This window comes from Sinohyriopsis cumingii, chromosome 14, assembly GCF_028554795.1.
Source record: "Sinohyriopsis cumingii isolate HCF-2022 chromosome 14, ASM2855479v2, whole genome shotgun sequence".
Taxonomy (NCBI): Eukaryota; Metazoa; Mollusca; class Bivalvia; order Unionida; family Unionidae; genus Sinohyriopsis; species Sinohyriopsis cumingii.
Window position 1 is genome coordinate 77,341,541 of NC_142974.1, and position 144,179 is coordinate 77,485,719.

The 144,179-nt window shown below is 35.6% G+C and overlaps 3 protein-coding genes, 1 long non-coding RNA gene and 1 pseudogene across 13 annotated transcripts; 4 read left to right on the plus strand and 1 right to left on the minus strand.

Moving 5' to 3' along the window:
• Positions 1-4,688: 4,688 nt before the first annotated feature.
• On the minus strand, positions 4,689-73,015 carry LOC149784195 (E3 ubiquitin-protein ligase TRIM33-like). The gene is made up of 6 exons (XM_089932268.1): positions 71,967-73,015; positions 70,869-70,886; positions 58,566-58,589; positions 8,521-8,544; positions 7,737-7,760; positions 4,689-5,632 (listed from the first exon to the last, which is right to left on the minus strand). Exons 1-6 carry the CDS (start codon positions 73,005-73,007, stop codon positions 5,579-5,581), a joined length of 1,185 nt encoding a protein of 394 aa, XP_089788394.1. The 5' UTR covers positions 73,008-73,015; the 3' UTR covers positions 4,689-5,578.
• LOC149784196 (uncharacterized) lies at positions 12,545-19,197 on the plus strand. 2 transcript variants are annotated; one of them, XM_089932266.1, is made up of 4 exons: positions 12,545-12,830; positions 14,893-15,012; positions 16,567-17,383; positions 18,087-19,197. In XM_089932266.1, the coding sequence occupies exons 1-3, from the start codon at positions 12,800-12,802 to the stop codon at positions 16,716-16,718; spliced, it is 303 nt and encodes a 100-aa protein (XP_089788392.1). In that variant the 5' UTR covers positions 12,545-12,799; the 3' UTR covers positions 16,719-17,383; positions 18,087-19,197. The 2 variants fall into 2 exon arrangements, with proteins under 2 accessions (XP_089788392.1, XP_089788393.1); XM_089932267.1 differs by having other exon boundaries at positions 18,090-19,197.
• Positions 73,016-73,376: 361 nt separating the features above from the next.
• Positions 73,377-97,721, plus strand: LOC149784197 (uncharacterized). 4 transcript variants are annotated; one of them, XR_016413789.1, is made up of 5 exons: positions 73,377-73,730; positions 74,999-75,100; positions 77,019-77,166; positions 84,017-84,146; positions 91,388-97,721. It is a non-coding gene; the product is annotated as an uncharacterized LOC149784197 (long non-coding RNA). The 4 variants fall into 4 exon arrangements; XR_016413790.1 differs by lacking the exon at positions 73,377-73,730 and adding an exon at positions 73,740-73,977; XR_016413792.1 differs by lacking the exon at positions 74,999-75,100 and having other exon boundaries at positions 73,380-73,730.
• Positions 97,722-105,380: 7,659 nt separating this feature from the next.
• Positions 105,381-115,885, plus strand: LOC149784198 (uncharacterized). Of its 6 annotated transcripts, none has more exons than XM_089933232.1 (7): positions 105,381-105,496; positions 106,722-106,978; positions 108,992-109,135; positions 110,979-111,410; positions 112,421-112,611; positions 112,959-113,069; positions 113,474-115,885. In XM_089933232.1, the coding sequence occupies exons 2-4, from the start codon at positions 106,921-106,923 to the stop codon at positions 111,068-111,070; spliced, it is 294 nt and encodes a 97-aa protein (XP_089789358.1). In that variant the 5' UTR covers positions 105,381-105,496; positions 106,722-106,920; the 3' UTR covers positions 111,071-111,410; positions 112,421-112,611; positions 112,959-113,069; positions 113,474-115,885. The 6 variants fall into 6 exon arrangements, with proteins under 6 accessions (XP_089789358.1, XP_089789352.1, XP_089789354.1 ...); XM_089933226.1 differs by having other exon boundaries at positions 110,989-111,410; XM_089933228.1 differs by having other exon boundaries at positions 110,989-111,410; positions 113,477-115,885.
• Positions 115,886-122,638: 6,753 nt separating this feature from the next.
• On the plus strand, positions 122,639-122,737 carry LOC149784199 (small nucleolar RNA U3; annotated as a pseudogene).
• Positions 122,738-144,179: the final 21,442 nt, after the last annotated feature.

Consider the following 144,179-nt stretch of genomic DNA (forward strand, 5'->3'; position numbering starts at 1 on the left):
TATATCAAAGAAATTAACTAATTGGCGACATTTGCGAAGGACAATATATTCTCTTGATTTGATTAGACAAGAGGGCACATATTTGTAATCTTATCGATGAATTTCCGCTCATAAAAGATAATTGGCAGTTTCCCTGAAGTTATATTATACGATAAAGCGGCACAATCTTGGTAGATAAAACATTCTACAGAAATCGCAACCAAACTTGACATAGTTATGGTTTATCTCAACCTGTAAAAAAGCAAATATTGTGTTCACCCTGGTGAACAATATATTATCAAAAACCATAAGCTTTGACTCTGTTCCTGCTACAGCCTTAACCTGATATTGGATATGATAGTATTTACTGATAGGTTCCTGCTACAGCCTTAACCTGACATTGGATATGATAGTATTTACTGATAGGTTCCTGCTACAGTCTTAACCTTATATTGGATATGATAGTATTTACTGATAGGTTCCTGATACAGCCTTAAATTGATATTGGATATGATAGCATTTACTGATAGGTTCCTGCTACAGCCTTAACCTGATATTGGATATGATAGTATTTACTGACAGGTTCCTGTTACAGCCTTAACCTGGTATTGGATATGATAGTATTTACTGATAGGATCCTGCTACAGCCTTAACCTGATATTGGATATGATAATATGTACTGATAGGTTCCTGCTACAGCCTTAACCTGATATTGGATATGATAGTATTTACTGATAGGTTGAGATTACACTGCTTCATGGTAATGGTTCACTAATTAAAATCTTAGCTTGACAATAAGGTGTATTAAAAAATATTTTACATTGTACATTCCCACAAAAGTCTAAGGAAATGTGCATGTATTTTACAAACTGTATCAATTATACAAATATTAGGAATTAAATGGTTTTTCTACCAAAACGTATCCTTAGTTTATAGTCATCGTAGAAGGTAAAGAAGGTAAAGCTGTATGACAATAACGAGATTTGATTGCCATCGATTAATATCACAGATACCTAACTGACTTGATTTTGATCGAAACATAGTGCAAATTTTCTTTTGTGAATATGACTGTAGATAAAAGAATCATTATTTTACTTAGAAACGGTAGCCAGTTGAAAATTTATGAAACAAATCGTATGAAAATTATCCAATTGAAGCTGTGCCACATAAGTGAAATATCGAAAAGTAGCTACTGATATATCTGCCTTGTTGCATACGTACATGTTTATCTGTTGGGTACAATTGTTAGTTACATCAATGGAGAATCACCTCAGTACACACATTTAAGATCTTCGATGCTTCGATGTTTCTATAAATTTGCTATCGATGATAAATATATTTCTTGACACTGCAGTTAGAGTTGCTACGGATTAATTTTATATCGATACAAAATATTCAGAATTACTGGCTCGTTTCACAAACAATGATGAATCATGGAATTCGTGGAGAATAAAAAAAGAAATGTTACATTGTTATTGTAAATCCGCTGATGTTGCGGTTAAAGATAGTTATTGTAAATCAGAATTATCAGAAATGTCGAATGCACCATATCTGTATGATCCAGTATCCAGACACAAAACCGTTTATTTGAACGGATTGGGTGGCTCTGGTAAGACAACTCGAGTAATCGAGTTATTTCGACATAATTCAGATATGATTGCGCTAACACCAATACACAGACTTGCCAGGGAGATGAAACAACGTGGAGTCAATTCTTGTACTTATCACAGCTTTTTCAAATAAAGCGGTGGTGTGTGGACTCCAGATCGAATGGGGGAGAAATATATTCCAAACGTTATAATTTGGGATGAAATATGTACGGTAACATTAGAAACATTACAAACATTTATCGATTGGTTATTAACCAAAAATACAGCTGTGATAATGTGCGGCGATCACGGTCAGCCACCTCCGTTTGTTGGCCCATCCTAGCACGATTGGTTGAATAATTTTGTTGATTATTACGAAGTAGTGACTGATGATCACAGATCTCTTGATGCAGAATTAAAGGAATTTAAAACATTAATCAGACTACAACCGAATAAAATTCAGTGTGAAATTATGCGTAAGGTGATTTCAGAAACTTCCTTGAACGACTTTTGGAAAACGTGGAGACCAAACGATTTGATAGTGGCAAGTAGAAAGATAGTCAGAGACACACTTCAACAGCAGTTATTTCAATTACACAAGAACAAATTTCCAACACTGCCAGTGCCATTGTGTTATAGACCAGCTGATTCGCGGTTACAGAATATTGACGTTGATATACCAGGACAGTCAGGGAGGAAGCAGAATCTCGTATTAAATGAAGTTGTTGCAGTTGATGTCAATGTTGTTGAAAATGCACTGCGGGCCTTTAAATCCCCTTGGACGCTAGGATACGCAATGACGATACATTCATCTCAAGGACTGACTATCTCTGATACAGTTGTTTGGATCACTGATGATCGTATCGAGTGGTCAAACTTAGTTTACTTGGCTGTGTCCAGAGTCAGAACAATATCTCAACTGCGGAGAATTGTCTTGGATGAGTAAATGGCTGATGAAATTAATAATGAAAACAACAGTGTTATAATAAGAAAAAAATTAACTGGTTACAAACAGAGTGACAAAAATAAATAATTGAGAATTTGACCTTGATGTTGAATTTATCACGACACTGAAACAACAGCAGAATAATCATTGTGCGAGTTGTAATTGTATAATGTTGTCGCAGTATTCGGATAAACATTCAAGAGAATTCACCGTAGATAGAAAAGATAATCGTCTTGGTCATACACGAGAGAATGTGATGCTGACCTGTCTCGAGTGCAACCAGCGTAGGGGTGCTAGGCAAGTGATCTAGGCGGTAATTGTGTATCCTCGGGAATTACTTGTAGTTGTTCACGTGTAAACCCACGTTGAGGAGCAGTTGAATCCAGCCTGTAGATTGCTGGTCTACCAGTCGATCTAGTTATGTTAGATATCTTATGTTTAGTGATGCTCCAAGTAGGATCAGTCGCTCTTTTTTACCCTTTTCAAGTTTACCTGGTTCATATAAATATCTCACAGTGACATCACCCAGTATCAGCTGTGCTGAAAAATCACGTCGTTGTGGTATATTTTCTTTTAGTAATTGCGTCAAAAGATTTAATGTTGGTTGTTCGAGTTATTTCATGATTTAATGCAGCTATCACAACTGGTAATCTTGCTACCCATTCGCGTGATCTCTTGTCCTGAATGAATTCCTTCGCGTATTGATATCCAAATAACCGCTCAGCAAGTATTTGATTAAATCGCTCAAGAATTGCCTGATCACAATGAATTGCAGTATGTCCTCGTCTGATGGTGACACTGTGTTGCTTCATCAACGATGATACTGGACCCTGAAATTCCTTGCCAGGATCATCTTATAGCAGCTGTGGCCATCGTAGCCCACCTCGTTGATAAATTCGTTCAAACGCAGAAGCAACCTCAGATGCTGTTTTAGTCGTTAACGGTTCTGCATCTTTGTATCTACCTGCAACATCAACTACAGTTAGCGCGTATTTATATGTTAGTTGACGTCTTCGGATTTTAATAGTATCATGTGGCAGAAATAATATGTCGGCCTGGAGAACTTCATTAGGAACACTGATATTGAAATGTGCAAAGTGAATTTGTTTAGGCGATGGTTGGTAAATTTGCCATATTGCCTGTTTGGATAACCAATTTTTTGCAGTATCGCGCGTACCTTTTGCTGCTTCAGCAAGTTTACTAATTGCTGCGCTACCCCTCCAATATCCTTTTGGGGAATAATAAATCGACTCCATTTATAATTAATTACCAGCACCTAGCATTACTTTACCTTTCATCGCGGATTTTATTAACCAACTAGCTAATTTTTCCTTGAGAGATTTATCAGTGATGGAATGTAACGCGTGAATTAATTTCACATCCGCGAGATGTCTATGCTGCAGATCTTTACTTTTATAAGTTACATCATGCGCATGTCACGCTTTATCAATAGCATTTATCGGATACTCACCTGGTTTTGGTTGATCTTGGTCATCAAGTCTGATATCAAGTCTGGTTCCAGGACCACAGTAATTATATCCTGGGAGGTCTTTTTCTCATGGGTATTTAGCCCACGGAGTACCGGATAGTTTTGTTAATTTTGCTGCAATATCACCTCCGTGTTGCTTTGTTTTATTACTTGACTTTGGCTTTGGCTTTGATTTTGGTTTTGACTTTGGTTTTGACTTTGGTTTTGGTTTTTCACCTGACTTGCCAGTGGAAATAAATTTAAATTTATTTGTACCGCATCGCTCACACTTGCCCGTAACCTCAGATCTATTATTTTTTTGTTGTAATGGTTGTTAGATCACTTGTCGATGTGCGCGCCCTGCATTTCACACAGTATAAATCCATATTCTTTTTATATATTTTCTATATGGAAATCACTGACTTTTCTGCAACAAGGAAACGAGAACCAGTTAAGCATCACGCAGCGCTACCAAATTATGTTCGTATGATTATTAAAGGACCATCTGGAAGTGGTAAGACGCAGTTGTTACTTAATGTAATAATGCAGTGGATGAAATGGGATAAGTTGTATTTGGTAGCTCCATCTGCAGACGATCAACGATGCGATGATGTAATAAAAGATTTTATTGAAAAAGCAAAATCGTTAAATGAGAGCGGAGATGATGTTGTTGAATGTATAACTGACATTAATGAAGCGCCAAGTATTGATGATATTGATGGATTTATTAATAATTTAGTTGTTTACGATGATGTAATGTTGGATAAACAATCAAATCCAGCTAGGATATTTTCCAGAGGTAGACACAAAAACACAGATGTAACTTATGTAACCCAGCGGTATACACAAATTCCTAAAGTGATTAGGGATAACTTTAATATTCTTACTGTCTTTAACGGACGTGATACTCACACGTTACGAAATATTCATCAAACTTGGTGCAGCGGTGATATGGACATAAATAAATATAAAAATTTCTTTAGTCGTGCTAAAATACCCCCACATGGATTTATAACAATAAACTTACACGATCCTCGAACACGGTATCGAATCGGGTTAGATAAAAAATTTAATACATAGCAGAAGGGAGGGCGACGCTCTCAACGCGTCACCGACGATCGCGCATTTTTTCTTAAGTTACATCGAAGAAAAAAAAGCTATCAGCGATAACAAGTAAACCAATTTGTCATCGACGGAGTTGTTTTCTGAATATCGCATTTTTTTAACGATTTTTGCGATTCCCCAGGAAGTCGTATTTTGGAAAATGCAGGTGAACCAATTAGAGGTTGTTCGCCCTCCCTGCTGCTTCCCATTATAATCTGCACTTTCTTTTATCTATTTCCTTTGTGTAATAATAATGTACGTCCTCTTTAATGTGGAGAAGACACGTTCCTTTATTATGAAATACATCATGTGTTACTGTGTCTGAGAAAAGACAACTTCGTTATAAGCTAAAGGTAAAACAATAAGATAGATATCCTAATGTGTTCTTAAATAGTGTCATTTATATCTCAACAACTAAAGAAATTAAATGATAAATGAATTGAAGACTTTGCAATCAGCCGTTCAGTAACGATTAAGGTAGAGTAATACATATTATATAATGCATAACGTATTCAAAACAGTACTTACCAATGGATACTTCATTCGCTGAAAGAACACAATAAGCGTGATAATAGAAATGGTAAAATATACTTCTCGTAGGTAGTTTCAATATATTTTTGTAATGCCAGTTGGTGATCAGAGATCATAGCCTTATCCAATGCATACTTTGTACTGATTTTGTGAAAGTAGATGCAATTTTTCAGATCTTTAGGTTCATAAGGATGCTATTTTCCTTTCTTCCCCGTGAAAACAAAACAAAATTCATGATCGAAACGTTGAATAAACTTCCCGCATTTTCTTTACAATCTCACACTATGTCTTTGAAATGTAAAATATTCCGAGTAACTGTAAATTGTTCTATACTGTATAATGTGTTGGCTGTGACTAATGCCGTTTAACTACCTACCACTACAATTGTTATGATTCTTAATACCAGCATCTTCTTTGGTATAAAATGTATGGTCTCTTGATCCGTACGGTGTTGGTGTGGCATGAACGAAACTTTGATAAGAACGTTTAATATTCGAGTAACCTCTCCGATATCCATCATATATTCATTTGTATCCATGTTATATATCCAGTAATGAGAATATTGAATATCAAGCCATATAAACTTTCTTTGTATGATTATTGTCAAATTCTACATTTTGCTCACTGTCTGCTAGTAAGTTAGAATGAGGTATTGATTTAATTGTAACGATTTATAAACCATTTTGCACAAGCTACATACAATTTCTTTGTATCATTCAGGCAAATGGTACCTCACAATGATTGTAAATTTATTTTTAAGTGTACACGTACTTCCCTGTATAAGCTGTCTTGCGTAATTATGGACAAATGGTCATCTATTGCATCGAGAAGGATTGGCGATAACAATATTTTCAATATGGACATAGTTGATATCATGAATACTCCATACTGATATGACCATCTACTAAGAAGGAATAGCGATAACATTATTTTCAAGACGGCTGCTGTGGTGGCCATGTTATATGTCCGAGCAGCAAAATTTTCATTTAGGAGCAACTAAACTCGCGATGAGTGTGTATGTGTGTGTAACGTTTTATGGCAATTATCCACGTATTGTACGATGATAATTTATATTGCTGACAGATAGAAGGACAATGGATAACATACCAACCCTTAGTCTCTTCTGGTCTACGACAAAGACGTTAGTTTATACCACCCGTAAAAGTGTCTTACTCTAGTAAGTTTTGTCACTCTCACAAATCTATTTTCCTGAGGTATTTATACCAACAGAACGTAACAATAATGAAAGAGTAATCATTGGTTAGTAAACGATACTGCCAGGAAACTGAAATGAAATCAATCCTAATATGCAGGCTTTGAGATTTAAATGTCTGGGAAACACAACATCACAATATACAATGTATAACTCTCACTCTCCTGACAATTATGGCAAAATGCCAATCGTTTCTTCAGTAATGGAGAGGAAACTCTAAATAAAGAATGCGCCTTCTGTTGTGGTTTTCATATTTGTATTAAACATTTACATCTTCATTTCTCTGCAGAAAATCTAAAGTTGTATTATGAACTTATTCATGTATAGTTGGTATCAAACACAATACCCTTTTATTATATGCGAATACAAAGCATTTTTATTACCTGATGTCATTGTAATGCTATTGATAACTCATTATAGAAAAGAAAAGGGGCATGATACCTAAACTGTAACGTTATACTCAGTACTGTGTGTGTGTATGTGTGTGTGTATGTGTGTGTGATTTGGATTTTTAACGTAGCTTTAACACTTTTTCAGTCATATCGCTACGATGTTTGCAGTGTGGCAGTTTATAGTGATGGTATGCACTGGGGCACCCAGTCACGTTATCCTGACACCAGGCCGACCAGTCCTAACACTAACCTCTTAATGCTGAGCGCCAAGAGGGGCATCTGTTAGTACCATTTATGTAAGTCTTTGGTATGACTCGGCCGGGGATCGAACCCACGGCCTCCAGCATTTGAGGCGGACGCTCTTACCACTAGGCCATCGGAGGGGTCCTATACTTAGTAGTAAATGATGGCTTAAATTCGATGAATACATATTTTAATGAATATATGTCTTGATAATCCAATAAAAATACATATCTATCTCTTAATGACTGAGAGGAGATATATTTATACTTACATATGCTTGCATCTGCTTTTCTTCCTGAAATAATTAAACAAATGTGATATTAGAATCGGTGAAACAAACGTCGCTTATTAGGTCTCAAAAAGGGGAAACAAACCCATGCGAAAATACAATTACAACTTATGCCGCTACTTTTGCTGAATATTTCACAAGGGCTGACGTTTAACCTAATCTACTAGTCAACCTTTCCTTGTTGCGACATCAACATTTTAACAACGACGGGACTATGTACTACTGAAGTGACGCATCGCGTATGTTTTGATGAATATGATACGGAAGTGTTGCCTGTATCCAAAAATTGTATTCCGGACACTGAAAGAAAAGTAATAATTCCATTTTCCTTTGTTTAACCGTGAATTGTAAGATCCAACAGATAATGTTAGTCACATTATATATTTTGGAGAAAAAAAATATACACTCAGTAACATCTATCAAATGCTGGTGATATTATGGCCGATCAGTCAAAAATTTTGACATGATTAACAGGGAGACAATGTCATATTATAAAAGGAACATCTTGAAATAAACGCATATTTCGTAAGTCCATAAATACATGTAACTTCTCTTTCCGACGAAAGCGATAAATGCGGGATATTGGAAAAATATCAACCAGAGAAGATTTTGAAAATAATCCTGCCTTGTTAAATGATAACAGATATGCAATACATATGACGAATAATTAATTCTCATAAATATATGCGTCTTAGAAATCATACATTAACTTTATGCAATGCAAAATATTTACCTATTTACTGAAAACACATATAATTATACTTACTCTTTCTTTCTTCTCTCTTTCGTCCTTAAAGAATACAATAAACCAGTTATTAGACAGGGTGAAATATTTTCCGCGTATTTGCTATCAAACGTGAGAGTAGACAAGTATGAAGATATTTGCAAATATAAATACAGCTTAAGTCAAAGTGAGCAGGTAATTATTCCTGAAAAATATAAAAAACTGATATTAGACAAGGTTCTATAAATTCGACTTATTTGCTCTCAAGAGGGAGGAGATACGCATGCACGTATTCACCAATGGAAAACTGTATGTCACACACTGTAAGTCATTACATAAAATAAGGTAATCCAAACCAGTTGTCGTTAGAGCTGATTTATTTTAAGGCATGTTTCGCATATAAATCTATGAATTGTAACTTTTCTGTCATTTCGTTACCCTGAATAAATATAAATTAAAAAGCTGTACAGTTTTTAACCATTTAGTACTTTAAAGTATTTGGGCAAAACGTACAGAGCGAAGCTGATTACAAAACCAGACAGCTCATCATCAAATCGGCATGTTCCTTTTTCAGTTTGTGTCGTATTCTTATTTCACACCTTTCGCCCTCAAACTGTGCATATAATACTATCAAGTCAGTAATCCTTCAATGAACATTTGGACTGAAGGCAGAAAACCTACCATGGATGCGGTATGGCGGGCTCGAGGAATTAAATAGATAGACGAAATTTATTTCAGAATTGTATAACGTTTTCAAGGATGTTGAAATATACTGGCTGTAACCAATGAATGATGCATAATGCCACCCCCACCCCACCCCCCAAAAAACAACAATAAAACAAACAAAGCAAACAAAAGTGTTACATTTTGATGAAATACATGTATAATTAGTGGTATAATTTGTCATTGATGTGTGTCTAATATAGCTAATTCACAATATCTTGATGCAGACGATAACATCAGGTCTTGATCTGACATGACCAGTGTAAGATTTTAAGCATATCCCACTTAACTAACACATGAAGCTTCATAATTCGTTGAAATTCTCTCACCGAAATAAAGGCAAAATATATATTAGTGGTGAATTCATGATGTGTGGCATCAGTTACTTAGACTTCTTTTAAAGACTGAAGCAAACGTGATGTTTCAATAAATCGATCTTGAAGCAGCTAACATTCGACACCAGGTTCACGTGCAGGCTACAAGCACAATAGCAGAATCAAAATCACTAATGCAAACACAATCCACATATCTGATACAATATATTACTCTCATTTGATATACCTTTGTTTCAAATTAAAGTAACGTATTTATTACCGAAGAATTAAGGGATACATAAATATAAGCTGGTGTCGTTCTTTACTTACATCATGATCATTCAATTGAAACATCGAGTTTGCTTCAGTCTTTAAAGAAATTCATATACTCTTGACCTACTTTTTATCCAGTTGGACACAAAAACAAATATGGGTGTTTATATATAAGATTGTAGTTGTCGAACATCGTCAAATATCATTTAGTGAATATTATGGGGATAGTGGTTCAGGACTGGAACGCCATTTTGGTTTAATTTTCGTGTTGCTTTCCAACATTGTGTTGCGTATGCCAAATCGATCATTCTGGTCCATTTCATCCAGTTTTTAAAGCAATTTGTAAAATCTTGTATGTAAACGGTATATCGGCCATGCTAAAGGAAAAAAGGAACCTATTGTTTGCTCATTTCGAATAACCGGTACATATTATGTTGTGCACATTTTCAGCATCTTCTTAATAATTATACCCACAAAAATTCTCTTTTGTGGCAAAGTTAAGAGAGACGAATCTGCCTCGTTGTTTTCAAAATACCTCCATTTATGCAAACAGTACTTTGAGTTTATTAAATACTAATACTGAACAATGTTTCTCCACAGCTTGAAATCCTAGATTTATGACAGTATCTGCACATTCAGCAATATCACCATCATTCAGTATACTAAATCGACAATTATAACAACTATTATATTCATATATTTCTATCTTAATTTAATAATCAAATTAGAAATACATAGATCAAAATCAAAGGCCGTATAATGAAATCGTTTATGTTTCCTATATTAGAATGATAAATTGTGTATAATGCCGATCAACGTAGACATGTACATAAAGACGATTATTATACATTTTGACTTCAATATGCTACTTCTCTACACATTCATAACACTATGAGTGATATATCGAATCAAACGGCTTGTAAAAATAAGTAGAAGACAAAATAATCTGCAAACAGGATTGCTTAAATATGTATATACCAACGTTTGAAGACTTAAAACAGGTTAATATGGGCGAGCACCCATTTCGGAAACCAGATTGAGCTTCATAGATTATCTCCCTTTCCACGGGCCATGTTGTCAGTCATTTTATTCAAGATAGCACCGACGTTCTTTTTTAGCACAAGGATACTTGGAACGCCTTGATAATTGCTGGGATCATTTAATACAGTCATTTTGTTTATTTGACAAATAGTAAATTTTACCAAAATATTGCATCCAGATTGAAATACAGAATTAGACAAATGGGTCAATATTGGAGTAGTTTCTGTCACAGTGTGCTCTAATATCTCGTTGAACATACTCCAAAGTAATTACATGTAGTTTAAAGTTTAACGCGTTGAACTAACGTTTAACCAATATAAATATGGTAATATAGGTTTTCAGCCAAGCGCATGCTCGATCTCACTTAAGTTTTATATTAGCCTATTATTATTCCAATATAATTTAATACAATGCAAACATAAACCTAAGAAACGAATTTAGATAGGTCTGCCTCTTCGTGTTTTCAGTATAATTACCGTCTTAAGAGTTTACAAGCAATATAGTACACGTATGACAGGTAAACTGCAAGCAACGATACGAATACGAACTCCTATGGAATTTTTCAGCTCAACACTCTGTCCTATATTGTATCCAAGTCGGTCACATAGTGTGCAATCAAAATAGTTTTGCAAGGGACATTACCTTTCTAGGGTGGTTACTGGTTGAATAATAAGATGTGTATGTGTTTGTGTCTGTGTCTATATGTTTGTGACTTAAATTTGTAACGTACATTTAACAATTTTTCACTCATAACGCTACGATGACTGCAATGTGGCAGTTCATACTAATGTTCAGCACTGGGACATTATGCCGCAGACATATATCATCATGTACCACCTGAAACCAGGCCGACCTAACTGTAACCACTTAATGCTCAACGCACAGTCATGCAGCTGCTAGTAACATCTGTATTAGTCTTTGGTATGACTCGGACGGGGTTCGAACCCGAGATCTTCCGAGCGGACGCTCTAACCACTTATGCCACCGGAAAGGTCGACAAATACATACATACATACATACATACATACAACCATACATGTGTGTGTTGTGTGTGATTTGGACTTTTAACGTAGCTTTAACAATATTTCAGTCATATCACTACGATGTCTGTATCAGACTTGTAGCATGATGTCCCACCCAGTCACACTATCCTGACACCAGGCCGACCAGTCCTAACACTAACCTCTTAATGCTGAGCGCCAAGCGCGATGCAGCTTTTAGTACCATTTTTGTAAGTCTTTGGTATGACTCGGCCGGGGATCGAACACAGGACCTCCCGCATTGTGTCAGGATAATGTGACTGGATGGGACATCATGATACATGTCTGCAGCATGATGCTCAAGTGCTAGACATAACTATAAACTGCCACATTGCAGACATCGTAGCGATATGACTGAATTTTTTTTAAAGCTAAGTTAAAAATCCAAATCACATCACATCGCATCACGTCATACATTATTTAGGGTATATTTTATTTTATATCTGTTCTGCACGAATTATAATTTATGTTAAAGTATGCGAACAGGAATGATGGCATATGGATCATTATAAAAAGTTTATATTTGACGCACCTTTACATATTTAGAACGAAAACGTGTGTTATGTGTGTGCGCAATGAAGGATGTAAATGTACACGTTTTGTTGCTTGCGATTTATTTACAGTTCATTCATCTAATATATAATCCAACACGGAGAGACACTTCTCTCCATTCGTGCGCTACCTATGTAACAACGAAAGCTAATGTTTGAAGATACAACTTTCGAAGCCTCCTACGACCTGTCGTAAATGGCCGAGTGCAGTTCCGATCGAGACATGGTTATTCATAAATGTACTAGGCTAGTACCCTGACTGTCCACTAATGTTATTACAATGGTCAGGTGGCTCCTATAAAAACATTATTGTCATGTGACATAACAAAATGGCGGATCATGGAGACCAGGTAGCGTGATTTTCTACTGGATATGACAAATGAGGATCATTTGTCCTGTACTTGGCACAGGTTGGCAGTTTTGACATATAATAGTTTATATGACCTGCATAAAACTTTGCAGCTATAATGAAGGAATGCACCTGGCCACAGGTTGAAAAGCTTGACGTGTATAGTTTTATATTGCTTGCATATAACTTTGCAGTTATGATGAAGGGATGCACCTTGGCACAGGTTGAAAATCTTGACGTGTATAAATGGTACCACTTGCATGTAAGTTTGCTGTTATAATGAAGGAGAAAATGAAGCATTTTCATTTCACGATAGTTCTTACTTTGGACCTGTACTTTTGGGTCTTGTCCTCTGAAGGAATTGGGAGAGGATTAATGACCATGAAGTAAAAAACACATGTATGTTATACCTCATGCCACAAAAGTTACCCAGGAATAATGTATTAATGCATATTTGCAGGGAAGGGATCTTTGAGCAAGATTTCTTACACAAACCATATAAAAAATGTTAGTTTTCACCTACTGGGAAGAGCCCAGAACAAGAATCCAAATACAGTGTTATGGAAATGGGTATTTTTTTACATACATTAAGATAAATATTTGAAGTAATGTGTAGAATCTCTCAAACTGACAGAAAAAGGCCAATAACAGGATTAATTAAGTGTCTCTTTCATTGTCATAATTTATAATTTTTGTCAGGAATAAAACTAGAGTCAGTAACAACATGGAGTCTGGAGATCAGTAGGATAATCAGATTGATACATGAAAATATTTGAGTTCTATAGTTACAATTAAATTTAAAATAAGTATGTATGTTCTTAGGGTCTAGTTGTGATAATTCACTATATAATGTTCTTAGTTACACAGATTGCATAAAATGGAATACAGGTTGATGTCACATATCAGTGTCATGTTGCTAAGTATATTTTCAACCAAATATGATTTGTATATGTACTTATCTACGAACACTTCCAGGAGATTCTGCTTTATTTTCTTTTAAAACATGAAAACAATGAGTAAGATACAGAGCCTATTTCACTTGAAAATATGTACAATCTTCCTCCACCAAACTAGCATTATCTGCTTGAAAAAATCTGGGCAGAAATAACATAATTCTCACTTGCAGATCATGATAGGAAATGTGACCCTTTCCCCCAATATGTATGTATGTATGTATGTATGTATGTATGTATGTATTCATGTATGTGTGTGTATGTATTATTTTTTCTAAATCTTGTTTGTTCTAGTGAGACCTGCCATAATTGAAGAAATTAGGGGTTGGAGGGGTTGTTCAAAAGTCTAAAATATTTTGTAAACTGTTGCATATTCAAGTCTGAAATTTGGTTTATGCCTTCACCAAAGCTGGCTATTTAATATAACTTATGGGATTTCACATTGGTCACTTGGTCATATTTCAGGGTATTGAAGGTGGGAAGGGCTACCCCTGTGTAACAGCAGTTCGGGACATGATGGGACATTTATAGGAATACATTGTGTACCTCAGATCATGCTGCCAGGAATGTCAGTTGGGCTGATGATTAAAAATTCCCACAATATATATATATATATATATATATATAAGGCAAAATATTTAAATGACATAATTTAAAATCACCCTCTTGGTGTAACCCCAGGGTACCAATTTTGAGACTTATCACATTTCCAGCTATTAACTATGTTTTAAAAATAGCAACAGCACAGGGGGAATTGTTTTGTTTGTTGTTGTTTGTTTATGGCAACATATTATTGTTATTATTATTATTATTGTTATTATTTACACAACATAATAATAATGATAATAATAATTAGTATTTTATTATTATTTTTTCATTTACACCAAGTTATTATTATATTATTAGTATTGTTTTTTACACCAACATATTATTATTATTGTTGTTATTATTATTATAATTAGTAGTAGTAGTAGTAGTAGTAGTTTTTCAGTTTCCAGATCAATGTAGGATTTATATATTTATTTTTTATACCAATATATAATAATAATAGTAATAATTTTATTATTATTATTATTATTGTTTTATTTACATCAAAATATTATTATTATATTATTATTATTGTTGTTTTTATTCTTTTTATTGTTATTATTATTATTATTATAATTTCAGTTTCCAGACCAAAGAAGATTTTTATACGTTTGACATATTTTGAAAAATTGGCAATGAATGACTGTGTACAAATAAAGCATGGAGTACCTATGATTGCAGTTAAAAAGAGGAAAAATTCAGGTGACTCGACATTTTTGTTGTCATTCACATTCCCACAGCAACTATTTTCTCCATTCTCCCAATGGTGACTCTGGCATCATATTCTGACTTTTTTTTTTGTAAGTTTCCCCAGCACCATGGCTTAATACAGTGTATAATTAGTATATATATGTATGCTAAATATGATAGCTCTTTTAAACTTGGTTTAAAAATCTGACCCAGTTTTGTATGGTTAGGTGGATATGCAGACAAATAGACAATAGACATATTGATTGGCAGGGGTGGATGGTGGGGTTATTCTTGACATGTATTTATGGTTGTTAGTACCTTGATTGTAGTAGCATCATGGTCACTAGACAGGGTAAGGATTTGTTTTCCTCCTTAGCTATCCAACCCCATTAGATTTTTAAATGAATCATTATTTTTATATTGGTAGTGGATGTATGATCAAGGTCAGGTTCACTAGACAAGGGGTCATGCACTTTCAGCTGCTAAATATTTGAAACATGCATAGTTAAATAAAAGCAAAACTTGATGCATTCATGTCACTGGAATAAGTCTCTAGTTTAATGTGCTGTGTTGGAGATTCTTGGGTTTCAAGTACATGTATTTTTTCCAGATACCATAAATTTATACAATAATACTTAATAATAATGATAGTTGTTTGCTGTCTGTGGAGCCTTAAATAGAATTCAACCATCACTGACTGTAGACCATTCATGCCAGTGGTATTACAGATACTTAATCTCATAAAATTCCATATTGGGGACTTTTTTCTAACAATATAGAGTATAGTGTTGGCTTAAAAATGTGCATATTTATGTTTTAATAGTGTCCATTGACTTTATAATTAGTAAAAGCATTTACATGTTTTCACATTAATGACTCATTTTGTTCAATACTGTATTACTATTAGGACACAAACAAACATTACTGCAACAGTTATCAACACCATATAGTGAGTACAGCACCATATTGTGAGTACAACACCATATTGTGAATACAACACTGTATAGTAAGTACAACACCATATAGTGAGTACAACACCATATAGAGACTACAATACCATATAGTGAGTACAACACCATATAGTGAGTACAAAACTGTATAGTAAGTACAACACCATATAGTGAGTGCAATACCATATTGTGAGTACAACACTGTATAGTGAGTACAAAACTGTATAGTAAGTACAACACCATATAGTGAGTACAACACCATATAGAGACTACAATACCATATTGTGAGTACAACACCATATAGTGAGTACAAAACTGTATAGTAAGTACAACACCATATAGTGAGTGCAATACCATATTGTGAGTACAACACTATAGTAAGTACAACACCATATAGTGAGTACAACACCATATAGTGACTACAATACCATATAGTGAGTACAACACCATATAGTGAGTACAAAACTGTATAGTAAGTACAACACCATATAGTGAGTGCAATACCATATTGTGAGTACAACACTGTATAGTGAGTACAACACCATATACGAAGTACGTAAGTTAGGTTGTATTCTACAGTAGTCATTTATTGAATATACCAGTACATATTTTTCAGGTGCAACATACAAACTCCGGTATGCAAGAGTAAAAGAGCTGTTTGGATTTATAACAAGCAAGGACAATGTCGCAATTAGTGACAAGGAGACTGTGATGGCATTATATGTGGAATATCCACACAGACAGATCCAATATTGCCTATTCTACTAACAAGGAGACTATGAAGGCATTATCTGTGGAATATCCACACAGAAAAATCCAATATTGTTTATTCTGGTGACAAGGAGACCATGAAGGCATTATCTGTGGAATATCCACACAGAAAAATCCAATATTGTTTATTCTGGTGACAAGGAGACCATGAAGGCATTATCTGTGGAATATCCACACAGACATATCCAGTACTGCCTATTCTAGTGACAATGAAAAATTGAAGGCATTATGTGTGGAATATCCACACAGACATATCCATTATTGCCTATTCTAGTGACAACGAGACTGAAGGATTATCTGTGGAATATCCACACAGAACCACTATTGCCTATTCTAGTGACACAGTGACTGTGAAGGCATTATCTGTTATATATCCACACAGACAGATCCATTATTATGAATTCTAGTGATAAGGAGACTGTGAAGGCATTATCTGTGTAACATCCACCCATACAGATCCGGTATTGCATATTCTAATGACAAGGAGATGTGAAGGCATTATCAGTGTAATATCCACCCATACAGATACAGTACTGCATATTCTAATGACAAGGAGATGTGAAGGCATTATCAGTGTAATATCCACCCATACAGATACAGTACTGCAATATTCTAATGACAAGGAGATGTGAAGGCATTATCAGACAGCTTTTTCCACTGAGGTTAGTGGGGCTAGGATATTTAGAGGGGGAAAATGGCAACCATTGTTTACAGACTGCCAACACTCCCCCCCCCCGAGTGTAACACATTCGTATCTCATAGTCTATAAGTATTATGCATAAAGGACATGTGGTACTTTTTATAAGGAAGAATTGTGAACCAGTCTTAAAATGGGTGAATTAACATAAAGTAGAGCATATACGAGTTTGGTGGTCCATAATTGGTTAATAATGAAAAGTAAAATTTTAGCAAAAATATTTTTGAGAGCTTATCCTATCTGTAATTTTAAAAAGATATAGACACAGTTATATTGATGAAAGTTTAGTATTTTTACAGATCTGACTTAGGAGCACTCAGTAATGAAAGTAACAACTGAATCATTTGGTGCAGAATGGATAACGTGTTTTATGCACATGTAGACAAAAAGATGCAGTGGCTCATATGATCTCCACATAGAAGCTTGCACCAAGGATAGTTGTACATGGATAAATATCAGTCTGATCAGCAGCACCCAGAAATGTTAAGTTATTAAATTTTGAATATCATGGTGTTTCCATATGAGCGCTGAATTAGTACAGTGAATCCGAAAGGAAACTCACTTGTTATTGAGTACAATTTCATGGCTTCCATGACTAGTGTTATAGTATGTTTAGGTGGGGGTGTTTGTGTGTTTATTTAACTTTTTCCCTTTTATTTATCATGCAGCAGAAATCTAAAAGAAGACTCTGCTTTGGAAAAGAAAGAATCATGGAGTTCTGGAAAAATGGCAACAGTATGGAAGGTGCTTGAGATCAGCTGCATGAGTTCAGACGAGGAAGGGGCAGATGGTGGGCTTTATTCATGGGAATCCTAAGTGAAGAAGATATTGGACCAAACATATTCTGATATGTTCAACAAGATGCAAGAGGCTTCTGTTAAAAAGAACCAGGAGCATCAAACAGGCCAAATAAGCTCCTGAAGTCCCAAAAGAATGAAGTAGATAATAGCCAAAAGCATTCAGGGGGATGATGAAGACAGTGTCAAACAGAGGCCTCCTGAACATTGGTGGGGGGGGGGGGGGATTTTCCCTCACAGAATCATGCTGTATATTAAACAGTGCATGAAGAAAATGAAATGAGCTTGAACTTGATGCATCCATGATAACTCCTTGTGTATTTTCATCTATGTGACTAATGTTTAGCTCACACATGTTTTGCTTGCTTGCTTTTGGATTTGCTTACAATAATTATTTTTATGATTGTTGCACCTTGTTTAAGCATTATATATATCTCTGACCCAATTTAACAATCATGACGTGGGTATTTTTTTCACTTCAGGGTGCATGGATTTTGTTTTCACTTTAGGGTTTATGGGTATTTTTTCACTTTAGGGTTTATGGGAAATTTTTTCACTTTAGGGTGCACTGACAGTTTGTGATATGAAACTGACCCCTGGACTTGTTGCTCACAGTAGGTGATGCATCATAATTTGTTTCTCTCTCTCTCTCTTTCTCTTGATCCTCTGAAGCCTGTTAGCATGAGTAATGAATGACAAAGTGGTAACGTTTTTTCTTCATATATTTTAACAATTTTTACTTTTTTAAAACTTAATTTCATTAATGAAACCCTTGTTAAAATGATCATACATAAAAACACTAAATGCTGAATAAAAATTAAACATCTTAGACATTAATGTACATAAGATGATCATCTATTCATGCCATTATGTTGAACTGTTTAGTTTTTGGGAAGTCATTTAGCTAAAGTTGTGGGATGGGTGCATTCCTGTTGTATATAACACAGATAGTTTGATTTCTGTGAATAAAGGGTGTTCTATATTAATTGTGTTATCTCTCTCTATATATTAATACTCATTTCCATCCATCCAACACATTGTCATTAATGCAACTATTCCCAGAGGTTTTCATAGATTGCCCTGAAAATTGGTAACTATTATGATCATGATTGGAAGACAACCATGTCAACAAATCACTCTACTCCTCATTGTTTTTGGAGGTCCTGTTCCTTTTGTGCTACTGCTGAAAATAGTGCCAGACAACATTTCATTGTGAATGCAAGTTATCTTGCTATTTTATTGACTGCAGTTAAACATAGTCTATATTATATAGTCATCATTCATAAATGCACATATTGACAAATCTCTGTGCTTCCTTAATGTATGGAAGAGTTATTGCCCTTGTTTACTTATGGCTTGATGCAGTGTATGTCACAATTTTTAATGCAGCTATTATTGAACTTTTTATTGGACTGTTGCAAAACTATGTATGTACAGAGCAGCAGGGGGGGCGAATCCAACATTTTGTCCAAACGTCATTTGGTTTAATTGTTACTTTCTGCACTCAGCGGATCCGGTGTCGTCAGCGCCTGGTAAAAAAAAAACGACGTCGTCGTCGTTGTCATCGTCGAGGGGCCAAATCGACAATTGTCCGGAACGTCATTTGGTTTAATTAATACCTTCTGCGCGCCGATCCCAGCGTCGTCAGCGTCCGGTAAACACATCGACGACCGCGTCGATGTCATCGCCCCCCCCCCCTGCTGCTATGATCTTACAAACAGAGTGATCACTAACTCCTCCTCTTGTAAATCAATTAGGTTATTTGACTGATCTGTAATTCTAAAATTAATTCTCGTTAAAAACCGATTATGGCATCTCATATAGACCGGATTAATCGGACTCTCAACGATCAAAAATCCCGGAGGGGCTGTTGGTGAAAACGAATAAAGGATATACCCCTGTTGAGCTTGATTTGATTGCTTGGTATCCACCTGGTAACTCCCTTCGATAACATCACACACCAGATTGATTGCTATCACCGATGCAATATTTACGTTGTGTGGAGCAATATGCCTACCACCATCTCCGTTATCGTATCTGAGGATAGTTGATGGGGGGGGCGTCCGCGGGTGGATTCTTAGGCCATCCTAGTATGGTTCTTATTGAACTGTTATAAATATCAACCATATACCCCGGTGTGCTTATTTCAATCGTCGACGATAACGTCGGTTCATGAACCGTAATAGCGATTTTTGATTCTTTTCCTGTGATCGATTTTATCCTGCGTTGAAATTCCTTATTGATTTGTTCTATTTGGTATGACCCGGTTGGTATTGTAACCTCATTCCAGTCTGGGGTCCCATCGGGCTTATTTGTCCATGCAAAAACCAGCGAGTTATTAGGTTGTTGTCCGTTAAATGCGTCCGCTCGGATATTAGGCCAACTGTGATATACTCGCAATTTTGCCAGCGCTATTTCCTTCACTGGAACCGGCGACGGGAAGTTCACACTGAATTCTGGCTTCGTTGACGTTATCGATATCATATTTGTTTGTACCGGAGTGGTGTTCTCCGCGATCCGCTGAAGTAATTGAGACCCTTCGGGGTTCAGCGACATTATTATTATTCGTTGTCTTTAGTGTCTAATTTTAACAACCAGGTGGTTCCGGCTTCCAGTTAAAAATCCTCGATTTTTGACATCGCGGAGCTATACAACTGGACCATCGTGGAGAATTCAACATCGGATATGAACAAATTATCAATCGATAACGAGATCAACCCGGATAATTTCGAGTACGCGTCGGATACTATTTGATGTTTTACTGTATACTCGTCGAGTTTTTCTGAAAACACGATGATATCTTTTTAGTGATTGCGTTGGCGACTCCAGCAATTGTTGTCATCGCGGAGATAGCGATTGGAACAGCGATCGGGGCTATTGTGGTTACCGTGGATAAAATAACACCGGTACCGGCTACTATACCCGACACCGAGTACACGACCGCGTCGATGGTGGTTATTTTTCTGCGGTATTTTTTTATTTTTGCGCGGTATTGTTCGGAAAGCGTTTTCAAATTCGCGGAGAATTCTTTTGCGGTATCGAATCGATATTGATGTGACGTCGGTGATACCTCTGATTCAATTACCCTGGTGGTCATTTTTATTTTAAAAGAGCTAGTGTTTTCAATTACTTACTTAGATCAACTGCAAATTCTGCATACCATGTGATGTTTGTCCTAAATAGACTGCTATCAACGGCCTTAATTATAAACCGTTCAATTGTATCCTTGTCAATGATTGTTGATATTGTATTGTTAAACCCGGATGAACTCGACGATGATATACTGAACTGCATCGCCGAAATCAATGTCAATCGATAAATGCCCTTAACAGTTGCGGTAATATTTACTGTATTCTGTGTAGGAGTCCAATCGAATGATCCATGCCGAATTGTGTATACTGTGTTGATGGTGTTCTCATGAGGGATTTTTATTTTTTCGAATTGCTCTGCTACTCTCGGTAGTCCGTCTTTAATCGTTTCAACATCAGTTTTGATTATTTCTATTTCCCGCCGACTCGCGTCTATATTATTCTTGTTCGCTGCAACCCTAGTAATGAGTATATCTATTTCCTGTATATGCGCGTCCACATCTTTTTTGTTCGCTGCAACCTTAGTAATGAGTGTATTTATTTCCCCTCTATACGCGTCTATACTTTTTTTGTTCGCTGCAACATCAGTTTTGATCGTTCCTATTTCCCCTGTATGCGCGTCTATATTCCTTTTGTTCGCTGCAACATCAGTTTTGACTGTTTCTATTTCCCCTGTATGCGCGTCTATATTCCTTTTGTTCGCTGCAACATCAGTTTTGATTGTTTCTATTTCCCCTGTATGCGCGTCTATACTTTTTTTGTTCGCTGCAACATCAGTTTTGACTGTTTCTATTCTCCATCCATGCGCGTCTATATTATTCTTGTTCGCTACAATATCAGTTTTGATCGTTCCTATTCTCTGTTCATGCACGTCTATACTTTTTTTGTTCGCTACAATATCAGTTTTGATCGTTCCTATTTCCCCTGTATGCGCGTCTATATTTCTTTTGTTCGCTGCAACATCAGTTTTGACTGTTTCTATTTCCCCTGTATGCGCGTCTATATTCCTTTTGTTCGCTGCAACATCAGTTTTGATTGTTTTTATTTCCCCTTCATACGCGTCTATACTTTTTTTGTTCGCTGCAACATCAGTTTTGATCGTTCCTATTTCCCCTGTATTCGCGTCTGTATTTCTTTTGTTCGTTGCAACATCAGTTTTGATCGTTCCTATTTCCCCTGTATTCGCGTCTGTATTTCTTTTGTTCGTTGCAACATCAGTTTTGATTGTTCTTATTTCCCTTCTATACGCGTCTATATTCCCTTTGTTCGCTGCAACATCAGTTTTGATCGTTCCTGTTTCCCCTGTATGCGCGTCTATATTTCTCTTGTTCTCTGCAACATCAGTTTTGATTGTTTTTATTTCCTGTCCATTCGCGTCTATATTCCCTTTGTTCGCTGCAACATCAGTTTTGATTGTTTTTATTTCCTGTCCATACGCAGTGATATCATTTATAGTTGTTGTAATCTCATCCGGTTTGGTATTTTTTTTACCAAAGAATTTATCAAAGTTGTCATCGATCCTGTTAACATTTTTCCGTAACGAGGTAAATTGGCCCGACAGCGTTGTAAAACCGTCTCGGATTAATGTTATCGTCGATATATGTTCACCCGGTTTGAGTCGTCCGTCGCCGGTATACAACGCGATAGCGTCCTCGGCGGCATCACGCTCTCGTATTAAAACGTCATCCAGCGACACATTACTGGATTTCAATTTACCCTGGCGGTCTTGAAATACAACTATTTCGCCTGGGTCAACACTTGTTAAATTCAGCATATCAGCGATTTCATCCTCAATTAGTTTTTTTATGTCATCGGTGGCGGGCGTTTCCGTCGGCTTTTTCAGCGCCGAAACCGGTCGTCCCCAAATATCAATCATCGTTATTGTAAAAAAAAACGGCGTTTCTAATTAACCCGCCGGGCCTCTACGACCCCAATAGTGTATTCGTTTACAACCACATGAGGTGGTTTCCGCGATGATGAAATCGCCGCGAGTACGTTCAATACCTCACGGCCGCATATCGGCGGGTCGCTTAATCGCTGTGTTGGCAGAGTGGAATAAAAAACCCGGGCTGAACACGTACGGATATACCGCATGAACTCGTTCGGCGGGGCTAACCCGTATAAATCAAAATAGACGATCGCACGCGGATCAATCGCGTACGCAACCCAATGAGTCCCCGCTCCGGAGGACCCATCGAGGTTAATTATGCCTGTTTCAATATTCCTTGGTGCCGCCGGTAATTGATCCCTCATAAAAACACCCCTGAAGTTTTTTATCGCTAGCGCGTTCGCGGCGTCTATTAAATCAAAATTAGACATAGGAGTCATTGACCCCGGGTCAATAAACGGTTCCCGGTAGTCTTAGACCCTTTCCGGCCACGGATCGTGTTTTTTTATAGCCTTTCCCGGTTGCCTTCTTCAGTGCCATCCCCGCCGCGGTACCAACGGCCCCTAACGCAGCCGCCTTAGCCACTGCTGGGGCCGGCGCGGCAATCAACGCTGGAATCGCAGCTAACAGCGGAAATATCCCACCGGTCTTTTCCATGTTTTTAATCGCTGCGGCTGAAAAATCTATTTGAACGCCCTTTTTATTCTTCATCGCATTATTGAAATGTTTTATTTGACGCGCCGTCAACGATATCTTATGATTACCACCCGCCATCTGCGACGGCTTCAGCGTTATTGTGGTCCCGCATTGCTTAGCCGACTTTGATCGTAATTTCTTGACTTGACCATCAGTCAACTCTACACTGACGACACTATACGACATTTTATTGTAAACGTGTTTGTGCTTTCAATTACATGTTTTCCACTGGCGCATCAACGATTCTCATTCGTCCACCAACACCTTCCAACAGCATTGATTTATCGCTGAGAATGACAGCAACCGCTCTGTAATTAACACCACCCGGGGCTATACGAGCTCGGAAGTGTATATCAACGACGGATTGTCTCGTTAAATCAAGATGTTCCAACGAAAAATAATAAATCGGATACAGCTTTTTAAAATCAAGTTGCGATATTTGCAAACCAGTGTCGACGTTTTGATCACGGCCCATATATGACAGCAATCGATGATACACACGTGCGATATGGTTGTCGCCGTAATTAAGCTGTATATCCTCGGATGGTTCCTGTTGTCCGTTTATTCTCAGCGAAACATCCCTGACTCCTAATTGATCAAATATCATATGGCTGCGTTCTTGATTACCCAATCGTTCCCTATTCTGTAGCGCTATGAATATATGACGCGGGGCTGAAACACCCTGTTTTGACGCCAAGTGCCATGTAAACGTATCGGCGACGTTATCCTCTTTAGCATCAGTTGTTACCGCTAGCCAACTCAACAACGATTTCCCTCCCTGTTCCATAAATGCTAACAATCGTGCTTCCGTGGTAACTGATGGAGTCAGCACCGGCATCCACAATGCCATTTTAGTTAAAATGACTTTACCGGCAGCGACGCCAGCAGCACGCCATATTGCATTGTTATCATCGCCCCTTCGCGTCAGCGCGATTGTATGCTTAGCCCCATAGATGACTTTTCTAACATTTCTGCAGAATCCAAATATGTGATGGAGTGGAATCGCGAATGAAAACTGTCGGCGTGGTCTTTTTAGCATCAATATTCGTGCTGCGAATCCCATATTGTAATCATTGTTAAGACTTTTTATAACAGTGAAATTAGCGCCTGGTCTTGCTCTGCGGTCTGGGTTATTTGCTTCAGCCTGTGGGTCAGTTGCGGTATCTCTTTCCACCAGCACGTTGATGTACTGAAAATGATCAGCGTTATCGGTGGTGTCCTTTGCAAACATCATAGATGGGCCCGCCAATCTTGTATAATCATCCGAGTATCTCGCTAACCCAATTATCGTTGTTGCAACATCAACCTCGCGTTCTATTGATTCAATTTCTCGCCCGTCAATAAGATATCTGGCACTCTCAAATAACGCCATGATACCGTTGTTAACGAAGCCAACTCGAACACGATCGTCATCTGCGTATGGTGCATTATCGGCGGCATTTGTCACGAGTTCTCCCTCAATTTCGATAAACGCTTCACACGGCAGAAAATATTTACTGGTATCTTGGACCTGAAGTTCAATTCGCGATCGTAGGTCAGGTTGCGCTGCATAATAAGAATAATATTGATAATCACGGACAGAATCATCCCTGCGCACTGGGGCATCTATATCAAACGCGGGATCAGCGGTTCGCGCAAACATTTTATTATTTATCATGTTGATGTTTTCAATTGCGATTTTTTCGTCGTAAATTCTTTGAATTCTGTTTAAGACCACCCCCCCGCTATTGCGTTTATGGGCGCGTTGGTGGACGACTGAGCCGCCAACGACTCTAGTTTTTCTTCCACGGCGTTATTTATTACTTTACTGACATTTGCAGGCATCACCGTCGTTGATGGCATCACCGGTGGTTTTTGTTTTTTTCTTCTCACCAACGACATTAGTTTGTCCCGCGCGGCTGAAAGCGCCTTTCCGGCAACGTCTCCAATAGCACTAATACCCTTATCACGAATAACATCAATAGCCTTCATTCCTAATTGTTTGGCTAACGGCGCTACTTTTGGAGCCATTCTTGTAAATAACCCCGCAATGGTGCTACCGAGACCGTCTCCATAGTACACGCGGTAAACAGGCAATCGCGAGTTTACCACGTAGACGAGTACTGGTTTATCGTGGTTGTAGTGTATGATCATCTTTATTATAAAAACACCGGTTTTTCAATTAGTGATTGTGATCACCAGTGATTGATCACCCCCTTCCCCTTTCCCACCGCCGTGTGGAAAACCGGAATAAATTTTATCAAAATTTCCTTGGGTTTTTGCCCTCGATAAAAATCCGGTTTTTTTCCGGTTTTTTCTTGATTTTTGGTCATTTTTTGTTGCCTATAGTCGTTTTTTTTTCGATTTTTCAGCAAAAACATCGATTTTCTCTAAATGATTTCCTGGGGTTTTTGCCCTCAAAAACCAACCAAAAACGACCAAAAACAGTCAAAAAATGGCAAAAAACGGTCAAAAAACGACCAAAAACGGTCAAAATTAACAAAACGATAATTTTTTTAATCATCCACGAGTTCGTCTATGAGCGTTCGATACGCACTAACGTCCATGATACCGCCCGTAAATAACCGCTTGCAAATATCAGCGGCCTCATTGATTATTTCCGGAGAGTTATTTCCGGCTCGTTTTCCTCCGATTAGTACCTCTAGCCGTGATATATCACTGAGAACACTGTTAGGACAGGTAACGCCGTAGGATTCTTTACCAACAGAGTATCCTTTTCCTTTTTTTAGTTTTACCCTTTTTTCAACTTCTTTATGGAATGCGTCGTAATCGGGATCACCACGATGTGATAATGCATTCTCGTGTTTACTCGCTAAATACACTATTCTTGTCCAATCCTTTAACTTTTTTTTACTTTTCTCGTAACCGCTATTGATATGCTCCTTATCTCGTATGCTCTTAGCAAAATTGGAGGCAGTAAAATCAATTAATTCTTCCCCCCTGCTGCTGAAGCCTCTAATTTGATCTATTGTGCTCTTCTTAAGTACATTACGGGGTATATTCCCCCTTTTCTCTTTTTCTTCCGGTGTTTCTTCCGGTGTTTCTTCCGGTATTTCTTCTTCTGGTTCTCTTGCGGTAGCACCTAGTTCTTCTTCGTCGGCCATTGTAACATAAGGTTCTTGTGGGTCCATTATAGCGAGTGGTGGTGACCTCCGTGTTGTGGCAGCCGCTATTTTTGCAGGGAGTGTTTCTAAAGACCTTTTTGTTTGTTCGGTCTGAGCCGCTATCTTTTCAAGCGCATCGAGGACGGGTACAGTTGCCGCCGTAACATCTTTGGTCGCTTTAGTTACCGGGGCAAAGAGTTGTTCGCTTCCAACAGTAAAATCGGTTTGTAGTTGCTGCCGCGTTTGAAGTTGTTCTCAGACCCTGTCTCGTAACGGTATGAACTTTTTAAGCGCCGCTAGCCGCTCTCTGGCTAGCCGAGTAGTAAGTGATTCGCCTACCATTATTGCAATTGCGAAGCAATTTCTAATTTCTCGCCGGAGTTTTCGTCTATAATCCTTCTAATGTTTTTGATCTTACTAGAAATCTCCCGGCGTCGTTCATAAACACGTCCGAGTTTTTTTCGTATTATTTCAACGGCAGTAAATAGTCCAATGAATGCATTTGCGTCATTGTGGTACAAGTTTTCATTAATCGTATGTTGTAATCGTTTTATAAAAAAGTACTCGCGGGCCAGGGTAAAACGTCCCCGTTTTGATTGCTCGTTAATAATTTCATAATCGGATAATATTTTTTCACTGTCGAGACCATCAGATAATTCAATTCCTTGATTTTTTAATTTTGAAATCTCGGCTAATATATTATTGATGTCTTCGATATTCATTATTCCTATAAAACATCTTGTTTTTAAATAATAAAAAAAAGAACCCCGTGTATCAATCCCGAGGTGTTCAACAACACTGAATACTTTGTTTTCTTCCGGAACAGACGATTTGTTGTAGCGTTCGCACTGTCATGGCGACTTCGTCAGCGCCATAGGCGCCGGTGGCCTTGTCACGGCGACTTCGTCACTCGCTAATTTCTGTTATATATGAAAATCGAATTCTGTGCCCAGTCTTTTTTGAGATCGCTGAATTCTGTATTCCTTCTGCAACAAATCGTACTGAGGTTATACAAATGTCGAAATATTTTCCTGCCGCATTCATGGAGTGAAATGTTTTTTCTTCGTGCTTTGTTGTATCAAACGATTTGACACCCCTTGCTTTCTTTGGGTATTTACCAGTTTGGCCTTTTTAAGGCATTCTGACTTTGCGAGATAGCTTGCAAGTTTATAAGAGAATTATCAGTCTTATTATTATTAATATGATCAATCACAAGTCCATTCTCGATTAATCCGTTGAATACCTCAAATACCGCCCTATGAACATAGTACTTCTTCTTTCCGGCACCAAACATCAAATACCCCTGATTATTTTTCCATCCAACCGGCTTCTTCAGTCTACAATTTCTAACAACGCCGTCGCGAGATGCCTCGTAATTGACGAGCAAGGGGTGAGGTCTGAACTTTTGGTCCATTTATATAATAATACTACTTGTCTAATTTATTATTTGGTTTAATTATAAATCTTTCAACGTAGTCCTGGGGGGTTTTGATGACGAAGTCGGCGGTAGGTTCAATGACGGCGTTTTTAATTCGCTTGTCATAATAGCGTTTTAGTTCCCTGTATCGCTTTCCGCCACAATTGATACACAACTGCGATTTTCCTCTTACACCGACGTGGCAAACCAAGCACGGAAGGGGGCCAAGAGAACCATTACGAACGCTTTGTAAATGGTACCCGCAGAATTCACCTCAACATGATTTATTGCACGGGGTTGTCGACCCAATCATCAACCATTTGCAGTGATTCATTATACTATATTCTTTCATTTAAATACTTGTTTTAATTATATGGATGAGTTCGAGAGATTGGCAGCAATTAAGCCCTGGAAAAATATTAAGTTCAATCTCGATAGAGTCCTCAAGGACGTACCAAAAGCGTTAATAAACGATAGAACCCTGTTGAGTAAAATACGCGATTGTATCAATGAATTCAAGCGTGATGGTGCATCTCATAGTTGGTCAACATTTCGAATTGATGGCGTTGTTGATGCTACCATGAACGACAACCGCGCAGCAACGATAATATCACAACTTGACGGTAAAAAGTATTTCTTCAGAGTAAAATTCATTCTCCGGGTGGAATCAGGTGATTGGATCATACGTGATAAATTTGAACCAGTTCTCAGCGACAAGAAAACAGTCATTGTTAGCCGCGACTCCAAGCCGGGGTTGTTAACCGGAATTGACAGACCATACTATGAACGAGCGTATCCTGAAACAGCAGTTGTTTATGGAATATACCCGTTAAATAAGAAACCTGATATCGGAAAACTGAAACCAATGAAACAGTCAACGGGGATAAATTGTGTAGCAGAACGAATAATAGAGCATTTTACAAATGCGTGTCGAGGAAACAAATTGACTGATTTACGACGTAGCAAAATCAACCAGTGGGAACTAACCGTAAAAGAGCGTGGAGCAACCATCAGCGACATAGCGAGATTAGAAACATCGCTGAGATTTCCAATAACCGTTACAACGATAACCGGTGAAGTATTATACGAATCAAAGTATAAATCAAATGGAGCCCCAATCAAAATTATTGATCATAACGAACACGCGTGGACGCCCGCGATCACAGTGTTTCCACGGGATAGAACAGTAAAGTATATACCCGAAGAATTCTCCCGGGATGGTTTTCTCGCGGAGAGGAAACTATTTGATGCTATTGCCTACTTGTGTAAAAACGACCCTGTATCAGTGTGGTTACTTCGCAGCGCTGATACCTTTGATCAGTTTGTAAGACCAAACGGTGAATTATACCGCACTGAAGCATTTCACAACAGGATGAAAAAAACCGCCATGGAATTTGAAGAGCATGATGAACAACTGCTAACAAATTGTTTTACGATTCCATCGGTTGCGGCTCATGTTGCAGCAAGGAAAAATGCGTGGAGTCCAACACGCAAGGAATTTCTGCCGGATGTACAATCCAGTTGTTTGGAATACTATCACGGTGGACTATGGAACACTGAATACAGCCGCGACGCTATGATCTCGGTTGATATGGTTGCCTGTTATCCAGCGAGTTTTCTCGGGTATGGATCCGCCGCTGGGTATTTCAAACGATTTGGACACCCCAGACATGAAATGACTCGTGTTGCCATTAATGGACCACTGCCTGATTTTGATTTAACCGGATTCGCTCGCGTAGTATCATTTGAGTTCGCGGCGGGACTTCATCGCTGTTGCTATATTTGGATCGGTAGACACATGGCTGAAAAGAAGTGGCTGCCAATAGCGCTGCTACGGTATATGATTGATTGTAAAATGCTTGTATTGTTGATTGTCAGTGACGCGATTATATCATACCGGGCGCAGACTGAAGTCTGGTTACCAGAACCGGAGCGTCTAGATAGCATAATTGACGAGTCCAAAAAACACATCGATGCCGACGAGGAATATATCGTCGAATGGTCCAGGAGGATATTCAACCAACGAAACATAGAGGCAAAAGATCTCGGTAGAAGAATAATCGGTAAGTTCACACAAGGTGGAAAAAACCACGACTACAAACGATATTGCTCACGGCTGATTATAGATGACGCAGAATATGATTTCGTAATCAGGGACGCAGTGGCGAAAAATAGATACGTGAACTGCGAAACAGCTTTCTTGTCCAATGGAACAAGGTTGGGTACAGTTGTTACCTACAGCGATGGAGACAGCCCGGCATACCCGCATTTGAGGGCGTCTATGCTGGGTTATGCCGCTATCAATTTATTCTCGATGATAAATAGATTTCCTAACAGCGCCGTTAGAGTAGCCGTTGATTCGTTTTATGTTGACGTAGCGTATAAGGAAAACGTAGCCGAGTTTACTAGTCCGGACGAGAGTTGGGGTGCATGGAGAATTAAAAATGAAATACGACGCGATTATTCCCCGTCAGCAGATGTCACCGTTGAAAACAATTACCTACGCGGTGATAAATTATCAGAATGGTCTAATGCACCACCGTGTTCTGATCCAATTTGTAGACACAAGACGGTTTATTTAAGCGGCTGTGGCGGGTCAGGAAAGACGACTCGGGCAATTGAATTATTTCGAACGCGGGCAAGTATAATCGTGTTTACACCGACCCATAGACTAGCGCGAGAGATAAAACAACGAAATGTTGACGCCGTTACTTATCACAGCTTTTTTCGATACAGCGGCGGTGAGTGGACTCCTGATCGAATGGGGGAAAAATTTATTCCTGAGGTTATCATTTGGGATGAGATATGTACTGTTTCGTTAGATGTTTTACAAATGTTTCTTGAGTGGTTGCTGCTCGCGAATACAGCGGTGATCATGTGTGGCGACCATGGCCAACCACCACCATTTGTCGGCGAGGGCCCACATGATTGGTTAAAGGGTTTTGTGGACTATTATGAAGAAACCGATACTGATTACCGAGCACTTGATGAACAACTGCGCGAGGTTAAAAAATTAATCAGATTACAGCCGGATAGAATTCAGTGTGAAATAATCCGCGAGGTGATTCCGGAAACGCCGTTAAATGAATTCTGGGAAACATGGAGACCAAACGATTTGATTGTAGCGGGTAGAAAGATAGTCAGGGACACACTTCAGCGGAAGTTGTTTACGTTGCATAAGGAAAAGTTTCCAACGCGTCCAGTGCCGTTATATTATAGACCCGCGGATACACGGCGGCAGAACATTGAAGTTGAGATTCCAGGCCGGACAGAAAAACAAATTCTCGTGCTGAATGATATTGTGCTCGTTGATATCAGCGTCGTCGAGGACGCGCTACGTGCTGATAAATCCCCGTGGACGCTAGGATACGCAACAACAATACATTCCTCGCAGGGACTAACCATCACGGACACAATTGTTTGGATGGTTGATAATCGCATCGAATGGTCGAATCTAGTCTATCTTGCAGTGTCCCGAGTACGGAGAATGAATCAGCTTCGAAGAATTGTTGTTGACGGAGTCACCGACGAAGTCACCAACGACAACGACATCATCGATGCAAGCGTCATTGATAGAAAACTCTCGGGTTACCGCCAACATGATAAAAAAAAAACAGCGGCGTTTTGATATTGATGCCGAATTAATAATCTCGCTACGACAACAACAGAATAATCACTGCGCGAGTTGCAATTGTATAATGAGTTGGCGTTATTCGGATAAAGACGCCCGCCAATTTACCGTGGACAGGATCGATAACAGTCTCGGTCATGTCAAAACCAATGTGAGGTTGACCTGTCTTGAGTGTAATAGACGCAACGGCGCTAGTTAAGACCACGCGGGGGTAATTGAGTATCGTCAGGTATCACTTGTAGTTGCTCGCGTGTAAACCCCCGCTGTGGGGCAGTTGGATCCAGTCTATAGATCGGTGGTCTACCAGTTGATCGTGTTATCGTTGATATGTTATGTGCGGTAACACTCCAAATAGGATCAGTAGCTCTTTTTTACCGCCTTCAAGCTCTCCTGGTTCATATAGATATCTGACAGTGACATCGCCGAGAATCGGCTTGGAAACGCTATTTATTTTTGATCTTCCGGGTATATACTCGTATTTAATCGCGTCGCTGGGCTTCATGTTGATTGCTCGGGTAATCTCGTTATTTAACGCGGCAATTACGCCTGGCAACCTTTTGACCCATTCACGAGATCGTTTTTCTTGGATGAATTCCTTCGCGTATTGATATCCAAATAACCGTTCAGCAACAGTCCGATTGAATCGCTCAACAATTGCCTGATCACGATGTAGCGCAGTATGACCTCGTCGTATCGCGACTCTATGATGTTTCAGCGTTGATAAAACAGCGCCGCGAAATTCACTACCAGGATCAACTTGTAATAGATTTGGCCAGCGCAGAGGACCTCTTCGATAAATCCGCTCAAACGCATCGGCTACTTCAGTTGCCGACTTTGTTTTTAACGGCTCCGCTTGTTTGTATCGACTCGCAACATCAACTACGGTTAGCGCGTATTTGTAACCGTTGTCATGCGGCAGAAATAGTATATCAGCCTGATGAACTTCATTAGGTACGCTGACATCAAAGCGCGAAAAGTTGATTTGTTTAGGCGGTGGTAGATAGATTTGCCATATAGCCTGTCTGGATAACCAATTAGCCGCGGTGGCCCTCGTTACTTTTGCAGCGCTTGCAAGCTTACCAATTGCGGCCTTCCCCTTCCAGTATCCTCTCGGAGAATAATAGATGGATTCCATGTTGTTATTATAAACGCTAGCGTTTTCAATTACCAGCGCGAGAAGCTCCGCTTCCAATCATTAACTTACCTTTCATAGCCGATTTTACCAACCATGAGGCCAATTTTTCTTTGACGGATTTATCAGGAATAGCATTTAACGCGTGAATTAATTTTACGTCCGCGATATGACGCTGTTGCAGATCGCTACTTTTGTAGTAGGCAACATCATGAGCATGACACGCCTTATCGATAGCGTTTATTGGGTACTCACCGGGTTTGGGCTGATTTTGATCATCGAGTCTGATATCTAATCGTGTTCCGGGGCCACAGTAGTTATATCCTGGGAGGTGCTTTTCTCCTGGATACTTTGCCCACGGGGTTCCGGGGAGTTTTGATAACTTGGCTGCAATATCACCTCCTCGCTTTTTTTAAAAACATCTCCAGGTCTAATAGAAATAAATCTAAATTTCTTTATACCGCATTGTACACACTTGCCAGTAAGCGCCGATCTGTTATTTTTTGTTGTAGCGGTTGTCATATCATTTGTGCCAGTACGTACTCTACACTTTACACAATATAGATCCATAATTTATGTATAGAGACATGAATATAATTGACTTTTCAGCGACTAAAACAAGAGAACCAGTTAAGCATGTTGCAGCGTTACCAAACTCGATCCGGATGATTATCATCGGACCATCTGGATCCGGCAAGACGCAATTGTTACTCAATTTAATAATGAGATGGATGAAATGGGATAAATTGTATTTAATCGCCCCTAGCGTAGATGATCAACGATGCTACGAGGTGTTGAAAGATTTCAACGAGAATGCATCAGCGATCGCTAAAAAAAATGTCATCGAGTTTATTACGGATATCAATGATGCACCGGGTATCGATGATATTGATGGCGACGTTAACAATTTAGTCGTGTACGATGATGTTATGTTAGACAATCAAAAGAACCCAGCTAGGATATTTTCCAGAGGCAGGCATAAAAACACCGACGTGATATATGTCACTCAACGATACACTCAGATTCCAAAAGTAATCAGAGACAACTGTAATATTCTTGCTGTATTCAACGGCGTTGATACACACACGCTACGAAATATTTGGCAGACATGGTGCGGCGGTGACATGGACTTTAATGTTTTTCGAAACTTTTTTAGTCATGCTCAGTCGACCCCACATGGATTTGTAACGATAAATTTACATGATCCTCGGACACGATATCGTATCGGACTTGACCAAATATTCGGTTAAATTGTAAGCAGCAGGGGGGGCAATGACATCGACGCGGTCGTCGATGTGTTTACCGGACGCTGACGACGCTGAGATCGACGCGCAGAAGGTATTAATTAAACCAAATGACGTTCCGGACAATTGTCGATTTGGCCCCTCGACGATGACAACGACGACGACGTCGTTTTTTTTTTACCAGGCGCTGACGACACCGGATCCGCTGAGTGCAGAAAGTAACAATTAAACCAAATGACGTTTGGACAAAATGTCGGATTCGCCCCCCCTGCTGCTTACAGTGCTGATCATCAGATGATATGACTCATTATTGTGTTAACATAATTTTCACAAGAGTTGTCCTCAGTTTTGGCAATAGACATTCAAATCATGAGGTAGGGATGCAGGAGAGATAAGAGTATGTTTATATGAACAAAGTAGTCAACATTTGTATGGTTTAAATCAGAAATAGAGTTGGTGTTGAATAACTGTTTGGTTAAAAATTAGCTCATTATAGATGAAATGTAAATGAAATAAACCTTAAGAAAAAAATAGTGTCAGTTTGTACTTGGGTCGGATAATTAATAATGGATGTACCTGATCAAGTGACCAATTCATATTATTGTTTGATTCTTTTACCGTATAGTTTTGCACTTATTTTATTTTAGACAACTATTGATTTCAAAGGTATTTATATTTTGATAAAGGTTTTAACCAAAAAATGCTAGAGACATCACAACAAAGTTTTTACTGTGATATGAAACATTGAGTGTTCTGTCAGCGGGAAAGAACTAGATGGCCATTCATATTTTCTGCAATTTTTTGGGGGGATCATTGAAAAAGATCATTTATTGCATCAGTAAAGAAAGTCCTGTTTATTTTTGTCAGATTTTGGTATTAAGATAATCCAGTTTATTTCTGTCAGATTTTGGTTTTAAGAAAATCCAGTTTATTTCTATCATGTTTTAGTATTAAGAAAATCCAGTTTATTGATGTCAGATTTTGGTATTAAGAAAATCCAGTTTATTGCTGTCAGATTTTAGTATTAAGAAAATCCAGTTTATTGCTGTCATATTGTATTATTAACAAAATCCAGTTTATTGTTGTCAGATTTTAGTATTAAGAAAATCCAGTTGATTGATGTCAGATTGTATTATTAAGAAAATCCAGTTTATTGCTGTCAGATTGTATTATCTTGGTAACAGACAGCCTACCATTTTTTTACTTTGAAAAGTGCGTATGTCTGCAACATTTTACATCGTAACATAAATATCCATAAATATGACAGTCTCTTTTTGTTTAATTGATACAAGCCATTGAAATTAAATATTTTGTAAAGGCAATTGTATAAGTGGATAAATGTATGCATTATGTTCAATCATTTACATTCGAAGCACATTATAAAGGCAAATGTCTGATAAATGGATGTAGCATAACCACGATGGGAATGTTTTTTTTACTGTCCATTGTGCATGCCAGTATTTTTTAGTTATTGGAAAAATTAATTTTATAATAAAGGATGATGCTGTTAGTTTATTGTCTTAGTTTGTTCTTTGCATATTTGCTCTATACTTTACACTTATCTGTCCCATACATCCACAATCTTATTCTGTAATGAACATATGTCTTCAAAGACATGAAGTTGTATGACATAAATTATACATGCATTGAATTACAATAAGTATTGTATTTAGTTAGGTTTGTCTACATGACCTGAATCTGTTAAGAGAATAATGTTGCATAGGATCTATAGGTATATGTTACTTGTGTGTTGCATAGGATCTGTAGGTATATGTTAACTTGTGTGTTGCATAGGATCTATAGGTAAATGTTAACTTGTGCATTGACAATTGATCATCGTAATCTTAATAGTAAGACTTTTGGCTTAATTTCTCAGGACTCAGATGTGGTTTCAACATTTGTAGAATAAGTATGTAACTTCCCATTGGTTAGTCTAGGTCACATGAATAGGTTAAATTGAAACAAAATGAGTAGTGTTTTCTGTTTCATGGGGTCTGTTGTGAAATACAGATGCAATATATGGTGTATATAAGAAGAGAATTAAAAAATCAGTTTCATTTCAACTTTTGAGACATTTACACTTATTTTGTTCATGTAATAAGTCTGCAGTTTGTATGTTGTACTTAGATATTATTTGAGAGGAAAAATATTGGAGGGGTGTGATTTGGACTTTTAATATGGCTTTAAAGATTCTTCCGTCATATCGCTAAGTCTGCAGTGTGTCAGTTTATAATGATGTCTAGCTCTGGGGCATCATGCCGCAGACTTGTAGCATCATGTTGCACCCAGTTACATTTTCCTTATACCAGGCCAACCAGTCATAACTCTAGCCTCTTAATGTTGAGCACCATGCGAGGCAGCTGTTAGTGCCATTTGTTTGAGTCTTTGTTATGACTTTGATGGGTTTAAACCCCCAACTTCCTGCATCTGAGGCAGATGCTCTAACCACTAGGCTACCAGAGTGGTCCCATTTGTTTGGACTGTTCAGTGGAAATGGAAAGTGCTCATTATTTGGACTATATTATTATTTGAGAACTGTTATAAATTATTGAAAGGAATTATGGACAGTGCATCTTGAGAGAGTCATGGTTCTTGGAGGACCAGTGCATTTCTGATTCTCACATTTTCATTTACAACTTTGATAATTAAATTCTTTGTTGCCTTTTTCATGTTACTTAGTTTGTGACTGTAGAGTTGTAAAACCCATGCTCACAGAGGTGAAAATGATTGAGAGTAATGTAAAGCATTATTGCAGGAAATTACACACAAGATATACACTGTTGAATGGAAATCAGATTTGCTTGTTATCAAATTTACAGTGGAAAATACTCATTTTGTTGCCAGTAAAGACCAATAAGAAATAAGGAATAATACTTCATGCAACTTTCATTGTTGTAAAGGTAACCATTGGCTACTTTAAAGGCAACTATTGACTGTTAGAAAGGTAACTATTGACTACATTAAAGGTAACTATTGACTACTTTAAAGGTAACTATTGACTAATTTAAAGGTAACATTTGACTACTTTAAAAGTAAATATTGACTACCTTAAAGGTAAATATTGACTGCCTTAAAGGTAACTATTGACTACTTTAAAAGTAACTACTGATTATTTTAAAGATAAGTATTGACTAATTTAAAGGTAACTATTGACTACATTAAAGGTAACTACTGACCTCATTAAATGTAACTATTGACATCATTAAAGGTAACTATTGACTACTTTAAAGGTAACTATTGATTACTGCAAAGGTAACTATTGACTACTTTAAAGGTAATTATTGACTACCTTAAAGGTAACTATTGACTACTTTAAAGATAACTATTGACTACTGTAAAGGTAAATATTGACTACTTTTTAGATGACTATTGACTACATTAAAGGCAACTATTGGCTACTTTAAAGGTAACTATTGACTAATTTAAAGGTAACTATTGACTAATTTAAAGGTAACTATTGACTACTTTAAAGGTAACATTTGACTACTTTAAAAGTAAATATTGGCTACCTTAAAGGCAAATATTGACTGCCTTAAAGGTAACTATTGACTACTTTAAAGGTAACTACTGATTATTTTAAAGATAAGTATTGACTAATTTAAAGGTAACTATTGACTACATTAAAGGTAACTATTGACTGCCTTAAAGGTAACTTTTGACTACTTTAAAGGTAACTATTGACCTCAATAAATGTAACTATTGACATCATTAAAGGTAACTACTGACTACTTTAAAGGTAACTATTGATTACTGCAAAGGTAACTATTGACTACTTTAAAGGTAACACTATTGACTACCTTAAAGGTAACTATTGACTACTTTAAAGGTAACTGTTGACCTCATTAAAGGTAACTACTGAATATGTTAAAGGTAAATATTTACTACTAAATTTAACTATTGACTAATTTAAAGGTAACTATTGACTACTTTAAAGGTAACATTTGACTACTTTAAAAGTAAATATTGACTACCTTAAAGGCAAATATTGACTGCCTTAAAGGTAACTATTGACTACTTTAAAGGTAACTACTGATTATTTTAAAGATAAGTATTGACTAATTTAAAGGTAACTATTGACTACATTAAAGGTAACTATTGACTGCCTTAAAGGTAACTTTTGACTACTTTAAAGGTAACTATTGACCTCATTAAATGTAACTATTGACATCATTAAAGGTAACTACTGACTACTTTAAAGGTAACTATTGATTACTGCAAAGGTAACTATTGACTACTTTAAAGGTAACTATTGACTACCTTAGAGGTAACTATTGACTACTTTAAAGGTAACTATTGACTACTGTAAAGGTAAATATTGACTACTTTAAAGATAACTATTGACTACATTAAAGGCAACTATTGGCTACTTTAAAGGTAACTATTGACTAATTTAAAGGTAACTATTTGCTACTAAATGTAACTATTGACTACTTTAAAGGTAACTTTTGACCTCATTAAAGGCAAATATTGACCTCATTAAAGGTAATTATTAACTACTTTAACGGTAACTAATAAGTTCTTTAAAGGTAACTGTTGACTACTTTAAAGGTAACTGTTGACCTCATTAAAGGTAACTACTGAATATGTTAAAGGTAAATATTTACTACTAAATTTAACTATTGACTACTTTAAAGGCAACTATTGACTACCTTAAAGGTAACTATTGACTCTTTAAACATAACTACTGACTACTTTAAAGGTAACTACTGACTACTGTATAGGTAACTATTGACTACTTTACAGGGAACTTTTCTCTAACTTAAAACAATAGTATACACATAGGCTCATATTCACAAATGGGAATACGCTGTATGTCATGACATGAAAGAGTATTCAAGAATAATGGTGATTTGACTAATCTATGTTTGTCTTGTATTTAACTTTCTGAATTTCAGATTTTCTGTCTTTCCTTTACACTGTTACGTCATGCTACATAGCTGTGGCATGATGCCCCAGTGCTAGACATCACTATAAACTGCAACACTGCATACATCGTAGCGATATGACTGAAATTTTTGTAAACCTATGTTAAAAAAATAAAAATCCAAAGTCTGACATGGTAACTACTGCATCCACTGATTGTAAGTCAAATATGCTAACTACTGCAACCCACTCATTGTAAATCATATATGTTAGCCACTGCAATGCTCAGATTGTAAGTTAGACATGCTAACCACTGGAACCTACTGATTGTAAATCAGACATATTAACCACTGCAACCCACTCATTGTATATTAGATATATTAACAATTGCAACATACTGATTTTAATTATTCCTGCAGCCCATGATTGTAAGCAAGATATGCTAACCAGTGCTTGTAAAAAGGACATGCTAACCACTGATTTTAAATATGGTAAGACATCTTAACCATTGCTGGTCAGATATGCTAACCAGTGATTGTAAGTAAGAAATGCTAACCAGTGTTTGTAGCTAATACATGCTATTCAGTGTTTGCAAAAGTAAAACATGCTAATCAGTGCTTGTAAAACATGCTAACCAGTGTTTGTTAAGTAAGACATTCTAATCAGTGCTTGTAAGTAAGATATACTAACCAGTGTTTGTTAAAGTAAGACATGCCAACCAGTGTTTGCAAGTTTGGAATGCTAACTAATGCTTGTACAAATACACATTAACCAATGCTTTTTTGCAAAACATGCTAACCAGTGGTTGTAAGTAAGAAATGCTAACCAGTGTTTGTTAAAATAAGACATCCAAACCAGCTCTTTTAAGTAAGACATGCTAACCACTGATTTTAGGTATGGTAAGACATCCTAACCACTGCTTGTGAGATGTGCTAACCAGTGTTTGTAAGTATGACATGCTAACCTGTGTTTGTAAGTAAGACATTCTAGCCAGTGTATCTCTTTCAATTAACCTGTTATGGAATGGGCAGGAAACTACCTTGGTGATGTATTCAAATGAGTATATGTACTGGATTTCCTTGATGCATACAGCAATATCTATTGTACTTTTAATTTTGTTTTAACTTGACTAATAATAACTGAGTAATAGATGAATTGTGTTGTAGATCATTTGGAGCAAGACACCTTTATTTCATGATATGTATGGGTACATTATTGGATACCTATTTTTCATGATGTGTATGGGTATGTTATTGGACACCCATATTTCATGAAGTGTATGGGTACATTATTGGATACCTATATGTCATGATGTGTTAGGGTACAATTTTGGATACCCATATGTCATGATGTGCATGGGTACATTATTGGATACCCATATTTCATGATGAGTATGGATACATTATTTGATACCTATATTTCATGATGTGTTAGGGTACATTACTGGATACCTATATTTCATGATGTGTAATAGTAAATGTTTGGATACTCATACTTCATGATGTGTATAGGTGCCTTATTGGATACCTATATTTCATGATGTGTATAGGTACATTATTTGATACCTATATTTTATGATCTGTTTTGGTACATTATTTGACACCTATACTTCATGATGTGTATGTGTACATTATTGTATACCTATATTTCATGATGTGTATAGGTACATTATTGAATACCCATATGTCATGATGTGTATGGGTACATTACTGGATACCCATATTTCATGATGTGTATGGGTGCAGTATTGGATACCTATATTTCATGATTTGTATGGGTGCGTTATTGGATACCTATATTTCATGATGTGTAATAGTACATTACTGGATACCCATACTTCATGATGTGTATGTGTACATTATTGGATACCTATACTTCATAATGTGTATGGGTACATTATTGCATACCCATACTTCATGACATATATGGGTACATTATTGGATACCTATATTTCATGATGTGTATGGTTACATTATTTGATACCTATATTTCATGATGTGTATGGATACATTATATTATACTCATATTTCATGATGTGTATGGATACATTATATTATACTTATATTTCATGATGTGTATGGGTACATTACCCTTGGATCTTCCACACGTTCTTTTTGTTATTTGTAGCATGTACATGCTATATGTAAAAATAATAATTCTGAGATCTTGATACTAGATTATTTTTCGTATTCCTAAGTTCTTTTGCAATAGTATTCATAGCATACAAATTCAGCTTTTACTTTTATATACCATAATCTCTGTGTGGTGAATAGTACAAAACTCATTAGTTGTATATAACAAAATCAATATCATACACTTTGGTGAGTGTTTTGCCAAAAAATGGCTGTAAATTATTTTTTTTTAAATTTTCAAACAGTCATTGGATTACACATGTGCTGTTTTAGTTGTTTGGACATGCCATAATTGATATGTATGGATTTAATGCCTTGATAATGTAGGAATTGTCTTATTAGAAGGGACTTTATTAGAATAAATACAGTATTCATGGCAGTGTATAACTTCATCTTTTGTGTTATTGTCATGGTGTGAAAGCAATGCATATCATGTCCAAGTTTTAAGTCTTATCAGAGTATTCATGTTTGTTTGTTTGGTTGTTGCTTGTTTGTTTGTTTGTTTGTTTGTTTCATTGTTGTTTGCTTGGTTGTTGTTATATATGTACTATTATATTTCTTTTTTCAATGTCATTGATGCATTACTATTTATGGTGAGGGTTTGTAAAGACTCTTATACTTCATTATCAGAAACATTTCAGTTGCATACAGTGTGTTGTAGTCTTTTCACTTAATCCTATTATGGTAACCCATTCAGTTTCAATCTTGTTTCAGTCCATTTTTCTTTTTAAATCAGGGCACATGCTTTTCATATTTCCAGTCATCAGTCTCTCCATTTGTTCAGTCATTGCTCATCCATCTACTTGTCCATCTATCTAACACACTTTTTACCACTATGTACTTGTCCATATGTGTAATACATTTTTCCTCACTCTGTACTTCTAGCACACTTTTCCACCCATTCTATACTTGTCCATCTAATACACCTCTTCCCCAACCTACATGTGTCCATTGCATGCCTATTTGTCTAACACTTTTTTAACCCACTCCATGCCTGCAGACAGAGTCACGGTGACTCATTTGGTAAAGTGTTAGACTTGTAATCCAAAAGTCATGGATTTAATACCTGTCCTTAGCCAGCCCAGGTTGGCTGCCTTGTTGCCTCAAAGGGAATAGGATGCTATAGCAAATAATCAGCTAAAAGTGCCATTAGTTTAGAAAACAAATTCTGTACCTGTGAATTCTTCATTGGATGCAAGATTAGGGACATAGACTTTGTCTGTCTACATTTAGAAATTTTCCATTTAAAAATTGACTCTGCTTAGTTTTGAGATGTGAACTCAGTTAAGAAACTCTATGATGAACCACCATAAGTTTTTATACTTTTTAAACATTGAGTTATATATATATATATATATATATATATATATATATATATATATATATATATATAATGTGTTACCCTTTATAATGATGCTATTACAAAAACCAACTTTATCTTTTCTATAACATTTAAAGAATTTTAATAAATTTACATATTATTCATATTATTATTCATCCTGTAGGACATCATGTTTGCAAGAACTTTTCTTCCTAATTTGTATCTTTTTATCATGACATTTTATAACTTAACTTATAATTGGTAATATATAGCCAGTAGTGTGCTGATATGCTTTTAAACTCTGTTCATACCAGTTCATGTATTATAATGCCTAGTGTAAACAATCATAATCTTTCACATGGTTGATAATTATAATTACATATTGGACAGTTTCTTTTCTTCATACAACTTACAGTAATAATTACACAGTGTACAGTTTATTTCACCCATATGGTTATCTATTATAATTACACATTGTACATTTGCTAATTTTAATCACATGCAGTAACTATAACTCATTAATATAATCCATATGGATTGGTGAAAACACATTTACAAAAGACAAGGGAGGTAAATGTTGTAGTTTGATTGATATATTTATTTCTCTTGCTAAAAGTCTATTTATTCTCTACTAGTACATTCATAACTGGCTAGTTTCAGTAACTGTGTTTCTCATTATATGTTCACATTACTGGCATGAGATGGTGTTATTAAAGATGGTATGCCTGAATAAAATTAACCTTGCCTGAGTCAATTCATGCAGACTATTCATGCTATAAAAAACAGGGAAGATGATGGCAAACTAATTAACTGAGCAGTGCTATGTTATGATTATTATTATTATTATTATTATTATTATTTGTGGACATTACTGATGCCACACGTGAAATTTAGGACTTGATATACAGCAAGGCAAATGGTGAACATTATGATAAACATAAAACATAAGACGGACACAGTAACAGTTTGAAAGGGTCAGAGATGTTGGATTGTAAGTATTTTAGCTGTGGGAGTATATGTATAACATATAATTATACCACAGGTTATTGATTTGGTCAATTACTAATTAGGGAATCAAGCATTAATCAGGAAGTCAAGCACTAATTAAGGCATTATTATATTATGTCTAATGACTAAACATTTGCTACATTATTAACTATTAGTATACTTTACAACTATATTGATTTCAAGATCTGAAAAGATTTTAAAGGAACATTCTTAGTTTTTATTAGATTCAGAATACAAAATTTGTTGTTTTTAGGATTGCTTTGAGAATGATGCTTTTATATTCACATTTTTTATCAGTTTTTCCACTTATTTTTACAGAGCTAGTATGCTCTTCCATTTTACATTTTATCTTGTAATACATGTATCTATAATATCTCTATATAGGTGACCTTGCAATTAGCCTGCAGTCTTCTTAGTATGGCTCTCGTAAGCAGTGTTATAATGAGGGACTACTGTATTGAGTATCAAGATTTTCACAAGAGTAGTTACTGAAATTTGACTTCCAAAATTTACCTTGAAGATGGCATAGTTGTTCAGTTTGACTATCCTAAATTTGCCTTACAGGTATCTAGACTGTACAGTGTGACTGTCCTAAATTTGGATTACATGTACCTAGACTGTACAGTTTGACTGCCGAAAATTTGTCTTACAGGTATCTAGGTTGTACAGTTTGTCTGCCCTAAATTTGTGCTACAGGTATCTGGATTGTACAGTTTGTCTGTCTTAAATTAGCCTTACGGTACCTAGATTGTATATTACGACTGTCCTAAATTATATTCTCATTTATATTGTCACTTTACAGTAATCTAGGCATAACTCTATTATTAGAGAATTTTTAATTTTAATGTAGAGAAGCCATGAAATATTATTTGTGTATATCAAAAAGTTTGGACAAGAATTCTTTAAAAAAGCATCCTACTGACTGAGATTTCTTAGTAAACTGCTTTCTTTGGCTAGTATGCATATGCCAGTCAAGTGAGCAATCATTCCTACTTGAATCTCTTGTTCATTTGTTTCTGTCCTGTTTGTTTAATGTCCATATATGTCAGTGTACTTTATCATATAGTTTTGCTGTAGTTACTTTTATGCATATGTAAATAATTACCTTCCAATAAAGTGAATACTTGATATTTAAAGGTAAGCAGGATAAAACAGTTATGACACCGGTTACTGAAAGTATCAATGTTGGATGCATGCGTGACCAGGTATAACTTTTACACTAACCATAAATAGGTTATTAAACATAAGACATTATCAGACACATTCTGTATAAACCCTGGCAAGGGTATCTGTCCCTGAACCTCAATACTGCTGTGAATCAATTTCTAGGATATATATATATATATATATATATATATATATATATATATATATATATATATATATATAACACAAAATAATAATATCATACAGGTTAGGTAATTTATATACCATATAAAGCTGAGACAGAAGATGCAATTTATGAACGAATTCTAACTAACATCCATGAACATGCTACTTTTATTTTATAAACGTATACATGTTTAAGAGATCCTGAGTGACTACCATCAGTACACTAAAGTACAATAGGTAATGTATATTTGAGTATCCTATATTATACATACATCTCAATCATAAAATGTTGTGTCAGCACATTGGCATTTCTAACAAAACAATGTAAGGTATAATATATTCATATTTGCTCCACATTAGTTGACTTCGTACACTTTGCCTCATATCTTTAATGTCCTTCATCTTTTTTCAACCATAACACAAATGATTCATTGATAAAGAAGCATTGATTAAAGCTGCAGTTCATAACCATGACAGTCTTGTTTTTTTTTTTTTATACAAGGCCTGATTAATATCACTGTATTGATGTACAGTTTGGTATATGACAAAATCACACAAGGTCAGGGTATGTATTAGCACTATTATAGTAATGCATTATATAACTACCTCTTTTGATGAATGGACATTATATAAGGATTATTACATTTGTATTAACTTGCATTAAAATTTACTGCAGAAACGAAAATAGGACTTGGCTGTAATATGTGAAATATAAAATATGGAGCGAGAACGTTTTTTTATTTACACTTCAACTATATCATAATAAGTACTTGAACTGAATTGATATAAATGGAAATAAGTTGGTGGTCAGGTCGGTGAGGATAACATTAACAATGACTTAGACAGCAAGTAAATTATACAATAAACATCATATAAATTATGTTGTACATACTGCTAGATTAATCAGGTATTGTCTAATTGAATTTGAATGTCTAGTCAGCGAGGATAACACTCTCAATGATGTATTTTACCGAAGGTCTCTTTGAACATTTCATGTTCGATATGTGCCGCGTATAATGTGTCGGAGAGTTTCTCGTGCTCATTTGCAACTGTTCATTCTCGAGCGGCTTGTCGTCCAAGCGTGGAATCAGCAACACTTACGTAGATCATTTGTGTGCGTCCTGGTCAGCTTTATGTCATTTGCACTTATCCATCAGTCGTATTTAAAAGCAACTGGTTTTGTAATGAAAACCGTCGATTAGCCTTACGTTCTAGTCATATGTGGTTGATTTTTATATTAACAAGGTTTTTTCCCTGTGGAAAATGTAAATACGTTCATCCACGCGATTGTCCCGGACATTGTTAAAACAAAAAACAGCTTATACCTATCATCAGTGACATTTCTTAACATTACATCGGTGACATATGTATGACCTAAAATATTTGGGACGGTATTTCGATTCATTTCGATACCACATTTCGTACTCCCATTTAGCAATGGCAACGCAGTGCTGTTGATAATTATGGTATAAGGCATTGATGTAGACTGAATATTCTTTGAAACCATATGGACTATCTGTCAGGTATTCGGCCCCAACAATCGATGTTTCCATTACATAGTAATATCTAGCTGTCGTACACTTTAGTAATGGGAAATCGTATATTCATTGTCTTTGCGTCAAAAATCGCAATTTGATCTGATAAAGTCGTTTATAAATTTATTACAGGCGTTATTCACTACCGTCAAGGTTCCTTCGACGAGTGGCAACACATTCGGTGCGATACAATAAATGCACTCCCGATGATCTATGACGATAAAATCAAGTTCTGATCTGGCATTAAGACGCACGTGTTTGGGAAGTAGTGAAGTGGGACGATAGGGCAACAATGGGAATTAACATTACGGACCCACCCACCCCGGACGATATGGCGACAAGATTTATAGCGACAGTGGGAATTAGCATTACAAGACCCCCTTGGGACGATATAGAGACAAGACTTTGAAGTACACCCTGGGACTGTATAGTGACAAGGGAAAGATAGCGTCTGACGTCACGGTAGGAGAGATTGGTAACACTGTAGCAACTAGGAGAGGTGACGTCACAGTACTGAGCAAAAAGCAGGATGTACAGAGAGAACACAGACAAGAAACAAATACTTATACATTTTAAAAGAAAGATTTTGGGGGGTTAGGCAAGAAAGTCCATTTCTTTTCGAGGCAAATGAGGGGCCCTGGAAAGGGCCTTTGGCTTCTTCTGCTTCTTCTTCTTGTATTTTCTCGAGTTCTTCAGCCATCTTCTAATTTTTCCTAATATTCCTTTCTTCTTCTTTATCTCTGTCTATGGCAGCCAGTCAGGATGGCCTATCGCTCTGAATTTTTCCTGTATTTTGATCCAGTTGTTGTTCAGCCTTTCAAAGTCTTATTTTTTTTATATTGTCTCTTCCTTTCTCTTTTTAGGCCAAGTTTCTTTGATCTTCTTGACTTCTTCTGTCAGCACTGTTCTCATCCTTTCATCTGCTTTTATGAGTTGTCCTAATCCCCACTTCACAAATGACCACTCACTCCATTCCAAGATATCTTCTAGGAAGTACCTGACTCTCGTGACATGATCCAGGGTTTCCTTCAAGCTACCTACTCTTACATAGGGAGGGTCAATGAATCTTCCTAATTTTTTTACTTCATCTTCTATCATGCCCTGGAGAAGATCCATAGCTACTTTGAAACTGGTCACTTGTCACAAAATTCTTAGTACCTTGATACCTCCATTCCTTCTCAAGCCTTTCCACCACATATTTCCCATCCACTATCCAATACCACCAGTCCTTTAGTGGTTAAACAGCTGTATGCTCTTCTTTTTTGCTTTTTTAGTAGAATGGCATGAATGACGAACGTTTTGATTTTTATCTGTAAAGCAGGACGTGAAGGAAAACATCCCTATTTTTCTCTTCTCATATTATATACTATCCAAACATGCGAAGAAGCAAAAACATAACCATAATATACTATCCACACACGGGAAGGATCTAAACTAACCAAAATTATACTATCCACACACGCGAAGAAGCAAATTCAAACCCATAATATACTATCACGACACGGGAAGGAGCTAAATTAACCCAAATTATACTATCCACACACGCGAAAAAGTAAAAAAAAAAAAAGAACATAACCATAATATACTATCCACACACGGGAAGGGGCTAAACTAACCCAAATTCTACTATCCAAACACGCGAACAAGCAAAATCAAACCCATAATATACTATCCACACACGCGAAGAAGCAAAAACATAATGATAATCTAATATTCACATACGGGGAAGAGATAAACAAAACCAAATTCTACGATCCACACACGTGAAGAAGCTAAAAACTAATCATAACCTACTATCACTAAAGGCGAAGAAGCAAAAGTCAACCATAATTTACTATCCACACACGGGAAGGAGCAAAAACATAACCAAATCTACTATCAACAAAAGGAAAGGTGCCATAACTAACCACATTATCTACTATCCACACACGCGAAGAAGCAAAATCTAACTCAAAATCTGCTATCCACACAGAAGGAAAGTTAAAAACACACCCTCTACTATCTACACAAACGTAGGTGAGCGCTTAAAAACATCAATAATCTATTATCCACACACGGAATGTTGCCATAACTAACCACATTATCTACTATCCACACGAGCGATGAAGCAAAATCTAACCCAAAATCTACTATCCACACAGAAGGAAAGTTAAAAACCACACGCTCCACTATCTACACAAACGTACGTGAGTGCTTACAAATCCCAATAATCTACTATCAACACACGGAATAATGCCATAACTAACCACATTATCTACTATCCACACACGCCATGAAGCAAAAACATAACCAAAATCTACTATCCACACACGCGAAGAAGCAAAATCTAACCCAAAATATACTATCCACACAGAAGAAAAGTTAAAAACCACACACTCTACTATCTACACAAACGTACGTGAGCGCTTAAAACCCCCAAAAATATATTATCCACACACGGAATGTTGCCATAACTAACCACATTATCTACTATCCTCACACGCGATGAAGCCAAAACATAACCAAAATATACTATCCACATACGCGAAGAGGCATAAACTTAAGTAAAATCTACTATCCACACACGAGTAGGAGCATAAATTAACCACAAATCTACTATGCACACTCGGGAAGAAGCAGAACCATAACCAAAATCTACTATCCACACAGGCGAAGAGGCAAAAAACAAACACAAATTTACTATCTACACACGCGAAGAAGCAAAAACACTTACCACAAATTACTTTCCACGCAGAGGTGAGGAGCAAAAACAAACCCTAAATATACTATCCACATAGAGGGAAGAAGAAAAAACTATTATATGCTGTTCACAAACCCCAATATATAATATCCACACACGGGAAGGAGAAAAACAAAACCCAAAATATACTATCCACACACGGAAAGGAGAAAAACTAAACCCCTTTATGTACTATCTACACATGGGAAGAAGAAAAAGAAAACTAGTATATACTAAAAATCTCAAACTATACTATCCACACACGGAAGGAGAGAAAACAAACACCAAACGTACTATCAACACAGAGGGGAGGGAAAACAAGCCCCAGATATTCTATCTACACAGAGAGCAGGGAAGAAAACCTAATCCCATATCTACTATCCACACAGAGGTGATAATTAAACAAACAAGCCCCATATATACTATCCACACAGAGGGAAGAAGACACAATAACCCAATATACACTATCCACAAAGAGGGAAGAAGAAAAAACATATTATACTAACCACACAGAGGGACGAGAAAACCATTATATGTTATCAACGCAGAGGAAAAAATAACCCATTATATATACTATTAACACAGACTGAAGAAAATAACCCATTATATACTATCAACATAGTGAAGAAGAAACAGTTTGTTTGAAAGCACCTAAGACCTCACCTACAATGACCAACTCTACCAATCACCCACCCCCACCCCCACACACTCCAAAATCCATTTAACCCACTATTATATAGCGTCAGTTTTAGGAACAATCAAGACACAAAATGATGAATGAACAGACTGACTATTTTACCCATTTGCATGCCTAAAGTGCGTACGTAAAGGAAAACACCCCTTCCATTTCAATTCCAACTCAACAATGACCCAGAGGGATAGAGAGATGTGAAAGAGCACATATTCATGCAGTGACAATAAAAACGAAACATACCATCCTTATTATAAAAGCTCAAAACCAAGAGAAACCTACATTTTCTTTCTGGTCATTTCTCTTTTAGAAATTAGTACGAAATTTCACATCCGGGCCAACGCATCGGCTCAAATTTGTAAATTTTTCCATTTCCATCTCTTCACTGGCAAAAGTTCTTCCTCATCTTTAAGTTCTTCTTCTGAGTCCCTCTCTTTCTCGTCGTATTTATGTTTCTTCTCTTTTCTCTTAGAGCACAATGAAGCCCAGTGTCCATTTTTCCTGACAACGATAACAGGTATCTTGACTTTTGTCTCTCTTTCTTGGACGACGCAGGTATTCTGGAGACAAATGCCCATTTACCTTGCAGATATAGCTAACCTCATCAGCACTTATACACTTTATATGACTCTCATCAAATCAACGACCAGAAGGGTAAGTTTTGTTGCCACTCTCGCCTGTGAATTATGCTTTCTCATGACTCTTAGCAAATATTTGACCAGCAGATCGATCTGTGCTAACTCTCCCGTCTTCTTCATCGTTTGAGAGTTGAATTAATAGTGTTCTGACTCTGAGACACTCTCCCCATATACAGGGACCTGCTGCGTGTGAAACCTAGTAAAATGAAATTTTGCAATAAGACGAAACGATTTCATTGAGAAAGTAAGAGGCAACGATGTGCCGTATCACTTCACACAGGAGCTGAAGTGTTAGCTCAGATCCGTGCCAGCAATCTCGAAGACGACATAAGTGAGCTTGGATCAACGCTCTCCACTTATGCCACAAACCCAAGAGTCTTAATTCAATAGTGTGTAAAACTTAGTCAAATTAATTTTTTTTTATAATGAAGACTAAACGATCTATTTTCCAGGGAGAAAGCAAACACCAAGCGACAATGGTGATTCGTGTCACACACCACTTCAAAATGTGTTTGTAGAGGTTTGTGCTAGCGATTTTGAAGATGATAAAATGATCTCATATTCAAAACTATTTCCATCCATTATAGAATGAAATCGAGAGATTGGGAGAACAACGATGGTAAATCCAGTAGGATTACAGAACCAAAACGACCATTGAAGAAATAAATTTGTTTGGTACATCATGAAGATTATTTTGTACAATCTAGTAGGCCCAAAAGTGACTTGTAGAAAAATTTAGAACGATGACATACACCTACCTACACGGTTACATTAAATGGTTTACGTTAATGGTTGATATTTCTTTGTTATTAAATGTTCGTACAAACGACATGTGTGTAAGCGAAAGCTAACACAAACACGCACGCACACGCAGACTAGTGTTACTGCATTGGGTGACAGTAGAACGGGAAGTACCTTAGTCTGGAGTGGTTTGAGAGATGGACAGATAGACTTGACATTACAGTGGAGAGAGAAAGAAAGATTGGTAAAAAAAAAAACAAACGTAGGACACCATTTTTATTCCGTTATTCTTGCGGTATTATAGGTCAGAGATTATTGGATACAAATTCAGCAGCGATCCGAAAGTAGTAGTTAACCCGCGGAGGCAGACAATGTCATATTTGCGTGATAGTCTTATAAACCACGTTGGAAAATACCATGCTTAGTTGTATGGTCTTTATAACCCACGTTGAAATGTACCATACATAGTTGTATGGTCTTTATAAACCACGTTGAAATTTACCATATATAGTTGTATATACGAGGAGCAGTCACAGTCATAGTATAATTATGGTCTTTAGTAAGCACTTTGAAATGTAACACACGTAGGTGTACCTGCCATTTATCTATGTTCAAACAACCCACGGAAATAAACACACCAACGATCAGTGTCCGTTTATTACCCGAAAGAGGCCCAAGATAAACAAAATGACTACATAAGCAAATCACCTTAAAGAGGTTTGTAAAGTGTCCAACACAATTTCGATTTCTTAAATATAATTCACCTGGATCCCCCGAGGTAACACCATTCAGACTTAAGTGAAACACGTTATCATACCCGTATAGGATTCATCATAAATAGATAGATTTTGACAGTGGACGAGGGCAAATGTCACGATAGCCGATTCGGCTAATGCGTAGCTGCAGAAAAACGTGTCAACGTTGGCAGACGATGGGAATTCGCCACTGCAGAATCCAATCGGACCTTACTTCAGGAACGTGTCCATATAATCTTGACTCGACCGAATATTACTCGACAGCTAATTGCTGAAGCCAAAGGTGCAATGACAATCGTTATCGACAGTTTGGAATATGCATTCAGCACATGGATGTATCAGATGTCCACAGGAGAAATCGTTTCGTACTTTCCTCATATCGATTCCGAATCGTTATCGCGCTTGATAATTTATTGCGCACCAACAATCATTTACCTCTAGGAGGCTGTTTTATTTTCGGATAAATAGCGAGAACATATCATTCGAAAAGTACAGGTCGATAAAATAACTCTAGTTGATCAGATAAAATAGAAAAAAAATATTAAATATTAGTGCGAGGGTGATTTCGGCCAATGGCATCGCCGAAACTGGGTATAATCCTAATTTGTTGTCGAGGCTTATGTCGTTTGATCGTTACTTATTTCATGTTGTGTTTTGGTGCACGACTACATGGCGTGGAATTTCACAGGCTCATTCAACACCAACTCGATCCCAGATGGTAATATAAATACTATCATATCATGTTTATTATACGCTTATGAGAATTCCCAACGAATGAAAGTAAATTGTCAGATAAGTGAACGGTATCACACAGAAGTGAACTTAGCAATAATTTTAAATCATCTGCGTATCAATAGCATGTGACAGATATAAAGTTAAACCTAAGACAGACATGACAATGCAACGCGGACGCAAGAGTGGACACAATTATAAAAATTGTGTACAATTAATTATGACTGTTAATGCGTACACCACCATTGACCTTATAATCTCGTCAGGAATATTAAGCGCAGGTGTGACTTTCACAGACACAATCTCACGATCGAGATTACAATTTGTTAATCTAGCGGCAAGCATCAATTCCAAGATCCCATTCGCAGTGTTCGTGAAATATGACAGCAATAATTCAAGCGCACTGCGTAACAGCTACAAAAGAAACTAGATTTTTACATAGGAAAAAGACTACCTATGATTCCCACGTTGTGCATTTAATATACGCAGATGCCCTTGTGACGAATGAATCTTTGTCCGATAAACTGCCACCGGAAACGACTCCGCATCCAGCATTGTCGGCACAGGTCGCGCTAAGAAGACAGTCGTGGTCACCAGTGCCACAGTCGCCGCCAACAAGGGTGTCACACGGTTTAGTTATGATACAGATATTGCCTCGTTAAAATATATTACCATCGTCATTGGCGCAGCAACCGCATTTATAATTTTGTCGATTTAATGTCGTCATGGTGGTTTATCTCTGTAATATTTCCACGCAGTTTCTCCTTCCGTGGTCGCTATGATTAACGCCACGACTGCATTACCCGCGACTATTCCGAAAACCACACCGGCCATTGTAAAAATTTGACCCCATAGTTTCAATTATACCTGGACGACCTCTCTTGGCAACCAAAATAAGAGCTTGTTTACCATGATTGGACGTTTTCCCACGCATATAGTTACCGTGCAGTTCCTGATGATGTAGGTGCAGGTGGTACAGGTGCCTGGGATGAAATAGTTGGTGCCGAGGCCTAGGCATGTACTGCTGGTGACGTTTTGGTTCTTTTTGTGGCTAGTGCCATTTCAGCGATATTTTCACAGGTAGAATTCCTATTACGGTCGAGATGAAACTGACTACCGCTATTCCCTCTGAGACATATGTTCTCGTGAACAAAATATAGTCGGGATACGTTCCCGCAGAGGCTCGTAATCCATGGCATATCTTTCTGCTAATGTATCATATAGTGGAATTATACCTGCTCGAAAGTGGCATTGATGTCTATAACTTCTTCTATACAATCTCGTTCCACTTCCATTTCCTCAAGATTCAATCCACGGTTTTCAAGAACTGCCGTTTCATCTGTGGTAATTGACTTCGCAGGATTTCACTTCGCAGGTCCGCCGACAAAAATATATTACGTGCAGTTCCCTTAACATAAACATATCCGCGATACCTCTAACAGATAAACAGTCCAACTCATCGACGGAAAATCAGCATAACTTGTAATAGTGTCGCCGACAAACCCTGATATATTCACGGAATCGGCTGTCATTATTTTGGACTAATGATATGAATGCGTGTATGTGCGTTTTTCTTGTCTCATATTACTCAGGAAATAAGACACAAAACTCTTCCACGACGGCCCGATCTTAACTTGCAGGTTTTTTTGTGTTTTTTTCCGGACAACAACTGTGGTTTTCTGCTTTCCAACACTACTATCTACAACTGTTCCCCGATCTGAGTATGAAATATAAATTTCAGCTGAAATATGTACATAATTTACAAAATTTCTGAAAATTTGAGGTTCAGTGTCGCGATTAAATTAGTATTATCCAGTAAATTGATTTCACTTTGTATAGGAGCCTTTTTTATAACCATGCAATATTTGTAATATGTATATTATAAGCATACGGATGCATATGAAAGTAAACTATTGACTTGAAATCTACTGAGCAACTTTTGTTTCCATTTCATCCCTTTAAACTCTAGTACTACCCTTGCTGGATCGAGGAGACTCTGTCTATCCGAATCAGTGTCCATAGTAATGTCCACTCTGGGATATTCTCGGAATATTACCACTTCAGGCATGGGGTCTTCTAATAAACGTTGTTCTGATGCTATCTACGCCATGTGTGCGCTTATCACAAACATTTCACTTAAGCGTCTACGAGATGTAAAAAATATCACAATGCGTTTGAATCCGTGTAGAATATCCAAACTTTACTATCACTCATCTACTAGCGGAGACTGGGCTTCGTGTACATACGGGTTCCCCATTGCACTGATTAATCGCTTGATAAATAAATAAAAATAAAACAAGACAAATGCACAATGTCAGTCGTTACAGTAACTTGCTCCACGGTGACTGGTTGTCGATGTTCCGGTGAAAGTGAATTTGCGTGTAATATTTTCAAGGACGATTGTATAAATAAGTATGACGTTCACGACTGGCAATATAAATCGCTAAAGACACGATATAGATTCCCAGATACATGTTATAGATATCAATCAATGAAATGTTGCCACTGTTAGAACAAAGTTTAACGTCGGCTTTTGAGGATACCACATAAATACTAATACTCATAATATTACTTAGATTCGTGTCAATCGTAATGTAGTCTCATTGCTGACATTTACGTCAAGACACGCAAAAATCAGTGTGTGGGTAATTACACAAAAGACAACTCGGTGTCCAAATATTTTCAAGAACAAACATCATTCGTGGTTATGTTTAACCTGAAAGATTAAAATTCCTTTGATAATGCAATACTTGAAAATTATGTGGTTTTGGTGTAATAGAGTAATATGACCCACATTGAGACACCTGTCAAGTGATCTTGCTATTAAAGTTGGTCCTATAATAGTTACGCTTTGTGCTAGATAACTTACGTGGCAACATCTTAAATCATCTGATGCTCATAAATGGATGAGATTCCGCGAGAAACACTAACGACATTGCTAACGTTACCGCCGCCGACGACGCTAGCACCACGGACACCAACACCATACGCAAAACATAAGAAGAAAGTAGCAACGCCGATGCCGACACTGCTATAAAATATAATGTTCATCGCGGAATATAAAATACCTGTCGTCGCAGCGTTTACAATTAATGTAGTTGTTGTGCACTAAAATTATTGTTAACGATTACCGCGCGTGAGCAACGTCAAAGTCACTTTTCCACCGATACTTCTCCAATGCCGCGATAACCAATTAGGTACTATCCTGATATGCATTAACCGATCGAGTTAACTAATGTAAAACTAAGCAAGCGAAAACACAAATAGAGATTAAGAGAAGAAACACTATCTGGTGTACTAAATTGACTGGTATATTTTCTCCCATAGTCGAAAATGGTGCAGGTTCTGCTGACCGTATTCGTGGCCAGAACTATATTCAATGTCACAACTGACCCTGAACAATATGATATTGAGATCATTGGTGGTAGTTAGGGATTATATATTGGACTATATGATATTTTCCTTGTGTGATATTACTCCGCTGGTTTTATAAACCACTCACGCGGTAATCTCGTGATAACTGTTGTCGTGGTTGGTGATAACAACTGAAGATAAGGCAACAATCTAACGACAACTTTTGAAGTGTGTTTACACCGGAAGAGCAAATATAATCCACGTCATTTTGAGATGAGCGTTAGTCCGAACAGACGTCGGTCAGGACCAAATGGATGTCAATGATATATTCGGGAGTGTGGTGATAGCGACTGCCACGATGACACAAGATTTATACAATAAACAATACAATCGACTTATTCAAAGATATACTTAATTGTGCCATTGTGGTACAAAAGCAAATTCAAAACTATTGGCACATCAGCATATTAAATGTTATTGTAAATCATCACTTAATGGACTATTGGTATGTCAGCTTATTCAAGACTTTTGAAACATTCGAAACCATTCTATACTTATGGAGCAGTGATAGGACATTTGGGATTATTTAGAATATAAATCACAAGACTGTCAGGTGTGAATTTTCACATTTGTGGTCACAAGAAATGAATTGTCATTTGCATATTCCTTGTTTAACTTGTTTATCTTATTTAGTTCGAGATCTAGAATCGTAACAACAGTAATGAAAAGATTTTCAAGATGGATGTCATTGTGTCATACTTCATATTAGAATGACACCATTTCTAGTTAGTACGTATATCATGCACATCGTACGAAAGCCTTTAGGGAAAGCACAATGTGGACTTAAACAAATGCAGAATAAGTTGTTGTTGTTGCTGTTGTTGTTGTTGTAGGGTTTAAAGCCATTTTCAGCACACGATAGGCTATACATGGCGGCCAGTATTAATGGTGGAGGAAGAACCCGATAAAATCACGGAAAGAACCACCTACCCACGAGAAGCTACTGGCAAGCTTTCTCACAAGCTTTGGCCGAATCCGAGACTCGAACCCACGCAGACATAGGTGAGATGGCAGTGATCCGTAACGGAGAGTGCTTTAGACCACTCGGCCACTAGCGCAGAATAAGTAGTTATACTGAACATGCCAAGATGGGCATTATTTGTATTTACGACCAGGTAAACATAAAAATAAGTTTTTCAGAGCAATCTCCCTGCTGATATAACTATTTATTCAGGTGAAATATTGATAACAAGATTTTCAGGTTGGCCACAGTGACAAATATATTCGATGTCTAAATGACACCGTTAGGACCAAATTATGTTCATACGATCATCCATTCAGGAGGAATGGTTATAACACAAATGTTGATGATAGCCAATGTTTTGTATTTTAGAAGGTGTAGCAACAACAACAAAAAACTCCTTGTCCTGACTGACGGACTAGAAGATCTAATGCATACATTTGGACTACCTCCGACTTTTTTTTCAGCGGGAAATGAAGCACACATTTATATATAAGACACGTTGCCATGAAGGGTAAGGGATAGAAAGTGCGTAGTTGACGATGTTCTGTAGTATGTTTTGGACACTATTTAATATCTATCAAACCCAATACGTTTCATACAATTTACCATTTATAGAGTAATTATGGTCACCAATTTGAGTTTCGCCTGATGTATTTTGAAACACAATTGAAACCAGGATGGCTAGACATGCTGTACATTTGAACAGAATTTTGTAACTATAATTCCTTTTAATGTTTTTTGGTGCTTGAAAACAATTATAACCTGGACAACAACTAAGATTAGAAAAGTCAACCTTTCCTTGTTGTGACAACAGTGGGATTATGTCATACTCAGGCTACGCATCGCGAATGTTTTGTTGAATACGAAAAGAAAGAGTTGCCCTCATTTCTAAAATTGTATTCCGCATTTGGAAATACGTTTTATGATTGCATTTTCATTCTTGTGACCTTGAACTGTGAGATATAACTGAAAATATTAGTGAAGGTATATATTTTGAAAAAGAGCAACCACTTAGCATCTCAAATCTTGTACAGTAATTGGCCAAGCAGTCAATAAGGAACCAGGATGGACAGCTGGGTGGATAATGTCAGATTATAATAGGCACATCTTGAAACAAACGTAATATTCATTAGTCCATAAAAGTGTTCGTTTGTACGTGTTTGCTGAAAGAAGGATGCTACGTATTGTTTCCTAAGAATGCAATACATTCACGATATAGGAAACTATATGAACTAGACAAGGCTTTGAAAATAATCTTTCTTTGGTAAGTGATAAACGATGAAAGCAACTATTCTTTTACTTACTCTTTCTTTTTTCTCTCTTTCTTCCTGAAAGAATATAATAAATATGATATTAGACAAAGTGCCACAAATTCCAATTAATTGCTCTCAAAAGAGGGTGTAGACACGCATGCACACATTAGCAAATGGACATGCTGTGTAAGTCACAAATTGCAAGCCATTACATGAAAGAGAGTAATCAAAAAAAGTTGTCGATTGAGAAGATTTACTGTAAGGCTTGTGCCGTACATAAATCTAAATTTCAACATTCCTGTCTTTTCTTTATCCTGAAGCGATATAAATTAACAAGCTGTTAGGGTTTTTGCTATTTAGTACTTCTAAATTTTTGGGCACAATGTTAGGTGCGCTGCTGGTTGCAAGAACAAAATAATACTGCAGACAGCCCATCATGAATGCTCCACTCTCTGTGTGCAATTTGCATTTTGTTCTTGTTTCACTTCGTTAGCCACCAAACTGTGCATATAATTGTATCAAATCACTCATCTCTCGATGTTCATGTGGACTGATACAAGTAAAACGTACCGTGGCCACTCCTAAGAAGTATTCTGGTACAAACCCTATCGCAATATTAGATTTCTTCAGAAGTGGCAAAAACAAGAATTTCAAGTTGGACATATTGGTGTCCATTTTTTACCTCAGATGGGCCCCATTTTCTTCATCAGAAGTATCAAAGTAAAAATCTCCTGCTGACATCACGATCCATTCAGCGGAAGCGACGATATGATACAAAAATGACAAGCATTTCCGTAACTTCCGTTATCAGTATTATATTCTATTTTTCCCGTCTAATACGCGGTTACAATAATACTTTAAAGACTCATTTATTCGTGTAATATCTGTTTCGGTGAATACTTTAGCCTCGATCAAAAGAAGTTTCAACCCGATTCGTTTTATTAATTCATTTTTTTTAATTTATTCTTTTTGTTTTGTTTTTTGTTTTAGAATTTATCTCTAAATGTCTTAGTTATGTCTAATATCCTTCTGTATTACATACACATTTGATCTTGAATGGGTACTATGTTATTGGATACATCTGTTCAATCTGTGTTTCAGCATCGCACACCTAGAATGTTATTGCGCATCCAGCCTAGAAATAATTTTGACACTTGTAATGATCAATAATAGCCAACTGATAAAATACTGGTAATATTTCATTGCTATTAATTATAAAACTATTGTGTGTAATTTCCTTTTTTTTCTTCAAATCAGTGACGGGTTGGAGTATGCTGTTGTGGTGCATAAAGCATCTGCTGAAAATTGCCAATTTTGCCCCTGGGGCCTAATGAGGGATACCGTAAATGGCGATTAGGATTTTCTAGGAAGTTCACAGTATCTACCACCAAGAAATTATACTTGAGGTTATCAACAACATTTTGAACATAATGCTTTATGATGAGGTTTTAGATAAAGTTGGCGTGCAATGTGACACCTAACATAACAGATAAGGATCATTCAATTACTTTGCAGATGAAATCGTATACAGGATTGGAATCATAAAAGACAGTATCAGATTAAAAATAGAAATCTAAAACAATTATAAAAATTTGGCTACGCGAGATTTCAGTATGAAAATAATACAATATAAAAAATAAAAAATAAAAATGGTTATGACGCAAGTTTCGAACTTGTGCCCTCTTGTTTGGCAGATGGGAGCCATAAAACAAAGTTCAACATGAAAATAAAAAAAGATTTTTAAAAAAATGCAAAAATGGAACCACGAGGTAAAATGACAGTCTCAATAAAAACGATTAAAAAAAATATTTAAAAAAATAAAAGAAAACTTGGATGCCGCGAGTTTCTAACTATACATTAAACAACATTTATAAACTAACATATTAGGATGCCACGAGTTTCGAACACAGGATCTCATGTTTGGCAGACGTTAGCCATAGGAGAAAGTTTCAAGAGTTAAAAAAAATGGGATGCCACGAGTTTTCAACTCGCGAGTTCTTGTGAACATTTCCACATAAATATCAAAACGTAAAAAATAACACACAAAATTGGAATGCGTGAGTTTAAAAGAAAGCTGAAACGAAAATATTGTAAAAAATGGGACCCCGGTATATCAAACGTAAATGAAACATAAAAAGGTTGGGATGCGCGTGGTAAAAAGAATGTTTCAATATAGAAAAAGAAAAGTTTAAAAAATAACAAATTAGGATGCCACGAGTTTCGAACTCGTGACCTTGTGTTTGGCAGATTTTAGTCATAAAGGAAAGTTTCAATATAATAAACAAAAATGGGATTCCGCGAGTTTCGAACTCGCGACATTTTGCGTGGCACACGTTCAGCAAGAAACAACGTTTCAACGTATAAGTAAACATGTAAGAAAAATATAATATAAAAAATTGGGATGAGCAAGATTAAAATAAATTTACCAACAATGTTTTTAAAATAAAAAAAATATAACCAGATTGGAAACAAATTATGATGACCGTGACCTCTTGTTTGGCAGACGGGCGTCATAAAAGAAAGTTCCAACATAAAAATAAAAAGGATCAACAAAAGGCAAATTACAAAAATTGGACGAGCTAGTTGAAAAGAAACTTGCAACATGAAATAAAAGAAAAGAACAAAAATAGAAAAAAAAGAGATGTACGAGTTTAAAAGAAGAACATAAAAAGTAAAAAAGTAAAAAAACAATATAAAATAAAAATTCAGATGCCACGACTTTTGAACTCTCTACCTCCTTTTTGGTAATCCGGACACACAGACACATGTGGGTGTTTATATATACGATTGCAGTTGTCGATTGAAGATAGTCAGGAAACCAATAGTTAATATTATGGAGACGGTGGTTCAGGACTTGGACGCCATTTTCGTTTAATTTTTGTGTTGCTTTTGATGATAGCTTGCACCATTGTGGAGATTATGAATAATCGGCTTTCTGGTCCATTTTATGCAGATTTTAAGCAATTAATAATGTCTTGACTGTAAACATGTTATCGGCAACATTCACCTCTAGAAAATGTAATGAAAAATGAAAACTAACTGGTACAAAATTGCTGTGCACATTTTCAATATGTTTTTAATATTTATACCTACACACATTTTGTTCTCAGAATGCCTCCATTTACATAAACAGTACATTGAGTTTAGTCTATATTAATCTTGAAACCTGTTTCTACACAACTTGAATTTCTAGATTTGTGAAAATATCTGTACAATTTGAAAATATCAGCATCAGTCAGTATAGTAAATTGTCAATTATGGTAACTATTTTATATATGGGAATCGAATAACTGTCAAATTCAACATTAAATGACTTATAATGCAATTGTTTCTGTGTTCTATGTTGCCAGGATAAATTGTTTATCATGCCGATCAACGTTGACACGTACACAACGACTATTATGCTGCATGATGACTTTTTCTTCGATACCCTAAACATTCATAACACCATGAGTGATCTATCGAATAAAACGGCTTGACAAGTCAGGTTTGCTTAAGTATTTAAAGGCCAGCGTTTGAAGACTTAAACAGGTTAATATGGGAGAGTACCCCTTTGGAAAGCAGGATTGAGCTTCATATATTATCTCCCTTTCAACTGTCCATGCTGTCAGTCTTTTTATTCAAGATAACACGGACGTTCTTGTTTAGCACAACGATGCGTGGAAACCTTGATAATTGTTGGGATCATTTAATACAGCTATTGTTTGGGGGGTGACAGATAATAGTTGTTACCCCCACACCGATGCCATATTGAAATACAGAATTAGACAAATGGGTCAATATTGGAGTGGTTTCTGTCACAGTGTATTTTAATATCTCATTGAACATACTCCAAAATAATTACGTATAGTATTAACGCTTTAAAGTAACTCGACATATTCATTGGAATATTATTACTGCACAACAAATTGCTTGATATAGATATAAACTCATTGCTCCTTATTAAATTTCCCTATGTCTTAATTGGTCACATAACGACAAAAACAGTGCAGACGTGGGGTCTTCTTGTGGGCTTTATTTTTGATCCGGGGAATTGACCATATATAAAACTGTAGTATTTCTTGCCATGAACTATCTCAAGTGAAAAGTATATATTAGAACAGACACAAGCGTGTTGCTTCCAAGACTATGTTTCTTACAGTGACTCTAAGCAATCCGCAAAGCGGGTTCTTAACAGCGCATGCGTATACAAGTTGGAGAAAGATGTACACACGATGTAGATTGTATTGTCTATTTCAATAACACATTTCCCTTTTTTTAACAAAATTAAATAAAGTTGTTTTATTTTTAAGGTAACATACAAAACAAGGCAACAAAATCTACATAATTCTGTAGAAATAGTTATTTTCAATGATAAAGATTCGACGTGAATATATCACATAATAATACTGAATACGCAAGTAATGTCCAAAATATATTGAATGGGTTAATAATGTTGTTCATAGGCATCTTAGATAACCATTAACGTTTTGTTTCTATACCCTAAACAATCATCCTGCTTGACATGTACTTGTCAGTTGTTAACAGTCTCCGTCGTTCCACATAAACGCCACTCGTGGGCATGTAAACATTTACAGTCAAGTTTCAGTTCAGTTCTCTATCTGTAATCATCGGTACTACTTAATCAATTCATAATTTACATATAGCTTGTCAGGTTTCACATCTCTTCAAGACAGTGTTATATCTGGGACGTTTGACTTCAACGTCTTAGCTCCTGATTATTGGATAGTGTTATTGAAATGGGGTTATCTAGGGAAAACTGTTTAAAATGGAGTATTTACATATTCCTGCTCGGGGTCAGCCAATAAGCGAGCAGTAAGTGGGGTCACATCTGACAAATTCTCCATGCTTTATTAAGTAACCTTCGATTTTGGCGGTAAACATCACCATTCCCACTTTGTACAGAATATAACCTGCCGTTGTGAACTCTTATATCTTTGGCAGGTTTCCATACTTTGCCAAATAGAACTCTCACAAAATCATTTACAGAAAGGGGTTTAAGTAATTTTGCTGAATTGTCAAAGTACTGTTCTTATTTTGATTTCGAATGCTGCATTTTCTTTTGAACAATAGTTGGGTAATCGGTCTGTGGTTTGAGAAGGTTTAAGTGAATTTTTTAGGATGAAAATTGCGGTCCATTGTCGCTGACACAGACATCTAAAATATCGTTTTGTGACGTGTACTTTCAATTTCCTGATAATAGTGACACTTGTGAGTCAGACAAAAAGTCTATCTAAAACAATCGACTGTTATAATCAACAGTCATGAGATTTAAAAAAATTCCATCGAACGCAAACAGGTCAGTACCATTTTTTTGTATATGGCCTTTGTGGGATGTCATGTGGGATTAAAGGCTCTTTAACATTGGAATCGTGGTGAGTGAGACATACCGAGCATTTTCATACACCTTCTGTGATTTTATTGGACATTACTGGTCAAACGATGATATCTTTCGCACGTTTTTAATGCCCTGTTTATTTCCAGATGACCAGTGGGCACACGTGGTATCATCTCCTGCCGGAAACCTTTAGGTACAATTAACTTTTGACCTGTGAAAATTAAGTCATCTTCTACAGATAGCTCATCCCTGTGAGTCCACAACTTCTGCACATCTGGACTGCAGTCAGCGCGTGAACTAGACCATCCCTGATTTATAGTCTTTATCAAAGTTTGCATTTGTGGGTCAAGTTTGATAACGCTCTTCAGACCTTCTAACCGTCGATCTGTGACAAACAAGTGTTGTTTGATCGTATATACGTGAAGGTCGAGTCCTTAGATCAATTTTGGGTATGTGTCAGGAAGTGACTGTCTTGATTAATAACTAATGGGCAAATCTTTCCCTCGCACATTATGCACTTTAATATCGTACTGCTGAAGCTGCAACATCATGTGCTGAAGAGATGGAGGGGCTGCTGAAAGGGACTTCCTCATGATCGACTATATCGGCTTGTTATCTAAGTGCACCCTAACTGGTATAGCAAAAACAATTGATGAAAACGGTTACAGACAAATAGTATTGCCAGCATTTATTTTTCTATCTGAGCATACCCTATTTTAGTTTGTGTTAGGATTTTGAATGCGAATGCTATGGGGTAACCGTCTTTCATAATGCATGCCCAATCCCAAATTTGGAAGCGTCTAATTCGAGCGTTAATGGCTTGGTCGAGTCAAAGTAAACCAGCACAGGGTGTCGCGTAATTATATTCTTGACCTTTTGAAATGCCTTCATCTAAGGTTCTTACCATAAAATGTCCACGTCTTTCTTCAAGATGGCGCGTAAAAAGCTTGTAATCTCTGTTAAATTTTGGCGTTAACCATTCCTAATAGGTTTTCTAATTTGGACCTCGTTTCCGGAGCATCAAGTTTAAGAATAGCTTCAGCCTTGTTTTGATTCGGTTTTAAACCTGACGAGTTTATTGCATTACTAAAGAAAGATACTTACGTTACGCCTATTACGCATTTGTCTGGGCTGAGACGCATACCCTCTGAACGTGCACTTACACGTGTCAACATGTCATGTTCCTTGCGAAAGCAGCCACCCACCAATATGTCCTCTACCATACACGCGACATTTGGTAAGCCCTCAAAAATTTAATCCATTATCATTTGAAATATATCTTTCGAACTTTTTATCCCAAAGGTAACCTAAGTTATGGGTACCGTCCGAAAGGCGTACTGAATGTAGTTAGGTATGAAGATTCGTCTTCAAGTTTCACACTCCTGTAGCCATGTATACAGTCGAACGTGCTGAAGTACTTTGCATCGGTTAGTTTAGTTGTAATATCATCGATTGTCAGCATAGAATAGTAGGGCCTAAGGATTGAAACGTTTAACGCCTTTGGGTCTAGACTAATACGCAATTTATCCGATAACGGTTTCTCTGTTATTATAAGGGAATTGACCCAATCGAAGGGTTATGTAACCCTTTCAATATTCTTTTGCATTCTTCCATTCTTGTGAGTTCTTCTTAAGCTTTGACTTTAGTGCTTCTGGTACCCTTCGCTACTACTGGTATTGCATCGGGTTTAAAATGCAGCTTGTACTAACTGGGAAACAGACTTATTCCATAAAATAGGTCACTGTACTTGTAACAGCTGATTCATCTAAGCCAGACTCATTATATATAACCTGTGTGAGCTGAACTAACTGTAATTCATGTGACGTTTGAAGGAAAATGAGAGCTGCGGCCTGACTATCTACAACGTTGTTGTTGTTGTTGTTGTTGTTGTAGGTTTTAACGCCATTTTTCAGCACACGATAGGCTATACATGGCGGCCAGTATTAATGGTGGAGGAAGAACCCGGGAAAACCCCCGGAAAGAACCACCGACCCACGAGAAGCTACTGGCAAGCTTTTTCACATACCCACGTTGGCTGAATTCGAGACTCGAACCCACGCAGACAGAGGTGAGATGGCAGTGATCCGTAACGGAGAGCGCTTTAGACCACTCGGCCACTCGGGACCCCTATCTACAACGTAAAAATATGCTTTTACAGTTTTGCCGTTGTGAGAGCAGGAAGCTTGCCCATCACTGAGATCAAATCCACTGTGTTCAATACAAGTTTACTGTCGAGGTGTATTACGGGTCTTTAATACTGAGTGTTTAGTACGACTCTAGTGGAAGAATGTTTACTTTTATCCCGGTTTCTATTTTAAATTTATATGAGATTTGGGAAGGACCAATACGTAATTGGACAAATGCACGGTAATGGAGATGAGATATATGAATGCCTTACCGTATATATGTAAAATTCATTGTCATTATGTGTATTCCGTTATAATTAAATCATTGGTCACTGTTCGATATATTTTGCACAATATTGGACCTGCACATTTTTGAAGAGTGATTGAGTCTGCCACACACTCTGCAAGTCATACCTCTAGCCGGATACGGCGAGTTGTTCGACAGGTGATTCCTCTTTCTACGATTCCCACATGTGAACTGCTTGGGCCTTGCACTTTTGTGATGTTGGTTCTGATGCGTCTGCGTTGACTTCAGGGATTGTTGCCAGTGATATCCCCTAGGTTTGTTTCCATCACGTATCTGCATTATGTTTCTCCTTTTATCGACAGCGTCCACATCCTTGTTTGGAGTGCCATTTGAAATCGACATTGATTTGAATTGCTGCCGACAATATTCAAAGTTTTGGACGTCCTGGATAGCTTTGTCTAAGGTCAACTTGTCTCCTTCATTAATCAGTTTTTCTCAGACTCTCTGACCGATGCCCCAAATACAATTCTACCCTTATCATATAATCGGCATCATGAAAGATACATTCTCTGGCTTTGAGTCTTAGCCGTGTGACGTAGGAGTCAATAGATTCCGCCCCTTGCTTTTCGGTACTGAAACGATACCGCGTATACATGGGGTTTTACTTTGCTTGCACTTGCGCCTTGAAACAGTAATATAATGTTTGGAGCTTCTTCGCATCTTCATTTGAAATACCAGTCCACGTCTGGTAGACGTATCTCCCTTTTTTCCCAACCCACAACGAAAAGTGAGACACCATTTCGGCTTCTGCTTTTTCTTTAAGCGGTGCATTAAAAATCAGCATGATATGTAGTTTAAACTTTGCCCACTGTTTCAGCAAGTTCATAGCCTCCTAGTCCATGACTGGTGGCGGAATACTGCTTAAATCCGTGGCTGATTTTTTCAAACCTTAACTAATGCTCACACTTCTACTTTATGCGCAACTCCAAGTTAATGCACAAATCCAACTTAATTTCTGACACCATGTTGTGTTTCTTGTCATGAAGTATCTCAAGTGAGATGTATATATTGGAACAGACGCACGCGTGTTGATTCCAAGACCTTATTTCTTAGTGTGACTCATATGTAGTTCATTCTTCAAGTCGATGAGGACCATATTAGTTATTCAGTGTTTTTATCGGGAACAAATTGTATGTGGGTGCGTAGGTGTCCGATGATGCCGATGTACGCCCTGAATGTTTTATGGCAATGTACACATGGGATGGTAGCAATGCTGATCGTGGGGTTACTGGCTGGGGAGTTCCTGGACTGCCTCCGTTGTTCTGCACTAGCTGTCGTGTTGGAATCGCAAGCTACAGCACCTTTAGTGATGGAAGAGCGCCACACAACCCTATCCTGGGCAGTATGCTCCCACGTGTCATACCTAATGTCAAAGTTCTTCAATGACGACTTTAGCGTGTCCTTTTATCATTTTATATGGCCTCATTTGTTGCGTTGTCCTTGAACATGCTCGTAATAAAACAGGGGTTTTTGGGGGTTTGGAATCCGGTGGTCTGGCATGCGAGCTACATGGCCTGTCCATCGCAACTGTGATTGCATCTAGATAGTATAGATACTGGGAAGGCTTTCTTGGGCATGGACCTCATTACTCATAATCGTGTCTTGCCACTTCTTTGCATGGCGCTGGTACACTGTCCAGGTTTCGCAAGCGTACAATAACACAGTAAGTACTATCGTTCTGTACACCTTCAACTTTGTTTGAAGACTAATGCCTCTTACATTTCAGACCTTGACTTGTAGACTGCCCAATGCCACGCTGGCCTATGCAATCATGGCATTAACTTCTTCATCCAAAGCCACATTCTGGGACAGCGTGCTGCCAAGATATGTGAACCTGTTCAATGCGCACAGTTTGGAGCCGTTGACTGTGATTTTTGGCTCAGCATACGGGTTTCCTGGGGCTGACTGATACATTATTTCGGTCTTCTTTGTGTTGATCGTAGGGCTTAAATTTGTGCAAGCATCAGAGAACTTGTCGACGCTGTATTGCATGTCAGCTTCAGCGTTGAGGGCACAGTCATCATCAAATAGCAAGTCTCTGTTGCTGTATGTTGTGACCTTAGTTTTTGATCGGAGCATGCTGAGATTGAACGGTTTGCTATCAATTTGGTATATGATGCTGATTCCCACGTCAACATCTCTAAAGGTGTCAGTTTGACTGAGCACATAAGACTGAAAAGTGTCGCCGCTAGTACACAGCCTCCGTTTGACACTGGAAATGGATCTGATGTCTTACCATCATTCCGGACTCCAGCTTCCATACCATCGTGGAATTGCTGTACCATGGTGATCAATTTCCTTAGGCATCCGTACTTGTCCATGACCTTCCACAAGCCCTCTCTGCTAACAGTGTCGAAGGCCTTGGTCAGGTCGACACAGGAAGAAAAATGGTCAGTTTTCTGTTCTAAGATTTTTTTCTTGCAACTTCCTAGCAGCGAACACCATGTCGATGATTCTACGCCCTTTTCGGAATCCACAATGGCTTTCTGGTAGGAGTCCATGGTCAAGGTGTGATGTTAGATGGTTGAGAAGAGTCCTGGCGAATATCTTGCCTGCGATTCGAGAGCAAAGAGATACCTCATTAGTTGTCACAAGCCCAAATATTTCCTTTGTGCTTATACAAGTGTATAATAGTAGCATCCATGAGAGTTACTGTGGGATCGTCTCTTTTTGCCACATGATATGAAACAACTGAAGGAGATTTTCAGTCAAAGCTGTACCGCTTTCCTTGTAAATCTCTGCTGCGATTGAGTTTGAGCCAGGAGCCGTGTCACTAGAGAGAAGACGTATTACTTTCTGGGTCTCTAACATGATTCGTGGGTCAGCCAGTGATTCACTGACTGGCACCTGGGGCAGACGATGAAAAGCTTCATCCCTGAAGGATGTTGGGCGGTTCAGGGCATGGTTCAGGGCATGGTTGAAGTACTCAGCCCACCTTTCGAGGATCTTCCCTTTGTCTATAATCAGTGTGTTCTCATCCACACTGTGGAGAGGGGATGATCTTGATAATGATGGGCCATAAACATCGTTCCGCGCATCATAAAATCTCTTCATATAATGCTTCACAGCGTGGCTTTGGATATCATCAGCTTTGTTATCGAATCTGCCGAATCCAGTCTCCACATGCTTGGGTAGTCAAGCCCTGACTCACCTTCGGTTTAAAACCCGTTGGCCATTCGAAGTGGTGTACCGGGGTGTCCCTGCTGAGCATGTTACAGCTCACTGGAGCCACAGGTGAGAGCTGGGTGCAATTGGGGACCAAAGGTTGGAGAGCTACCCCAAAGAAGGCACGACTGTTCCCCCACCAGAAGTGGTACCCCTCCAATACACTCCCGTACACCCAAAGTGACTCATATAAACAATCGACAAAGGGGATCCCTAACAGCGCATGCGTATATAAATTGGAGAAAGATGTACACATGATGTAGATTGTATAGTCCATTTCAATAATACAACAAACACGGCACAACATATATAAATGATGATGTATAGTTGACTTTTCGCTATAAAATCCTAAACATATTCAATAGAATATAGGATATTGACAAGACAATAAATCTTCGACAAAGCTGTTGTTTTTGTGTCTAAAGAATATTTGAATGTGTGTCTGTACCTACAAACATTACAGTCTCGACAGGTATATAAGCTAAATAATTTAAATTTTTGTTGTAGAGGCCATGACGTGTCAACTAAAATCATAGTTGACTTGATCACAATTTCCTTGTGGTACATTAATGTTAATCGATCATCAAATTTAAAGTCCAGACTCCAAAACAGGTTACATAATTACATTTCTTATGTTTTTCACCAATATCATGCACGCCGGGTCACATTATGTAAATGGGGAAACGTTTTCTGTCAGCATCTCAATAAAGATTGCAATGGTATGGACCGAATAATCTATAAGAAAACACAGACAGAAGGATGGACAATGCCCTAACATAGCATGCCCGTCTTGAAACGAGTACGATAATTCAGTGCTCGATAAAGGTCACTATGCACACGTATTGACTGAACACGCATTCACACGTGAACACCTTAGAAACTTCTACCTCGTATAATTTAGGATAGCGATTATTTGTTTTTTTTTATATTTTCTGACCATATACCCGCGCTTATGCATGTTTACATGTCTCATTTCTTTGAATTGAACCTTACGATCAATGCAAAAATGAACCGTGGCAGACTGAATAGTACACCTCAATACAAAGTTAATATTCATCAATATTATACATGAGCTGACATGTTACCTTATTTAGGGTCATGGGCTAAAAACAAGAACAATTTTCTAAGTATGGTGTCATGAATAAAATAGTGTGAAAATAACCAATGATTACTTGAGGATACTCCTATGGGAAAGTGAAATGAAAGTACAATTAGACATTGCAGCGTTTGGAGGACTTAAAAAGAAATAGTCTGGTAGATATATCATCGCAGTGTATAAGAAACCTATTCTAAATTTCCCGACAATACCGTGAACGCGCTGGTTGTTACTTTAAAAATGGTAATTATACTCAAAATATACCTTGCACCATCTGCATCTGGTTCTGACTTAAAGAAAAAATGCCCGTCATAGTACTTACCTGTTCTCGTCTTTCTTCCTGAAAAAAAAATCAAGGTGATATTAGAAATGCAAAATAAACTTTGTCAATTTCATTGAAAAAAGGTGCACACGTATATCTATAAACAGCAATGTGGTGTATGTCATTACTTTACCTGAGTATTCCACAATAATTGCATCCTAAACTAATATCATGTTATAGTTGCCAAGCAACTAAATCTTTTTATTTCAACATTTTATATTTATCTTACGTGGTGAAATAACCACTAAGTGCTGTAAGATAGCTTTCAAACGGAGGAAACTTTGTCTCTCTGGCGTTTTGTGTTATTTATTAACCTGAAAATAAATATACAATCTGCAACAGATTTTACAATTTCATGTTTTGTTCGCATCAGAAACACAACAATAAGAACTAGTACATCCAAAATTGGTGTTCTTCTGTATTGTCCAATTCAAACACAATATAGAAATAGGATATTTATCTATGTGTAGATTCATCTACGTTTAGGTTAAGTTTATACTTATCAATATCATCTATTTTAAGTGATTTATTCCTATTTGAAGTTTTACATCTTTCTTACCACGCAATGAATAATAACGTTTGTTATGAGTCACAGAAATGAAGCCTCATCCATTAAGCGCCATGGTTATATCCGGCTTAACTGAATTAAAAACATTAAGTTGAATGGCATGTGAATGTGGTTATTTTTAATACCTGCATGTTTCATTACACTTTTTACTCCTATGAACCGTCAGTGTTTAAATACCGTGTTGCATAACATTCCTTTGAGTATCTTTCTTGCCAATAAAAAACCTTTTAGGTTCGTGATCTATTGGAAAGAGTACATCTATATTATTTAAATACCTGCGAAAATTGAGGGTTATGGTCACTAAGTAAGGGTCCGCAGGTTTCACAGTCTTGGAACCTTGGTGGGTCCAAGGCTAGAATTTACAGGTCAAAGACTTACAGAGACCTCTGTATTTGTAATTTTACCAATGATATAAGGCGGTCAACCTTTCCGTTGGAACTACACAACTAATTATTCAAAAAAAGGAATGAATGAAATATTTATACTTTTACAAAATCTAGCGGCTGTAATTTCCACTGAATGATACTTACCAGGCTCATCTCGGTCGAATCTCGCATCATTCCAATCAAGGCAATCAGTTCTCTAACCTTGATTTCAACTGGAAGAAACAAGTCTTTCTCCATGCGTGTCGTGGGTTTTTGAACAGTTTCTGATGTTGCCGTTGAAAGTAATTGCTCAAGATCTGGACCTTTCTTTATTATATCTATGTCTGTTCCTTGTTCAATTATCTTTCGCACATTGTCACATGCGGTAGAACACGTTTTCAATTCCTCCTTCATATCTCTTTTGACAGCTGCATTTTGTTGTCTCAGGTCCTTATAAACATTTTGTATTTTGTCTTTCATTTTTGCTACTTCTTGATCAATTGCTTTAATCAACTGTAAACGCTGGTCCTCAAGAGCTTTTATTTCTTTCTTCTCTGCGTCATCAATTTTCCTGTCAAGAGCTTCTGCCTCTCGCTCAGAAAGAGTTATACGTCTCACCTTTTCCGAGCACTTGTTCATCTTGATCTGTACGGTCTTTTTCACTTCAGCTGCAGCATCACATACGGTCTCAGTAGCATGGTGGTCATGCTTAATTGCTTTGCACAGAACGCAAATAAGTGCTTTACAGTCTTTGCAAACAAGCTTTATTTCCTCCTCTGGGTGTTGATTACAAAATATTCGTTGTCTTATTCTACCTTTCATTTCAGGCTCCAAGGTTCCCAAATCACTTATTTTGTGATTTCGGCTCATTTTCGATTTTTCGTGTACATAGCAACAGGTCTGACACAAATTCTCCTCACAATCCAAACATCTACTGCATGCCACGCTCTTTGGACCACAAATATCACAGGGAAAATTCTCGCCGGAGTCACTATCAATGTAAAAGTTTGCCTGAAAGGCAGAAACTCCTCCAGTTGGTAATTCTACACTTTTCCTGCACATGGGGCAATCAAATTGACCGTTACGAAGGTTAGCCCCTACATAATCCTCCAGACACTTGTAACAGAAACTATGGTGACAGGGTATAAGTTTAGGATTCTTGAAACTCTCCATACAAATACTGCACTCGTGTCGTCTCGCTGCCATTTTGGAGTTACTTTCGTTTTGTTTAACTATTACAAATATGGTTACATCGGTTTCAGCCAAGCGCATGCTCAGGTTCACTAAAGGTTTGATTAGCCTAGTATACCTATATAATTTAATACAATGCAAACATAAGCCTTAGAGAAGAACTTAAATAAGTTTGCTTCCTTGTTTTCTCGTAACAATTAACGTCATAACATTTTACAAATTAAAGAAGTATGACCTAGAATTTTACAGTTCGACATACTGACCTAGATTTCATCCAAGTCAGTCACAAACCATGTGCAAGGGATATTACCTTTTGTAAGCTGGTTAGTAGTCGGTTATTTGTGTGTGTGTGTGTGTGTGTGTGTGTGTGTGTGTTTTAATGCAGTGAAGATCGTACATGTATTTACACATGGGCTCGTATAGTTGCTTGCGATTTATTTACAAATAATACATGTACTATATAATTCTACAAGGGATGACACTACTCTCTCTTCTCAATGGACCTATGTAACAATTAACGCTGATATTTGAAGCTACACTTTCCGTAGCGTAAACTTTAGATTTGGTCCTACGACCTGACGGAAATGGCCGAGGATGTTCCGATCGAGAGATGGTTACTGGTGCGTGTACTAGTCTGGTATCCCGACTGTACACTGCTATTTATTACCGTAGTCAGTTGGTTGCCATAAAAACATTATTGTCATGTGACAGAACAAAATGGCGGATCATGGCGAACAGGTAGCGTGATATGCTATTGAATATTCCAAATGTTATTTCTCTAATGCCAGGTTTTGATAACAAAGTCAGACACCACAACCGATTTGTATAAACACTGTTCTGAAAACATATAAGTGAAAAAAATGTTATATATGTCATCTTTGGCAAAATATCTCTTGTGAGTCGAATTGGAGGCACCGTCTTGAGTGTTCACCTAAGATAAATTGCCCTATTTAACGAAAATCGGATTGAATAGTCTGATTGTACGGTAAGTATTACTGTGGAATATGACATGACACAATATACGAACCATTACTCTTTATTGATGTGACTTAGGTAATGAAAGTTGAAGTTAGTCGAAAAATGGTTCTGAAGACACGACAATTTGCTCCACAGGGGTTTGTTACAAAGAAAATCAAGGGATGGGGGTTCTAACCTGTAACAATATTGTTACAGGTTAGAACCCCCATCCCTTGATTTTCTTTGTAACGAGCCCCTGTGGTTTGCTCCACCAAAAAAAAAAATTCTTAAGTTAGTGATAGTCAAGTTCTGTTCGAAACACATACACACAACACACACACACAGAGTGGATATACTTTAATTTCAGAATTAAAGTTGAAAGTATATTTATTGAGTAGAAATAAAACAATTATGACATGATTTCTGTTTTGATTAATTAGACAACACACATTTTTTTGCTGACATCCTAATTCCTCTCATAATGGAACTTTTAAACTATTGTATTTTTTTTGTATAAAGCATTTACCACATAGGAGTAGTTAAGGTGTTGCGTTGATTTTTCATCTGTGGGCAGGATAAATGTGTCTTTTCTAATGTAATTTTGTTTTAAACTGCAAACAAATAAAAGACAATGCCATTTCCAAATATTTTAAATTCTGAATTATGCGTGGAATAATGAATCATAAACTTATACATCATGTGAGAGTTTCTGTGTTCTGATGTGGAAATATATTTTCATTGTAGTTTAGATAACAAAATATTATATAGGTAAGTATTATGATGATTGTTTGTCCTGTACTTGACACAGGTTGAAAATATTTACATCTATAAGTTTATATTACTTGCATATAACTTTGCTGTTATAAGGAAGGAAAAAATTAAGTACTTGCATTTAATATCATGATAGTTCTTACTTTTTTTCTTTATTTTATGGTCTTGTCCTATTAGTAGAGGAAATAATGATCATGACATAAAAAGCAAATGTACTTTATACTGCATGCCATCAAATTTATCCAGGTTTAATTTATACATTTTTTTTGTGTGTGCAGATTGTGGATCATTAGCCAAGTTTTGATACATATACCATATCACATATGTTAGTCATCATCTACTGGGAAGAACCGTGAACATGAATCCAAACATGATATTATGTAAGTTGGTAGCTTGTATATATTAGGAGAATATATCTGAATTGATGTGTAAGATCTCTCAAACTCACACAAATATTCCAAGGACGGGATTAATTAAATCTCTCTTTCATGGTCTTAGTTTATGATTTTTGTCAGGAATAAAACTAGAGTCAAGAACAAAATGGAGTGTGGAGATGACTAGGATAATCAGACTGATAAATATAAATACTTGTGTTGTATAGTTACTGTTAAATTCAAAATAAGCATTTATAATTGTGGCAATTCAGTATAACATGCTACCATTAGATATGAAAATTGACATTAAATGGAACAAAGGTTGACATCACATACCAGCTACATGTTGCCAAGTATACTTTGAACCAAACTTGTACATGTACTTGTCTCCAGACAAAGCCAAAATATTCTGCTTGCTTTTTCACAATTGCAAGTAAGTTTTTTTTCTGTGTGTCTTTTCTGATATTATCATTTTCTGTTATTATACCAGTTTTAGTTGAGAAAATTACAATATTCCTTACAAATTTAGCATTGTATCAACCTTCCATCTGGTTGACAAGCTGTGTTTCTTGACATCTCCTACAAGTAACAGTATTAATTTAAATTACTAAACAAAGCTTTTACATTGATATTGCATTAACATTGATTTTACATTAACATTGATATCACATTAACATTGATATTGCATTAACATTGATATTGCATTTACATTGATATTGCATTTACATTGATATCACATTAACATTGATATTGCATTAACATTGATATTGCATTTACATTGATATTACATTATCATTGATATTGCATTAACATTGATATCACATTAACATTGATATTGCATTAACATTGATATTACATTAACAGTGATATTGCTGTGCAAAATAAGATGTTCATATACATTATATTTAGTTTCATAAGTCACCAATTATTCAATTCGTCTGTTTAAACTATAAAATATAGTAATGTTCTCAGCCTATTTAACTGGACAATATGTACAGTCTTCCTCCACCAAACAGTCATCATCTGCTTGAAAACCTCTGAGCAGAAATAACATTGTTCTTGCTACCAAATCAAATTTGCAACTGTGACCCCCTCCCCCAATGTGTTTGTGTGTGTGTGAGTGTATGGATGTATTATTTGTTTCTATATCTTGTTATAGGTTATATAGAAACATGCCATATTAGAAGAAGTAAGGGATTGGAAATGATTGTTTCAAAATCTAAAATATATTGTCAACTGTTGCATATTCCAGTCCCAAAGTTGGTTTGTACATTCATCGAAGCCAGATATGCAATATAACCTTTGCGATTTCACTTCACCTACTTGGGTCATACTTCAGGGTATTGAAGGTGGGAAGGGCTACCCCTGTTTACCATCAGTTGTGGACATGACAGGACATTTATAGGAATTCACATTGTAATTAAGGTTATGGGTTGGGGTGGGGGATTTTGAATTCTGAAAATGATTCCCATATTTGGTAATTATCAATCATTCATATATCTATATATCTATCTATCTATCTATATATATATATATATATATATATATATATATATATATATATATATATATATATATATATATATATATATATATAGATATATATGTGTGTGTGTGTGTGTGTGTGTGATCAACAAGGCAAAATAATAAAATGACATACAATCATTCATGGAAGGGGTAACCCTGGGTACCAATTTTGAGCCTGATAAAATTTACAGTCAAGAACAAATTTTTTGAAAATATTAAAAATTGCAGCAGCACATGGGGATTTGTTGTGTTTGTTGTTTTGTTTTATACCAGCATATTATTATTATTATTGTTGTTGTTGTTGTTATTGTTTGTATTATTATTATTGCTGTTGTTGTTAATGTTATTATTGTTATTAGTATTATTGTTTTTATTGTTATTATTATTGTTATTTCAGTTTCCAGACCAAAGTAGGGTTTATAAATGTTAGACACATGTTGAAAAATTGGCAATGAATGACTTTATGCAAATGGAGGGTGGAGTACTTAAGACTGGAGTTAACCAATTACAGGAAGAATGTGGACAGTGCATACATAATAAAACAGGTATTGTAAAATCAGATGACTCATAGCAACATATTTTCTGTCTATCATTTCCCCACAGCACCTGCTCTTCTCCACTCTCACACTGGTGACTCTTCTCTGGTATCATATTCTGATTTTTGTGTATATATATATATATATATATATATAGATCTCAATATATATTAGAACATGAATATGATGACCGTCTTAAACTAATTTAAGAAATCCACTCAGTGAATATGGGTAGGCAGATGTACCAAAAAATAAACAATAGACAGAGGTTGATTGGCCGGGGTGTATGTTTGGGCTGTCTGTGACATTTATTGCAGTAGTTCAACCAATCAGAGTCCTACATTTAATTTATACTTATGAAACATTTGTGGCTGGAATGAATCTCTATGTTTATGTGTCTTTTTAGATATTGGTTCTTGTAACTCATTAGGTTGATAGTATCAAGGTCACTAGACAAGGTTATGGATTCTTATTGACCATTCCTTAACTCCTGATAGAAATTGGAATGAATGATTAATAGACAACATGTTTCATGGCACTTTGGTTTTAGTAGCATTATGGTCACTAGACATGGTAGTGAATTTTTTTGTGTCCTCCATAACTACCCGACCCCATGAGATGTTGAAATGAATCATTGTGTTTATATTGGTAGTACATGTATGGTCAAGGTCAGGGTCACTGGACAAGGGGTTATGCACCTTCAGATGCAAAATATTTGAAACATTTAGAGTTTAAGAAAATCAAATTGCGATGCATTCATGTCATTTAAATATATCTCTAGTTTAGTGTACTGTTTTGGAGATCCATGGGTTTATGATAGCCCTGTTCAATTTGATTTTAAAAATCCACCCAGTGAGTATGGGTAGGTGGATATGAATAAAAATAAACAATAGAGGTTTATTGGCAGGTGTGTATGTTTGGGTTGTCTGTGACATTTATTACAGTACTTAAACCAATCAGAGTCCTACATTTAATTTCCACTTTTGAAACATTTATGGCTGGAATGAATCTTTGTATATAAACAATAGATATATTGATGTGTCATTAATAGACATTGTTTATTGTGCCTCATTAGGGTGATAGTTTCCAGGTCACTAGACAAGGTTATGGATTTTTCTTGACCTTTCATTAACTCCTGATAGATATTAGAATGATCTATTAATTAATGTCATGTTTCATACAACTTTGATTTTAGTAACTTCATGGTCACTAGACATGGTAATTAATTTGTTGTCTCCTCAGTAACTGATGTGTGTGATTTTGATTTTTAATGTAGCTTTAACAATTTTTCAGTCATATCGCTACGATGTCTGCAATGTGGCAGTTTATAGTGATGTCTAGCACTGGGGCATCATGATGCAGACATGTAGCATGATGTCCTACCCAGTCAAATTATCCTGACACCAGGCTGACCAGTCCTAACACTAACCTCTTAATGCTGAACGCCAAGCGAGGCAGCTGTTAGTACCATTTTTTAAGTCTCTGGTATGACTTGGCTGGGGATCGAACCCACAACCTCCCGCATCCGAGGTGGACGCTCTAACCACTTGGCCAGCGGAGCAGTATTTCCTCAATAACTACTTTACCCCATGAGATGTTGAAAAGAAACATTGTGTTTATATTTGTAGTAGATCTATGATCAAGGTCAGGGATACTAGACAAGGGGTCATGCACTTTCAGATGCTAAATATTTTCATCATTCAGGGTTGAATAAAATCAAATGATACATTCATATCATTGGCATTTATCTCTAGTTTAAAGGGGACAGACATGCAAAATTGAAACTCCCACAAATGTCATATATAATTTGCTATATGTATAAGGTTCATTTTCTGAAAATGTGTACCTTTTATTCTTACTCATTACTAAGAAATTTATGAAAAACCGATCATCTCTCCCAATCTGTCTTGCATAGAACAACGCGCTTTCCTCCTCTGTAAAAAATAGTGGGTGTGACCTCATTTGAGACTATGTACACACTGGCATTGTTGATAATGAATTATGGAGAACTCGCCCTGGGAGAACTCATCCCAGGTGTTAGGAGAAGTCGCCCATGGTGGTCGGAGAAGTTGTCCCACTTCGCCTGGAGAAGACGCCCCAAGGATCATGTATAGTAATTCTGAGATGTCGCCACTTGGTTGCTTGGTTGTTAAGGCTAAATTAATTTATGTTTTTCTTCAACTTCATAACTTATTAAATCTATCAAATGTGCAACTTTTCAACTTTTCTATTTGATCAACTCCACTTCTGTACTTAATGAAAAAGAAGTGGTATCTGTCCCTTTTGCTCTGCTCTTCAAATCATTAAATGCATTTTAATTGGAAAAATAGAGCGGGTGTAAGCATGATGTGACATCTGCAGTTTTATACATGAAAGAGCTCCAACCTAATAACTAAAGTCATCCTGAGATGACTTTATGGCATGGACCTCTATAACCCGAAATCGACTGAATTCTTATTGACCATCAATAATCCCAAAGGGTTATAGTATCATCTCTCTAAATGAACAATTTAATCTGATTTTTCATTGAGATTTGCTAGCCATTGACAAATGATACTCTGCATATATATATATATATATATATATATATATATATATATATATATGTATATGTATATATGTATATTTGAACATCAACATGAGAGCCCTCTTAAACTTGGTTTAAGAAATCCACTCACTGTGTATCAGTAGATAGATATGCAGAAAAAAAAAAAAAACACTACACAGAGATTGATTGGCAGGGGTTAATTTTGGGGCTGTCTGTGACATTTATTGCAGTACATGAACCAGAGAGTCCTACATTTAATTTCCACCTGTGGCTGGAATGAATCTCTGTATGTTTATTTGTCATTAGACATTGGTTTCTAACTCATTAGGGTGATAGTATCAATGTCACTAGGCAAGGGTAAGCATTTTTCTTGACCATTCCTTATCCTCATTAGACTGATAGTATCAAGGTCACTAGACAAGGGTAAGCATTTTTCTTGACCATTCCTTAACTCCTGATAAATATTGGAATGAATCTCTGTATGTTTATGTGTCATTAGACATTGGTTCTTCTAACTCATTAGGCTGATAGTATCAAGGTCACTTGACATGGGTAAGCATTTTACTTGACCATTCCTTATCCTCATTATGCTGATAGTATCAAGGTCACTAGACAAGGGTAAGCATTTTTCTTGACCATTCCTTATCTTTATTAGGGTGATAGTATCAAGGTCACTAGACAAGGGTAAGCATTTTATTGACCATTCCTTAACTCCTGATAAATATTGGAATGAATCTCTGTATGTTTGTGTGTCATTAGACATTGGTTCTTCTAACTCATTAGGCTGATAGCATCAGGGTCACTAGACAAGGGTAAGCATTTTTCTTGACCATTCCTTACCCTCATTAGGGTGATAGTATCAAAGTCACTAGGCAAGGGTAAGCATTTTTCTTGACCATTCCTTATCCTCATTAGGGTGATAGTATCAAGGTCACTAGACAAGGGTAAGCATTTTTATTGACCATTCCTTAACTCCTGATAGATATTGGAATGAATAATTAATAGATGACGTGTTTCATGGCACTTTGGTTTTAGTAGCATTATGGTCACTAGACATTGTAGTGAATTTTGTTGTGTCCTCCATAACCACCTGGCCCCATGATATATTGAAATGAATGATTGTGTTTATATTGGTAGTACATGTATGATCAAGGTCAGGGTCACTAGACAAAGGGTCATGCACTTTCAGATACAAAACGTTTGAAACATTCAGAGTTGAATAAAATCAAATGGTGATGCATTCATGTCATTGGAATATATCTCTAGTTTAATGTACTGTATTGGAGATTCATGGGTTTCAAGTACATGTATTTTATTTCCAGATACTGTAAATTCATAAAATAATACTTAATAATAATAATAGTTGTTTGCTGGCTGTGGAGTCTTAAATAGAATTCAAGCATCAATGACAATAGACCATTCATGCCAGTGTTATTAAAGATGCTTAATCTCATGAAATCCCATGTTGGGGACTTTTTCTAACAATATATATTATAGTGTTGGCCTAAATATATGCATATTTATGTTTTAATAGTATCCATTGACTTTATAATTAGTAAAAGCATTATCATGTTTTCAGGTTAATGACTCATTTTGTACAACACTATTACTATTAGGACACAAACAAACACTGCAACAGTTATCAACACCCTATAGTGAGTGCAACACCATATAGTGAGTACAAGACCATATAGTGAGTACAACACTGTATAGTAAGTACAACACCATATAGTGAGTACAACACCATATAGTGAGTACAACACCATATAGTGAGTGCAACACCATATAGTGAGTACAAGGCCATATAGTGAGTACAAGGCCATATAGTGAGTACAACACTGTATAGTAAGTACAACACCATATAGTGAGTACAACACCATATAGCAAGTTCAACACCATATAGTGAGTACAAGACCATATAGTGAGTACAACACCATATAATGAGTACAACACCATATAGTGAGTGCAACACCATATAGTGAGTACAACACCCTATAGTGAGTGCAACACCATATATTGAGTGCAACACCATATATTGAGTACAAGAACATATAGTGAGTACAAGACCATATAGTGAGTACAACACCATATAGTGAGTGCAACACCATATATAGTGAGTGCAACACCATATAGTGTGTACAAGACCATATAGTGAGTACAACAATGTATAGTGAGTACAAGACCATATAGTGAGTACAACACCATATAGTGAGTACATAGGTTGTAATATCAGTAGTCATTTATTGAATATACATGTTTTTCGGTGCAACATATAAACTCCACTATGCAAGAGTAAACGAGCTGTTTGGATTTATAACAAGCAAGGACAATGTCACAGTTAGTGACAAGGTGACTGTGATGGCATTATCTGTGAAATAGCCACACAGATAGATCCAGTATTGCCTATTCTGGGGATAAGGAGACTGTGAAGGCTTTATCTGTGGAATATCCACACAGACAGATCCAGTATTGCCTATTCTAGTGATAAGGAGACTGTCAAGGCATTATCTGTGGAATATCCACATAGATCCAATATTGCCTATTCTAGTGACAAGGAGATGGTGATGGCATTATCTGTGGAATATCCACACAGACAGATCCAGTATTGCCTATTATAGTGATAAGGAGACTGTAAAGGCATTATCTGTGTAATATCCCCACAGACAGATCCAGTATTGCATATTCTAGTAACAAGGAGACCAAGAAGGCATTATCTGTGGAAAATCCACACAGACAAATCCAGCATTGCATATTTTAGTGATAAGGAGACCATGAAGGCATTATCAAACAGCTTTTGCAATTATTGACAAGGAGACTGAGAAGGCATTATCTGTGGAATATCCACACAGACAGATCCAGTATTGCCTATTCTAGTGATTAGGAGACTGTAAAGGCATTATCTGTGTAATATCCCCACAGACAGATCCAGTATTGCATATTCTAGTAACAAGGAGACCAAGAAGGCATTATCTGTGGAAAATCCACACAGACAAATCCAGCACTGCATATTTTAGTGATAAGGAGATCATGAAGGCATTATCAGACAGTTTTTTTTCCAGTGAGATTGGTGGGGCTATGATAATTAGAGAGGAAAAATGCAACCATTGTTTACAGACTGCCAACAACCCCAACCCCTTGTGTAGCACATTCCCATTTTATAATCTATACATATTATGCATAAGAGACTCCAGGTACTATTTATATGGAAGAATTGTGAACCAATCTAGAAATGGGTAAACATAATGTAGGGTACATACGGCTTGGTGGTCCTCATTTGGTTAATAATGGAAAGTAAAATTTTAGTAAAAATATCTTTTGAGAGCTTATCCTATGTTATTTTTTTTAAATAAATATAGACAAAATTCTATTGATGAAATTTTAGTATTTGTACAGACTTGACTTAGAAGCACTCAGTAATGAAAGTAGCACCTGATTCATTTGGGACAGAATGGATAACGTGTTTCATGCACATGTAGATACAAAAAAAATGCAGTGGCTCATATGATGTTTTCCACACAGAAGCTTGCACCAAGGATAGTTGTGCATGGAGATATATAGGTCTGATCATATGAAATGTTAAGTTATTGAATGTTGAATACCATGGTGTTTCCATATGTTTACTTTGGGAGTTGACTTAGTACTGAGAGTCCTATATGAGACCTATAGCATGATAGGAGCCTGTTGTTTTCATGGTTACCACATGCATCCAGGCTATTATTTTGCTGGTTTTTCCATATGACAATCATAATGGAGTCTTGTTTTCAAGGTTAAGATGTGATTTTACATAAAAATCTATGCAAAACACAGATAGGAAGGGAAGAAAAAGATAATAGTATGGCCCAATTGCAGAATGTCATATGTTGGTGCCCACAGATTGGTCTATATGGTTAAATACTATTTAACATATGCACCAATTCCCACAAAGGGGGTGGGGGAGAGGTTTTAAATGTAAGCCACTTATGTCACAATCACTTATGTATCAGTACTGATCATTTAACTTTAGAGACACATTCAGTAAATCAAAGCAGAGGGCATTGTAAAAATCAAGGACTCTGCACAAAACTGCACATGCCACATTTTAGAAATGTCATAAAGTGGAGGTGGTTTATGGTAAGAATGTTCATATTTTGCTTTTATTTTTTGGCCATAATACACATTAATTTGCCTTTGCTATAATTCTTCTCTTCTTGATATTTCTCACAGAGTTTTTAAAGAAATGCCTTTTTATCAGATTTTATATGCTGTATTTGCTTTATATATTTTATCTTTGAGATACATGTCTTGTTTGTTTTTCATATTGTTGTGCCACAGAACTGCAAGCTGAAATTGGACAGCCAATAGATTGACAAAGCTTCATCAGAGATTCTCCACTGGTCCATGGTTACAGTTATGGAAAGCACTATTTTTAATCATACCATGGTTAAAGGTTATATTCTTCCAGGTAAGCTGCATTTTGTCCTTCGATTTACCGATTCTGCGTTCTGAGTGTTCTTGTTTAATTTTCTTTTAGAAGTTTGTAGATTTACCTAACCAGTACTCAACACACATGCATAATGTACATTCCTCTCTCTCACTGGATATTTTCAGCTTCAAATCACTTGGCAAGAATGTACTTCTATCTATCCAGCTTGTACCAGCTACTTCAGCACACATTATAATGTGTATGACAAAGACAATGATCACCTTGATAATAGCACTTAACTAATACATCTGTAGCATAAGATAAATTACTTATTAATTTTGGTGTACATTTATCATATTTTTGAAATCATTTTTCTAACACAGCCTGGCACCTCTTACTCAAATCAAGTTCAAGGTTGTTCTGCATCTTTCCCTTCAGTTTTCTTGTTCTTCCTGGCATCAAATCAGTTAATTTGCTCTGACCTTTACTAAACTTTCAATGATTTTGACCCAGATGAACATGTATCAATATAATTTACAGGTACAGTTATTCCTTCCATCGTAAGGTCCAGTCTAGCCCAGTAACTAGCAGTGTATGGATAAGTTGTAATGTTCTGTACCTATTAATTGTCTGTTTTCTTCAAATTATAAGCCCTTCCTTACAAAATGAGTAATCATTTCCAATATTTGTTTATAAACTTATATGCTAAGCAGTGACACAATTTGGCTTCGTCATCTTGATGTGTGCATTTTACCCAATTTACATAGTTTATTCTTTGTGTTGACCTGTATGACCTGTTTCTCAGGAGTAGTGGGGGCCCCGAGTGGCCAAGTGGTCTAAAGAGCTCTCCATTACGGATCACTGCCATCTCACCTCTGTCTGCGTGGGTTCGAGTCTTGGATTCGGCTATGTGGGTATGTGAGAAAGCTTGCCAGTAGCTTCTCTTGGGTCGGTGGTTCTTTCCAAGGTTTTCCCGGGTTCTTCCTCCACCATTAATACTGGCTGCCATGTATAGCCTATTGTGTGCTGAACAATGGTGTTAAACCCTACAACAACAACAACAACAGGAGTAGTGTCTTCAATTTGAATATGTGTGTACTGTGTAGCTGATTGTACCTACACCCTATACATTGCATCATTTTATGTTGAGTCACATCTGAATAACATTCATATCTGTCCTATTTCCTGTCCAAAAATTAAACTCCTTGACACCTGCTCTAATTTCAGCCATGTCTCTCATGTTGGTACATTCAGTTTTTTGGTAGACAGTATTGGAACTTTGTTGATGGGGCAATGACATTCGCACTGAAAAGAATAGTTTTGAACCCTTCATTTCCAAGAGAGTTTCTACCACACCAGACCTCTTTTCTCTTCATGTTTTAAGTCCCATGCTAGAAAACCATTAATCCAGGGTGTTAGAGTGTTGGATCTGGTGCTTTTGGAACTCGGTATTCAACATCTCAGCATGTTATCCTGCGTGCATAAAGCAAGATGTGTTTTCTTCACCAGATCTGTTGCTGTGAGTAGATGAAAACATGCTTCTTGTCGTAAATGTGTATACAGATTTGGAACAATAGCTACATAGAAAGGCAACATTGCTCTGCACTTACTCTCAAGTGGTAGTATAGAATCCTTTAGCTGTAAATTAGAGCCTGCTACTTGGTACACCAAACCACAGTATATTACCTCCCTTTGACTGTGAGTGATTGCAAGGCTTGTTTTGTTTCTCTTTTTTCAATAATTTAAATTTATGCATTTTATGAAGCTTTATCTTAAAAAGTAATTTAACAATGCTTGAAATGGAAAGTTTTCACAATAATGATTCTGGGTTTATTTCTTAATTTTTTATGAGTTGAGGCTAATTGTAGGTATAGATTTATGTATGAGACAACTTTACTTTGCAGTTCGGTTCTTTTACTTAAATTTACCAAGTAACTTGTGCAGCAATAAATGATATCAGTGTATGATTATTGCTTAGAAACATGGACTTACTGTATATACTTGTGTATAAGCCCTTTCACGTATAAGCCAACCCCCCCAAACGGAACAGGTATAAACACTGAAAATTGCATGACAATGTATAAGCCAACTCCAAGACATCACATGATGCACCAGGTAAGTTCTAAATGCTTTCATTTAGGCAAACTTATATTTTAAAAAATTACACGTATACTTATCTAGAGGTTGGCATGTATGATTATTAAAAAGAAATGGTATAAACGTGTATGAAAGTAATTTATTTAATTTTCTGTTTACTTATTGTTCTGCCTAATTTAGATTTGTGTATTACTTGATTGAACGATGACAAGAATTTAGCATTTGCGAGCTGTGGTAACACTACCTCACCCTTTTGACTCGATTATTGTTTTTTTTATGCATTGGATATTTTATATAAGTGCACCAGTAATTACAATTTTACTTTGCCTTGAAATTGTAAATACCTAACTCATTAAAATGTAATCCCAGTATGACTACACAATGAACAACAATACGGTTCAATCCACCACTCGCAATTAGGCTACTGAATGTATTTACATAATGGCACCACTGTAGGTACATTGTAGGTTTGAACACACACTGAATGAAGTACATTCCGCTGACTGAAGTACATCCTTTGGAATTGAATCATGGGCACCACTCTGCTAAACATTAATGATATCTCCAAAATAAAATAATGAAGTTTCAGAAATAATGCTTTGAAAATTATGCTAATACCGTAAATGCTGAGTTGTAGTTTGCTTTGATGTAAGTGACCTTGCACCATACCTGTCAACATTCATGCCAGGAGGGGAAAAAATCCTTCTGATTTTTGGGGTCGTTCCACACCAACCTCCCAATTTTGTATCCTATTTTTGCAGAAAACTCCCAATTATTACATTATGTATTTGATTTTCATTTCTCAAAAAAATTGAAAGTCCTACATGTTATGTTGTTTCACCTGTGAATTATTGTTGTGACGAAATAATTACTTTACTAGAAAGAATTTGCTTTTCACACAGTATAATGTTAAGTTAAAACATTATTCATGTATATAATTGATTTTTATTTTTACCTTAAGAACAATGCAAAAATGAAATAAATAAACCAGAACAAAAAATAAACCACAACAATAAAATCTTTGACAATTAATTTCAGTCCCAAGAATGATCACTACAAATGCTGTTAACTCCATATGCTATAGCACCATTCTCATTGAGTGAACACCTGGCATTTTTATACCAATGTTAATTACCATCGTTAAATTAAAAGAAGGAATGAAATACATGCCATGTAGCAAATGTGTCCTCAAAAAACTAATTCAGAATACATTTGTTTTATAGTGAACAATACTAAATGCCTTTCGACTTGACAATAAGGGAATAAGGTTGGAAATATTACAACAAGGGGAAAATAGTTGTCACATGTACAGTACTGTGAGGCTGCCTATTTAGGTACCTTTCATTCAACAAAATTGGATTTTTTTAATTTGGCAATCAATTGCTGGTGCTTGCATAACACACTGTAGTGTAGAACATAGTTTTTTGAATTATGACGGAGGGCCAGTCATTTTCACAATATAGTTGCATCAATGAGGATTAACTTTTAATTAGTGCACTGGCTTTCTTGCTTGTTTATTTAAGACTTACCTTTGACTATTGTGCAGTTTGGCCACAGCTGACCAGAATATGAAAATAGTGCACATCCTGGGGGAAGATAGGGTGTATCGCAGGGAGAAATGGCGAGACTTTTTTGTGAATTTCATGCATATTGGACCAGGAAGATCAATCAATAGTTAGTGAAAACAAGGCTGTAAAAATGCCACGAAAAACCTCCCGATTTTAGGTCCCAATCTATTTTTTTTATTCAGTCTCCCTAACTAGCTTTTTAAGGGTTCATAGGTATGCCTTACACCCCATTTTACAAAACTACCATAATCATGCTAATATTTTGGAATAAAAGGCAATTACACATCAATGTTCTGGTGTAGCTGCTGGTCAAAATTCCCTCTTATCACAAGCCAGTTTCAGGGTTTTAATGATTAACTGGCCTGTATTGCTGTCAGAAAACGAAAGACAAATTGTCAATTATCAACACTGGAAAGTTATAATGTTGTTCAGCCAAAACACAAAACTAAAATTGATTGATGTTGATCTTTGTTGATCTATATGAGAATTTTAGCTATTATTATTACCACTCTTTGTGAACATGTAAGTTATGCTGATTATGTGCCTTGTGCAATTAAACATGAATAACTTTTCATATATATTATCTCAAGTTGTGCAACTGCTTGTATCATTCAAAATGAGGAACTCATGAGCACATGATGCAATGTAAATGAAACAGCTATTAAGGACTAGCTGAGGTGTTGTCTGGAAGAATGCAATTTGGTTGAAACAATGAATAAAGCAAAATCTGCATCTAATATGTTTGGGAATAAATAAGGATTTAAGTGATACTATGTGCACTTTGCCCTGTGTAAGTTCTGTACATCATACTGTAGTTCAGCCTGGTCTCCCGGGTAAACTCAACCAGCCCACAAATTATGAAGTCTTCATTTACTTTTATTTAATTTCATGTTGGAGAAATCAGAAAATATGCACATACAAAATCTAACAAAATCTATCATAGTACTTTAAATTAGTTTAATAAGTGTTGGGTCATTGAAAATGATTTATTTTTACATGCTTATGCCTTTGGACAGAAAAAAAATGATTTGTTCATGTCCCAAGATTTATAGCCATTACAGTAGTGAACACAAAGACTTAAAAAACTGTCAAGTTTAGACATTGTCCCGCAGATAAGTAAACCCACCCCTTTTTCCAGTCCTTTATTTTTTCCTGAATTGTCTTATATATACAGTACCTTGGCATTGCAAAGTTTTCCACATATTTCTCCATCTCCAGCTTGCTTCTTGGCTTGGGCAGCAACAGTTTGTACATGGGCTTTCCATCTCCAACATCAATGTCAGCATTGCAGGGACTTTGTATAGCTTTTTCAAATTCGTCTCTTGTTGTCTTTATGTAACAGACCTAAAGTGGCTTTGTCTTTAGAATTGATGCATATTTTTTCCCCCTTATTGTGGGGTACACTACAAGGCTTGAAGAAATGACTCTGTCTATTCTTTGCTTCCTTACCCTTTCCCATAATTTTATACTGAATAGTAGCACTCATTTATTTAATATTTCATTAGAATTTATGGAACTTTTTTGAGCTTTTATACCTTTTTGTTATGATTTGGGAGTGACGAATCATGTGTGTCAATACTTTAAATAATTTTGAAATGTCAGGATCTCTTGATGCTTCATGAGTTTATGTATTTGTTGTTGTTGTTGTTGTTGTTGTGGGGTTTAACGCCATTTTTCAGCACACGATAGGCTATACATGGCAGCCAGTATTAATGGTGGAGGAAGAACCCGGAAAACTCCGGAAAGAACCACCGACCCACGAGAAGCTACTGGCAAGCTTTCTCACATGCCCACATTGGCTGAATCTTAGACTCGAACCGCCGCAGACAGAGGTGAGATGGCAGTGATCCATAACGAAGAGTGCTTTAGACCACTGGGCCACTCGGGGCCCCTTATGTATTTGTCTTAGTCACAAAAAGGTCAATGACCTCTTACCATTTTCATGTCATGTGGCACACTTATTTGTCTTGATTGAATGATGAGAATATTGATGCACTGTACCTTACTTCTGTGTGAGTCAGAATGAAAAAAAAATGCAATTTTGAAAATTATAACTTTATACAACTTTTTGTATTGCCAGTGGCAGATGAAAATACAAGGTGTCACATAATTTGATACCCTGTGATATAATACTTGCTGATGTCAGCATGTTTGTTTTTCTTTTGTGTAGTATATATGCCATAAAAAGATAACATGAATATACAAATGCAGAAAACAATTATTTAATAACAAGATTAAACCACTAATATGTACAAAACAATACAGCAACATGTAATGTGAATGCAATTTAGCTGTATACAATGGTATAACATAAAATGTCCTTACAATATTATCTTTGCACAAGCATGGCCAATTCTTTCTTACAGTTATGCTCCAATATCAGTGAGTAAAATACATATCTTTGTAAAAAAATTAATATGGCTATAGAACACATGGTGCTAATTGTACAGAAGAACTGTGAATCAGTCTAGAAATGGGTTAACATAAAGTAGAGGTGGCAGGGTCCAGTTTCGTAATTTGGCCCCTGGCAAATTTCTTAACTTAAGGCTATGGTGTGACTTTTTCAGCTATTATTGTTTACTATTTATAGATATGGATATATTTGTGAACTAGGTGTTTTGGGCTTGTGTTGTTCTTGAAATTGATGTCAGTCATGTACACCTTCCATAGTTGCTCTGCAGTATGTTGATAGTGAAATACCAATAGTTGGCTAGGAAGAAGAGCTAGCTTCCCATAGCAGTAGACACGTGGGTTCAAGGCAAGCCGAGTATCACAAAAACGGCTTGGATGACAACTATTCTGAATTGCATCAAACTATTTAGTAGACAATGTTTTTCAAAAGTTTCATCCAGGGAAAGGGCTTGCGTTTGCACTGTGAGTACTACATGCTGTCAAAAATGGCATTTGGATGTGAAAAATGCAGGTATAAAATAGGGGTTGGGGTGCATAAACCTCTTCTGCTATGAACTGCCATTGACTTCTCTGGTCAAGTGAATACTATTCTTATGCTCTGTTTTAATATAGGTATCTAAAAATATGGACCTTTTTGACCTCACTTGTGTATTTGATTTTTTATGATTTTTTATACTAGGTCACTGATTGCGGCATTAAATTTGTACATAAAAACTGGACCCTGCCCCCAGAGTATATACGAGTTTGGTGGACCATAATTGGTTAATAATGAAAAGTAAAATTTCAGTAAAAATATTTTTTAAGAGCTTATCCTATCTGTAATATTAAAACAAATATAGACAAATTTATATTGATGCAGTTGGTGCAGAATGGATAACGTGTTTCATGCACATGTAGATAAAAAAATGTTGTGGCCCATACAGTGTTCTTCAAACAGAAGCTTGCACAAAGGATGGTTGTGCATGGAGTAATATAGGTCTGATCATCAGCACCCATACATTTTTAGTTATCGAATTTTGAATATCATCATGGTGTTTCCGTATGTTTAATATGGAAGTTGAATAAGTACCAAGAGTCTTATAGAACATTCACTTGTTATTGAGTACAATTTCATGGCTTCCATGACTAGTGTTGTAGTATGTTTAGGTGGGTGGGTCTGTTTCTATATATTTATTTACTTTTTCCCTTTTTTTTATCATGCAGCAGAAATCCCAAAGAAGACTCTCTGCATTTGAAAAATAATAATCATGGAGTTCTGGAAAAATGGCAAAAGTAAGGAAGGTGCTGGAGAACAGCTGCATGAGTTAAGATGAGGAAGGTGCAGATGGTGGGCATCCTTCATGGGAATCCAGTACATTTACAAAATTGAAGGAGATATTGGACCAAAAATACACTGACATTTTCAACAATATGCAAGAGGCATCTGTGAGAAAGAACCTGGACCATTAAAAAGGTCAAAGAAGCGCCTGGTGTCCCAGAAGAATGAAAGTAGATAATAGATGAAAACATGCAGGGATAAGATGATGACAGTGTCAAATTATAGGTCTGCTGAACATTGGGGAGAGGGAGATTTTTTCTAACAGAATTATGCTGTACATTGGGGATTTTCCCTTACAGAATTATGCTGTACATTGGGGATTTTCCCTTACAGAATTATGCTGTACATTGGGGATTTTTCCTTACATAAAATTATGCTGTACATTGGGGATTTTCCCTCACAGAATTATGCTGCACATTGGGAATTTTCCCTTACAAAATTATGCTGTACATTGGGGATTTTCCCTTACAGAATTATGCTGTACTTTAGCCAGTGCATGAAGAAAATGAACTGAACTTGAATTTTATGTACCCAAGATAACTACTTGTGTATTTTCATCTCTGTGACTAATGATTAGCTCACAAACATTTTGCTTGCTTATTTTTGGATTTGCCTAAAATATTGATTTTTATGATTGTTGCACCTTCTTTCAACATTGCATATATCTCTGACCCAATTTAACTTTCATGACATGGGTATTGTTTTCTCTTTAGGGTACATGGGTATTTTTTCACTTTAGGGTGCATGGGTATTTTTTTTCACTTTAGGGTGCACTGATAGTTTATGATTTGACATTGTCCCCTGGACTTGCTGCTCACAGTAGGTGATACATCAAATGTTTTTCTTTCTCTCTCTGTATCCTCTGAAGCTTGTTTGCGTGAATACAGATTTACAAAGTGGTAACATTTTTTATATATATTTTTAACATAATTTAAAGTTTTTTTTTAAAGAACTCTTATTTTCATCAATAAAATCCTTGTTAGACTGATTATACATAAAAACACTAAGTGCTGACAAAAATTAAACTTGTTAGACATGTGTGAATGATTTATTTTTGTTGTTATATATGTTGTCTAAAACACAGATAATTTGATTTCTTTGAATCAGTAATATTTTATATTGATTGTGTATCTGTCTATATTATGATACTCATTTCCATCCAACAAAGTCTCAATAAGACAATTAGTCCCATAGGTTTTGATGGACTGCCATGAAAGTTGGTAAATATATGGTTGTGATTGGAAGACAAACATGTCAACAAATCACTTTACTCCCCATTGTTTTAAGAGGTCCTGTTCCTTTTTTCCTAACTGCTGAATGTAGTGAAATACAACATTTCATTGTGAATGCAAGTTGTCTTGTCTTGTTATGGACTGTGGTTAAACTTGATTCATACAATATATGGTCATCATTTATACTGACAGATCTTGGTCCTTTATGGAAGAGTTATTGACCTTTTTTACTTATAGCTTGATGGAGTGTATGTCACAATTGTTTTAATGCAACTACTATTGCACTTTTTATTGGATTGCTGTTAAACTATGCATGTACACTGGTGGTCATCATAAGTTGTGACTAATTACTGTAATCACTATGCATGTACAATGATGGTCATCTGAAGATGTGACTAATTATTGTATTCACTATGTATGTACAATGGTGATCATCAGAAGATGTGACTAATTATTGTATTCACTATATATATGTACACTGGTAATCATCAGAAGATATGACTAATTACTGTAATCACTATGCATGTACAATGATGGTCATCTGAAGATGTGACTAATTATTGTATTCACTATGTATGTACAATGATGATCATCAGAAGATGTGACTAATTATTGTATTCACTATATATATGTACACTGGTAATCATCAGAAGATATGACTAATTACTGTAATCACTATGCATGTACAATGATGGTCATCTGAAGATGTGACTAATTATTGTATTCACTATGTATGTACAGTGGTGATCATCATAAGATGTGACTAATTATTGTATGCACACAATTTTCCCAAGAGTTGTCCTCTGTTTCATCAATAAACATTTCCATCAACTATGTTTACACATATATTACACATTGCAACTATATTGTAAGTAATAATTAGACAAGTATTCCTTTGTGATGATGGTGTGTGAATCTTATTTTGCAATAAATGTGGATAGATCATCCACCTTTGTTGGGGGAGGTCAGCTTTGAAGTTGGCTTTGTCATAACAAATACATAAAAATGGTACTCTCTGCCTTGTTTGGCATTCAGTGTTAAGAGGTTAGTGTTAGGACTGGTCACACTTGTGTCGGGATAATATGTCTGGGTTCAACATAATGTCACATGTCTGTGACACAATGCCCCAGTGCTAGGCATCACAGTAACTGTCACACTGCAGACATCATAGCTGAAATTTTTCAAGCGACATTAAAGATATAAAAAAACACAAAATGCACACACAGACACACAATAAAAGGAAAACTAATGTCTGTTGGAATATAACTGATTTAGAATGCTCCTTGAACATTCTTGGATGCCCGAGTTGAAATAGCAAGTAAAGCTGTCTGACAACTACTGTTCATTTCATTTCATGCATCAGTTTTATTCATTGTGTCCAAGTTCATCTCTTATGATATGCTCATGAAATATAGTGATAATGCAGTATTTAGTGATTACTACATTTATGAAGCAGGTCATTGTGATCTATATATCATCCATTGCTGACTTGGAAATGTAGACACCTCATCATAAGTTATCTTCACTTTTAATTATAATTTAAATCTTTAGTCCAGGAACTGAAAATGACCAAGTGGAGCTTGCAGTTCTTTTGGTTTATTTTTTTATAAGTGCACATCTGAATTAGGAGCTGCAGCTGTATACTCTATAACCTAAATTCTGTCCATCAATCAGGCAAAAATGGAAGGCAATTAATGTTATTTAACGATACCTAAGGTCTTTTTGAAATGGCAATGATAAACAGTGAGGAAAGCCTGGAAATTTATTTTCTTTAAAAATCTAACCCTGTGCAAATTAAGAGACAGTACAGTGCCACCATTTATATATTGCCCAAGCCAGAATAGTCATTATAGTATAGTGTTGTAGGGGAGGTAACTCTCAACTATGAATATGCTCCATGTTATGCTATTTATATCTTGACCAGGCCAGAGGGGGCAGGGGGCATGTTTTATGTACAAATTTAATACCGCAATCAGCGACCTAGTATAAAAAGTCATAAAAAATCAAATACATTAGTGAGGACAAAAAGATCCATAATTTTAAATACATACATTAAAACATATAGGAATATTATTCACTTGACCAGAGAGGCCAATGGCAGTTCATAGCAGAAGAAGTTTTATAATGCACCCCAACCCCTATTTTATACATGCATTTGTCACATCCAAAGGCCATTTTTGACAGCATGTGGTGCTCACAGTGCAAACACAAGCTCTTTTCCTGGATGAAACTTTTGAAGAACATTGTCTACTAAACAGTTTGATGCAATTTAGAATAGTTGTCATCCAAGCTGTTTTTGAGATACTCTACTTGCCTTGAACCCACATGTCTACTGCTATGGGAACCTAGGTCTTCTTCCTGGCCGACTTGGTATTTCACTATCAACATACTGCAGAGCAACTATGGAAAGTGTAAATGCCTGACATCAATTTCAAGAACAATACAAGCCCGAAACACATAGTTCACAAATATATTTCACTGGCTTGGCTTTTGATAAGCACATACCATAAAACAACTCCTGCAGAAGCTAAGTCTGTCCATTAAAGTCAATCTCTTGTGCACTTAGATCAGAATGAGTATCTGGATGAGATTGAAGCTATTGTTTCTTTCAGCATGACTAACCGATTAATCCTAATCTCTCACCGTACAAACTGAGACCTGCAAAAAGAAAAGAAACAAGTGATATTGATGTACTTTTAACATTCAGTGAAAACATAAGACTTTCAGATGAAAAATTGTATGTGTAATGTCAAATGCATGAAACTGCCATTTAAATTTAAGCATTTCCTCCTTTGTTAACTGAACCTAGAAATTTCAAGATATATGCATATCACTGAAACATTTCCTATTATCACCCAAGTGTGAGATATGGATCTGTTATGTCAACTTCGGAGTGGGATCATGAAGGTAGAAACTATGTCGGTGTGCTAAAACTTTCATTCTTCTCACCAAAATATAGCAAGCAATATGCCATATGCATCATTATTTCTAAGACCGTTCCACTGGTGACATTCAATATTCACAACAGTATGTTTATGTATGATTCCTCTGAATTCTATCTGCTGCTGTGGAGTAAAATTACTTTTAAGAATCCATGTTGACATGCTATGCAATTGTTTGTGTGTCTGTATTGAAAAGTGAATATTATTCATAAAAAATAAGGGTGCAGACCTTGACAGCTACAGAAAGTGCAAGACAATACATAATAGTTACCATTTTGTTCCCATATTTAGTAAGGAAGTCCAAAATATGCTACTTTGCCATGATGCAAACAGTTCTCACATTGAGGTACAAAACACAGTTACCTCCCTCTCGAAAGAGCATTACATAACAACACTAAGTGATATATGGAAAAAGGAAGGAAATATAATGAAGCTAATGCATAAAAATTATTTAAATATATACAAAGAAACAGAAAAGTATAATAGATGTAGCTGACTGCACCATACAAAAAATATCAATTTTCCTTAAGGGGGCAGGGGCCAGTTTTTATGTACAAATTTAATACCGCAATCAGCGACCTAGTATAAAAAAATCATAAAAAATCAAATACACAAGTGAGGTCAAAAAGGTACATATTTTTAGATACATATATTAAAACAACACATAAGAATATTATTCACTTGACCAGAGAAGTCAATGGCAGTTCATAGCAGAAGAAGTTTATGCACCCCAACCCCTATTTTATACATGCATTTTTCACATCTAAAGGCCATTTTTGACAGCATGTGGTGCTCACAGTGCAAATGCAAGCTCTTTCCCTGGATGAAAATTTTGAAAAACATTGTCTACTAAATAGCTTGATGCAATTCAGAATAGTTGTCATCCAAGCCATTTTTTAGATACTCTACTTGCCTTGAACCCACGTGTCTACTGCTATGGGAGGCTTGCTCTTCTTCCTAACCTACTATTGGTATCTCACTATCAACTTACTGCAGAGCAAGTGTGGAAAGTGTACATGCCTAACATCAATTTCAAGAACAACACAAGCCCGAAACACCTAGTTCACAAATATATCCATATCTATAAATAGTAAACAATAATAGCTGAAAAAGTCACACCATAGCCTTAAGTTAAGAAATTTGCCAGAGGCCAATTTACGAAACTGGACCCTGCCACCCAGAAAAGTTATTACAATTATGTGTTAATGGGAAGATAATTCAACAAACACACCTAATTGCATAAATGATTAGATTCACCATCATTTAAAAATGTAAAATCCAGAAACTTATGAAACAAATATGATGAACAGAACATGTAATCTCTCAAAATTTAACAAACTTTAATGACAAGCTATGTCTACATTCCATATTCTACTACTGTCAAATCATATATACTTCCATAAAATTTGTTAGTCAAAATATGAATACATTCAATGTCCTTCCTCAATAAATATGCTACTGTCAAAATATGTCTACATTCAATGTCCTTCCTATTAAATCCATTACTGTCAAAATATGTCTACATTCAATGTCCTTCCTCAATAAATATGTTACTGTCAAAATAAGTATAAATTAAGTAGTCTTCCCCATTAATTCTTAATTAATGCCAAAATATGTCTACATTCAATGTCCTTCCTCATTAAATATGTTACTGTCAAAATATGTCTACATTTAATGTCCTTCCTCATTAAATCTGTCACTGTCAAAATATATCTACATTCAATGTCCTTCCTTATTAAATCTGTTACTGTCAAAATATGTATACATTCCTTATCCTTCCTCATTAAATATGTTACTGTCAAAATAAATATGCATTCAGTAGTCTTCCCCATTAATTTTAATTAATGACAAAATATGTCTATATTCAATGTCCTTCCTCATTAAATATGTTACTGTCAAAATATGTGTACATTCTATATCCTTCCTCATTAAATATGTTACTGTCAAAATATGTCTACATTCATTGTCCTTCCTCATTAAATCTGTTCCTGTCAGAATATTTATACATTCCATATCCTGCCTAATTAAATATATAACTGCAGAAATATGTGTACGTTCTATATCCTTCCTCATTAAATATGTTATGTCAACATAAATATACATTCAATATTCTTCCCCATTAAATCTGTTACTGTCAAACTATGTCTGCATTTCATATTCTTCCACCTTACAACTATTACTCTCCCAAAATGTCAACATTCCATATTCTTCCAAATTCATTTTATTACTGTCAAAATATGTCTACATTCCATATCCTTGCTGATTAAATTTGTTACTGTCAAAATGAATACACATTCAATAATCTTCCCCATTAAATCTATTACTATCAAACTATGTCTAAATTTCATATTGTTCCCCATTAAATATATTACTGTCAAAATATTTCTACATTCCATAGTCTTCTCTATTCCTTATTTTTACAACATTATTGTTTACTTTTCTCTGCCTTTAAATAGACTAGATTTATCTGCATATTTCTTTGTAAACAGATGTATCTCAATTATAGGAACATGTATCATTTATAAAACCTATTCTATATTTAGACTACTTGGACATATTTATAAGACCTATTCTATATTTAGACCATGTGGCTACATTTGTAGCACTGATTCTATATGTAAACCTCTTGGCAACATTTAAAAGATGCATTCTATATTTAGACCACTTGACCACATTTATAACACATATTCTATATTTAGACCACATGGCTACAGTTATAAGACCGATTCTACATGTAGACCTCTTGGCCACATTTATAAGACCTATTCTATATTTAGACCACTTGGCCACATTTATAAGACCAATTCTATATGTAGACCTCTTGGCCACATTTAAAAGACCTATTCTATATTTAGACTAATTGGCCACATTTAAAAGACCTATTCTATATTTAGACCACTTGGCCACATTTATAAGACCTATTCTATATTTAGACAATGTGGCTACATTTATAACACTGATTCTATATGTAGACCTCTTGGCCACATTTAAAATACATATTCTATATTTAGACCACTTGGCCACATTTATAAGACCTATTCTAAATGTAGACTACTTGGCCACATTTATAAGACCGATTCTATATGTAGACGTCTTGGCCACATTTAAAAGATACATTCTATATTTAGACCACTTGACCACATTTATAACACATATTCTATATTTAGACCAATTGGCTACAGTTATAAGACCGATTCTACATGTAGACCTCTTGGCCACATTTATAAGACCTATTTTATATTTAGACCACTTGGCCACATTTATAAGACCTATTCTATATTTAGACAATGTGGCTACGTTTATAACACCGATTCTATATGTAGACCTCTTGGCCACATTTAAAATACATATTCTATATTTAGACCACTTGGCCACATTTATAAGACCTATTCTAAATGTAGACCACTTGGCCACATTTATAAGACCGATTCTATATGTAGACATCTTGGTCACATTTAAAAGATGTATTCCATATTTAGACCACTTGGCCACATTTATAAGACATATTCAATATTTAGACCACTTGGCCACATTTATAAGATATGTTCTATATTTAGACTACTTGGCCACATTTATATGGCATATTCTATATTCAGATGACTTGACCATGTTAATACGACAATATATTCTATATGTAGACCACTTGGCCTCATTTATACAACCTATTGTATAATTAGACCACTTGCAATAATCGGACAAACAACCCCTAAATTGTGTAGCAATGTTTGTTAAATAACATTTGATAATTATTTTCAGTATGACGACATAATGGAGATATGTAACGTTAACATAACAGAATAACCTTGTCTGTGAATAAAAAGACTTATCAGGAAGTATACATGTTACATCATTAAACATGATACATATTACGTCATCAAACAGTATACATCATACATCAGCAAAATAATACATATTACATCAACAACAGTATATATATTACATTATCAAACATTATATGTATTGCATCATCAAACAGAATACAAAATTATTTCATCAGCAACAGTATACATATTGCATCATTAAACACATGTATTGCATCATCAAATAGAATACATAGTACATCATCACACATGTATAATTATGCATCAACAAATAGTATATGTCATCAAAATTAGTGAACTTGAACATAATATATGAGAGGATCAGTTTCAGGTTTTGTTCTACAGTGCGAGTGGCCCATTCAGTTTCAGGTTTTCTCATACAATCAGAGTGGCCCATTCAGTTTCAGGTTTTCTCATACAATCAGAGAGGCCCATTCAGTTTCAGGTTTTCTCATACAATCAGAGAGGCCCATTCAGTTTCAGGTTTTGTTCTACAGCGAGAGTCATACATAAAGTTTAGATTTAGTAACTGATAATTACTTTTGTTTTGCTCCACATCCAAGCAACTCTGATATAATTTTCATGAATTCCCTTGAACTGTTTTGTATAAACAGTGATAATGTAAACATATCATGGCCTGTACAGACATGATATTTACAATATGTTGCATCATCTCACATGCCATTACCTGTACAGACATGATATTTGTAATGTGTTACATTATTTCACACACCATGACATGTACAGACATGATATTTGTAATGTGTTACATTATTTGACACACCAGTACCTATACAGACATGATATTTGCAATCAATGTGTTACATCATCTCACACACCATGGCCTGTACCGACATGATATGTGGAATGTGTTATATGTGTGGAATGTGTTAGATCATCTTATTCAACATGATCTGTACAGACATCTCACACACCAGCTGGTACTGACATAATATTTTCAATGTGATATGTCATCTCACAAACCAAGTCTGTACAAACATGATATCTGCAATGTGTTACATTATCTTACACACCATGACCTGTACAGACTTGATATTTGCAATGTGATACATCATCGTATTCAACATGTCATGTACAGATGTGATAGTTGTAATGAGTTATATCATTTCACACACCATGACCTGTACAGACATGATATTTGTAATGTGTTAATCATCTCACACACCATGACCTGTACAGACATGACATCTGCAATGTGTTACATCATCTCACACACCATGACCTGTACAGACATGACATTTGCAATGTGTTACATCATCTCACACACCATGACCTGTACAGACATGACATTTGCAATGTGTTATATCATCTCACACACCATGATCTTATAGGCTGCAAATTGTCATCCACTCTGTTGAAGCACCATACAATAACAATAATAATAATAATAATAATAATTTTAATAATAATAATAATAATAAATATGATACATAAAAGCAAATATCATAAAAATTGTGTTAATGTTTCAAAATAAAAGTGTGTGTTTTGTTTGTTACTATTTTTTGTCCCAGTGGTATTGACATATGTCCTAAAGTGCACAATAAATCTGGCATAGGCATGTTTCATAAAACAACAGAAAAAACAAAAAGATTGTAGGTGGTTGACAGTATTTTGGAACCTGCTGAAAAAGTAGGTTGTACTTTATGATCAAAAATGTGTAAACATGTTTGTATGACCTATTGGCCTTATAATGTTTTGGAAGCAAACTAATGACACATATCCTGGTCATCTTATTGTATGTTTGGTTTGTATACATGGTCCTGAAACAAAATGAATTGTTAATATTCTAATATCAGTCTAGTGAAAAAAACCTTTAGCTTTCTTCACAATAATGTGAGTGGAATAATTATTTAAATCATTTATTGAAATTACTAAAAATACTTCCTGATTATTGTGAATTCATTCAAAAACATTCTGGATTGATACATCAAGACTGTTAATACATTAAGACATTCAAGATTGGAGTTCATTTGAAAGATTTGTATTTGGACTTGTAATAGAACAGTTAGGATTATTTGGGATTTAACTTGTTATGCTTTAATTTCCTCATTAATTTTTATTGTATAACAGGGAAAATTAAATTATTTGTGATTTTACAAAACTGTTTGATTTTACTTCTTTGTGATACTTAGTTTAAGACCGTAGATTACTAACATATTATTTTGGTTTCTTCTGCATAATTGTTGCACAGGATTGAAAGGTATGCCTAGATTCGATTAACTACCTTCTTGTAAATCTTCTTCAGGGTCCATCATCATATGTGTAGTATAGTGTTGTTGTCTTCTTTACAGTCAATGTTCAATATCAATGTAGCATAGTGTGGTTATCTCCCTTGTAGTGTTGGTCAAACATCAATGTATTATTCAACATCATACATTTAGTATACAGTGGTTGTCACCCTTATAGTTAATGTCCAAACCCAATGCATTATTCCTCATCATACATGTAATAAAGTGTGGTTGTCTCCCTAGTATTCAAGGTCCATAATCAATGTATTGTTCATCATTATACATGTAGTATATAGTGGTTGTCTCCCTTGAAGTCAAGGTCCAAAATCAATGTATTATTTCTCTTTATACATGTATTATAGAGTGGTTGTCTCCCTTGTAATCAAGGGGCAAGATCAATCAATTCCTCATTATACATGGATTATTGTGTGGTTGTCTCCCTTGTAGCTAGGTTCAAGATCAATGTATTATTCATGATCATACATGTAGTATAGATAGTTGTCTCCCTTGTAGACAAGGTTCATGATCAATGTATTATTCCTCCTCATATATGTAGTGCCTTGTGGTTGTCTCCCTTGTAGTCAAGGTTCAAGATCAAGATATTACTCCTCATTAAACATGAAAAATACTGACAAAGAGAACTAGACAAGCTAACTTCAACAATGCACAGGTAGTAAAGCCTACCTGACTATTGTCATGGCTGAGGTTCAGGTCAACCCTCTATCCATTATCAGTTTAAATTACTATAGCATTTCTTAAACTGGGTCAGTGGATATCAGACTGATAGGGAAGACTTCAATGAACAAGATATAATTATTCTTGATTTCAGAACCATTGTATCAGGGGTCAATGTCATATTTGTATGATGTATTTTTTAGTTCCTTCATATTAATTTTACACTAAAATGAAGGAAGAGAAGAAGAAAGTAATACTGCTTAAATGCTGATATAGGCAAAACTTCTGTTTCATCTTGGAATGTAAACTAAATATCCCCCATGTTTTGTATAAAAGTCTTAAATTTGATTGGTCAGTGTACCTACTACACTTTTGTAGAAAAATCTTAGTATTAAAATGGATTTGTCTGTGAACCTACCACACTTTTGTCTGTACAATAACTTCCATAAATAAGTGATTTAACCAAATGCAGTATACTTTCCAGACATGGGGGAGACACATGATGATTATGATTGTCAGGCCTATGGATTGATTAACAAGGTTGTATCCCTTGTGTTTTACTGCTGTGCTGTCCTTAGATACATGTAGGTCAATAGACCTGGTCAATTTATTCAATTATATAACAATTGCAAAGTTACAAATATGTAACATATAGTTGCTTCATTCATTCACTCATTCATTCATTCATTCATTCATTCACTGGATGGCAGATTGGTCTATAGTGCTTTCCTTTACCAATCACTGACAACTCACCTCTGTCATCATGGATCTGAGTCTGGCTTGGCCAATGTTTGCCTTTACGAGTCACTGACAACTCACATCTGTCCTCATGGGTTTGAGTCTGGCTTGGCCAATGTGGATAATGTGAGATAGCTTGTCAGTTGCTCCTTTTCCTGGTTATTCCTCTACTAACCCTGGTGTGCTGGTTGCTGTATATTTCAGACAATTAGGATTGACATGTACATGACATTACTGCAGTGTGAAGAGCTGCAGATTAGATACATTGCCCTGTTATGGTTGTTTTACACTTGCTGGTATATCAGTCTCTTACTTTTTATGTTTTGGTGGAATGTACTAAAGTTATACCCTCCATTTGACCCATGGTACCATGGAAACTAAAACTACAGGGTGTTAATCTATTTGAAAAAATGAAATAATGGAAACACTGGGATACAAGAACATTAACATTTTTTAATGGTATCAAAGATTGCAACAGATGACCTGGACACAATGAAAGAAATATCCACACATGTTCTCTGAAAGTCAAAGGCACAGTCAGGCCATATATAATCACTCTTTTTTAATTTTAGTCTCATATATAATTTATTTATTTTTGTTTATTATAGAGATTTTAATTTAGTCTAATATAGAAATTTTAAATGTTAGCAGATTATATAAATTTTTGAATATTAGTCTGATATAAAATTTATATTTTTTTACAATATTAAATTTATCATTTTAGACTAATAAAGAAATTTTAATTTTAGTTAATGGTACTTTTTTAACTTTTAGTCAAACAGAATTTTTAATTTTTGTTGATTATATTGTTTTTTATTTTATTTCTGTCAAATATAGAACTTTTAATTTTAATCTAATATAGAGTGTTTAATTTTAGTCAATTACAGGATTTTAAATTTCCTTCTGATTTGGAATTTTTACTTTTAGTCTAATATAACATTTTTAATTTTAGTTGATTCATTTCTTTTACATCATAGCAAAATATAGGTATTTTAATTTTAGTCTAATATAGGATCTTTCATCTAAGCTTAAAATAGATGGTTCAGTTTTAGTTGATTATACAATTTTGACATTTTAGTCCAATAAAGGACTTTAAATTTTATTCTAATATGGAATTTTTAATTTTATTCATGTATAGAATATTTTAATATAGTCTAATAAATATTTTAAGTTTAGTCCAATATAGAATTTTTAATTTAGTCTAATATAGCATTTTTAAAGTTAGTCTAATATCAAATTTTTAATCTTAGGTTAATATAAAATTTATAATTTAGTCTGATACATAATTTTTATATTTAGTCTAATGTAGAAGTTTTATTTTTTTCTAAATAGAATTTTTAATTAATCTGATACAGAATTTTCAATTGTATTTTAATGTAGAAATTTTAATTTAGTCTGATATAGAATTCTTTATTCAGCATAATATAGATTTTTTTAATTAGTCTAATTTAGAATTTTTACTATTAAATTCTAGTAATAAAAGCATTTTTAATGTTAGTCTAATATGGATTTGTAATTTTATTGTAATATAGAATTTTTAGTTTTTTTTTAATATAGAATTTTTAATTTTAGTTGATTTTAGAATGTTTCATGTTTAGCCCATTATATAATTTGCATATTAAATATTTTGTTATTCTTAGTCCAATATAGATTTTTTACATTTTAGTTTAAGATGGTGTTTAACTTCAGCCTTATATAACATTTTTCATTTTAGTCAATTATATAATTTTTACCTTTTAGTCAATTATATAACTTTTACCTTTTAGTCCACTGTAGCACTTTTAATTTTCCTTGATTAAAGAATTTTTTCATGCTAGTAAAATATAAGATGCTAATTGTGATCTAATACTGGTTTTTCATTGGAGTCTACTATATAATTTTTAATTTAGTCCAATACAGAATTTTTAATTTGGTCAAATACAGAATTTTTAATTTAGTCTAATATGGAATTGTTAATTTAGTCAAATATAGAATTTTTTTAAAATAGTCTAAAATATAGTTTTTAATATTAGTCTATTAAATTATATAAATTTAGTCTAATATATAACTTTTATTTTTGGTCTAATATAGAATTTTCAATATCAGTCTAATAGAGATTTTACAATTTAGTCTAATATAGAAATTTTAATTCTAGTCTACAATAGATATTTTAATTTTAGCCTCATATAGAATTTTTTATATCATTCTAATATAAAGATTAAACTGCTCCGGTGGCCTAATGGTTAGAGCATCCGCCTCAGATGCAGGAGATTGCGGGTTCAATCCTAATCCAAGTCATACCAAAGACTTACAAAAATGCTACTAACAGCTGCCTCACTTGGCACTCAGCATTAAGAGGTAAGTGTTAGGACTGTTTGGCCCGTTGTAAGGATAATGTGACTGGGTGGGAAAATCATGCTACATGTCTGTGACATGGTGCCCCATTGTTAGACATCACTATAAACTGCCACAGTGTTGACATCATAGTGATATGACTGAAAAATTGTTAAATCTACATTAAAAATCCAAGTCACATGCACACATATAAAGATTATAATATTGGTCTAACAAAATTTTGAGTTTGAGTCTAATCTAGAATCTACAATTTTAATCTTAAATGAAATTTCCAGTTTTAGTCTAATGCAGAATTTATATTTTTAGTCAAATATAGATTTTTATTTCTGTTTAATTTAGATTTCTCAATTTAGTCTAATACATAATTTTTAAATTTAGTTGATTATATAATTTTTATTTTTATTTCAGTCCAATATAGAATTTTTAATTTTAGTCTAATATAGAGTTTTAAATTTAGAACTGTTTATGTAATTTTGACATTTCAGTGCAATATAGGATTTTTAATTTTAATATAATAAAAAATCTTTAAAAATTTTAGTCTAATATAGGACTTTTAATTTGGTTGTATTGTGAAATTAGGGAGATAGATTTGTTTGCTCTTTAGAAGCTCTTATGAAACATTATTATTGTTATTTTTGGCCACCTACATTGTAATATATATTCAGCTGTGCTTTCACATAGACTATTCTGCTTATGATATTTTTATATGGTCATTTCTACTGATCCATAGTCTTTAATTATATATAAAACTTTATTTTTTTTTCCTTTTACTTTCATACAGTTATAACTTACATTCCAGAATTAAACTTTCTTTTGTAAAAATAACCATTGTGACAATGAAATCATTGATATAAAAGGGAATTCCATCTTCCTCCATTATTTTTTCTGAATTATCAACCCCTTGTGTGGATACATATATATATATATATATATATATATATATATATATATATATATATATATAATTTCTATTTTAGATTCTTTTGTGCATCTACATTAATAAATATTTGATACATTTCTTGAATATTTTAAGTTTAATATATTTCCGTCCTTGTTTCAGAATTATGGTACAATTTTGTATGCATCTTATATCCTTTGGCTATTTGTACTGCAATATATTATGAATTATTAATTATTTAGAGCTGGTTTCAGTTTTAGACATAATATTTATCGAATACGTAAAATCAATGTTTTCCTTCATTTATTGTTGTATTATTATGAGTTTCAGCATATACTCTAGGAAGCGAGACAATTGCTGCAAATTCTCGAGAAAGAGCTCAACAACACAGGATTCCGAATTGTTGCGTTATTCCTAGATGGAACCCAACAGTGTGTCATGTGACATAACAAAATGGCGGATCATGGAGACCGGGTAGCGTGTGATAAAAAAAAGAAAAGAAAAAAAAAAAAGTGATAAGCAATTGAAGATGCCAACTGTTATTTCTATAATGCCAGGTTTTTACAACACCACAGGCACCACAAACAGTTTGTATAAACACTGTTCTAAAATCATACAGTTATAAAAATAGTATATATGTCGTATTTACTAGAGTATTCAGTGTTACGTGAATATTTTTTACAAATACTCCTATTTAGTGCTGGTGCGTCTCATATCGGATTAAACACTTTGAATCTACGGTACAGTTTATTATAATCTTAATTTTAACACTCTGATTCTCAGGAAAATTTGAATATAAGTTTAAATTCTTTATAAACCTTTGCTCTTCGTGTAGGCACAGGAGTCTGACGTTTTATCAATAAAGTACGGCGAAATCTCTAACAATATGAAATCCCCTTATCGATAATATAAATATATTATCGATAAGGGGATTTCATATTGTTAGAGATTTCGCCGTACTTTATTGATAAAACGACAGACTCCTGTGGTGTAGGTCATGGAGATTGTACATAGTCAAGTTCAGTTTTTCAACACACACACACATTATGTGGATAATTTCATTTCAGTATTAAAGTCAGAAGTATAGTTATTGAGTAGAAATATCACATTAAACACTTAAGACATGATTTCTGTTTTGAATGATTACACAACACACATTTCTAATGGAAATCACTCCTGAATGATCTCATAAAGGAATATCTTTATGGAACTTATAAACAATTGTATTTTTATTTTCCCATACAGTTTATCACATAGGAGTAGTAAAGGTCTTACTTTGTTTTCCTATACATGGGCAGGATAGAGGTGTATTTTTTATTTGATTTTGTTTTAAATTGCAAACATGTCAAAGACAATGCCTTTACCAAATAGTTTAAAATTCAAATTTATGGGGTGCAATAATAAATTATAAACTAATACAACAGGTGAAAGTTTCTTTGTTTGCAGCTATAAGTTCTGGTTGTAGTTTAGATAAAAAAATAATATATAAGTTAGTATGACGATCACTTGCCCTGAACCTTGGCACAGGTTGAAAATCATGACTTGTTTAAGGTTCTTTCAATTGCTAATAACTTTGCAGTTATAATGAATGAATGTGCCTTGACATTATATAGGTTGAAAATTGGCACGTGTATACGTTTCTATCATTTTCTTACTTTTGTCTTTATTTTTGGGTCTAGTCCCATTAAGGAATAGGTTCAGGAATTAGTAACCATGAAGTAAAAAGCAGATGAACTTTATACCTTTTAGTTTTTTTTAAGTTGACAATTTTTTGATTTAAGTTAGGCTGGTGAAACCCCCAAAAATGTAGTAAAATACGGAGCCTATTTCAGGGGACAATATTTTTTGTCTTCCTCTCGCAAGCTGTCATTATCTGATTTAAAGGTTTAAGCTGAAATAGCATCGTTCTTGCTAGCAGATCAAAATTGTAACTGTGACCACCTCCCCCAATGTATTTATATGTGTGAGTGTATGTATGTATTATTTATGTTTATATATTGTTATAGGGAGACCAGCCATAATAGAATATATAAAGGGTTGGAGGTAGTTGTAAACTGTTGCATATTCCAGTCTGACATTTTGGTTCACACCTTCACCAAAGCAGAGTATGTAATATAACTTTTGGGATTTCACTTCAGTCACCTCGGTGTTCAAAGGTGGGAATGGCTGCCCCTGTGTACCTACAGTTGGGGCCATGATGGTGTATTATTAGAAATATACAGTGTACTTTAGATCATGCTATATATATGTGTGTGTGTGTGTGTGTGTGTGTGCCTTCATCATGGAAAAACATTTAAATGACACATAATTTTAAATCACTCTTTATGGGGTAACCCCTGGGTACCAGTTTGGAGACTGATCAGATTTCCACCTGGAAACTGTTTTTAAAAAATATTATAAATTGCAGCATCACATGGGATTTTTTTTTATTTTCTTTATACCAACATATTATTATTATTATTATTATTATTATTATTTTACACCAACATTTTATTATTATTATTATGATTTTTATTATATCTTTTTTACACCAACATCATATTACTGTTATTATTATTTTTTTTTACACCAACATGTTATTATTATTACTATTATTTCAGTTTCCAGACCAAGTAGGATTTATATGATAGACAATTTTGAAAAATTGGCAATGAATGACTTTGTGCAAATGGAGGGTGGAGTACTTCCGACTGGAGTTAACCAATTACAGGAAGAATGTGGACAGTGCGAGCATAATAAAACAGGTATGGTAAAATCAGGTGACTCATAGCAACATCTTTTCTGTCTGTCACTTTCCCAAAGCACCTGCTCTTCTTTTCCACTCTTTCACTAGATTTTTGTATTTTGTTAGTTTCCTCAGTGACATGATTATATATATATATATATATATATATATATATATATATATATATATATATATATATATCAGAGCTAAATATGATAGCCCTCTTAAACTTGATTTTAAAAATTCACCTAGTGTGTATGGGTAGGTGGATATGAATAAAAATATACAATAGAGGTTTGTTGGCAGGTGTGGATGGTGGGGTTGTTTGTGACATTTAGTGCATTTGTGAAAACGGTAGGGTAATACATTTAATTTCCACTTTTGAAACATTTATGGCTGGAATGAATCTCTGTATCTAAACAATGATACATTAATGTGTCATTAATATACATTATTTCATGTGCCTCATTAGGGTGATAGTATCAAGGTCACTAGACAAGGTTATGGATTTTTCTTGACCTTTCCTTAGCTCATGATAGATATTGGAATGAATCATTAATAAATGTCATGTTTCATACCACTTAGATTTTAGTAGCATCATGGTCACTAGACTTGGTAATTAATTTGTTGTCTCCTCCATAACTACCTGACCCCATGAGATGTTGAAAAGAAACATTGTGTTTATATTGGTAGTACATGTAGGATACGGTTAGGGTCACTAGACAAGGGACCATGCACTATCACTTTTCAGATGCTAAATATTTGAAACATTCAGAGTTGAATAAAATCAAATGTTGATGCATTCATGTCATTGGAATATATCTCTAGTTTAATGTACTGCTTTTCAGATTCATGGTTTTCAAGTACTGTACTTGTATTTTATTTACCAGATACTGTAAATTCGTACAGCAATAATTGGTATGTAATAATGATGCTGTATGCTGGTTGCGGAGCAATAAATAGAATTTAACCATCACTAACTGTAGACTATTTGTGCCAATGGTATTACGTATACTTACTGTAATATCTAAAATCATATATTGGGAACTTTTTCTAACAATATAGACTTTTTGATTTTTCATGCACTTTTAAGATAGTAGATAAATTGTTGCCATTTATTTGGCTTAAATATATGCATGTTTATGTTATAATTGCATCCATTGGCTTTATAATCAGTAACATATGTGCTAGCCAAGGTTTCAATGTGAGCCCTATCTACAACTTGGCAGATTAAACAGACATATTGGTGCTTTGTCATAGCGACACATATTGGATGTCATGTCTTGTCTCCCTTAATACGTAATGCCAACTAATCGATTGTGTTGTGCATTATACATCAGCCGATAATTATTTAGGTGGTTGACCTAAAAAGGATACTTTTTAAGTTTAACAGCAAAAGTATGACTGTGTACCAGAGGGAAGTTGTTACATGTCAATATGAGTGAAAGTTATTTGTCCGAACACAGACCCAAGACCAGCAGTGGAAAACTGCTTATTTATCAGTCCATTGAAATTGTGTGCTCCACTTGTCTCATCCATATAGGAACAGTGTTCAAATTTGAACAACTAAAATTTTGATTGGATGTAGTAGCTTGCTGCCACATGCAATAAAATTCACATACCTGAAGCACAGAAGTATCTGCTTGATACGCCAAGGTGTAGATAGGGCTATCACATCGGAATCTTGGCTAGTGAAGATGAATCAGTAAATGCAGTAACATGTTTCCAGGTTAATAACTCCTATTTTACAATATTGTATTACCATTTGGATAAAAACAAACATACTGCAACAGTTATCAACACTATTTAGTGAGTACATAACTTAGTTTGTATTTTACAGTAGTCTTTTATTGAATGTACAGTTTGTTTCAGGTACAACATACAAACGCCAGTATGCAATAGTGAAAGAGCTGTTTGGAAACATAACAATCAACGACATTGTCATAGTTGGTGACAAGGAGACCGTGATGGCATTATCTGTGGAATATCCACACGGACAGATCCATTATTGCCTATTCTAGTGACAAGGAGACAGTGAAGGTATTATCTGTGGAATATCAACAGATCCAGTATTGCCTATTCTAGTGACAAGGAGCCCATGAAGGCATCATCTGTGGAATATCAACACAGATCCAGTATTGTCTATTCAAGTGACAAGGAGACAGTGAAGGCATTATCTGTGGAAGATCCACACAGACAGATCCAGTATTGCCTACTCTAGTAACAAGGAGACCGTGAAGGCATCATCTGTGCAATATCCACACAGATCCAGTATTGCCAATTCTGGACTTGAGGTATTCCATTAATATCAGTTTCCATCATATCATACTCAAATGAATCTTTTATGATTTTGAACTCTTCTTAAGAAAACTACATTTGTGTTTTTTCTCATGTCAACAATACAAACTCTCTTTCTATTACTCTCAGTTGGAAGGAATTTTTGTTGTATGTTGATGACCTGATTAGACTTTTGGTCATATAATAACAATGGTTAATTTTTTAAAATATATTTTTAACTCAGTTCCATGAAAACCTTGTTAGCTAAAATGGACCCAAGTCAGTGAATGGGATGAAATGAAATTCAGTAGTTTATATACATAAGTAGATGACCTGGTTGATGATAAAGATTGAGAAAATAATCTATGTTGCACATAAATATATGGCATTAGGTAATTAAACCTGATTACTATTAGGTCTGAGTGGTCTAAGGCACTTGCCTTTACCATCACTACCATGTCACATCTGTCTACATGAATTTAAGTCTTGGGCTTGGCTAATATGCATATATGAAAAAACTTACTAGTAGCTTCTGTGGGTCTGTGGTTATTCCCGGGGTTTTCACGAGTTCTTCCTCTACCACTTTTATCTCTGCCATGTATAGCCTATCATGTGCTGCCAAATGACGTGAAACTACAAAACTGCAACCAAAATCATGTTTACTAGATTACATTTTCTTCCTTTTATGTCTTGCTTTTGTGACAGTGCACAACATTATTTGTTCTTATTTCTTTTTATAATTGACATTCATTTTAAGTACAAAATGTCTATATGTATTTCACTGTATTCAGTGTGCAACCATTATCTATGATTTATGAAATATTTGGGTACTGTGCACATAAAGTCATGAAAAATAAACAAGGGTAATCATGAACAGCAGGAGAGTTCTTTTGTGTATTCATGGGTACAATGATATTTTACATCCATCCATTAATGATGTACATTTTCATGTAAGAGTAGATATACATTTACTATAAAAATGATATAACAGGATGACTTCACTGTTTATTTTGTTTTTATTCTTTAGGCAATTAGTCTGATGACAAAATGACAGACTTCATGAAAAGCAATGGGTACAGAATTTATCCCACTGTGGATACCTTGGTTGTAAAAGGTACAAAATGGGAATGGAATGTATCCAACTGTGGATACTTTGGTTGTAACAGGTACAAAATGAAAATGGAATTTATTCCACTGTGGATACCTTGGTTATAAAAGGTACAAAATGAGAATGGAATTTATTCCACTGTAGATACCTTGGTTGTAAAAGGTACCAAATTGGATCTGCCTCAGATTCAAATTCACCTTACATGTCTATTTAAAATTAGATAAAGTTTAATTTTCATGTTTAAATTGGCATTAAAATTAACTGTTACTTGCAATATATTTTTTTAAATCAGTTTTTTTCATTGTTAGAATCAAATCTCAATATTATGTGTGGCTACAGCCCTAATGTTTGTGTCTCTGACACCATTGAACATGTTTAGTTTAAATCTATCATTTTAAGCAGACTATCTAGATGATGAATATATTTCACTGCAATGTATGTATCATTTTTCACACAGCTGCTACAAGAAGATAAACTACCCAGAAGGAAACTGAAACAGGAAAGATGAAAAATGAATTTAAAGAGCACAAGCTACATACTCCAGATTTGATACAAAAGGAAGAAAGAGGTAATACAGCTGGGGATTAAACTTTGGCTTCATATTACTGTATTAAATATGTTGTGGATATAACCTTATGCTATATGGGATTACTAAGTACTTATTATTTTCAATTTATGGTTGGCTTTCTTTTTGGGCTGGGGGGCTAGAATTTTCATAGGAAAAAAATGCAACCATTGTTTATAAAGACTGCCAATGCTACACCCATAAGACACTGAATGTAACACATTGCCATTTTATGTTTTAAGTTTTATGCATAAGGGAAACTCACTTGTTATTGAGTACATTTTCATGGCCTCCATGACTAGTGTCATAGTATGTTTAGATGTGTGTGTGTATATATATATATATATATATATATATATATATATATATATATATATATATAATTCTGCCTTTTATTTACCATGCAGTAGAAATCCAAAAGAAGACTCTGCATTGGAAAAGAAAGAGTCATGGAGTTCTGGAAAAATGGCGGAAGTAAGGAATGTGTTGGAGAACAGCTTCATGGGTTCAGATGAGGAAGGGTTAGATGGTGAGCATCCTTGATGGAAATCCTAAATGAAGAAGATATTGGACCAAACATACATTGATATATGTTCAACAAGAAGCAAGAGGTTTCTGTTAAAAAGAACCAGGAGCATCAAAAAGGTCAAAGAAGCCCCTGGTGTCCCAGAAGAATGAAGTAGATAATAGCCAAAAGCATTCAGGGTGATGATGAAGACAGTGTTGAACAGAGGTCTGCTGGATATGGGGGGGGGATTTTCCCTTACAGAATTATGCAGTACATAGGGGATTTTCCCTTACAGAATTATGCCGTACATTGGGGATTTTCCCTTACATAATTATGCTGTACATTGGGGATTTTCCCTTACATAATTATGCTGTACATTGGGGATTGTCCCTTACATAATTATGCTGTACTTTGGGGATTTTCCCTTATAGAATTATGCTGTACATTGGGGATTTTCCCTTACATAATTATGCTGTTATGCTGTACATTGGGGATTTTCCCTTACATAATTATACTGTACATTAACCAGTGCATGAAGAAAATGAACTAAACTTGAACTTAATTCATTCATGATAACTACTTGACCTCTGTGACTAACTTTTAGCTCACAAATGTTTTGCTTGCTTATTTTTTGATTTGCCAAAAATAATTATTGTTATGATTGTTGCACCTTGTTTGAATATTGTATATATCTTTGACACGATTTAACAATCATGACATGGGTATTTTCACTTTAGGGTGCACTGACAGTTTATGATATGAAACTGTCCCCTGCACTTGTTGCTCACAGCAGGTGATGCGTCATAATGTGTTTTTTCTCTCTCTTTCTCTTTATCATCTGAAGGTTGTTTGCATGATTAATGACTGACAAAGTGGTAAAATTATTTCTTTTATATGTTTTAAAAAATTTAAAGTTTTGATTGTTTAACTCTTAATTTCATTAATTAAACCTTTGTTGTCATGATTATACATAAAAACACTAAATGCTGACAAAAAAATAAACTTATTAGACATTACTGTACATAATATAAACATGCTTTCATGTCATTATGTTAACCTTTTAGTTTTTGGGACTGTTATTTAGTTCAGGTTATTGCATGGGGGAGTATATGTTGTAAATAACACAGACAACTGGATTTCTCTGAATCAAGAATGTTTTATATTAATTGTGTTATCTCTGTCTCTATATTATAATGCTCATTTCCATCCATTCAACACAATCTCATTGATTTCAACTAGTTTTGATAGACTGCCATGAAAGTTGGTAAATATTATGGTCATGATCAGAAGACAAACATTAACAAATCACTTTAACATCTGTTCTTTTAGGAGCACCTATTCATTTTGTCCTATTGCTGAATTTAGTGCAAGACAACGTTTTGTTGTAAATGCAATATAACTTGCCTTTGTTATGAACTGCAATTGAACTTTGTTCATACTGTATGATCATCATTGAATGCACATCTTGACAAATCTCTGTCCTTCCTTAATTTATGAAAGAGTTATTGCCCTTTTTTACTTACAGCTTGATGATGTGCATGTCAAATGTTTTAATGCAACTACTATTGTACTTTTTATTGAGTTGCTGCAAAACTATGTATGTACATTGGTGATCATGAGAAAATATGTATAATGGTGATCACCAGAAAATATGATTAAATATTGTATTCACACAATTTTTACAAGAGTTGTCTTTGGGTTTGGCAATATAGATTTCAATCATGAGGTAGGGCCCATTTGTATGGTTTAAACCAGACCTTGAGTTGGTGTTATATAACTGCTTGGTTTAAATCAGAGCTAGAGCTGGTGTTATATAACTGTTTGGTTTATGTCAGAGCTAGAGTTGGTATTATATAACTGTTTGGCTTATGTCAGAGCTAGAGTTGGTGTTATATAACTGTTTGGCTTATGTCAGAGCTTGAGTTTGTGTTATATAACTGTTTGGTTTAAATCAGAGCTAGAGCTGGCGTTATATAACTGTTTGGTTTATGTCAGAGCTAAAGTTGGCGTTATATAACTGTTTGGCTTATGTCAGAGCTAGAATTGGTGTTATATAACTGTTTGGTTTAAATCAGAGCTAGAGTTGGTGTTATATAACTGTTTGGTTTAAATCAGAGCTAGAGCTGGTGTTATATAACTGGTTGGTTTAAATCAGGGCTAGAGCTGGTGTTATATAACTGTTTGGTTTAAATCAGAGCTAGAGTTGGTGTTATATAACTGTTTGGTTTAAATCAGGGCTAGAGCTGGTGTTATATAACTGTTTGGTTTATGTCAGAGCTAGAGTTGGCATTATATAACTGTTTGGCTTATGTCAGAGCCACAGTCTTGTATAGCAGTGAACAGATATCTCCACAGGCATGAAGTATGTATCATTAATAAATTGTATGTGCATCAAATTACTATAAGTCTTGTGCACTCTAGGGCTGGTTGGAAAAAGATGCACTTTAATGTGAGGGAGATTACAAACGTTAAAGAATGAATGGTAACCACTACTTAAAACAGGGGTTGAACCCAGTGTTATGTATATCTATGTTTTTCTTGCAACTCCAGGTACATGATTTTGTCTAATTTTGTCTAATTTTTGTTCATGTCTGTAAACTTGACTAATTATCATTAGTTAGTTTTGCCTAACTGACCTGAATATGTTAGGTGCATAAGACTGCATTGGCTTTATAGGTAGAAGCTTAATTGTTTGTAACAATTAAGCACTGTAATCTTAATAATAATTTTGGCTTAATTTGTCAGGGACTGATGTGGATTCAACATTTATAGAATAATTATGTAACTTCCTATTAGCTAATCTAGGTCACATGAATAGGTCAAATTGAAACAAAATGAGTAGTGTTTTCTGTTCCACCGGGTCTGTTGTGAAATACAGTTGGAATGTATGGTGTATATAAGGAGAGACTTAAGCAATCAGTTTCATTTCAGTTTTGGAGACATTCACTTATTTTCTTCCTGTTGTAAGTCTGCAGACATGTTTTATGCTCTACTCAGATATTATCTGAGAGTAAAAATATTAGGGGTGGGGTGACTTGGACTTTTAACATAGAAACATTTCAGTCATATTGCCATGATGTTTGCAGTGTGGCAGTTTATGAGTGTCTAAATTTGGTGCATCATCCTGCAGACATGTAACATCATGTCCCACCCAGTCACATTATAAAGACACCAGGCCGGCCAGCCCTAACACTAACATCTTAATGCTGAGTGCGTAGTGAGGCAGCTGTTAGTACCATTTGTTTAAGTCTTAGTTATAACTTGACCGGGATTCAAACCCATGACATCCTGCATCCATAGTGGACACTAACCACTAGGTTACCAGAGTGGTCCTATTTGTTTTGACTGCTCAGTCAAAATAGAAAGTGCTTATTATTTTGGACTATAATATTACAGTCAACTCTGGTTAATTGCACAGCCTCGGGCCCGTCACGAGACTGTGCATTTAAACGGAGTGTGCAGTTAACCGAAGTACAGTACAGTACAGCTTTAAATCAGCACGGCACGAATATAGGTGAAGAATAACGTATAAAGATGACTAGAATCCACTCTTTCAACGTTTACTTAAATGAAACAAGAGTCTACAATGAACAGCACTAACGTCATATTGTTAAATCAAACACAATGAAATTGACGAGTTCCGAAAGAAATCGGCAATTGATGTATGCACACAAGTTTTACTAATAAGTGGTGAATTGCCGACTCTATTTTGTAAAACGGTTCAAACAGCTCACATTCTCTCTGTTCCATGAATCTGGGTAAATTCTGGAGTGACTGAATAACGACTTTAGATGAAACCTGGTCATCTTCTGCTTCGTCGTCATCACTTCTTTCGTCATTTTCTTCTTGTTTTGAGCTGCAACGATGGTTGAGTCGTCGATTTCGCCTTCTGTCTGAAGACTGTCATCTACTGCAACATATGATTGTTCCCACGCTATTGCTCCCTGGTGGGCGGGAATATACATGTATCTACCACCTATGACGTCCTTTACATGTCAATCATTTACAAAGTCACATTTACCGGCTTAATTGTTGGCTTATTTGAAGCGCTACATCAGTGGACTGGCAATAACTGATCCTGACTATACATTGTGCAGTTAACCGGAGTAAATTTGTAATGAATAATGTGCCACGGGCAGAACATTTATCGTGCTACTATCCGGAGTGTGCATTTAAGCGAAGTGCAGTTATCCGAAGCTTGTTCCCATTGAAAAGCATTGGGAAAAAAATGGGACCGGCGTGACTACGTGCAGTTATCCGGAGTGTGCAGTTAACCGATGTGCAGTTAAGTGGAGTCGACTGTATTCTAAAACTGCTACAAACTATTCAAAGAAGTTCTTGACTGTGTCATGGTTCTTTTCAGGACCAGTACATTTCCGGTGTTTGAAATTTATAAGGAACTTTTCATTCATCTTAAATGAATTCTTGTTGTTCTAGGGTTTAATGCCATTTTTCAGCACAAGATAGGCTATACATGGCAGCCAGTATAACTGGTGGAGGAAGAACCCTGGAAAGCCCAGGGAAGAACCACCGACTCACGAGTAAATGAATTCTTAAATTAAATTAAATTAAATTCTTTGTTGAGCTTTACAAAACTTGGGGGATTTTGCCTTTTTTCTGTGACCATATAGTTGTAACAACCAAGCCTTTTATTTGTTACTTAGTTTGTGACCGTATAGTTGTAACACCCATGCTCAGATAGGTGACAATGATTGAGTGTAATGTGAAGCATTATTGCAGGATATTACACACAAGATATACACTGATGAATGGAAATCAGATTTGCTTGTTATCAAATTTACAGTGGAAAATATTAATTTTTTGGCCAGTAAAGACCAATAAGAGATAATTTTCATGCAAATTTCATTGATGTAAAGGTAACTATTAACTACTTTAAAGGTAACTATTGACTACTTTAAAGGTAACTATTGACTTCTTTAAAGGTAACTATTGACTACTTTAAAGGTAACTACTGACTACATTAACAGTAAAGATCAGCATTATCAAGTTAATATAAACACATGTAATGAAAAATTTTAATCAGATTTTACGGCTTAATTACAGTCATTTTCTACCTTTTAAAAAATATAAATGGTTCCCTTTAATTACTTAAAGGAAGAATGTACTGCATCTTTATAAACTTAAAAATCTAATTTTATTCACCATTTGTTTATCAGTAAAGTGGGCCATTTGTTTTAATTTTCCTAAAATCATTTGTAAATATCATCTTTAAGACTTTTAACCTTCTATAAAAATTTGTATTAAAATCAAGTAAAGGTATGTGTGTGTGATTTAGATTTTTAACATAGCTTTAACAATTTTTCAATCATATCGCTACGTGTCTGTAGTGAGGCAGTTTTTAGCGATATCTATCACTGAGGCATCATGCCGCAGACATGTAGCATGATGTCCCAATCAGTCACATTATCCTGACAGTCCCAACACTAACGTCTTAAAGCTGAGCACCTGGTGAGGCAGCTGTTAGTACTATTTTTTTATAAATCTTTGGTATGACACTGTCGGCGGTTTAAATCCGTGACCTCCTGCATCTGAGGTGGATGCTCTAGCCAGTAAGCCACCAGACTGGTTCAAGTAAAGGTCAAGCAAAGTTGGTCTTTTTTCAGCTTTTAAGTGCTTGTAAAGACATTTGTTTCAAGAAGTGGTTTTTAGTTAAAAAGTTAGGAAAAGATTTGGCTTTGATTTGATGTATATTTAGTAATGGTTTTTGAAATAGATTGGGTGGGAGAACCAGCATTAACCCAATGGCCACTTTAACAAGGTATGTCAGTTGAATCATACTATGTCTGTCTCGGAGTGTTGGTAGACCTAGGTCATCTAACATTTCGGTGGTGCATCCTGCTTCAATGGTTTTATTGTTGTTTGTTGTTGGGTTTAACACCATTTTTCAGCACATGATGGGCTATTCATGGTGGCCAGCATTAATGCTGGAGACAGAATCCGGGAAAACCCCAGAAAGAACCACTGAACCATGAGAAGCTACTGGCAAGCTTTTTCACATATCCACATTGGCTGAATCCGAGACTCGAACCGATGCAGACAGAGGTGAGATGGCAGTGATCCGTAATGGAGAGCACTTTAGACCACTCGGCCACTCGGGGCCCCTCAATGGTTTTGTATTTACCAGATACAAATCTTGCTGCCGGCATTGAACTTTTTCAGCTCCTTTAATACACTTGGTGTAATAGGGATCCCTGATGACACAACCATACTCCAACACATTGCTGGATACATGATTGTTATGAATGTCTATCGACAGTGTCTGATGACGTTTATTTTGAAAAATGACACTGAAGAGTTTGGTTTACTGGTCACTTTGATGCTAAGAGATTCTTACTTGAAGTCTTCAGATAATATTAATCCAATATATGTGTTTTCACTTATTGTAGTATATGATTGTATAAGGTGTAGAGATGACTTGATTTTGTTGTTTTACTGGTCATGCTCATGAAATAGCATTTAGTGGCATTAAAGGTCAACCCAATCTGCCACCCATTTTTTGAGGGATGTAAGACCATTTTGTAGCATATGGTAGTCAATTTTGTTTTGGGTTGTCCTGTAAAGGAGACAGTCAACTGCAAGCAACCTAATCTGAGATTTCACACAGTCTGGAAGATCATCTAAGTGGCAAAGGAAGAGGAGTGGTCCTAGCACAGTTCCCTGAGGGACACCAGAGTAAACAGTAACTGCTTCAGATGATTCAGCATCTAACACCACTTGGATGTGCCGCTTTGTCAAAACCTCTCTAGCCAGCATTACAGTGGCCCAGTGATTCCATAGTCTTCAAATTTGAACAGTAATTAATGATGAAACACAGTATCTAAAGATTTGAAAAGTCTAGTATAACCATGTCGGTTTGTATTTGTTTGTTATTCTTTTGAAGATGGTCATGCATTATTGTTGCATTTCAAAGGAGTATCCCAATCTTATGCCATGGTTTAAGTTAGCTAGTTTTTTTTTTTCTCAAGGTGGTTAAGAAGATGCTTATAAATATATGCTCGAGAAGTTTGCGTGTGGCTGATAAAAGTGAAATTGGTCTCCATTTTTCAACACTGGAGCTACATTTGCATTTAATTTTAAGTTTAAAAAGTCAGCCAACAATTGGTAAATAGCTCACAGCCAAGAGGCGAGTTGGTGGGCACAGCTTTTTTAGGATTAAGCTGGCAATGTTGCGTGGTCCAACTATTTTAGAAGTCTTTATTTTTGACAACAATTTTCAAACACATTTGTTGTTGTCTTAAGGTATGGTACCAGTAGGTTGTATGTGTAAAAAAAAAAAAAAATTCTTAGTGTTTTAAATATCTTTGGTGAAAACTGATTTAATTTTACCAATAAGTATTTGAACTTGAACTTTGCTATCATTTACTAAGGTTCCTTCTTTCTTTAGTGGTGGAATGCAGAATTTGTATTTTATTTAACATATCTCCAGATCGGGTATACATTTTTTTTGTCCATCAGATCACAGATGATATTCTTAAAAAAGACTAGATTTTCAACATTTATTCCAACAATTAGTTGAGAGTCCCTTACTCTTCATGTACAAACTAACTTTATAAACATTTACCTATTCTAACGCTTTACAACATTGTAAAGTAAGACAAGATGTCCAATCATTTAGTTCAGTGTTGTAACATGGTAATAATTTGGCACATGCCTGATGGAAGCCAATATTATGGACAATGGATGTTGATTGAATTTTAGCAGTGTATGTAGATATGCCAAATGACACTGTGTTTGTTCAATAATGTTTTAAAAAATAATGCTTGATTTTATTAACTTCTCATTGAAGAAATATATCCTTATGCTATAAAAATATAACTGGCTGCCTGTTGAAATTGTAATAATTTCGCTAAAATTTCTAAAACTCGCCTTTCAAAATTAATTTTGATAGTACTTTCTTGAACATCTTAATAGAATTTACAAAAGATTAAAATCGATGAACAATTTTAACATTGCATCCAACATTGTCCTGAGAATCTCATACAAATCATGATATGTTGTTGATTTCCTCTTGTCCTGTTATGCTCCAAAATAAATACAGCGTGACCCCGCTATAGCGTGCTCCGTTATAACACGAATTCGGATATAATGCGGTCGTGGTATTGCGCCCGAAATTTCATATACATGTATATTTCTTGTACAAAAGAAATCAAAATTCTTAAAATTACGAAAAAACGTAAAAACTGTATTATCATTTTGGGGAAGAGATCTTGTATGAATAATATAAAACGATCGTGGCGTGGCTCCTGAAATTTTGTGTTTCTCGTACACGAAAAGGTAGTTTTTTCTTCTTAAAAGTACGAAAAATAACGCATATAAAGTGCATTCTGGGATCGCGTAGGTCTTCGCCAATGTCGCAAATTTAGATTGTTTTTCCTTATTGGCGGCAAAACATACCATGTGACGATTTTTTATATTGGCGACGTTGTTGGCTGTTTAAACTTTTATATACAACCATTGATTTGGAGTGCAGAAATTCAGAAACCACATGAAAGTAAGCCGCAAACTGGATATAAACTGCACTGAAATGTATATATTGTTACATAAACAAATTCTTTGTCCATATTGACAAACCATTTAAACAGTGCATTGTTGTATTATAATCCGCTTATCATGACATCTAGCACTTGTACTATGTTGTGAAATATCCGCTTTTTGTTGTTGACATTTCTGGTAACGGAGATCAACGGGACGAGACATTATCTCGTAATCTATTTCATCGGATTTTCGGCCGCTCGCTGTTAATATATTTACAAACAGTGACATTTGTATGTGGATGGTAAGTACAATTCATCTTCTTTTCTCTCAGAATTGAATCATTCAGAACACTCATATTTTCTGTAATAATCCCTCTCATCAAACCTGAACACCTGCGTCTCTATCGTCCGTTGACCCTTTGTTAATTTTCAGACGCATGCGTGGAAGGCAGCATCACGCTGCTACCACAACTGTATAAAATAAAAATAATAAAAATAATAAAAACTACATTTTACGTTTTGATTTATTCAAAAGGCATGGAGAGACATTAACTAGAATAGTCCAAACGACGATCATACTATTGGGGATCATTTCTATAGTATGATGCGCCAGGTCGTCGGGTAAAACTGACGAGAGCGAAAACCATGAACCTAAGCAAGCATGTGGGAGCAAAGTGATTAACACTCAAGACAGGTCAGATGTTTTTGTATAAACTTTGTATTATATTGAATTGTACTGTGTTTTGTTTCCCCCTTGTGGGAAACAAATACTTAATTTTTTCTTGCTATATCTCTTTTTTACATTCATTTTGGACTAATTCTATGTTTGTGAACTAGGGACCCTAAGCGACACAAACATCTGAATTGACAATCTAGTGATAAAAATATTGTGCACAAAATTAGTTCACGTTGACCGCCTTGTTTCTTTCGAACCAATGAAAGAGTATACTAACTTCTAATAATAGTGGTGTGAGACCTCATTGTGCAACAACAATCAAAATCTGAGTAATATTCAAAAGATAAAATGGATCAGGAAAACATGGACATACGCATAATAGGCGCCTCAAGCAAACCCATAGGGTCACAACTGGGCGATACTTTCAAAACAAAAGTGGAAAACAGGGTTTTATTGGCTTACCACCACCACCACTCCCACCAACCCGGCTGCCAAACTATTAACTTTGGAAATATAATCAATGCTCCCAAGCAATGGGAAATTTTAACTGCCCTCAACACAATGGGAGTATATATCGGAAAGATTGACGGTTTGCAGAACGGAGGATACAATAAATATGTATTTGTATCCTAAGGAAAACAAAGTACCATAGCTCACATGGAAAACTATTGAGGTGACGGGACTGACAGCACAGGTAGAGACAACTCCGCCATTTAGCAGACAAATTGAAGAGAAGATGATGGCAGTCTTTGTATCAGGATTACCGCTGGAAATCGGTACAGAAGAAATAAAAATAAAAAGATAGAGAGGAAATAGGGAACTAAAGTCAAAACACAGAAATTTGCAATCATATGGGGCTTCGGACCCATACAGTCCGGGGTGAGAATACTCATAATGCCAAAAGAGGAAGCACCTTAAATACCTACCTACTTCTATGTTATGGGGTTTAGATTGAAATCTTGGTATAGAGGGTGCGAAATGGATAGACCATGCCCCAAATGTAAATCAGTCAGACATAATCCAAACCAGCAGCAGAGAGGGCGAACAGACCATAGAATTCCGACAAACAAATAAAACAAACAAAATAAAATCATCTCGTAGAAAGGTCCAGATTTTTACAAATAAACGTTTCCTGGGAGGTTTTTATTTTTTGTTGAAACCAACCCCATCAATAAAACATTAGTTCGAAAAGGTAGCTGAAAAATAAAGTACTCTACGTGTTTATTTATTTTTTTGTTTAATTTCCACGGACGACCAACATTGGTAGGCGCCCTCTCTGCTGCTATTAATTTTAAAAATCAGAAACGTTAAAAGATTTTATCAAGACCCACACGATATCTTGTTCTAGGATCATGTAAATTTATTGTTATAAATCCACGCGGAGTAGCTTGCGATAGTGAGAAGAAATTTCTGAATTTAATTATATCCATGTCACCGCTGCACCAAGTTTGATGAATATTTCTAAGTGTGTGTGTGTCTACACCATTAAACACAACTAAAATATTGCAGTTGTCTCTAATCACCTTCGGAATTTGTGTATATCGTTGAGTAACATAGATTACATCTGTATTTTTATGTCTGCCGCGAGAAAATATTCTGGCTGGATTTGATTGTTTATCTAGCATCACATCGTCGTATACAACTAAATTATTAATAAATCCGTCTAAAACATCTACGGACGGTGTTTCATCAATATCTGTTATAAACTCTATAACATCATTACCTTCATCCAGTAATCTTGCGTTTTCATTGAAATCTTTAAGTACATCATAACATCGTTGATCATCAGCGGATGGTGCTACTAAATACAATTTATCCCATTTTAACCATCTCATTATCAGATTAAGTAATAACTGCCTCTTACCCGATCCAGATGGTCCTATGATAATCATTCTGATGGAATTGGGTAGCGCAGGATGATGCTTAACAGGTTCTCGTTTTCTTGTCACTGAGAAATCAATTATATCCATATATTTTATAATATGAATTTATATTGCTTACGCTGTAGAGTTAAAACTCCAACTACTGATTTAGCTACGGTTACAACAAAAAATCAAAAAATAGCGTATGGTGGAAAATGTTCTGTATGTGGTAGGAAGAAATTTTCGTTTTTACCTAATAAGCGCGGTGGTGATATTGCTAATTTGATGTCAAAGTTTCCAGGTACTCCGTGGGCTAAATACAGCGGAGAAAAACATCTACCAGGATATAATTATTGCGGTCCTGGTACCAGACTTGATATCAGGCTCGATAATCAAGATCAACCAAAACCAGGCGAGGAACCAGTAAACGCTATTGATCGAGCTTGTCACGCTCATGATGTTGCGTATAAAATAAAAATCTACAAGATAGGCATATTGTAGATGTGAAATTAATTCACGCGTTAAATTCCATAAAAAATAAAAATATTAGAGAATCATTAGCCAATTGGTTAGTAAGATCTGCGATGAAAGGTAAATTAGCGTTTGGGGCTGGTAATTAATAATGGAATCGATTTATTATTCACCAAGAGGATGCTGGAAGGGTAAAGCAGCAATTGGTAACTTGCTGATGCAGCAGCGGTTAAATATTCTACTGCTAAAACGTGGTTATCCAAACAAGCAATATGGCAAATTTATCTACCACCACCGAAACGCATTCAGTACGCTTATTTCGATGTTAGTGTTCCTAATGAAGTTCATCAAGCTGATATTCTGTTTTTACCACATGATACTGTACGCAGAAAAACATACAAATACGCGTTAACCGTAGTTGATGTTGCAAGTAGATATTGAGAAGCAGAACCTCTATCAACGAAAACATCATCTGAAGTAGCCGATGCGTTTGAACGAATTTATCAACGAGGACCCGGACCACAGGGTGGTCTGCGATGGCTACAATTATTACAGGTTGATCCTGGTAAGGAATTTCTTGGTCCAGTATCATCGTTGATGAAACAACATAATACCAAAATACGACGAGGTCATACTGCAATTCAGCGTGATCAGGCAATTGTTGAGCGATTTAATCGAACACTTGCTGAGCGGTTATTTGGATATCAATACGCGAAGGAATTTATTCAAGATAAAATATCTCGCGAATTTGTTGCAAGATTACCAAGCGTGATAGCTGCATTAAATAATGAGATTACACGAATAACCAACATGAAACCCATTAATGCAATTACAAAATAAAAAATATACCAACACAACGAAAAGATGTTGAAAAACAAAAAATATTGGGTGATGTTACAGTCAGATATTTATTTGAACCGGGTGAACATGAAGGTGGTAAAGCGAGAGCGACTATACTATTTGGAGTGTTACCACACACAAAATATCCACTGTGACAAGATCCTCAGGTAGACCTGCAATCTACAGACTAGATTCGGCTGCTCCTCAACGTGGATTTACACGTGAACAACTACAAATAATCCCCACGGATACACAACTACCACCGCGATCACTTAACTAGCGCCGCGACGCCGATTACACTCAAAACAGGTCAACATGGTATTTTCTCGTGTATGACCGCGACTATTATCTTTTCTGTCTACGGTTAATTGTCTTGAATCATTACTCGAATACCGCCATAACATTATACAATTAGAACTTGCACAATGATTAATTTGCTGCTGTCTTAACTCAATAATAAATTCAACATCAAGATCAAAGTCACGTTTATTTTTTTTATCAGATTGTTTGTATCCGATTAATTTTTTTCTTATTATATCATCATCGATGACGTTAAATTTATCAACGATTTCAGGAATTATAATTCTACGTATAATTGAGATATTTTTCTGACCCTCAATACCGCTAAATAAACTAAATTTGACCACTCGATGCGATCGTCTACAATCCAGACTCGTGTATCAGAAATAGTTAATCCCTGAGACGAGTGGATCGTCATAGCGTATCCCAACACCCATGGAGATTTGTCAGCGTGTAATGCATCTTCGACTACACTGATATCAACGGCGACAATATCATTTAATACGAGATTTTGTTTTTCAGTCTGTCCTGGAATATCAACATTAATATTCTGTTTTCGTGTATCTGATGGTCTATAACACAACGGTACGGGTAATTCTGAATATTTTTCTTTATGCAGCTGAAATAACTGCTGTTGCAAAGCGTCTTTGCTTATTTTTCTGCTTGCTACTATCAAATCGTTGGGTCTCCATAAATTTAAAAAAATCACTCATTGAGGTCTCTGAGATTACTCCACGTATTATTTCACACTGAATTTTGTTTGATTGTAATCTGATTAATTTTTTAAATTCCTTTAAATTTTCATCGAGAGCTCTATGATCATCATCTATTTCTTCGTAATAATCGACGAAATTTGTTAACCAATCACGTGGAGATGGTCCAACAAAAGGCGGCGGTTGACCATGATCGCCACACATTATTATAGTGGTATTTTTCGTCAACAACCAATCAAGAAACATTTTTAATGTATCCAATGACACCGTGCATATCTCGTCCCAAATAATTATTTTAGATATATATTTTTCTCCCATTCGTTCAGGAGTCCATGTATCCCCGCGCCATCGAAAGAAACTATGATACGTGCACGATTGTACTTGCCGTTGTTTCATCTCGCGTGCAAGTCTATGTGTGGGTGTCAACACGATCATATCTGAATTTCTAAAAACATTAATTGCTCGAGTCGTTTTGCCGCATCCACCAGGTCCATTGAGATATACTGTCTTATATCTAGTTATTGGATCACTCAACGAAAGTGCTTTCGACATTTCTGATATTTTATTACCTTTACGATAAAAATCTCTCATTGAAACATGTGCTGATTCTGTGTAATTGTGTAATATTTCTTTTTTTATTCTCCACGAACCCCATCGTTCACCATTACTTGTAAATTTCATAACAGATTCTAAATATTTACTCGAAATATAAAACGAATCTGTTGCGACTCTGACTGCGGTCTCAGGAAATCTATTAATCATCGATAATAAATTTATAGAAACATAAGCCAACATAGAAGATCTTAGATGAGTATACTGTGGGGAGACGTCATTTATATAACTAACGATCGTACCCAATTTTGTTCCGTCGGATAAATAAACACTTTCTCGATTTACAAATATATTTCTCGCTGTTGTATCAGCAATTATAAAATCGTACTCGGCATCATCTAAAATTAACCGTGCGTGATGTCTTTTATGATCATATGCACCACCTTGAGTAAATTTACCTATAATTTTTCTACCGAGATCTTTTGCGGTTTTCAGTTTAATCTCGAGAATTTTAGGAGCTTCTTTGATAATATCATCTTCGGAAACATCAGGACATTTTTCCTTAAATTCCTTAATAACTTCATCGAGATTGATAAAATCTGGCATGGGCAACCAAACTTCGGTCTGTGCATGATATGATATAATCACCTCACTGACCACCAACGATGTCAGTATCGCACAATCTAGCATATATCGTAATAAAACTATAGGAGCCCAGCGTTTTCCACAAAAATGTCTGCCAAACCAAACATAACAAATCTTGTGAAGATTTTCGTTAAGTTCGAATGATTCAATACAAGCAAATCCAGTCAGATCAAAATCAGGTAATGGTCCATTAATTGCCACTAGCGTCATCTCGTTTGTGGGGTGACCAAATATTTTAAAGTGCACAGAACAATCTCCGTATCCTAGAAAACTTCCTGGATAACATGCAACCGTATCAACCGAAATAACATCATTGTAATTATATTTGGTATTCCATAGTCCACCATGTCCGTATTCGACGCAACTTGCGCGTACATCTTCAAGTAAATCAAATCGTGTTGGTGTCCATGAATTTCTTTCTCTAGCGAAATGAGCCGCAACGGATGGAACGGTAAAGCAATTAGTTAATAATTTGTCAGTATTTTCCGCGAAAAACTTCTTCGCGAGAGTTTTCATCTCGTTATGGAGAGATTCTGTTCGATATATTTCACCGTTTGGTCTAACAAACTGATCAAATTCACCTTCCTCATCACTTTTAAATAACCATACCGATACAGGATCGTTTTTACTTATTTCGTTGATAAAATCAAACATACTATCTGAGGGGTAAAATCTAACAGTTCGATCACGTGGAAATATTGTTACTGCGCTGGTCCATGAGTGCGCGTTATGATCAATAATATTTATTGGAGCTCCTTTCGATTTATATTTCGATTCATACAGTACCTCTCCCGTTATTGTTGATACATTTATTGGAAATTTTAATATTTTTCCTAATTCAGCAACATCTTTTATTGTAGCACCGGTATCCTTAACTGAATCAGCCCACGAGTTTATTTTTTTACGTCTTAAATCAGTTAATCCATTTCCACGCATCGCGTTTGTAAAGTGTTCTATTACTCGTTCGGCTACACAATTTAACCTTGAAAATTTCATGGGTGCCAGTTTATCAACGCTGGTTTTTTTTATTTATCTCATAAATTCCATAAATAACCGCTGTTACAGGATACGCTCGCTCATAATACGGTTTATCAATACCCGTCAATAGACCCGGTCTGGAATTTTTACTTAATATGACAATTTTATTATTACCAAGGACAGGATCATATTTGCCACGGATAATCCAACTACCTGTTTCTGTTAATACAATAAATTTTACTCTGAAGAAATATTTTTGATTGCCCTCGTATTTAGTGATGTAGTTAATGATAGTAGCCTCTCGTTTGTCATTCATTGTGGCGTCCTTGACAGTATTGCGTATAATCTTGAAAGTTGACCATGTATGAGATGCACCATCCGTGTAAAAAAATTTCTTGGCGTCATGAATTTTACTGATCAAACTTTTATTTTTCGGATCAACCAGATCTCGTACTGGTAAATCAGAAGATAATCTGTCGAGGTTGAATTTATATTTAACAGGCCTAGTTTGGGATAATTTCTCAAACTCGTTCATATAATTAAAACAAATATTTAAATAAAAAATATTATATATACAATGTCTCAATGCAGATGGTTGATGATCGGTTCAGTAAATCGATGCAACAAATCCTGTAGAGGTGAATTTTGTTGGATGCACTTACAAGGCATACGACGAGGAAGTCTAGGACCAATACCATGTCTGCGATGTGGTATTGGGGTGCGAGAAAAAACAAAATTATGTGGAAAGTGCGGTGGAAAACGGTTCAGAGAACTTAAAAGATATTATGACAAAAAAAATAATAATGGTGAAAACGCCATAAAATCCGTGGAGGATTATATATCAAGATTTCAGACAAACAATGATTTAAACAATAATATTATTGTATAAATGGAGCAAAATAAATTTGTCCCACATCCTGTTATAACAAACTATGAATCTGATCGTAATGGCATGATTAGAAATTGCATGCTTAAAAGACCGGTTGGTTTTGTCATTAATACTGGTTATCTATCGTTCAATGCTGGAAGGAAAAATTATCTCTGTCATCGTTTCACATACGAGTATTTCAACGGATTGATCAAAGACGGTCTTGTGATCGATCGTATTAACGGCGTGAAAACCGATAATAGTTTATCCAACCTTCAAGTTGTTACACAGTGCGTGAACTCTGCACGGGGGGGGGGACAGGTAAATATGACAGAACAATTGCAAGAAGGGCAGTAAAATCTACAAACATAGAAACCGATGAAGAAATTGCATTTCAGTCAATGTACTCAGCTGCAAAATATTTTGATATTAACTCGCGTGTGGTACAATTTATCGCGGAAAATATAACCAAATCTACTTTCTCAATAAAATATCAGCAAAAAGTCACCTTTCAGTATTGTTAACTATCATCACCACCTCGAATTAATTTATGTCACAGTATTTCCCCCATATACTACTGAATTTTTGATTACGCAAAAGGGAAATTACTTCTGTATTCGTAGATTTCTGATTTTTTATGATCGTAATTAGTCAGTTTAACCATTTAGGTCGTAATTAATTACTCGTAGAAGTATATTTATGGTTTTCAAATATATAAACGTATTTTCCCATCATACAGCATAGCGGATCTGTTACGAGAAATTGAGGTAATTTACAATCAACTTAGAAACTGTTGTTATTGATCCGCAAGGTAGTTATATATATATATATTCAGACCGCTATTGATTTCGCAGGTTTGTATTTGTAGTCTGTTACGAAAAACGCTGTTATAATACAGATATATTCAGAAATTGTTTCTGAATACAGAAACCGTTTCTGAATACAGAAACAGTTATTATTCAGAAACCGTTGTTTTAGTGTAAATACATTTGAAATTAGTTCCTTTTCAATGATTATTAGCTATATATTAACTTTCGAAACATATGTTTGTAATAAGATTTGATGGCTCAATCGGTATCGTATTGGACTGTGACGCTCGCGGTCCAGGATCGAATCCCCATGGCTGACAACTGGTCGGTGGTGTACGCATAATTGCGATTTTTATAATAATTGGGGAACCGCAAACCCCCGCTCAGCAAAATTCAACCACCATATCGACCGGTGGTTGATACATATTTTCGTATCACCCACGGGATTGATTATTGTGGGTGGGATTTTGCTGAGCGTATATGTTTGTACTGTCCTTCATTCATTGTATATATACATTTCATTGTACATACCCATTTCATTGTCTATATTCATTCATTGTATATATACATTTCCTTAATTAAGTTATATGTTTGTGCTGTCCTATGTTTGTACTGTCCTGAGCTCGCTAAGACACTCGAACAGGGGCTCGTCATTCATTGCATATATCCATAATCTGAGCTCGCTAAGACACTCGAATAGGAGCTCTTCATTCATTGAATGTTCTGTGTATATCCTCTAAACTTAGTAGAATGTGATGGCAATCTGCGAGTTTAATGAGGATTGTGTGTCTTCACCAAACATACCTTCTTGGGCCTCTAGACAGTTGTTTGACGGGTTAGAGGCTCTCATAGGGGGTAGTGTTTCGTGTATCCTCTAAACTTAGTAGAATACGGTGGTAATCTGCGAGTTTAATGAGGATAAATATGTTGTGCCGTCCTTGAAACATCCCGACGAACTCGCTAAAGACTCGATAGGGGTTTTATAGGGATACTTTTTTTATTTTAAAGATTTATATATTATATAATGAACCATGAAAATATCAAAGACATTATTTCTGCTATTAAAAAACTAGAAGAAAACGGAATTAATATATCTGATGAACTAAATCCTGAAAAAATAATATCTGATTTTGAAACGTTAGAAGAACTTAAAAATGAAAATAAGTACATTCTATCATCTCAATATAAGTTCATAAAGCGGATTCAGGCAGGTATGTTTCAGTCACTGGCTATGGTGAGCGATGATCAAGTAAATCAATTTGTTCCTCTTTCTGTTACCGTAGAAAAGGTCAGATTGGGATTATCCAGCGAGTACGAAACGAATAAAACAATCAGTACCCGCATAAGATACTAAAGAAAAATGATGTCAACAAGTAACGACCAAAGCAATCCTGTCTGAAATATTTTATTTCTGAAATATTTTATTTATTCTGAAATATTATATTTATTCTGAGATTATATTTATTCTGAAATATTTTATTTATTCTGAAATATTTTATTTATTCTGAATTATTATTTATTTAGTCTGAAATATTATATTTATTCTGAAATATTTTATTTATTCTGAATTATTATATTTATTTTGAATTATTATTTATTTATTCTGAATTTGATGGGTTAGTTGGTACTCAGAATCATGCAAATCAGTCAAATTCATAATTGTGATGGGTTAGTTGGGACTCAGAATTATATAAAATGATCAAATTTATAATTTTGATGGGTTAGTTGGTACTCAGAATTATAAAAAATGATCAAATTTATAATTTTGATGGGTTAGTTGGTACTCAGAATTATATAAAATGATCAAATTTATAATTTTGATGGGTTAGTTGGTACTCAGAATTATACAAAATAATCAAATTTATAATTCGGATGGGTTAGTTGGTACTCAGAATTATACAAAATGATCAAATTTATAATTCTGATGGGTTAGTTGGTACTCAGAATTATACAAAATGATCAAATTTATAATTCTGATGGGTTAGTTGCTACTCAGAATTATATAAAATGATCAAATTCATGATTTTGATGGGTTAGTTGGTACTCAGAATTATTCTGAATTATTTATTTTTTTCTGAATTATTATTTATTTTTTCTGAATTTGATAGGTTAGAATCATACAAACCAATCAAATTCGGATTAGTTGGTACCCAGAATCATACAAACCAATAAAATTCGGATTAGTTGGTACTCAGATTTATTATTTATTTTATTTTCTGAATTATCTATTAGATCGTCGGGTAAAGTTGCTTGATTCTCTAATTGATTTTGATTGAATAAAATATCAAAACCAGTAAAAATTACAAAAGAATCAGTAAAATTAGCTGAAATATCAGCAAAATTAGCTCAGATATCAGTAAAATTAGCTCAAAAAATATATAATTTTTTACTGATTTACTGGTTTTTACTGGTTTTGATATTTTATTCAATTAAAATCAATTAGAGAATCAAGCAACTTTACCCGACGATCTAATTTGACAAAATCACCCAAAATGGGTAAAATACCCCTCAGAAAACACGAAATTTGCTGATTTTTCACTGAAATTCAGAAAAAATAAAATATTTCTAATAAAATAAAATAAAATAAAATAAAATAAAATATTTCTGATAAAATAAAATAATATTTCTGATCCACTCCTTATTTTATTTATTCTGGAATATTATTTTTTTAAGTTGATCGACTTTAATACAGGAGTGTGCATAATTTAGAATCTGATCTCTGCTACAAATGATCTCGATAATATATTTTTGACGGAGCTCAACTAACTGTTCTTGTGTTAATAAGAAATCCTCGTTTCCGTATTTATCAATAACTAAATTAACGTTAAATTGTTCTGTATTTTGTGAAAACGCTGTTCTGATGGCGTTTTCAAGTACTTCTTTGTCGTGTATAAAAACATTCACGTGCTGGTACATTATATAATATTTACTGTATCTTTAAAATCAAAGATCTATGATTTCACATACAGATTTATCACAAGCTCTTCTCCACGTATGTCAATTAAGCGATTAAGGTGGTCTGTGAGCTTAAAATTTATTCGTGTCAACATATTATTGTGACACCGCAAATACACAGGATTAGTTGGTTCTTGCACGATTAAACTTCCAGGGGACACTTGTGGTGTAAATGTGTATAAAATATATCCTTGTTGAGCCTGATTTGATTTTCCGAGATCTATTTGATAGCTACCATCGACTATGTCACAAACCAGATTGACCACGATAGTGCTGGTTATATTAACGATTCCCGGAGATACGTGTCTGCCGCCGCAATGTGGATCGTTATTATGTCTAAGAACAGTTGGAGGTGGTGCTAGTTTTCTCCACACAGCTAGTTTTTCAGAAAAGTTTTTCGCGACAAGATCATTGACTGGTCTTATCAATTCGCCAGTTTCAAATCCTGGTAGTGTAAAATTTAATAAATCTGCTTCAGTTATTTTATAATGATCAATGTATGCTTGTTTGATACTATTTTTTTCTCCTGTAGCTATATAATTATTAGCATTTATTACCTCAATAATGGTCTGATTAAAATATTTAAGATCCAATGCAATTTGATTTAAATGTTGTATCGTTGCAATGATCTGATGTCTTAGATCGTCATTGGATATTCCAGGATATAGTTTTTAAACAACTGTACTAGTGTCGTTAATGTAGTTGTGTATTCAGTTTTAATTCTGTCAGATATTGATCTGAAATCTCTTTCATAAAGATATTAGTTGATGTTTTCACATCAAAATCAATGACAGAAAACGGTGTTATAGGATATCTTTTACCATCTCTCAAAATGTAATAATTATCCTTGTCAGTCCATGGATACAACAAATTTCGGTATTCTGGAGTTGTTATAAACCTGGCATCGTCCGCGAGAAATTCAATTAATTTTGGTTCTGGTGGTGCTTCATACACGGGGGGAACATCCGGCCAACCTAGTACGGATCTTATCGTGGATTGTTAAATATCAACGGCATAATCGGGAGAATGTATCTCAACCGTCGAAGATAGCGTCGGTTCATGAACGTTAATTGATATTTTTGCTTCTTTTCCGGTTATTGATTTTATTCTACGTTGAAATTCCTCATTGATATCTTCAATCTCATAACTACCAATGGGTATTCCAACATCTATCCAGTCAGGAGTACCATCTGGTTTTTTCTTGTTAGCAAATACAAGCGAATTATTTGCTGGTGTACCATGAAATGATTTTGATCTGATATTTGGCCAGCTGTAATATACCCGTAATTGAGCTAACGCTATTTCTTTTACTGGAATTGCAGTAGGAAAATTAATACTAAATTCAGGATCAGATGAACTTACCGAGATCATCGTTATCTTTGGCGGAGTTGTGTTAGTCACGATCTGCTGGAGTAATTATGTCATTATTAATATTTGTATCTTTAATACCGATACCTTCGTCATATATTTTAGTTATCATTGAAAACTCGAAATCAGATATAATTCCATCACTGAGACTCGCTGATAACAACGAGGATAATTTCGAGTATGCTACCGTCGCTGTGTGTAATTTTATTATGTAATCGGATAATTTTTCGTTCGTGCAAGTACATATTTTTTTGCGATGATATTAAGCACACCTGCAATAGTTGTTGCTGCTGAAATACAAATAGTTACGGCTACTGGTGCCATCATTGTCACCGCTGATAATATTACACCGGTTCCAGAAACAACAGCGGATACTGAATAAACAATCACGTCGACGATAACTAATCGTCGTCGATATTTTTTTACTTTTAGTGTATATTGTTCGACTTGATCTTTCAACGCTGCCTGCCATTCACGCGCTTGATTGTATCTGTATTGTGCACCATCCATATATTTTTATGCAGTAACCAATTTAGGTGTTTCAGCTACAAATTCCAAACACCACCAGTAAGATGTTGCGGTTAATTTCTTATCAGCTGCTTCCAAAATAAATATTTCTTCTGTTCCGCTATTTAATATAACAGATACAACCCCGGAAAACCTGTCGGTGGAATGACGCCATGGATACGTTGTAAATATTTCAAATTTTGCAGCACTGAACACAGACAACCTGTACACGCCAGTGACTGTTGCGGTATATTTGATAGTTTTATTTTGCTGCGACCATGTTGCAAATCCGGATGATACTGTGTATACGATGTTTGTGATATGTCCGGGAGTTATTCCGGTTGGAATTTTAATCAGACCGGTTTTGTTAACGATCTCAGGAATCCCCGCTACGATGTTTTGCTGTGTTTGTTCGATCGTGTCAATGTTGGTCTTGATATCTTGCTGTGTTTGTTTGAACGTGTCAATGTTGGTTTTGATATCAGAAAGTTTTATGACAACAGTTTGCGGAGAACCAAAAAAATCTTCAGCGGTTTTTTGATGGTTTCTGCGAAATCTTGAAAATGTACCTATGTGAACATCATACTCAGCCCGTAACGTGGATAATTTATTATCTACAATACCATAGCTAATGTCAACATACTTTTTTGTTGCAGCATCTTCACCGGAGGTTGAATCTCTTAAAACTACTATTTTATTTCCGTTCATGCTGAGTTCACCTGTCATTGTGTCGCCGGTGTTTTTCACGCGATTAGCAACGCTTCTTGCAATTTCATCTCTGATGGTTGTAAATGATATACTTGAGTCCCTGATTTTGCCGCTGTCAGTAAACACAGGAATATTATCCGTAACTGCACCGAGTACTCGTCGAACTATATCATTCCATCTGATGTTGCTCGTTTTTAGTTTACCATATCGATCCTGAAAAATAACAACCTCATCTGGGTCAACTCCAGCCAGGTTCATGATATCAGTAAGTTCATCTTTAGTCGCATACTTTGACATATCAACGTCGCCGGATGTTCTCTTAACGCGTGAGGATCTTCTTCCTCAAATATCAACCATTATAATAAGACCTGTTGTTTAAAACGCTTTACGCGCAACGAATCGGTTGCTTGTATAATCATGCACGACTTTATGTGGCGGTTTGGATGATTTTGATATAGCGTTAAGTACATTAATTAATTCACGGCCACATATTGGTGGATCTGTCATTGTTTGTGTGGGTAGCGTTGAATACCAAACTTGCGCGTGAAGTGGTGCGACATACTTGATAAATTCAACAGGCGGAGCTAACCCGTATGAATCAAAATAAACGATTCCACGTGGATCAACCGCGTATGATACCCAATGAGTACCGGGTCCTGAATTCGAGTCTAGATTAATAATACCTGTTTCAAGTTTATTCGGTTGTTTTGGTAACTGATCTGGCATGAAAACACCTCTAAAGGCTTTTATTTTTAATTTTTTAGCAACATCAAGTAAATCAAAATTTGATGCTGGAACGTCTAACGTGGAAGCCTCAGACCTCTTCCCCAACGAGATCCTGGTAATCTTAGACCGCGTCCCTTTTTTTGTATCCATTTCCAGTTGCTTTCTTTAGAGCCATTCCACAGCTGTTCCAACAGAACCTAATGCGGCTGCTTTTGCTACGGCTGGAGCAGCAACAGCTATTAACGCTGGAATAGCCGCAAGAAGTGGAAATATACCACCCGTTTTAATCATGTCTTTGATGGCGCTCGGAGAAAGATGAAATTGAATTCCGGTTTTTGATTCTAGAGCTTTATTGAAATGTTTAATCTGATTATTTGTCAACGATAATTTGTTTGGACCACCACCAATCTGATCTCGTTTTAGTGATATTTTAGTTCCGCATTTGTTGGCGGTTTTTGATTGAATCTTTTTTACCTGACCAGGAGTCAGAGTAACATTAACATGACCATACGACATTTTTATATAAATAATAACATGATTAAATATTTTCCACTGGTGCATCAACGACTCTCATTCGACCACTACCGCCTTCAAGTAACATGGCTTATCGCTAAGTATGACCGCGATTGCTCTGTAGGTGCCGCGAATAAGAGGTGGACCAGCTATATCAGGAGGAGGGTTAGTAACACGAGCTCGAAAGTGTATATCAACGACAGATTGTTTGGATAAATCAAGATGTTCCAGCGAAAAATAATAAATAGGATATAGATTTGCAAAATCTAGTTGTGATATTTGCAAACCAGTATCTATATTTTGATCACTTCCCATGAATGACATTAAACGATGATATGCACGCGCTACGTGATTTTGATCAAAATTTAACAAGATATCTTCAGCTGGTTCTTGATGTCCATTTATCCGTAAGGAAACTTCATTAACTCCAAGGTTGTCAAATGTCATATGTGAACGTTATTGATCATTCGTCCGAGCATTAGCTTGCAGCGCAATAAAAATATGTCGTGGTGCAGAAACACCTTGCTGTGATGCTATATGCCATGTAAATAAACCATTAACAGAACTTTGAATAGCATCTGTGGTTACTGTTAACCATGATAGCAATGATTTACCGCCTTGATCCATAAAAGAAAGTAATTTTTGTTCTTCAGTAATAGATGGAGTCATTACTGGCATCCACAATGAAAGCTTTGATATATTTACTTTATCATCAGCAACACCAGCACCTCGCCAGACTGCATCATTATCATCACCTTTTCTTACGAGCACAACTGTGTGATTAGCTCCAAAGATGACCTTTCTAACATTTCTGCAAAATCCAAAGATGTGAGATAATGGAATTGCACACGAAAAATTTCTATCATTTCCTGACAGCGCTGATCGACGTGTTGCAAACCCTAAGTTGTAAGTCGCATTAACACTTTTTATAATATCAAAATCACCTGCTGGTCTATCTGTGTGTTCAAAATCACCTGGTTGTGGACTAACTGCAGTATTTTGTGGTGTCAGTAATTTAGTATACTGAACATGATCAGTGTGGTTAGTAATATCCTTAGCAAACATCATTGTTGGACCAGCCGATCTTGTAAAGTCGTCAGAATATCTCGCTAGACCAATTATTGTTGTAGCAACATCAACATCCTTCTGAATTGATTCAATATTTTTTCCATCAATCATGTATGTGGCGCTATCAAACAACGCCATAATCCCGTTGTTGACAAAACCAACACGCACATTAGCAGCATATGGCGTATTAGCTACAACATTCGTTACAAGTCTACCTTCTACTTCAAAAAACGCCTCAGCGGGCAAGAAATATCTACTTGTATCATGAACCTGTAATTCGATTCTTCCCCGCTGATTTGGTTGTCTTGCGTCATAAGAATAAAACTGATAATCACGTACAGATTCATACTTAAGGACAGGTGCCTCCATATCAAATGCTGGGTCTGATTCGCGCTTGAACATTTTTATCATGATTACCATTTTTCCAAATGATGATCTAAATCATTGTCGACGAAGACCGCTTCCTGCTATTAAATTTGCTGTTATATTTATTTCTGCTTCTTCAGATATCGCCGCTAGTTTTTGATTTGCAGCCTGATTTATTATTTTACTGACATCTGCTGGCATCACCTCCGTACTTGGTAATTTTACCGGTTGTTGTTTTCGTCGCAATAATCGTGCTAGTCTTTCTTTGATCGCCGAGAACGCCTTACCAGCAACATTGACAATTGTACTAGGAGCTTTATCACGAACAATATCAATGGCTTTCATCGGTAATTGTTTTGCAACAGGTACTGCTTTTGGAGCTATCCTCGTGAATAATCCCTGAATAACATCACCAAGTCCATCTCCGTAAGTAGCTTTGTAGATTGGTAATCGTGAGTTTACCGCTCTGACCTGCACGGGTTTACGATGATTATCATGTATGATCATCTTATTTAATTTGCTATTTATCTAACAACTAGTCATCAACAAGTTCATCGATAAGTTCTCGGTAAACGCCGATATCCATGATACCACCTTGAAATAATCGCCGACAAATATCAGATGCTTCATTAATTATTTCTGGTGAATTATTTCCGGCACGTTTTCCTCCTATGAGAACTTCTAACCGTGATACGTCATTAATGATATTATCAGGACAAACAAAATTATTTCCCAGACCACTGCCAGTAGCTCCTTCTTCTGTTGTATCTGTGTCTATCTTAGATAAGGATCTTCTTGCTTTTTTATGATACTTTTCTTTAAGTTTCGACGAAGAAGACTGTTGTTGTTCTGTTTGTTGCAGAGATGGAGAAGATTGTTGTTGTTCTATTTGTCGCAGAGGTGGAGAAGATTGTTGTTGTTCTATTTGTCGCAGAGGTGGAGGAAGTTGATACTGGGAGAGTTGTTCTTGTTCTAGTTGTTTCAGTCTCCCTCTATAAAGTCTTTTTACTTCTTCTTCAATAATTTTATATTCTCGACCTTTAGCCTGTTTTTTGTTGTGATATACGCGATATATATATCTAATAATATTATCATCACTTACTTTTTCATGACGCGGTTTAAAAATATCAGATTTATTAAATATACTATTTAATATTACCTCGGGTAATTGTTCTTTTTTAGTATTTCTAATTTCTTCGACAACACCCTCTTTGAATTTTGCAATCACTTCTACGTTTTTTCTACTAGTTCGGGTTCAGGTGCATGTTCTTTTTGCACGTCGGCGACTTCAGCACGAAGTTTTCCAATACTTTCAAATATTTCCTCACCAACAGGTGGAGGTTGAGCCGCAGCTATATCAACTGGAAGATCTCGTAAAATCTTCTTTGTCTGTTTAGTTCTTCTTGCTATTTTTTCGGTTTGTTCTGCTGTTTGTTTTGATACTGGAAGAAGATCTTCTTTCATGACAGCTGTAACTTGTTCAGTAGCTGCAGTGACGGGTTTAAATAGTTTTTTAGTGTCTTCTTCGTACTCAACTCGTGCTTCTTGCTGCGCTTGTAGATTTGTTTTAAATGAATCTCGCACGGGAAGAAATTTTTTAATTGCTTCTAATCGTTCTCGTGCTATTCTTGCAGTATGAGATTCTGGATGTAACATTATTTTTAATATAACAATTTTTTTAATTAATAGCAGCAGAGAGGGCGCCTACCAATGTTGGTCGTCAAAAAATTAAACAAAAAAAAAAAAAATAAAGAAACACGTAGAATACTTTATTTTTCAGCTACCTTTTCGAATTAAGGTTTTATTGATGGGGTTGGTTTCAACAAAAAATAAAAACCTCCCAGGAAACGTTTATTTGTAAAAATCTGGACCTTTCTACGAGATGATTTTATTTTGTTTGTTTTATTTGTTTTGGCGGAATTCTATGGTCTGTTCGCCCTCTCTGCTGCTAAACCAATGCAACGCCCAACCTACAGTTCCACAAGAACCCACATACGCGAGTAAAGCAGCAACACCAACACCAATAGTTCAACAACAACAAGAGAGTGAAGCACAAATAATATAACTAATAGCACAGACCAGAAAAGATAATGAAATAACAAGCCCATGTAGAGAAATTGAACAAAGGGAAATAACCAGTCCAACAGAACAAGTACAAGAAAACACAGAATGAGCAAACATAGTGAGCCCAAATAAGACTGGCACCCAAGCCATCCCCAATAAGGGGCAAATTGCCCTAAAAAAAAGGTTTGCACTCCTGTAGGAGGAAGGAAACTCACTACAGGAAGAGAAAGAAACGGAAGACAAATTAGAGATCTCTGGGATGACCCTGATAACATCAGCACCAATCCACCAAACGATGGAGAGGAAAAGGAAAGTACTCTTAGGATCAAGTTCATCACAGGATGGAGTGTTAGAGGAAATAAGAACTGACACTCCAGAAACAGCGCATAACAAAAATGAAGAGAATCTCTTACGAAATACAACACAAAAGAAAAAGAAAGCAGAATGGAGAAATGACACAAATGAACAAACAGATACGGATAACAGAAGTGACAGCGATAGCGAAAATGATAGTGAAATAGAAGATGAAGAAGACAGCGACGACAACAACGGAACTGGGACAGAGATTGAAAGTGACATGGACGGAACGCAACAAACGGAAAACACAAGGGAAACGATAACAGACATAGAGACAGTATGCATTATAGATAACACAAATGAGACAGACGAAAACCTGACAGATACTCCACAAAACAGCACAATGGGGGGGGGGGGGGGGGCAAGCGCCCCCGAAAATGAAATAAACTAAATTGAAATAAATCATTAAACATAAACATAATCTTAGGAATAAAAAAAAATTAAAAAAAAACATAAGTCAATTCTTCATGCAACCATACAAGCTGCTACCTGGGATGAACAAAAATGGAGGGAACAAACTTCCGTGTTTTGTCAATTAATGTAAATGGGATTAATAAAGACAAAATTCTAAAAATATATAATGAAAACCTAAATTTTGATATCTTACTTTTTCAAGAAACACACAAAGGATTTACAAAAGAACTGATATCAGTATGTGAGGAAAAGTTAAACGGAATTTTAATAAAAAAATAATTTTACTGGTAACGACTTGAGAGGGGTAGTGGCAACTTTGATAAAAAGTAAAAAAGGGACGAAATGGGAAAGAAAAGAGGAGGGACTATTTTTACAGGGCGATTATTGCATATAATAACTGAGGGAACACATTTTGTCAATGTTTATATGCCAGGAAACAACTATAAAAAACAAGAATTCATAGAAAAACTATCTAAATATCTCAAAAAATTTATTGCAGAGAATGTAATTCTAGGGGGAGATTTTAATTGGGTGGGGACAGGACAGGAAATTTAACAACCAACGATTTAAGATTCAAACCAGAAATATAATTTGTTTTTAATAAACACAAATTTGTAGATACTTATAGAAGATTAAACATGATAATACGGGAATTCACATATGAATATAAAACAAATAAAGGAAGCAGACTGGATAAATTTATGTGTACAGACTTCGATACAAAGATTTACTAAGAGGGAGGAATAGTAAATTTTAAAGTATCAGATCATAAAATAATATACTTAGAAATAATGATAAAGCATATAAACAAGTGGGGTAGAGGGACGTAGAAATTAAATAATAAATCATCGGAAGACTCAGAATTCATCAAAGAAATAAAAGAAGAAACAAAAAAATTCGTAGAGAAAAGAAACATTCAAGAATGGGACAAACTAACAAATACTTTCAAACAAATAGAAATAAAATATTCAAAAGTTAGATATACTAAACAAAAAATGGAGAAAGAGGCAACATAAAGACAATTGAAAAAAGAGAATACACCAGAGCTAGAAAAAAATACTAAAAAATAAAATAAGAATAATATTATAGGAAGAACAAAAAGTAAAGAAATAAAAGCCGGGAAATTCACCACAATCTATAAAAAGGCAGAGGGTCTCTACACAAGGGAAGAACTCAGAAGAAGAGGACATAGATGTATAGAAAGCCTAAAAATTAGAAATGGGAAAATAACAGAGAAAAAAGAAATTTTGGAACATGTAAAAAAAATCTATACAAACTTATATAAATCTCGGGAAATAGAAGATAAAATAATAGACAAGTATTTACAAGATGTAGAATGCGAAGTGATCTCATCAGAACACAAAGGCTTGTGTGATGATTTAATCTCGAGAGAGGAAATAATGAACACTATAAAAATGCAAACCAAATGAAAATCCCCAGGTGGAGATCGACTCGCAGCGGCGGAATTTTATTCTAAATTCTGCTGCGAGTTGCCGTCCATCTTAGAATGGTTGTTTAACAATATCCTATTAAGAAACGACACCTTGACAAAAACTATGAGGGAAGGGATTATTACTTTAATATATAAGGGGAAGGGAGATAGAGAGGATCTAAAAACAACTGGAGGCCCATCTCCCTCCTAAACACAGACTACACAATTTTAAGTAAACTATTATCAGAAAGAATCAAAATGGAAATGGGAACAATAATAAATATAAACCAAACATGCGGTGCTAAAGAGAGGGATATACAGAACAACATATTAAGTATAAAAACAATAATAGACTACATAAATGAAAGTGGGTCAAAAGGTGCTATGGTACTTTTTAACCAGGAGATAGATTGGAACATAACTACATACAAAAAGTATTAGAAACATTTGGTTTTGGAATAAATTTTTAAAAATGGACTAAAATCCTGTACAATAAAATAACTTCAAGAGTACAGTGTAATGGAGCCAGAACAGAGCAATTTGACATTAAAATATCAGTTTGGCAGGGATGCACACTATCGATGCTATTATACTTATTAGCAATAGAAATTCTTAGCAAGAAAAAAAGACTGAACAGGAAAACAGAAGGTATTTAAGTTCCAAAAATAAAGGAGGAAATAAAAATGCTTCAACACGCTGACGATTGCACAAACTGTATAAAAGACCCAGAATCCTTCATACACCTCGAAAAGGAATTTGAAGAATTTGGCAAAGCCTCAGGGTCGAAAATAAACCAGGAAAAGAATGGAATTCTTAAAATATTAACCTGGCAGGGCAAACACTTTGGTTTACCTACCCAATTAATTAAAGAAAAAGTCAAAGCATTAGGAATTTACTCCGGGAAAGGAGAAGAAAATG

What these genes read in the sequence shown, in the direction of transcription:
- LOC149784196 (XM_089932266.1), top strand. Translation starts at nt 12,800, where the DNA reads ATGAGGATCATTTGTCCTGTACTTGGCACAG. An exon ending in TTGTCCTGTACTTGGCACAG is followed by an intron (nt 12,831 to 14,892) that starts GTTGGCAGTTTT and finishes TTATAATTTCAG; the next exon opens with TTTCCAGACCAAAGAAGATT. An exon ending in TAAAAAGAGGAAAAATTCAG is followed by an intron (nt 15,013 to 16,566) that starts GTGACTCGACAT and finishes CATATTTTTCAG; the next exon opens with GTGCAACATACAAACTCCGG.
- LOC149784195 (XM_089932268.1), bottom strand. Translation starts at nt 73,007, where the DNA reads ATGGCAGCGAGACGACACGAGTGCAGTATTTGTATGGAGAGTTTCAAG. An exon ending in AAAGAGAGAAGAAAGAAAGA is followed by an intron (nt 7,761 to 8,520) that starts GTAAGTATAATT and finishes TAATTATTTCAG; the next exon opens with GAAGAAAAGCAGATGCAAGC. An exon ending in AAAAGCAGATGCAAGCATAT is followed by an intron (nt 5,633 to 7,736) that starts GTAAGTATAAAT and finishes GTGTTCTTTCAG; the next exon opens with CGAATGAAGTATCCATTGGT.
- LOC149784198 (XM_089933226.1), top strand. Translation starts at nt 106,921, where the DNA reads ATGCCAACTGTTATTTCTATAATGCCAGGTTTTTACAACACCACAGGC. An exon ending in CACCACAGGCACCACAAACA is followed by an intron (nt 106,979 to 108,991) that starts GTTTGTATAAAC and finishes CTATTATTTCAG; the next exon opens with TTTCCAGACCAAGTAGGATT. An exon ending in GTGCGAGCATAATAAAACAG is followed by an intron (nt 109,136 to 110,988) that starts GTATGGTAAAAT and finishes AGTTTGTTTCAG; the next exon opens with GTACAACATACAAACGCCAG.